The sequence below is a fragment of the Psittacula echo genome (assembly GCF_963264785.1).
Source record: "Psittacula echo genome assembly, chromosome: Z".
NCBI lineage: Eukaryota > Metazoa > Chordata > Aves > Psittaciformes > Psittacidae > Psittacula > Psittacula echo.
Genome location: NC_137742.1, coordinates 3,778,969 through 3,923,147, shown reverse-complemented (window position 1 = coordinate 3,923,147; position 144,179 = coordinate 3,778,969). Strand labels below are relative to the sequence as shown.

At 42.8% G+C, this 144,179-nt stretch overlaps 4 protein-coding genes across 10 annotated transcripts in view; 1 reads left to right on the top strand and 3 right to left on the bottom strand.

Moving 5' to 3' along the window:
• Nucleotides 1-51,360: 51,360 nt before the first annotated feature.
• On the bottom strand, nucleotides 51,361-83,697 carry PIAS2 (protein inhibitor of activated STAT 2). Of its 6 annotated transcripts, none has more exons than XR_013958729.1 (15): nucleotides 83,608-83,697; nucleotides 71,833-72,298; nucleotides 69,038-69,122; nucleotides 68,354-68,404; nucleotides 68,141-68,231; nucleotides 63,829-63,963; nucleotides 60,897-61,002; nucleotides 60,235-60,308; nucleotides 58,938-59,098; nucleotides 58,190-58,323; nucleotides 57,573-57,757; nucleotides 55,288-55,427; nucleotides 54,758-54,813; nucleotides 53,461-53,498; nucleotides 52,081-52,123 (listed from the first exon to the last, which is right to left on the bottom strand). XR_013958729.1 is itself a non-coding variant. In XM_080637447.1 (14 exons), the coding sequence occupies exons 1-14, from the start codon at nucleotides 83,629-83,631 to the stop codon at nucleotides 51,953-51,955; spliced, it is 1,845 nt and encodes a 614-aa protein (XP_080493573.1). In that variant the 5' UTR covers nucleotides 83,632-83,697; the 3' UTR covers nucleotides 51,361-51,952. The 6 variants fall into 6 exon arrangements, 4 of the variants coding, with proteins under 4 accessions (XP_080493573.1, XP_080493574.1, XP_080493576.1 ...); XR_013958730.1 differs by having other exon boundaries at nucleotides 57,589-57,757; XM_080637447.1 differs by lacking the exon at nucleotides 54,758-54,813 and having other exon boundaries at nucleotides 51,361-52,123; nucleotides 57,589-57,757.
• A 3,803-nt stretch (nucleotides 83,698-87,500) lies between these two features.
• Nucleotides 87,501-121,843, top strand: KATNAL2 (katanin catalytic subunit A1 like 2; the record flags this gene model as incomplete). The annotated part of the gene is made up of 16 exons (XM_080637210.1): nucleotides 87,501-87,551; nucleotides 94,756-94,826; nucleotides 95,424-95,590; nucleotides 96,970-97,012; nucleotides 97,412-97,535; nucleotides 98,595-98,705; nucleotides 99,187-99,285; nucleotides 99,941-100,018; nucleotides 102,161-102,259; nucleotides 102,556-102,619; nucleotides 103,912-104,030; nucleotides 109,057-109,148; nucleotides 111,005-111,115; nucleotides 119,021-119,183; nucleotides 120,283-120,385; nucleotides 121,704-121,843. The coding sequence occupies 16 exons, from the start codon at nucleotides 87,501-87,503 to the stop codon at nucleotides 121,841-121,843; spliced, it is 1,635 nt and encodes a 544-aa protein (XP_080493336.1).
• Nucleotides 121,844-124,250: 2,407 nt separating this feature from the next.
• Nucleotides 124,251-138,667, bottom strand: HDHD2 (haloacid dehalogenase like hydrolase domain containing 2; the record flags this gene model as incomplete). The annotated part of the gene is made up of 6 exons (XM_080636796.1): nucleotides 124,251-124,354; nucleotides 125,360-125,423; nucleotides 129,812-130,028; nucleotides 131,967-132,051; nucleotides 133,943-134,151; nucleotides 138,567-138,667. The coding sequence occupies 6 exons, from the start codon at nucleotides 138,665-138,667 to the stop codon at nucleotides 124,251-124,253; spliced, it is 780 nt and encodes a 259-aa protein (XP_080492922.1).
• A 4,233-nt stretch (nucleotides 138,668-142,900) lies between these two features.
• The window catches only part of IER3IP1 (immediate early response 3 interacting protein 1), a 4,431-nt gene continuing 3,152 nt past the window's right edge, over nucleotides 142,901-144,179 (bottom strand). For both annotated transcript variants that reach the window (XM_080636781.1, XM_080636780.1), the window contains exon 3: nucleotides 142,901-144,179. This exon is cut by the window's right edge and continues 242 nt beyond it. The gene's annotated coding sequence lies outside the window, so the exon portion shown is untranslated.

Sequence of the window (144,179 nt, the reverse complement as noted above, 5' to 3'; positions counted from 1 at the left end):
TCTGCAACATTACCAACTGCACACCTGTAGGCAACAAGTGTTGTCTTGGATAGACTACCTGTTTACCTGAGTGACTCCTCTAGGCAAAGCCAACATGTTTTCAGAAACACCATGATTTTTTAAATAGCCCATGGTGGTCCATGCTTAGCTCAGTGCATAACAAAAATTAAAAATTTCAAAAATAATAATACTACTAAAGCTGCTTTCTGCATTCTTCAAAAATCCCCACTCTTCCTGAAATACATTTTATTTCACACTTCTGGCACTGTGGAAGTGCTTACTGGGAATCTGGTCAACTAAATCTAAAGAAAGAAATCTCTATCCCTACAGTACTGTGCCCAGGCACAACTTTCTGCTCCTTCTGTGATAGCGTAGACTCAGCTTTTAAGCTCCGCACAGTGTCTGGTCTGACCTGCATGTGGTTACAGAGATGGCTATTAATAAAACTGCTGACCCTTCCAAATTCCTTCCTCTAGATCTGTGATCTGCCATGAATTCTGGGACATGCTTATCACTATTAGGGTAGCAGAGACAACTCCTCGAACAGGACTGTTTGGCACTGCGGCTGGGTGGAGTACATTCACTTGGTTGTGTTTTTCATTTAAAAACCTAAAATGGGAAGACAGAGTGGTAGTTTGTCCATAGCCTATTATTAATCTCCAACACATGGAGTTGCAACAGCATCTGGCCTACAGGACCCAGTACTTTACATGAAAACATTAAGGAAATGCTTTTGAGGAGAGACATCCCCAGGAGAGCTCTCCTCTGAGGAGACGGAAGCACAGCACGGCATTTAGCCATAACAGGGGAGTTTTTGCAGAACATTCCCATCATCATCACCTTTAATTAAACTTCACTTGCAATCAGCTTTTTTTATTTTCTTCCATGTGTGCCCAGAAGATCCTCTGGAGCTAAGAAGTTTGTGTGTGGGGCTTTTTTCTTGCAGTGTGGGTAGGAAGATATGTGGGAACTGTAATTCAGTCACTTTAAATCACATGAAGACGAAGCTTGAAAGGAAAAAAATAATAATAAATGGTTGAGATTGTCAGGCTCAGTGCAATTCTCAATCAATTAAAGCTTATTTTAGCATCAGGGCAGTTTATTTTTAAAAAGTTCTCCTGGCACTTTGATGCTTTCTTGTTACTGTGTAGCTAAAAAGGTCTTGCTGGGAACAAATTACTCTTGGGAAAGCATTTTCTGAACTGCAGCTTTAGTTTCTGTCAAATGAAAATAAGTAAGATTCACATGAGCAAACAGCAGCAAGAAAATAGCTAGTGGCAGTGAGAGAGTAAGGCTTTGGACCTGGGTAAAAGAGGAAAATCAATCTGGAGCTCAAGCACAGTAAAAACATGGTGGCCTGGGCTCAGAATCTACAAATGTATTCTTCAACAAATCTGACTTTCAAATGTGATTCAGTACTTGGGGACATTAACAGCAAAAAGCCACTAATGAAGATGTTCTGTATCAGATAGTTGCTTTTTTCATAATCAGTTTAAATACTGTATCTGCATTTTGTATCCTCATTTTGTGACGTTATCTTGGTTCCCATCTCACAGATGTGAGGACACAGGAACGACCAAATCTGTTCCTCTTCTGCAGTCCACGCAGCACTTAAGGAAGTGAACCATGGTGTCAGATTCACAGAGAAAGATTCAGAGGTCCAAAAGCTGGAAAATTGATGAGGAAAACACTTCCCTGATGGTGATAACAAAAATCATTAACTAGTACTGTTTGTGGGTCCTTGCAGTCTGTGACAGCAGCTGGCAAATAACAGATACGCTGTTAGTTCAGCTGTGTTGGATTCAGAGACAAAGTATTTGCTGAAGAAAAGGGGCAATAACCATGACAAATTCTCCATTATTTTCTACTATGACAAAACCAAAGAGATTATGGAGGATACATGCTATATGGTTGCATACCATCATTATTAACTGATTAAACTTTTGCTCTAAAGCTTAAAAGACAAGGAAATTAAAATAAAAGTGTAAAGGCTGTATGAAGACTGCCCCTTAGCCCTTTTTAATTTACAGCTTTCTATCCTCCACCTTTCTCTTGCTTCTCTTCCTTCGGGCCTGGAGGCACCTCTCACAATACACTGTTCTGGATAGAGTTTTTCCACTTTTCTCAGCTGGAAGAATGCACCATTTCAAATACAAACCAACCACAAACTTAAGGCCTTTCAGCATGGGAACTATGGTACTGTCATCAATTTCCCTGTGACAGCTTATGTTCAGGTGCTATCCCCCTCACCTGGGATACATACCAGTAAAGTCTGCCTTGGGATTCCAAGAAAGCTGTAGTTCAGGTCTACGCATATAGGATCCATCTCCTCTGGGTGAAGGAAAGACATGCCTTTTTTCTCAGCATTTTTCCTTCCAGTTGATGAAGTAGATGAATTGGCTAGCACTGCAAAAATCAGTGCTTTCACAATAAACACTGTGCTGTGACACATCACTTCATTTAGACAGTCACCAACTTAACAAGAATATGTACCTTGCTCTGGGCCACACACATGGTAAATCCCTGGAACTTCTGACAGGCCCTACACAGAGCACAGCTTGACTTTGGAATGTTAAATATGTACCTGAATTCATCAGCCGCTGCCAGGAACCAGCACAGCATCCTTCCCTAAAATATGCAGGGAAGCCACTAACTCCACATTTCACGTCTGTTGCCCTTCTTGGCAATCTCCACTCTTCCATTAAGGCATGTCTGTGCTCCTGTTAAAAGTGTTATCTTCCCAGCAACTAATGAAAAGGTACAGAGCTACAGAAGAGCTACAGTTCAAAAATATCCATCCAATCTGACTCCAAACATGAGCCCCAAGTGCTTCATACCCCATTCACTGTAATATGTTATTAATATTAAAATATATTAAATTAAAAAATCATTAACTATTTTGCTATTTTTGCCAAACTATACAGCCCTTTTTTTTAACATAAAACCCTAACTTCCTTCTAGCAAACCAAAAGCTGAGTTCATCCTTATCCTCATCCCACAGGGAAAAAACAGCCCTAACCTAACTAACATTTGCTAGTCAGGAGGAGGCCTGGGCTCAGCTCCATGTTTTAGCAGGCTTCCTGGTGCCGATGAGTATCTTTACCCTCCTCAGCATCTCTTCCCTCACTTCTGAACTAGCAATCATAGCATTTCTTGGCCTTGCAGGTGTATTGCAGGAGTAACAAGGACAACTGTATGAAGATTTCCAAAGGCAAAAAACCCCTCTCCTGCTTTTAACATATGACTTAAGTAATTCTGAGGACTGCAAGAGCACCTGCCTGTACACAGAATTCAGTTCCCTAAGCACCACCATGCTCAACTACCTGACATGCCCCAGCATATTCTTGTTAAGACAGGCAGATATCATACACAACTCATGGGAATCAGGAAATCTAGGTACTAATAGCACTAAACATAGATGTATGTGCCTATAAAGCCTACTGAAAACCTCCATGTAGTTATTAGCTGAGATCTAGTCAATACGCTCCATGGAGACCAACAGTTCTTTTCACCCTGAAGTAAATTTCTAAGCTGTGTCAAGTGAGTCACATCCTAAAAATACTTTTGTTTTTCCTGACTATAATGACAACTTGAGATGACCAGTTCAATTGCAGGTATCTGGAGTTGCTATTTATGTTAGTGATAGGTTGGAGAGTATGAAACTCTGGGAACAGGTGATCAGTTAACAGAGAGTTTGTGGGTCTTGGTTAAAGGGAGAACAGCTACAGTATCTGTGGGGATCTGTTACATACCACCTGATTAAGAAGACTCTGTGGATGAAGGGCTCTATAGACAGATAGGAACAGCCTCACACTCACAAGCCCTTGTCCTCGTGGGGGACTTCAACCATTCTGATATCTGTTGGAGGGACAGTACAGCCCAGCACAAGCAATCCAGGAGGTTCCTCTATTGTGTGGAAGACAACTTCCTTCATGAGATGGTCGAGTTCAAGATCCTCAGGACAGTGAAAAGAGCGTGCAGCAAGCTCACTGCCCTGGACTTCAAGAGAGAAGACTTTGGCCTCTTCAGGAACCTGCTTAGTAAGGTTCCATGCGATACAGCCCTAGAGGGCAGGGGGCCCAAGGCTGTTGATGGATATTCAAGGATCACCTGCTACAAGTGTTGCATCCTGACTAGAAGGAAGTGCAGCAGGAGGGACAGGAGACCTCCATGGATGGAAAAGGAGCTGCTGAGGAAACTTAGAGGGAAAAAAGAGGCTTATAAAAGGTGGAAGCAAGGACGGGCGGCCTGGGAAGAATACAGGGATGTTGTCCGGGAAGCTAGGGACCAGGTCAGGAAAGCTAAGGCCCAGTTAGAAGTACACTCGGCTACGGATACGAAAGATAACAGAAAGGGATCTCTAGGTACATTGCAAATAAAAGACAGACTAGGGACAACGTGGACCTTCTCCAGAAGCTATCAGAAGAACTGGCTATCCTGGATTTGGAGAAGGCTGAGGTTCTTAATGACTTCTTTGCCTCAGTCTTCACAGGCAAACGCTCTGACCACACCACCGAAGTCTTGGAAGGCGAACGCAGGGACTGTGAGAATGAAGACCTTAGGCACACTGTGAGACAGGCTCTGGTTTGAGACCATCTTAAGAACCTGAACGTGCACAAGTCCATGGGACCTGATGAAATCCATCCACAGGTCCTGAAGGAGCTGGCAAGTGAAGTTGCTAAGCCACTGGCCATCATATTTGAAAAATCATGGCAGTCAGGTGAAGTTCCCGATGACTGGAAAAAGGGAAATATAACCCCCATTTTCAAGAAGGGGAAAATGGATGACCCGGGGAATAACAGACCAGTCAGTCTTACCTCTGTGCCTGGCAAAATCTTGGAGCAGATTCTCCTGGAAGGCATGCTAAGGCACATGAAAAACAACAAGGTGGTTGGTGACAGCCAGCAAGGCTTCACTAAGGGGAAATCCTGCCTCACCAATTTGGCGGCCTTATTATGATGGGGCTACGGAACTGATGGACAGGGGTAGAGCAGCTGTCGTCATCTACCTGGACTTGTGCAAAGCGCTCGACACTGTCCCACATGACATCATTGCCTCTAAACTGGAGAAACATCAATGTGATGGGTGGAAAACTCGGTGGATAAAGAACTGGCTGGATGGCCGCATGCAAAGAGTTGTGGTCAATGGCTCAATGTCCAGCTGGAGACCAGTAACAAGTGGTGTCCCTCAGGGATCAGTGTTGGGACCGGTCTTGTTCAACATCTTTGTCGGTGATGTGGACAGTGGGATTGAGTGCGCCCACAGAAAGCTTGCCGATGACACCAAGCTGTGTGGTTTGGTTGATACGCTGGAGGGAAGGGATGCCATCCAGAGGGACGTTGACACGCTTGTGAGGTGGGCTGATGCCAACCTTATGAAGTTTAACTATGCCAAGTGCAAGGTCCTACACCTGGGTTGGAGCAGTCCCAGGCACAGCTCCAGGTTGGGCAAAGAAGAGATTCAGAGCAGCCCTGCGGAGAAGGACTTAGGGGTGTTGGTCAATGAGAAAATGAACATGAGCCTGCTTCAGTGTGCGCTCACAGCCCAGAAAGCAACCGTATCCTGGGCTGCATCAAAAGGAGCGTGACCAGCAGGTCGAAGGAGGTGATCCTGCCTCTCTACTCTGCTCTTGTGAGACCTCACTTGGAGTATTGTGTGCAGTTCTGGTGTCCTCAACATAAAAAGGACATGGAACTGTTGGAACAAGTCCAGAAGAGGCCACAGGGATGATCAGGAGGCTGGAATACCTCCTGTATGAAGATAGGCTTAGAAAGTTGGGGCTGTTCAGCCTGGAGAAGAGAAGGCTGTGTGCAGACCCCAGAGCAGCCTTCCAATATCTGAAGGGGGCTTATAAGGATGCTGGGGAGGGACTATTCATTAGGATCTGTAGTGATATGACGAGGGGTAACGGGTTCAAACTGAAACAGGGGAAGTTTAGATTGGATATAAGGAAGAAGTTCTTTACTGTTAGGGTGGTGACGCACTGGAATGGGTTGTCCAGGGAAGCTGTGAATGCTCCATCCCTGGCGGTGTTCAAGGCCAGGTTGGACAGAGCCCTGGGTGACATGTTTTAGTGTGAGGTGTCCCTGCCCATTGCAGGTGGGCTGGAACTAGATGATCTTAAGGTCCTTTCCAACCCTAACTATTCTATGATTCTATGATTCTACGATTCTATCTGCGTAGTGGATGCCAAAATGCTGGTGAGAGAGCCAAGTATAAAAAGAGCATGAAAACAAGTTGAAATTAATGTCAAGTAAATAACATAAGGAAGTGAGCTATGAATGTTTTCTTTCCCCTTCATATTTAGCCCACTGAAACAGCCAATATTAATTCCACTGGAATTGTCACAGAAACTCACATTTCCAGTAGCCACCTACCTTTGAAGGGGAACAAAGCCACAGAATTTCACCTATGTTCCCAGTAATAATCTGCTCCTCTTTTTTCTCTTTCTCAAAGCTACTGTTGATGATCATCAGCAAATGAATAAAATACACTTTCATGAAACAACATGTGCCAGTTTTGCTGCTAGTATTGTGTCCACATGACTAGCACTACTCTTTGTAAACCTTCCTTCCACTTCTACTACTAACCCTCCTTTCACAGTGAAAAGGAAAGCAAGGCAAATCTGCAAGTCATGATATTTCCTCACCCCCCAAGTAACATTCAAAAATGGCCTGGGGTGAGGAGAGGGAGGGAGTTACATTTCCAGACAATAGAAGAAAATCAGATACTTTAAAATACCATTTCTTCTAAAACTGACAGAATTTAAAAAGCAACAAAAATGAAATAATTTGAAAGTATTAAAAGGAAATGTGCAGTATATAGCACGTAGGTTTTGGAACTCTCTGAGCTTACTGAGACTCAAAACTCCTTTGGTGACGCACGGAAAGGCTAAGAGCATTGACACATTATAGGGTCATAGAATCACAGCCTGGTTTGGGCTGGAAGGGACCTTAAAGCTCATCCAGTTCCAACCCCTGCCACAGGCAGGGACACCTTCCACGAGAAAAAGTTGCTACAAGCTCCATCCAGCCTGGACTTGAACACTGCCAGCAATGGGACAGCCACATAGATTGCATACTAACACCCCAGAATCACTGTGTAAGCCGCTCAGAACTTCCTCAGCTAGGCTATTCTGTAATCATCTGTCAGGAAGGTGGGAGATGGGAACAGCTTGAGTGACCTGAAGCATTTGTTAGTCAAAATTCCCTTATTTTCATGACCCTCACCAAGATGCCTGGCTCCCAGGCTCCCTCACAGGGATGGCAGGAAACAATAATGGGAATATAAAATGAAAAAATACTCATGTTTGCATAATTCAGCCCCTGGATGAAATAGAAGAGTGAAATCAGAGAAGCTAAGGACTGTGAAGAGAATCTGCCCTGGTTTTTAGGTTACATTCATCGGTCATCTCACTTGGCTGCACTCCAAAAACCTTCTATGGCAATGACAAATACAGTTTACCAGGGCTACAGTTCCTGGTACACTGCTTTATGTGCTATGAACACATCAGGAAAAGCAATTAAAGTGCCTGCAAAAAGAAATCTTCACTTGCTGCACCATTTGAAGGTTAGGAAAGAAACCCTCAAACAACAAGCAGCTAACAACTGGGTAAATGCCAGATTTCACTGAGTTGCGCCAGGGATGTATTTGGCCATGTATTTTTCATTTGTACATCCCCCATAAAGTTGACTCATCAAGTAAATTTTGCTTAATCAGAACCTACGACAGTATATGCTTAAACAAATAGGAGGCAAACTTGATTTCCAAGGGAGGAAGCAGAATCTAAATCATTTTATTATCAATTCTGACATATCTTTTTGTTGTTCTTCTCACAGCAAAATCTACTGTGCAACTGGCTTTAACCTACTGCTACCATTGGTAACAGACGTCCTTAATCCAGCAACTGGTCGAGCACATATGAGCTCTTTTAAAGCCCTAGGGAAAGCTTAGATTAAGGAAGCATCCAATATCAGAGTAGACTGATATGTAGAACAGCAATTTCAGGCTCTTTTTTTTTTTTTTTTTTTTTTCCCTGTTTGTTACCACACCGGATAAAAAAAGGCATTAACTAATTATTTTAATTGCACTTTTTGTAGTATTTCTCATGGGACCTGGACTGCAGATGCTTCAGTTTTATCCCATCTGGCTGGGGGATGGGAAGCTATTATAGAAATGTGTTTTTCCCAGCATGAATAGGACTTTTTCCCACAGATGTCCTTTATGGAGGTGAGGAAGCTATTGGAAACAGGTATATTGCACACAAATGCTTCCTGCTTTGACACTATCTAATAGACTCCAGCAGGAAAACTTCAGTCAACTCCACAGGATCAAATCCAGCCTAACTCCCACTCCTCAAGCCCTCTTTTTTGCAGGGAGAAAAGCACACAATGGTTACTTTTGAAAGAACAAATACCTATGTGGGACTGATGTCTTGAAAAGGTATTTATGGCTTTCCACCAAGAATTTTATTTATTTAAGAGGGCAAAATACTGCAACTTTTTGGAACAGTCGTGATCTTGCAGGCGATGAATGATCTGCAAGAAGATTAAGATCACTTATGGAAAAATATGCTGCTAGGAATGAAGGAAACGCCCCCACAGAAACCTGATTAATCAAGTACAATTGGCAGCAAGCATAGAAAAGAGACTGCGTTCTTTAGGAGAGATCTTTTAGTGCAGATGAGTTTTTGCTTGTCTTCAAGTGCCACTGCCATGTTTTCCTTGCTCCCGTTCCTGTTTCAGCCCTTGTCAAATGCTCAGCCCTACATTGTCCTGACTCATTTGTCTGGACGTCATTTCCAGATGCTTGGTGACAAGTAAAAGGAAAGGTAACTGGGATCTTCATTGGTTCCAACCAGGCTATCACTGCTAAAAGTCTGTATTTCCCCCTGAAAATCCTGCTTATGTTAAAGGTGAGCTATACTGGTATAACAGGCACTGAGCTGGGTATAAGGCAATCCCAGGAGCTGGTCAGACCCTGTTCTCCAGAGGATCCATGACAACATAACTTCCTGAACATGCTACTGGGAACCTGTTTGTTTCCAACTCTTTTGGGGTGGGCTAGAGGGTGAAGCTTCCCCCTCACAGTTGGAAGTCAATAGCCAGAAGTGGATATCACTCCTTCTCTATGTCTGAAGTTAGGGAGTTAACTTTTTCCTCCAACTGTGTTATTTTAGCTCCTTCTCTGAACATATAACAGATGTGCCCAGAGCTCTGGAAAAGAGCTTTGGGAAACATTTCTGTTTATTCATTAAACAAATTCTGACAAGTTGAACATCCAAAGTACAACATCTCTCTTCCCCTCTCTGACCTCTGTCAAGGCCTCTTCTCCTCTCCTCACATTTGCTGTGTCCACAGCCTGCTCTGTGCACTGTGTTTCCGCTCACTTACTACCCTGGAGTGACAAAGCATCTTCTGGCTCTGGAAGAGACTAAGTTATACCAATTTGGGTACAGAAAAGGTTTTCTTCACTTCTCTTAAGTCTGCACAGTTGCTTAATGAAAGTGCAGCGTCTGGTCCAAGAGGCCCTACTTTTAAAAAAGGGAAATAAATATCATTTTCTTACACATTTCCAACTAGCTGTTCCAGACTACATTATTCTATGGAAATGTTCATGGTGTGCCAAGACAGAATGTTTTTTTACAGTATTACAAGTACTATGACCTGGCCTAAGCTAGTATTACCAATGCAAAACAGAAACCTGTCCTACCCTCAGCTATCTGTCTTTGCTGTTGCACTGCTCCTTCTCTTGCACAGCATTAGTGTTTGCATGGATGCATACGGATTACCAGAGAGGTCATCCAGTGTAGACTAAACCCATACAGAAAAATAATCTAATTTAAAAGGTTAGTTTTCAGGGGAACTGAAAGGGTGATAAGAACAGACTCTGCCAGCTGTGCTGCCTTTTGTCAGCTGCAAGTGTTTGCAGAATGATCACCTGAATAAGTGATCTGTGGCATTGGCAAGAAAGCCCTGCTGAAATCTTTGGACATGATATCGTGTCCTTATTTTTGCACATCACAGGCTGATTTTCTGGGAAAACCAGTCTGTTCAAGTAGGCAGAAGGATAAAGAAGTGTCACACAAGTGGCTAAGACAGAAAGCCATGTAGAGATTGAGGATTTTAACCACAGGAGAGCTACAATCTCACTATGTAAACTTGAGAGGTGCTTGGCCTCACTTTGCCTTAGCTGGAAAGCTGGTGGGGAGGAATATGTGGGTGCACAGGCCTGACAACGTGATACTGAGGCTGAGCTAGATGTTGTGTAGCTGAACTTGATGTTGCATAGCTGCTCATGGGCAATTACGTACAAAATCATAACAGTGACGCTAGAAAGATCCAGTCATCTTCACCAGCCTTTGATGGCCATTAACCCAGCAGAAGCCTCCTAACGGCATCCGGCAGCTTTCTTTGTGCTACTGCCACTCTGAAGGACACAAACTCTTCTGCATTTTACAGTGTGAGATTCAGGCAAAATAACCGTGGGTTTCAGAGAATGAGTTCTCAAAGTGACAAGAAACTAATGAGATGTGAATTTTATTTTTAAGTCTCCAGCCATGAGCTGAAAAGCAACTCCCTCTGATGATAAATTAAATATCACCTAGTGAGAGCAGATGAAGAATTCATCCATGACACCTCCATTACTAAAAACCTTTAGAACAACACTCTGATTATGAACCCCATCCACTACAAAGCTCTACTGCACTGCAGCTCCTGTGTGTCCCCCTGGCATCACTGCACAAGGAGAAGAGCACACCATATACAGAGGAGTTAACAACATACCAGCGTGCAGCAGGGATTTTCAATGGGGATGAACCAACACAGGAGAATGAGCAGCCAGGAGCATCCTTCACATCATGCACAGAGAGGAGCAGACCTGCCATCTTCAGCTGGGCAAACTTTCAACTTATCAACTGGAGCTGGTATCAAGCTTAACTCTTTCAGTCCAGCCTTTGGATGATGACCTGTAGTGTGGTTATGCAATGGCCAAAACTGGATATGGCAGTTTATCACCATTTCTTCCTTCACAGCAAAGATAACACACGCATAATTCATCATCTGAATTTAAAAGAATTCACACAGCAACCTAGAGCCACACAATTGAACTATTGCTCAAGTGCTGGCCTAGTATCAGACAGTAACGGCTCTTTTTCAGAGTCTGGAGAGTCAACTATCATGTGCAGAAAGAGCAAAACTAGTGCCAAGCTACTCAGAGAGGCAAGGACTCTGCCTACCTTGACACTTGGGCAGTTCCTTTCAGCCTCAAGGAAAGAGTTAATCTGACTCAGAAAGGATGGTGAGCTTCACTACAGGGGTTCGTAAGCACAAAGATGCAACTTCCCCTTAGCTAAGACAGTGATGATGAAACTGTGTCACTTAGCATGTACACCGCTGCCTGGCTTCCAGTTTTTCCCCAGGAGGGATTAAGCTAGAAACCCAGTGTGATCCCTTCTGCCTTGAATAAGGAAAACTGAGGGAGTAGGGGAAAGAAGCCAGACTGAAAAATCCGCCATGCTATGAAACAGCTCCAATACAGGACTAGGTTAGGAACAATGACTCAGCCCTGTCCAGACCTCTTAAAAACACATTGAAAACAAATTCTAAAGCACCTAAAAATTGTGGTTTGGGTTTTTCCATTACAGACTAGTGAATGCCCAGAGGGAAAACAAATCAGTTTGAGTAGTGAGTCAAACAAACACAATTTTTCATTTGTCTGGCAGTCAAAGGAAGATCCAAGTGATCCTACCTTCACAAATACAGAGGACAGAAGTGTAGCTGAGAGCAAAATTTGACTGGAATTAAAGGAGTGAATTGGCCATTTCAATCACTGCTGTAAGCACTCCTGATTAAGCACAGATGATGGTTTTAGAAGAGTAGGTCTGAGGATTAAAGTATTATGCAGGCTGAAAACACCACGTCACATCTCTGAAATTACTTTGCTTTGTATCATTTTGTTCCATACTCTTAGAATCAATTCTCAGGTCCTTATTCACTAACGGAAACCTTTACCTCAAATCTAGTTAATACTTAGGGTTTACTCATTCCCTCTTAGTGGCTTTTATAAGAGATTTTGCCTCCAACTCTGCTTTATCATATTTTCGCTTTTGTACTCGTCAAATCCTACCTTAATGGTTTCCCTGGGAACTAATGAACGTCACACACGTAGATTAAGAAGAAGTACAAGCCGTATTTTTTCCTTACATGGATAATTCTTAACACAAAAAGTAATGCAATGTCCATTCACTCAAGTATCTTAACTGTAAATAATATACCAGACTATTAGACTACCTTCTGGAAAAAAAACCTGCAGAAAATGTACCCAGCTCCTAAAATTCATGATCCAAATGTTCTCTTTTTACATGTCCAACTTTCAGAGTTCAGGCACTAGACTGCTTTACCTGAGCATCTTTGCTCTGGTTACTGCAAATAATGTTTTATTCTTCTTTTCTGGGTGTCACAGTATATGAAAGAGAAAAAAAAAAAAAAAACCCAAACCAAACCATATTAGAATTTGCAAATAAAAAGTCTGATTAATGCTTAATACTGATAGCATTAATTACATATACATCTAAGTATACATTGTGCTTCTTCTGAACTGTAATCTCAAAAAAATTAAATCTACCTTTCCTTCTGGAGGGAACATGAGCTGGCTTTTGCTACGGGCCTGCTCAGAGCATGTCTGTGGTGTGTAAAATGCAGAATTAACTTGACTGAATGTTAGCTCTCTGAGTGATAGGTGTCTAGAAGAGCTGCTCAGCAAACTCCTCCTATAGATAGCAGATAAAAACTGGCATCTGCAGAAATGTTGTATTGCTTCTTAAGGCAGGCAGACAGGCTAATCAGCCATTTGGGTGTGCCTCTCTCTACCCAGTGACTACAAAAGTGCTTAAATGACTAGGTTAGATGAGAGCTTCGTTACAACTACAATTGAGATGTATTGTAGACTCACACAGAGGTCTGGGTTCAAAGGGACCTTCAAAGATCATTCAGCTTCAGTCCCCTGCCACAGGCTGGTACACTTTCCACTAGATAAGGCTGCTTGGAGCCCCATCCAGCCTGACCCTGAATGTTTCCCTGGATGTGGCATCTACCACCTTTCTGGACAACCCGTGCCAGGGCCTCACCACTTTAATCTTAAAGAATTTAATCCTTATATCTAGTCTAAATCTACCACTTTTTTAGTTTAAAACCGTCAACCCCTGTCCTGTTGTAACAGGCCATGCTAAAGTTTGTCCCTATCTTTCTTCTAAGCCACCTTTACGTACTCAAGGGCCACAGTAAGGTCTTCCCTTAAACAGCCTTCTCTTCTCCAGGCTGACCCAGCCCAGCTCTCTCAGCCTGGCTCCAGAGCAGAGCTGCTCCAGCCCTTACAGCATCTCTGTGGCCTCCTCTGGACTTGCTCCAGCAGCTCCACGTCCCTCTCATTTTGACGTACCAGAGCTGGATCCGGACTGCAGAGGGGGGTCTCCCCAGAGCACAGCAGAGGGGGAGAATCCCCTCCCTTGACCTGCTACTCATGCTCTGGCGGTGCAGCTCAGCACACGGGGGGGGGTCTGGGCTCAAGTGCACACTGAAGCCAGGTCATCTCCAGCACTCCATTCATTCATCAGCACTCCAAGTCCTTCTTGGCAGAGCTGCTCTCACTCATCAATACCTGATTTCACCTCCTCTTTGGGAGTGGGTCTTGACATTCATCCTCCAGACCATACTGATAACAGGGGTTGCCCCAGCCCATGTGCAGGACCTTGCACTTGGCCTTGTTAAACTTCATGCGGTTTACACGGACTAACTTCTAGAGCTGGTCCAGGTCCCTCTGGATGGTATCCCACCCCTCAGCTGTGTCAACCATAGCACTCAGCCTGGGGTCATCTGCAAACTTGCTTAAGGTGCACTTGATCCCACCTCAGGAGACCCTGGCTCATCTATAAGACTTCAAGTGTGCTCCAGCGTAGCTAGAATGTCTCACAGCAACAAGCTGAGTGCATCCCACAAGCTGAGTGTGCCATTCCACACCTTGTCATGGGCAAGCCTGATATTATCCCCCTCTCGAGCTCTGGTTCTTTTTATTACTGAGAGGTGAATAAACCCTCATTAACTTCTTTTTTAAAGCCCTGTATCAACTTTGACTCCTGCTCAATATCAAAATGAGGCACTATGAGTTTACACAATGATGCAGGAAAACATATATATGTGTGTGCGTGTATACATATATATATATATATATATATATATATATATATATATATATATATATATATATATATATATATATAAAACTGTAGGGAACAAATTGCAGCCTCCTAAATTGCTATGTACCAGGGTTCACCTCAGACTTCCTTCACCTTTGTAGCCTGGTGGCTGGGCTGAGCTCAGTCCTCTTCTAAGTGAACTCCCACATTCCTGATCTCCAAGCTGGTTGATGCTCATAGCATAGATTTAACTGTAGAAAGCTTTGTTCCCAAGCCATGGGGAGGAAAAGGCATCCAAAGATAGTGACTTGCTCAAGACCACACAACATGGAAGTGGCAGAGCCAAGATTACAACACCTAACATGGATTAAACCCAGTGTACAGATGACATTGTCACCCATACAAACCACTTACCTTCCTTTGTATATTTCTGGTTTCATTTCTTTCCTCTTTAAAAAAGTATTCTAGTTCTTATTGGTAGCAAGAGAAACCAAGAAAACAGGATGGTTTAATCTAAATGCATTAATTTTATTTAAATGTCATCATTTAAAATTTCATCCTCACGCAAAAATTCCTGGAAGAAAGAAGAAGTATCAAACTGGAGAAATTTCATGGATAAATGGTGAACACAGGAAGACAGACTAGGAGCATCAGTACTGGCCAAACACTCGCTGAATACGAAATGGGAACTAAGATCAGGGTGACACATCCACTTAGCTCAAAGTAGGAGATTCCATGGCTAAACTGGGATTGAACTCTCACACTCACAGAGCCAAAATCTCATATGATCACAGATTACTTTATGGAAGTAGGAACTTTGGTAGGCACTCTAGCCCAACGTGCTACTTAGAGCAAGGCCTACTCTGAAACTGTGACAGGTTGCTCAGGATCTTCTCCAGTGAAGTTCTGAGTACCTCCAAAGATGGAGATTCCACAGTCTGTCCTAGGAGCCTCTTGCAATGTTTGAATGAATGCTCCCAGCAGTCCACTTAATAAATCTGCTTTCAAACTCTACAAAATAGCTTTTCTCAGGACAGATTTCCTTCCCTATCTATCTAAGCAGTGCTGCCAGTGAAAAAAAGCATGCAAGAAATAACTTGCTGCATGGCCCAGAAAATATGATGAGTTTTGAAGTCTAGGACCAGAAGCAATTTGCTTTCACCTCTAACTGAACCTCTGGGTTTGTTTATTTTTGTTAGATAATGAAAAGCACTGCAGGTGGGATTTTTTTACCTAACTAATAATACTTCTCATTTTCTTCTAACCCTTAAAAGATGTCAGAAGCTTAGATGGAAAGCAACAGGAGCCATCCCACTTTAGCTGAGCAAAAACTATTTTGCAAGAAACAATATTCCTGGTTTTCTGGTTTCCAGAGCATAGGTCTCTGAAAGCTGTGGATTATGGCACCATAGACAATAGCAATGTTTTGGGGTTTCATCATAAAGAATACAAACTTCTTGCAGAATGTACCTACTGAGGTATGAAGAGGATAGATAACTACTGTACCTTGAATCTGCTCTTTGAAACTGGCATTTTCATTATTTTTGTAATTAGCTGTCTATCTGTGAAGTGGATGAATTGCAGCTGCAGGTCTAGGAAGCTGCCCATGCTAAGAAAATTCCACTGGTCTTACTGTCAAAAATTAGATATCCATTGAATTAGTGGTTCTTACGGTTATCTTCACATCAATAAGTGCAAGCACAGACACTAAAACTTGATAGCTGCTTTTCAGAACAGAATGTTACATTCTAGAAATGCCATAAACTACATGACTAGCAAGGAAAGATTATTTATAGGTAAAAGCCCCTTACTAGGATACTGAAAAATATATCAGAATTGAAATATTGAAAGTAATAGAATTTTTAAATTAACTGTAAAATAAATATGATTGAAAAATAAGAAATTGCTTTAAAAGAGGACATAGCAGCTTACAGTTCAGGAACACTGAATAAGAAAACACTGAATGCTTGCCAAAATCACACAGAATCATAGAATCACAGAAAATTTTGGGTTGGAAGGGACCTTAAAGCTTATCCAGTTCCAGTCTCCCTTCCACTAGACTAGGTTGCTCCAAGCCCCATCCAGCCTGGCCTTGGAACACAGAAAATAGAGCCCCTCCAGCAAAGATGATCACACAGAATTTTTATATGTAAAATCACTTATGGGGTATTGGCAGGAGCAGCAGCAGAACAGGACTTGTAACTGAGCATATAGTTCTCACATTGCCAGTAAAAACAGGCCAACAGCTATTTCCTTCTCAGATCTCAAGTTAGGATATATATAACTGAGTTCACAAATTGGAACTGCTGATTTGCCCAGCGTTACATGTCCAAAAAGAGGCATTTTGATCAAACCACACAAGTAGCTAAGAATGCAGAAACACTGTCAGTGTTTAAACTTGTCACACAGAAAGATGCTCTGCTAACTTAGCATTAAAGGGCAAAAACAGTAGGGTGAGATTTTATTTCAGAGGTTGTACTTCTCCTTCTGTCTTGAAAAAGAGAACTAAGAGCTCCTCAGGGCGTCTACATCCTCACTGGTGAGACCTAGAGAGACCCAGTGAGATTTTTAGTAAGCTATTTCTCTTGTACTGATTAAAGATAATTTTCCTACCAGAGACTGTATTGACAGTTATAAGCAATAAATTTAAATATTTTACAACAATCCTTTGCATATCTTAATATCCAAATAGAAAGAATCACACTTTTGAGAGTTTTGTAAGGCAAATGCATTCCAGTTCTTTAGGGAATCATTGGAAAGTTGGTAAATGAACACTAAGGGTTGCAACTGATGATGATGAGCAAATGCAGTAAGAAGTAATTTTCTTGGTGTGCGACTGAATGCCATTACAGCAATTCACCTGATCTGCAACAGCTCCTCTGGCACCTTCTTTCTCGAAAATGAACTATTGATTACATCCCCAGTCTGTCACTTTCAGTGACCTAATACGCCTCCCACATCTCAATTTAAAAATAATTTCCAAGTAAAAGCTGAAAAAAGGAAAAAGGAGCTGGAGGTAAAATCAACAAGCTGTCATTCCCTGAATTCAGTAAAAAGATCCTGCTCTAAGTAAATCTTAAACCAATACTGTCTATAGTGCTAAAGCTGTACTGATCCAATCGTCCACACAGATCTGAACTCTAAAAGCTGTCTGGAAACTTTGCAACAACTTAAGGTTGTCCCTTCCTTATGCGTGGTTGCCCAGGTATCATCCAGAGTATAGAATCATAGAATCATAGAATAGTTAGGGTTGGAAAGGACCTTAAGATCATCTAGTTCCAAAACCCCTGCCATGGGCAGGGACACCTCACACTAAACCATGCCAAACCATGCCTCATCCAACCTGGCCTTGAACACCGCCAAGGATGGAGCAGTCACAACCTCCCTGGACAACCCATTCCAGTGCCTCACCACCCTCACAGCAAAGAATTTCTTCCTTATATCCAATCTAAACTTCCCCTGTTTAAGTTTTAGCGCGTTACCCCTTGTCCTGTCACTACAGTCCCCGATGAATAGTCCATCCCCAGCATCCTTGTAGGCCCCCTTCAGATACTGGAAGGCTGCTCTGAGGTCTCCACGCAGCCTTCTCTTCTCCAGGCTGAACAGCACAAACTTTCTCAGCCTGTCTTCATACGGGATGTGCTCCACTCCCCTGATCATCCTCGTGGCCCTCCTCTGGACTTGTTCCAACAGTTCCATGTCCTTTTTATGTTAAGGACACCAGAACTGCACACAATACTCCAAGTGAGGTCTCATGAGAGCAGAGTAGAGGGGCAGGATCACCTCCTTCGACCTGCTGGTCACGCTCCTTTTGATGCAGCCCAGGATACAGTTGGCTTTCTGGGCTGCAAGCACACACTGAAGCCGGCACATGTTCATTTTTTCATCGACCAACACCCCCAAGTCCTTCTCCGCAGGGCTGCTCTGAATCTCTTCTTTGCCCAAACTGGAGCTGTGCCTGGGATTGCTCCAACCCAGGTGTAGGACCTTGCACTTGGCATGGTTCAACTTCATAAGGTTGGCATCAGCCCACCTCACAAGCGTGTCAACGTCCCTTTGGATGGCATCCCTTCCCTCCAGCGTATCAACCAAACCACACAGCTTGGTGTCATCGGCAAGCTTGCTGAGGGCGCACTCAATCCCACTGTCCATGTCACCAACAAAGATGTTGAACAAGACTGGTCCCAACACCGATCCCTGAGGGACACCACTCGTTACCAGTCTCCAGCCGGACATCGAGCCATTGACCACAACTCTTTGCATGCGGCCATCCAGCCAGTTCTTTATCCACTGAGTGGTCCACCCATCAAATTGATGTCTCCAATTTAGAGACAAGGATGTCATATGGGACAGTGTCGAACGCTTTGCACAAATCCAGGTAGATGACGTCAACTGCTCTGCCCCTGCCCATCAGTTCCGTAGCCCCATCATAGAAGGCCACCAAATTGGTCAGGCAGGATTTCCCCTTAGTGAAGCCATGCTGGCTGTCACCAACCACCTCCTTGTTTTTCATGTGCCTTAGCATGCCTTCCAGGAGAATCTGCTCCATGATTTTGCCAGGCACAGAGGTGAGACTGACTGGTCTGTAATCCCCCGGGTCATCCATTTTTCCCTTCTTGAAAATGGGGGTTATATTTCCCTTTTTCCAGTCATCAGGAACTTCACCTGACTGCCATGATTTTTCAAATATGATGGCCAGTGGCTTAGCATGTTTATGGGTCAGAAAATGGACAGCTGACCTGCTTAATGACACAGACGGTTTCCAATTTTTCGAATTTTCCTTTCCTGCATAAATCCTGGAGATCAGAGTCTCCTGGATGTATCTTTGTCATCACATTTAGTGTAGTCCGCAAAAGATCTGCAAATACCACACAACCTTTCAATGAAAATTCCCTGAAGCTTGGTCAACTTGCTACTTTCAAAGTACTTCTATATCCTATAGATCAGATAATAGGAAGTTCTCCCCTGTGATGGTGGTGAGATCCTGACACAGGGTGCCCAGAGAAGCTGTGGCTGCCCAATCCCTTGGCAGTGTTCAGGGACAGGTTGGACAAAGGGGCTTGGAGCAAGCTGCTGTAGTGGAAGGTGTTCCTGTGGACACCAGGGAAGTGGAAGGTAGGGGATTGGAACTGCATGAACTTTAAGGTCCCTTCAACCCAAACCATCCTGTGATTCTATGATTCCACATACTTCAGTATGCTGGCCTTCCACCCAGAGACAGGGTGTCAGACAGTGGTCAGCACAGGGCTGAACCCATGGCTGGAGAGTCATTTAGTTCTTCAAAGTAAAGCTGTTGTAGGACATGGGAGATGAATCATCCCTGTGTAGTGCATTTAATTGCAACTACTGCAGCCTGTGTTTGTGGTTTCTGCATTCCTACAGGAAGAGCTAAGTATTTTTTCTTTTTCTTTATGAATCAAGCTGCATTTTCTCTTTTGGAGTTATTCTTGGAAGTCCTGGTCCATCATTTTCTGAAATCTTGGCTTTTATCTTTTTCTCTTTTCTGTGATGTTTCAGCACTCTTACAAACCTTGCATGTAATTAGAGCGTGTAATGTCAGAGAGGTGCTGTGCGGCTAGCAGCCTCCCTGGATTGGATGGAAAGATTCATTACTGCAATCTCTCAGCATACTGGTTGATAGTGGATACTGGATTGTGGATAAAAGATTTACTTGGAAACAGGATGTAAGATCTCTTTCTTCAAGCAGAGCCAGTGTAGGGTCCTAGAGACCTTTGTAGGGTCAGATGCTAAAATTCAGTTCTTGTCTTCTACCATTCACATCCACACATTGGATGATCTGCACTAGTTTAACAGGGTCCCATATGATCTACAGCCTCAGCAAATGCCCTGATCACTCATCCCTAAAACTCATGCTTGTGCTCAAATGATTGTTTGTTTGATTAACCTGGCAGCATCTGCACAATGTTCAAATACCATTTAGGCAGCACAGGAAAAAACATCCTGCAACTCCAGAGAAGCCAAGATGAGGCAAATCATATCTGAGTCAGATTTAATAGGACTTAATTAAACTCCTGATTTGTTTACACTTCATCACACAGCCATTTTCCATTATGATCCCTCTTTATTTCCTACCTCTATAATTTCACACCATTCTCTTAATGTACAAAACTACTATTAGTTAAATTCTCTTAAGATTTTTTGGCAATTGTATGTTCAGTGCAGGTGTTAACAGCTTGCTAACACATCTAAAGGAAGCAAGCTAAAAAGCACACGTGAGGTTCAGCAGCTAACTGCAAGTCATGTTCAGCCTGCAATCCCCCCTCCAATAACATGCATGCATCTTACAGATGTGACAGTACCTGCCTCTGAACTCTCATTTACTTCCATACAAATGTATCTTACTTAAAAAGAAAAAAAAAAATCAATGCTTGAAAAAAAATTCTTTTCTGTTTGGAGTTGATGCACTACCTGTAGCAAAGCTTACCACTATGGAGTAGATTTCCTATAAAAGTTTACATAAATGTATCGGAAACATGCTGTACCGAGAACAGCACATACCACCTCTAAGAAGTCCAGTCAGGCCAGGAGAGCAGCAGCAACCAGGCATTTTTCAAACAAATTGCTCCTTACTTTACTGTGACTACTTATTCACCTTCTCTATGTGCTGTGGCTGCCCTCCTATGATGCCAGATTACCCCTTTCTCTGAGTTTGTCCTCCACTGCCACACAGACTCCTTCTTCTTTTGCTCTTTAAATCACTCCCTCCTTCATATTCCCTAAGCGTCAAGCTAGATCCAGCCTTCACCTCTGCATCACAGCCAGCTTCCACCAATGCTGGGTTTCAGCCTTCTGACGTCAAATTTCAGCCCAGCCTATGAAACCCATCCCCTGCCTCAGCTCCAGCATCATGAGCTGGAAAGCCCTCCTACGACCAAGACTTTGCGAGGGATGTTTGCAGGGAGCAGCAGTTTTATTCAATCCGTACTTTATTTCCTTTTGCAGTTTTTCTCTCTTATGTGACAAGAAACAGCTGTTTGTGTTGGGGGAAGCCTCACTCTTGAGCTAAATGCCTGACTTTAAAAAGCTCTTCCAGATGTGCCAGTGACACTGAAATCCCCTGCAGCCAATAAAACTTCTCTAAGAAGCATTTCTACTATCAAGCTGTCTTTGAAGAGGTTTATTTCTCTTAAAATGTGAACAAGGTTCTAAATCTAAAATAGTAAATCAGTGCAACTTTTTACAGCTATGACTGCTAAAAAGGGCAGAAAATTTATTTCCTGCATAATTTTGAGTTAAATGCTGAATCTACAGGTTAATCCTGAAAACACTCTTATGAGTAACTTGACTCAAACACTGGCCTGTTTGGGGCCACTGACATGAGTATAGTGGTAACATGAAATAGGTTAAAATTTGCAGAATCTGGGCTATTAGATTAATAGCTAATTCAGGCCAGCACTGCCTACTAGTGTTTGTTTAACACATAGCACAAAGCAGCTCTGCCCCTGCTCAATGCCTCCAGGTAGATCTCCAGTAAGGCTGAACTGTAACAACAGACTGCAAATGACATCTGGAGCAATGTCCCTGCCTTATCAACTCTCCATCACATTTTACACCTCAAATCAGTTTTGAAGTTTTAAAGCTGGATGAATGTATGAGCTTGGTTAGATCACTCACATAAATAAGCTAACAGGCAAGAAGTTACATCGCAGGACTTCCCCGTTTCTGGTACAATTTGCAATCTGTATTCTGTTGCTGCATGTTTACTTGACACTGTCACTTAGAAAGTGCTCTCCCCAAGCTCTGGGAAACTCATTTTGTTTAAAACACACCCCCACTTAATCTGGACTCTTAATACAGTGAAATTAATGGCCATTCCCTACACCAACTTTCCTAGTGGTAGATCAAAACTCCCAAATCAGGCAAATTTGCAGAATTCCCTGGGAGAAGAGGGAATAGGAGGGATAAAATGTTTCTCTGCCACCCATGTATGTACTTGATGGAGAAGAGCTGGTGTTCATAAGGAGCTCCCTTTGACCCCATAATAAGCTTACCTTAGAATAAAGGCAACTTCAGAACTCTACAGTTTATGGGAATGTTTCTCAACATTTCTTATTAAAAAGTTAGGGCTTATCAGAATTGTGAAGGTTTGCTATATATGTTTCTCCCTGTGCTTTTACTCCTTAATGTGTTCATATTTACAAAAACATACAGCTCCAGGATGACCTTAGAGCAGCTCCCAGTGACTAAAAGGGCTACAAGAAACCTGGAGAGGGGCTTTGGACAAGGGCCTGTAGGGACAGGCCAAGGGGAATGGCTTTAACCTGCCAGAGGAGAGACCGAGATGAGCTCTTAGGCAGAAGCTCTTCCCTGGGAGGGTGCTGAGGCGCTGGCACAGGGTGCCCAGAGAAGCTGTGGCTGCCCCATCCCTGGCAGTGTTCAAGGCCAGGTTGGACACAGGGGCTTGGAGCAACCTGCTCCAGTGGAAGGTGTCCCTGCCTGTGGCAGGGGATTGTAAATGGATGAGCTTTAAGGTCCCTTCCAACACAAACCAGTCTGGGATTCTCCAATTCTATGTATCTGAAGCATTTCACTGGATTCCAAACAAATGAAGGCCTTGGGGATGTGAAGCTTGCTGTGTATTCTTAGACATGCCTGGCCAAGCACAGAAGAGCAGAATGATAGGAACTCAGGTTTTGCTAACACTTCTGCAGCATCATGCCCTGAAGAGTACACTGAGAAACTTAAAACAATAAATAATAAATTCTGACATTCAACACTTTCCACACAGTCACCTACAAGGCTAGGAAGGAAGCCCTGAGATCAAGCCAGCTGAGCTCAGCATTACTGCAAGCGCCGAAAAAATTGGCTGAAGACCAGCACTATTTTCCTTTGGAGCAGCTACTGCTTTAAAATGGGAAGAGATTCCTTCTCCTGGAATTTCAGCATCCTAACATCTCCATTCAGGCAACTGAAATCCAAGCTTCTGTAACCTTTTCTACATTGCAATGTTGGTTCAGACAATTAGTGAGGAAATTTTTCATACCTTTTCTGCGTTTCTTCCAGAGTTCTCTCTGAAGTGGGACCTGATCTCATACATAGTTTTGAAGATGGAGGAGCACTCTATTCCTAGCACAAGCAGAATAGTTGAATATATATTAGAATGACTTCCTAGAGAAGACAAAAGAAGGAAAATTTAAAGTCAGAGCTGGAATATTACTGCACCATATGCTTTTCAAATCCAAGCACAACAGGGCCCCTCCACAATCCTTGCCTTAATGCACCCTGTTGTATTTCCACCTGGAAAGACATATGGCAGTGCCTAAAAGAGAAATTCTGCCTTTTTTTCTTTATATTTTTTTTCTGATGTTAATGCAATTTCCCAGCTTTAAAGGAACATTTGATTATGAAAAGCAGTCAGGCCAAGGATAAAAAAACCAGTTCCTGTCTGTTTTAACTAAACGACAAAAACAGGTACATGAACTGCTGGCATTTTGACCAAATGAAAACTTGAAAGAATGGCTTGCATGCTACTTTGTCTCATGCATCACTGACAGAATTGCTCTGCAGAAACATGATGCATCACAGCTACATCAAAGACACTGAAGAGTACAAAGTTTATTTTTCAGCTTTCAAGGGAGCACTGGGGGACAGAGACATTATAAAAACCACTCTTCTGCTTGTAAAATGAAAAACACTGTTTTGTAAAGAACTGACCATGAAAAAATGTTCAGCACCACAACAGATGCTTTTACCCCTCATTACAGTCAGTTTTTATAATGCCATTTATTACTGTGAACACATTCAGCATTACAGTATCTGCTCATGTCTGCTGCGTGAGGGAAGAAGTAGTTATGTTATAAAATGGGAGTCCCTGGAAGAATCAAAGATTACACAAAGAAACTCTTTAAGATAACTATCCTATCAGATAAGCAGAAATATTTAACAGTGATGTTATTGTAGCAGTAATGCTTTTTACTTCCCCACAGTAGGTCTGTGAGAGTTACCTTGGCTCTATTCTGATCTAGTCAGTTTTTCCCAAAAAAAGTGAATAAAGCTGATTATTACAAGACTCACTGCAGTATGCTATGAGAGGAAGATGGTGAAACTCACAATTTGCTTCACCAGCCTGGATTAATCACGGTTTCATAGCATGGTTTCTGTTGGAAGGGATCTCAAAACCCATCCAGTTCCAACCCTCTGCCACGGGCACGGAGCCGTTCCACTACAGCTGGTTGCTCCAAGTCCCGTCCAACCTGGTCATTGTTCCACCCCCTTTAGTGAGACTGCCCTTCCTCCAGCCATCACACTGCGCCTTAGACCAGTGATAGCCATTGTCTGAAAGCGGCACATCTGCCTTGGCAGGCTGTAGCCAAAGATAAAGTCCGAATGCCCCAAGCAGCTGATACAACTGGGCTTTGAAATATCAACTTCCCCATTCCAGTACTGAAAGTGCTTACAGTGGCTTTACCAAGGAACATGGCTGCTGAGTTTTGCTCAAGCTGGGAGCTTTCAGTCTTTACCTGTTTGCTACCTGAGTAATAAAGATCTAGAAATTCCTTAGCGACTTCAAACCATGCACACGTGGGTTCACTGAGACTGCTTGTTCCTGATAGAGCTTCTTGAAATTGTGTTTACTTCTGCACTGGGTTTGCTCACGGCACTGTTATTGCATTGCCACTTGGCTTATACCATTCTTTTCAATCAATTACGGCACATATCTTGCTCCAGATAAACAGATGTGACCTTTTCAGTGCAATTTGGCAGATGTTCTGAATGTAGCAAAATTACCAGGAAGCTGAGTGGTATCCCTTATTTAATTCACTGTATAAAGCCTGCCTACATTCTTCCTGAAGCAGAGAAACACTTCATTCCTTTTCACACTATTTTATAACCAGAACTGAATGAACACTACAGAGTCTTTGATAAAACATAACTGCTTCTGCATCCATATCACTATATTCAATATTATTATTTAAAATAGCTGTACTTAATTATAAGATGCATCATAATAATGAATTATGATAAAGTAGCAAAGCAGTATCATTCACTTCCCAAACCACGTTAGGTGCTCTATTTAGGAGATCAACTTTCAACTCAAATTAACTTGGTTCAGTCATGTTCTTGTTCATTTGGTGCATGTACACAAGCAAGTATGTTTCACTAGCACAAATTATCACATGATCTGTTCCAAATTTACACATACTGGTCTTTGCAGAAAAATCATTTTTACAGCTTGGGTTTTCAAGAACAGTCATTTGGGCACAAACTATTTCAAACTAATGACAACCTCAGTCTCACTGATCTAAGGAGAACAGAATAAACGCAACACAAAGACAGTACTTTTGAAAATCACATGTGCTGCTTTTATGTGTTAGTATCAATATCGTATACCCTTGCAAACTATTCAGTGAAGGAAGAGAAGTAATATCATGTGGCATATTCTACTAGTCATTCAGCCACAACAAATTGTAGACAAACAAAAACCTGAAATGCCTTCCTGAAGTGCCTGTCTCTTTCCATCGCTAGGCAGGCCCCCCAACTCTGTTAAAAGTCTAACATTTTGTGAGATTGAACCAGGCATTTCTAGGGTGCAGACAAAATCTGAAGAGGCTGCTTGACCATAGACAATGCATAACCGAAAGAAAAAAGTAGCAAAAGAACTCATCAGCTTGCTGATTAATATTTTTAAAGGAGTTGCATGCTGTTAGGAAAAACCCTATAAGGGAAATAAGTTAAAGTAATACTTAATATATAACCATGTACCCTTGGTTACCTAAGTTTCAGGGTGAAATTCAGTTTAGTGCGATAGTCAAAAGTTCAAAAAAAAAAAGGTTAGTAAGTTAAAAAAAAAAGGTTAGTAAGTTAAAAAAAACTATGGCAACAGATTAAGAAAACTTTCTGCTTTAAAAGCAGAGCTACCCTGGAAAATCCCAAAAGCTGGTGGTGAAATTATTCTCTGCCTTTCGAGATTATTATATACCATTCAGCTTCAACTTGCAACTAATAGGATTTTCTTTTCACAGTCCTAAAAATCAAATATTTTAGACTTTTTCTGCTCTTTACAAGGTTTACTGGCACCTGTTTCACACAAGTTCTTACACTGTATTGTTCAGGTACCTTTTTGCTGTCACAAGCACATCCATCAGAGGCTTTTATCCATACAGAAATACTGCAAAGCAGAATATTCAGAGTAGTATTTTGAGGAAATAGTCAACTGCTTCCTTGATGAAAAATCTGCAGGACTGGTCCCTGTTAGTGGTCCAAAAATGCCGGGAATCATCAGCTGTAAAGAAAGAGCTGTAAACCCCACCAGGCACCTTACAACAGTGAAAGCTTTCCTTTTAGATTGCCTTAGTAATAAAGATGCATTTTTGTTCTGCTTATGCATTTTTTACATTACTAGAAATTGGATCCAAATAGGTAATATACTGAAACATGGATAAACCTGCTGTCTTCAGAGGATTTCCTCAGAGGTGTTGATGGTTTGGTTTAGAGAAGTGAAATTTTAAATAAAACAAATAGGCTACCGCTCAATCTCAGTTAACTGCAGTGTCTTAAGAGTACTAATACGATTAATGAGAAAATATTTCAGTCAGTACGTTTGAATAACACACAAATAAGACCCCGGATTTACTGAACAAGCTAAGCTGTTGGCTAAGGTGGTATAAGGCTAAGGTGGATAAGGTACGATTCTTACCCAAAAAGGGTTCAAACTTGAACTGTTCTGGAAGAAAATCCTATATACAAGCAGGCAAAGGCAGACTTGAGCTCTCCAGATGCACTCAAAACTCCCAAGATCTGAGGCAATACCAGTGTGGAAGCTATGCAGTAATGATAACGGAGTGCCACCCCAAGAAAAGAGAGATATTATTGGCTCAAAAACAGAGCAGATAGGCTGTCTGCCTTTAGGTCAGAGCTGCCTTCTGCTTGGCTAACCTAGATGCAAGAGTACGTCCTGCCTGCCCACATAAGTCTACGCACAAATAACCTTTGGTAACATACATCCTCTAAACTACTGAAAGTTATCAAAGTTAATTTGTATAGATATTTTCAGTTACAGCCATGGAAAACCAAGTACTCCATGCACTACAAAGAAAACCAAATGCATCTGAATTGAACAGAAAGCAGAATCTAGACCAAAGTGCATCAGGCACTACATACGAAGAACTTAACGCAACATGTATGAAAAAGAGAGGATCCAGAGCAAAACAGGTAAGCAAAAATGGATTAAAAACCCTAAAGAAACACTGGAAGTAGAAAACGGCTCCTTCTGTTCCATCATCACTGCTCCTACTGCACAGATATAAAGGTATAAACCCGCAAAGCAATCTTTTCCCTATTATACTGAATAAAGACTCTGCCTCTTTGTACCACTAATACAATGGTGAAGCGATAATGAATGCATTTGGAGAAACTTCTTTTCATGAAGCTACAGCTTTTACAAACCTCTCTTTTCAGAGTTTTCCAAACGTCCAAAATTTGCTACAGTCTACTCTTATTTACACCTCTCTAAATACAGAGCAACTATTACTAAGGAAACAATTTCAGATTCTCCTAGGCACATCACAGCATATAAAAAAAAATCAAGTCAGAGTGCAGAAGCCAGGCAGAACAATAATGTATTGCTTCAATTTTACCTATGCCCTTAAAATTTGCACTGGATAGCACGCAGCCAGCTATTTCTATAGGCACAACTTTAATTCTTCAGGCATTATTTAGCTGACTGTGTTGACTGGTTTTAATGCAGATACAATCAGACGAGGTCTAGTACAGCACTCTATATCCACGGCTGAAGGTGATGCTGTGAAGGTGAAAATAAGTAATTGCTCCAGAAATAAAAAAGAAGGCTGTGTTCTTAGTAAAAACATATGTGGGAAAACGAAGGGTTGGCACCTATAAGAAGATTTTTTGGGTAGTGTACAGGCTGAAAAGTACTTTGTGTACGAGTTGTCATTTTTAAATGGAAAGGAGGTCATATAAAGAATAAAATACCCATGAAGATGTCAAGCCAGTAAACACTGAGGGTTTGGGGGTTTTATTTTTTCAGGAAGACTCTTAAATTGGAAACATTTCAACTATTCTGAAAGCTTTGTTTTCCTGCAAAGTTTGGCATAAACTGGATCGCAATAAAAGACAAAGGAAAATGAAGCTAATTTCAATCATATTTATAGGGTCATGGTTGAACCAGCTGTGAAAATGGACCTAAAATAGCGTGTATGCATGCACACAGGCACAAGGAAAAGCTGGTTCTGTGATGAGCCCTCAAGTCTTCAGAAAGAACTCTACATATTGACAGAGAACTGTCCACAGAGCTCAGTCTGCATAAGGAATCTCATGTAAGTGCTGCCCAGATCTTCAGAACAAAACAACAGTGCTTTTTCTCTGCTGTGACACAACCAGGTTGATTACAGGAAGCCCTCTAACATCTGCTTCACAGCCCCTGGAAGATATGCTAAAAGAAAAATGAGCCTTTGGGTAGGAAAAGTTTACCAGCAAAGTATCTGGTAAATATTTCTTCTTGTTCAGGAGAAAGAGATGAGTAGAACAGCAGTGTAACGTCACAGGGGCTGAATGGGAAGAATCATATAATCACAGCCTGGTTTGTGTTGGAAAGGACCTTAAAGCTCATCCATTTACAATCCCCTGCCACAGGCAGGGACACCTTCCACGAGAGCAGGTTGCTCCAAACCCCTGTGTCCAACCTGGCCTTGAACACTGCCAGGGATGGGGCAGCCACAGTTTCTCTGGGCACCCTATGCTAGCTCCTCACCACGCTCACAGGGGAGAACTTCTGCCTAAGAGCTCATCTCAATCTCCTCAATCTCCTCTCTGGCAGGTTAAAGCCATTCTCTCTTGTTCTGTCCCCACAGGCCCTTGTCGAAAGCCCCTCTCCAGGTTTCTTGTAGCCCCTTTAGGCACTGGGAGCTGCTCTAAGGTCTCCCTGGAGCTCACAGACCTTTTCTTTGTTGGCCACAAAAAGGACTTTGGTCAAATCAATCATTTTATTTCAAATACACGAACTGACAACCTCACTGTGCAGACAAGCTTACAACCTTCACTGTGAAGTTGCTAAGCATCTGCCAGACATAGATCTTCCTCTGTTACAGTACTGCTTTGAGGAATATGATGCAACTAACACCTTTAATAAACACTTTAATAAAATGAGTAATACTTGTGAGGCAGCGTGTAATTCTGAACTTCTGCGGGCCATTTATGACCACAGAAATTAAAAAAAAACCTGCCATCCAACATTTTCTAATCACACTCCCACTTTCTGCTCCTACTGAATGCTTGTTCTTGCTATTTTGATACATTAAATGTATTTGAACGTATTAAACTTTGCCTAATTCAGTAAAATCCTGCAAGTTCTGCTTGGCCATAAGCATTATTGAAAGCAACAGGACAGGGTTTTTCCATGCCTGAGGCTGGAAGCAGTTTCTAAATAGGACCATTCATTCTGTGTGGCTGATATGGCCATTTATTCTACCCACAGTGCTTTATACAGAAAATCATATAAGCAATAGTTCGTGTTGGAAAGGACCTTAAGGCTCCTCTAGTTCCTCCAGCAGCTTGCTCCAATCCCTGTCCGACCTGGCCTTGAACACTGCCAGGGATGGGGCAGCCACAGCTTCTCTGGGCACCCTGTGCCAGCGCCTCAGCACCCCCCCAGGGAAGAGCTTCTGCCTAAGAGCTCATCTCAGCCTCCCCTCTGGTAGGCTAAAGCCAGTCCCCTTGTCCTGTCCCTACAGGTCCTGATTAATAATTTTTCATTATTCATTTGATGAATATGGTAATATGCTTACATAACAGTTTGGTTCTACAGTCTTCTTATCTTCACTTAGGAAGTATTACTTTATAGATTTTCCCTTACTTTGATCCCAGAAGTTGGTGTTTTCAGGGAAGGTATTCTTGTGCTCACTCTGTGCTTGACAGTTTAATTACCCAGCATTTCCAAGAGACATTTGTGGCTGAACGTCTGTGTTAAAAACGTGAAGCGCTGTTATTACCTCAGCGTCTTCCATGACAGGAAGTTATTTTTAAAGGCACGGGATGTCACCTTCACGTTTCATCAGGGAACCCATCAGTCATTTAACCTATTTTTAAAAGAGACTAATGAGGGGTTATGGCACCGAAGCCTGTTCAAAGCAAGACAATCAAACCTGCCGCTCCCACACTGAACAACCGGAGACGAAAAACCCACCGCAGCGGCCGAGCGGAGAACCACCACAGCCGCCTTGGCTGAGGGAAGAGAAGGGGCTCCACCTAACGTTTACCCGAGAGCTGACAAGAGCCCGAACGAACTAGCGCGATGGTGGCAATCGGGGCTTCCCTCCATCTCCCCACAGCTACTGGGCTACCAACGAGCCCCGGGCTGCCATAACCCCCTGTGGTGGCGGCTCTGCCTGGTACGCCGCTCCGCCCCCTCACAGTACCCCGGGAGCAGCCGCTCGTCTGAGGGAGCGAGAGACCCTCGGCGGTCATGGCGGCGTTAGGGTCGAAGGGACACTGTTGGAAGGGAGCTCCGAGAAAGAGCGGCCGGGCGGCTCGCAGCGGGAGCGGGCAGCTCACCTCCGGGGAAGATCACAGCGGGAGCCAGCGGCGGCCGAGCGGCACAGGCACCCGTGAGGGGAGAGCGCCCGCCCTTCGGCACACCCCAAGCGCTCGGTGGGGGGAGCGGGATCCTCGGGCTCGTTCCCGCCTCGCGGCTGAGGCGGCGGCAGCCAGTGGGATCCGGAGCCATCCGCTGCGACGGTGAGTAAGAGCTCCCGCGGGGGGGAGGCCAAGACACCGCTCACAGCGGTGCTCCGAGGCTGCCGCGCTCTGCCGGGACCGACGGGGGCACGGTCGCCATGTTTCCCACCGAGCCTGTCCAGTGCAGCCTGTCAGACCCGGCGGGTCTGGTAAAGGGCGGTGGCTCAGAGCACCCCCCATTGACCCTCGCAGGAGCACGGTACTTGTCAGGAGTTCTCCCTCCTTCCGCCTTTGTCCCGGAGTCCGGTTTAGGAGCGGGGAAGGAGGTTCCCGCCCTCTGCCGGTATTGACAGGAGTGCGGGCGGTAGCGCTGAGGTGGCCCTGACCGTGCTGTAGGACTGTGGGACCGCTGAGATTATTTATTCGTTCTTGTCCCACTCATGTTCTTTTGTTAGGGCGTACAGCTTTATAACGGTTACAACGGTAGCAGGACTGGGAAAAGGCCATGCATATCATAGAATTACAGAGTGGGTTGAAAGGGACCTTACAGTTCCAACCCCCTGCCACGGGCAGGGACACCTTCCACTAGGACTGGTTGCTCAAGTATGTGTGAATACATGTATTACACTGCATTTATCTCGAGGTAGAATGGTCTGACCTGAATCAGATTAGCAGTTTCTCAGGGAAATCAGTCTCTTCTAGAAAGACTGCAGGGTGAGTTGTTTTAGTTTTTAAATGTATTTTCCCCCTTAGCAAGCCTGCACCATTATTTTAAATCACCACGGCTCTGATAGTGCGTTTCACATGTTTCAACTGGTTTGAGCCTTTTTTTCCTGATGAATCAGAATTTACCACCCTGTTTCTGTGATAAACAGATGCATATACATTTTTGCGTTTCGTGATAACGCCTTTGGAACTCCTTCCTCCTTTTTTTTAAGTTCTTGTAATCTTTCACTCTATACGTATTACTGTTTCATTTTTCTTTGTTTTTAGAATATGTGTCTATGAGTTGAAGCGATGTAATGGTTCGTTATAGTACAAATTTGAACATCATTAAGAGAAAGAGATGCCTTGGAGGAGAGAAAGGCAATTACTCTGAAGTTGTTACTGATAGCCAGGGATAAGCAGCACAGTATAGGCTACCTAAATGATGTAATGCAGTAGTTAAAAAGAGCAAAGTCGTTTTCAGGTTGTAGTGGCCATGAAACTTGAGGGTTTAGGCAGAAATGATGTTCTGTTTGTAATAAAGGAGTGAAGTTTCTACCTTCTAAACACACTGCTTTTATCTCCTTCATGTTTTTGTCCTTGGATGTTACACACAGAAGAGCTTAGCCACATAGCAAGAATTTCACAGCAAGGTAACTTTGATGCAGTTGCTGTCTGTCACAGCAGGGCAGAAACTCTGTAGCAGCTCTTTAATGGAAAATATTTAAGATTAAAATAGCTATTAATTTTTAATTGAGCTTTGCTTTTTCAGTTCCATTTATGACCCAAAAAAATGTGATGCCAGTGCCTCTGTCTTAAAGAACAGCACATATGGTAAACTCTAGTTTGGCATTTATGTAAATGAAGTGGTAAGTAAAATGTTTGGAAGTGGATAGCATTTATTAATTCATAATCCCAAAGTTCCTGCCAGAAGGTCTGGTAAGACATAAATATTAATGCGCGATTGAACTCTTTATCTTTTTTAATATAGTATATTTTATTAACAAGTTAATTAGCAGAAACAAGAAGGATTCACTCAGTTATATTAACAAGAACAGCTGCTGTGATATAAGAAAGTGAATTAAAAGTGCGCTAGCTCTTAAAAATACTCATTTAGGCCAAGGGATGAACCAAGAAGTAATAAAGGAGTGCCACTTACCTAAACGTGGTTCTCAGTATTAACTTCTTACAGGCTGAAAGTGTAATGCCCACGTATGACATACTGTCATAGGCATGGCCAAAAGTATTAATGCAGTAGTATCTAAGACACTAGACCTTCAGTTTCTGGAAAGAGGTGCAGTCTTGTGGTTGAGGTGGAAAGTTTGAAATAAAAATAAGTTCATGTTGTTGGCATTGGCTTGCCATGAGACTTACCAGCAGAAGCTTTGAGATCACTTATGAAGGCCTGCCTCTTTACCTCCTTGACTGTGGTGATTTCTGTTTAGTTATAATACTGTGGAGCTTTGGGTCCCACAGTCCATCTAACCCCTTAAACTTGGTTGTAAGAGTCCCCTTGTCCTTCTCTTCCCACCCAGCACTGCTTCACCCTGCTCTAGTACTTTTCATCTGTCCTTCCCATCACCATGACTTAGCGATTCTTTCCCATCTCAAACCCAAGTTGCTCCAGCCCTATCACAATGTAATATTTTAATGACTTCTGTGGGATTGAGCGCGCCCTCAGCAGGTTTGCCGATGACACCAAGCTGTGTGGTTTGGTTGATACGCTGCAGGGAAGGGATGCCATCCAGAGGGACCTCGACACACTTGTAAGGTGGGCTGATGCCAACCTTATGAAGTTGAACCATGCCAAGTGCAAGGTCCTACACCTGGGTCGGAGCAATCCCAGGCACAGCTCCAGTTTGGGCAAAGAAGAGATTCAGAGCAGCCCTGCAGAGAAGGACTTGGGGGTGTTGGTCAATGAGAAAATGAACATGAGCCGGCTTCAGCGTGCGCTCGCAGCCCAGAAAGCCAACTGTATCCTGGGCTGCATCAAAAGGAGCGTGACCAGCAGGTGGAAGGAGGTGATCCTGCCTCTCTACTCTGCTCTTGTGAGACCTCACTTGGAGTATTGTGTGCAGTTCTGGTGTCCTCAACATAAAAAGGACATGGAACTGTTGGAACAAGTCCAGAGGAGGGCCACGAGGATGATCAGGGGAGTGGAGCACGTCCCGCATGAAGACAGGCTGAGAAAGTTGGGGCTGTTCATCCTGGAGAAGAGAAGGCTGCGTGGAGACCTCAGAGCAGCCTTCCAGGATCTGAAGGGGGCCTACAAGGATGCTGGGGATGGACTATTCATCAGGGACTGTAGTGACAGGACAAGGGGTAACGTCTGGATGGCTTAAAGATTTGCTTATGCAAGGTGCAACTATATTATGTGCGGTAGTCTTATTCGTATTAATAGCAAGTTGTATGCTGCGATGTGTGATATCAATGCTTAAGAAAAGTGTAGCGTCCATCTGGCTTGCTCAAAAAGAAAAAGGGGGAATTGTGGAGACATGGTTATCAAGCAGAGGTCATGTTCCCATGTCTGAGCTTAATTAAGCACAGATTCTGTGAAAGTGAGAAAAAACACCAGTTGTGTACAGTTGCCAGCAGTGTAAAAACCCTGGAAATTAGCCAATAGAGATAGAAGACCAGCTGGCCTACCTTGTAGCTAAAAATTGTCTGTGAACTAGGAGCAGAGACCTTGAGAGGAGGATGTGTATATGAGCAGGGGAAATCACCAAAATGCACCTGGAATGTACCCAATGCTGTATATGCCAACCAATCACTACGGGAAGCTGTGTGTACGTGGCAGTTTGACACTATATATACCCATTATTTGAGCACAATAAACGGATCACTTTTATCAATCATATTGATTGTGCATATGTTCCCTCCGTGCACGACGACAGTAACGGGTTCAAACTGAAACAGGGGAAGTTTAGATTGGATCTAAGGAAGAAATTCTTTACTGTTAGGGTGGTGAGGCACTGGAATGGGTTGTCCAGGGAGGTTGTGACTGCTCCATCCTTGGCAGTGTTCAAGGCCAGGTTGGATGAGGCATGGTTTGGCATGGTTTAGTGTGAGGTGTCCCTGCCCATGGCAGGGGGGTTGGAACTAGATGATCTTGAGGTCCTTTCCAACCCTAACTATTCTATGATTCTATGAAACACCGAGCAACTAAACCCTCAAAACTAACATTTTATGTCCATGTCTTGTGTTACAGAACCTCTGTGTATGTCTTTTCATTCTACTTTTGTAACATTGAGAGGGAATTAATCCAGATGGAGAGCTCCATTATTTTTAAACACAATTCAAGTTTTTAAAAACCTGATACCATCCTTTCTCAGATTATATTAATTGCATAAATGGTCTGTAGGAGAACATCCAGTTCTGCTGAAGAAACATGTGTGTGATGTTTAGAATTAACATACATGGTCATGCGTAGGAGGCCTCTGTGCTTAAACTGTGAGGAAGAAATGAACCTTTTTTTGTCATCTCAGCTTCATGCCCCAAAAGAAAACCAGTGTAGCCTGTGTATATAAATGTGTTGGGAGACAATGGAAAAAATACAGGTTTCACTTCAAAATGTGGTGTCTGTGCTAGTTAAACATTTATCAAAAATAAATTTCACTTGATCCATTAAATATGTAAATAGCAAATACAAAGAGGAGATATACACAGGCATACTTCTCATACTGAAGTGTTTATTTACATTATGAATTAAATGTATATGGCACAGCTCTAGCACTGAATTGTCACTAATAATACTGGGTATTTTTAGCACAGCACAGTTTAAAACAGCAAAGATGATGAAAGTAGGAAATAAAAGGAGTGGTGCTGTTTAAATAGAAAAGAAAAAGAAGAAAGGAAAAGAAAGAAGTATTTCCAGGTATCAGAAAAAATATGTAAATTTTGCTGTGAATGAGACTTTGGATGCCAGGACACACCTGAAGATTCTAGAAGAAGAAATATCACTGGCTTTTATTAAACTGAAAAATAACCTGGCAGAATAAAACTAGAAATTAATTTCCTTCATTTGAGGCAGATCACTGACAAAACCATAAGCATACTTTTAAAAATTATGTTTGTACTAAATTTTTTTTAGCAGAAAAAAGATGGGGGTGGGTTGGTTGTTTTCTCCGTTGCAAACTTTGAGATAGGAAAGAAATTGTAAATGTAGGGAAGAGCAGGGAAATAATACATTTGGGGGGGAAGAGGCCAGGCTGCTGCTTGTTTTGGATATTTCTCACCTCTAAAAGGAACTTGGCTATCTTAATGTAATTTTAATTTTTCATTTTCTTAATTTAAGTATTCATATAATTTAAGTATTCATTAAAAAATTGAACCTAAGATCCAAAGTTAGTATGAGATTATGCAGTAATATGTATCAGAAGTACATCTGTTCATGTAAAAAAAAAACAACCCTGAAACAAACTTGTTTTGTCTCCTACATATATTTTGAGTAGGGCTGAATTGTTGGGACTTTTTGGGGTTTTTTTAATTAACATCTTATCCTTGCAAGAAGACACATTCTCTGTGTTCAGATGCACTTAGTAATACCCAAACTGTGTTAGAAACCTGTGTTGGTGTTATTTTCTGTCATTTGCAACTCCAGCACAGATGAGGAGCCTATTTAAGTCTTTTTTATGGTACAAATTTCTTACTTAAGCACTTAGCATAAACTACTGATGTGGCATAATGACATTTGGTTTTGTTTATTTAACTTTCCCCTTCATTTTCTCCTCCCAGTTCTGTCTTTTTCCATGTCCTGATGAAGGACTTCATGCATTAAAGGGATTGGCAAGAATAACTACATTAACTGTACTCCTGTGTCCTACAGGTGACTCATTACAGAATGAGACAGACCGAGATTAGTACGATCTCATCTTACTTTTCTAAGTTGTCATTCTGCTCAATAGATAATTACTAGTGCTTCTGAAGGTCAAGATGTTCTTTCCTGCAAATTGAAGCAGGAGAATTGTTCTTAGTACAGAGATAGAACAATAGAACAATTACAGAAATAAGAAAAAGTTCTTTCTGGGTTATCATCTGTGAGAGGAGCTCTACAAATTTTGCACTTGGATAATTGAAGTCTTAAAGTTTTTTTACTTCAGTTTCTAGAGTATATTGGCTACAGAAGGAGAAGACCCAGCCTATTCCAGAAACCAGGAAGAGTAGCTCACCTGGAAAACCATGGGAGATGGAGGGCAGGTGTGTGCAGGAGTTCTGATGAGAGCTGCAGCTTGCAGTTGTGTGTGCTAACCTGCATGTACCATTTGGCAGGGATGAGCTGTTCTCTCTCCACAGGTGTATTCTTCAGTTTTGTGGTGGTTGACATTTTGTGATACAAAATCTGAGCTGTGTTTTAAGTTATGCCTCCACACTTCATACTTACAAAAACATGCCAAAAATGTGAACAGCTATTTATAATAGTAAGCTTAAAAGTATGAGCAACTTCATTTCTTCTTTGAATTTTGAATTTAATAACAAATAGTAAAAATTTAAAATTACATATAAACATGTATAGATTTTAACAAGAAACAATAGCTGTTTTTGTTCTTTGGTTTTTTTCTCCCACATCCAGGTGAATTTCACAATAGACCAGATGCTGGCAATCCTGGATAAGAAGGCCAAGATTAGGACTATATTGGTGATTGCTCATGCTAATCATGGCAAATCAACCTTGACAGACTCCTTGGTGTGTAAAGCAGGCGCCATTGCATCAGCCAGAGCCAAAGAAACATGGTTTGCAGACACACGGGAAAATGAGCAAGAAAGATCACAATCAAGTCTACCTAAGAATTTTCTTTCTTCATTTTCCTCCCTCCCTCCTTCACTCCTTCCCTCTCTTTCCCTCCCTCCCTTCCTCTTTCCCTTCCTTCCTTCCTTCCTTCCTTCCTTCCTCCCTTCCTCCCTTCCTCCCTTCCTCTTTCCCTTCCTGCCTTCCTCTTTCCCTTCCTGCCTTCCTGCCTTCCTGCCTTCCTTACTTACTTCCTCTTTCCCTTCCTGCCTTCCTGCCTTCCTTCCTTCCTGCCTGCCTTCCTGCCTTCCTTCCTTCCTTCCTGCCTTCCTGCCTTCCTGCCTTCCTCCCTCCCTTCCTTCCTTCCTCCCTCCCTCCCTCCCTCCCTTTCTTCTCTCTCTCACTTTCTTCCTTTTGCTTTCTTTCTTCCTCTTTCTTTCTTTCTCTCTCACTTTGTCTCTTGCTTTCTCTGGGTTTCACTCACTTTCTCTCTCTTTATTTTTAATGGGAAGACAAAAAAATGGTTTGCTCAAAGCGTTACATCTTATCAGGTCTTCCTCAAGTTGACATGTAAATCAAGCTGTGCATTACAGAACAGAAGTTCATAGTCTTTGGCGTGCAATCTGTCCGCTGTTGGAGTAGAGCTTTTAAGTGATATCTAGCAACCCTTCTTACCTGCTTCTGACTATGGAGAAGGGTGCTTTCAGAAAGGTTCTTAGTGCTAATCTTTTTAATTTTTATTTTGTTTTATTGGCTTGCTTACAGGCCAGCACCCTGTCCGCCAAGCCACTGCAGTGGGCCCTGTTCTGTTATTATGAACTCTGAAGTCTGCAACTGCAAAGTTAAGAAGTTGCAAAGTGATTTGAAGCATGACTTTACCAGTGTCTGAAAGTGATATTATGCTGTGACTACTATCTTGAGGTGCTGATTTTGAGTAAGAATAAAACCTAATTAAACCCAAAGCAGAATTTTAGATCCTAAAAACTTTAGAAATGGAAATATTGAAGTCCTGTAGTTATTCGTTTAAATACATCAAGAAATATTGGGACTGTAACAGAGCAGGTTTGTTTGCCTGACCAATGCAGATTTTAAAATCGGCAAATTATGAAAGCTTATTAAATTATTAAAATTAATTGTCTTCTCTTACAGGGCGATTTCTGTGTGTTATGAACTCTCAAACAACAACTTTGCCTTCATCAAACAGTGTAGGATGGTTCAGGTTATCTCATTAACTTAATTGGCTCCCCTGGACATGTTTGTTTTTCCTCTGAAGTTACAGCAGCTTTCCATGTCATTAATGATGTCCTTGATGTGGCTGACTGTGTTTCAGGTAAGCATACTCTTCTAATTAGAAAGGCCTCAGTGTATTTTCTTCCTCTTAAACAAAAAAAATAAGAATCATGAGTGATGAAAGAAGCTTCTTTCTCTGAAAGTTTAACTTCTAATGGTATGGATTCTGATTTGCAGTCTTAGCCCCTGGCCCTTCCTGTACCTTGGAGGATTTTATTCACTTCCTATTGTGTTTGTGGGCTACATGCAGAGTAGCTGCATCTCAGTAAAATCTTAGGTACTGGAGCTGCCTGTCATTCTTTCCCTCCTTCAGCTAGAAAAGGGAGCAATACAACCAACTGTGTAACAACAGTTTCAGGGAACACTGAGACTACCACCACATTCCCAGTTTCAGTTTCTTAGTCACCACTATACAAAGTACAGTGAGATCTTGGCCATATATATAATTAATGTTTTAATTGTGCTCATGTATTTTTTTAAGGGTTTGTGTACAGGCATAGGCTGTTCTGCAGAGACTGTTGCAGAATGTATCAAACCAATACTGATGATGAACAAAATGGGTTGTGATTTGCTGGAATTGCAGCTGGAGTCTGAGAAACTTTAGCAAGACATTTTGGTGTGCTGTGGAAATTGTCAGTGTCATCATTTCCACCTACAGAGAGGGTGAAATTGGACCAGTGAGTAAAATGATGGTAAAGAAAACTAAAACTTTGCTGTGGTTGAAGTCCTATTTTGGAGAATACCAGTCTTGTTATGAAACAATTGCGAACATTTATGCCAGTTCAGATCTCTAGCCAACCTGAAGGAGCTGTTCTTCAGTCCCCTTTCACCCCAAGTGTTTCATTCCTTTTCTTTTGGGGACATTATTTCAGACCAAGCAATAGGGCAGCAAAAGCAACTGGGAGAGAGAATTCATAAAGCAGAACATCCTGAAAGTAATGATACTTTCTCGGTAACAAAACATGTAACCTGAAGCTATTGCTCAGTGTCATTCAAACATCAAATGTCAGACATTTGCCTGGGGCAAACTGCTGAAGAGAAGCAATGATTTGAAGTTCAAGGCAAAGGATTAAAAGCTGTAAGATTATCTTTCTGTGCCTGACTTTGCTGCTTCCATCACTTACACAACAAGAAGCATGGCCTTTCTGCTATTCCTGACTGGTAAGACATTTAATTTGCTCTTTTCTGATCTGAAGATGTAGGTCTCTGTTACTCCACCATTAATTATGTCATCATATGCTGGATATGCACATGGTAAGGGGGGTAGAACCAGATAATCTTCCCAAGATTTGGTCCTTTCCAACCCAAACCATTCTGTGATTCTATGATATCTCTGAAAGGATGGTTTTAAAATAGAAAGACAAATACTATTTCCTATGTCACAGCTGAGAATTGTAAATTAAAACAAAGTCAACTACAAGTCTTCTTTTGGTGGTCCAGCTGTTAACTAAGGAATTGTCAGAATCAAGCAGCTTCAGATATTAATTTTTCCACAAAATAGTTACAAGACAAAACTTCTCATCAGAGTTTTCAGACCCTTTGTTTAAACATGATCATCCTGCATGAGCTTGTTTTATGGCTAAAATTGTCTGCAGCTTAATCATAGAATCATATAATAGTTAGGGTTGGAAGGGACCTTAAGATCATCTAGTTCCAACCCCCCTGCCATGGGCAGGGACACCTCACACTAAACCATGTCACCCAAGGCTCTGTCCAGCCTGGCCTTAAACACCATCCGGGATGAAGCATTCACAGCTTCCTTGGGCAACCCATTCCAGTGCCTCACCACCCTCTCAGTAAAGAACTTCTTCCTTATATCCAATCTAAACTTCCCCTGTTTAAGTTTTAACCCATTGCCCCTTATACTATCACTAGAGTCCCTAATGAATAGTCTCTCCCCAGCATCCTTGTAGGCCCCCTTCAGATACTGGAAGGCTGCTCTGAGGTCTCCACGCAGCCTTCTCTTCTCCAGGCTGAACAGCCCCAACTTTCTCAGCCTATCTTCATACGGGAGGTGCTCCACTCCCCTGGTCGTCCTCATGGCCCTCCTCTGGACTTGTTCCAACAGTTCCATGTCCTTTTTATGTTGAAGACACCAGAACTGCACACAATACTCCAAGTGAGGTCTCATGAGAGCAGAGTAGAGGGGCAGGATCACCTCCTTTGACCTGCTGGTCACACTCCTTTGATGCAGCCCAGGATACAGTTGGCTTTCTGGGCTGCGAGCGCACACTGAAGCCGGCTCATGTTCATTTTCTCATCGACCAACACCCCCAAGTCCTTCTCCGCAGGGCTGCTCTGAATCTCTTCTTTGCCCAACCTGTAGCTGTGCCTGGGATTGCTCCGACCCAGGTGTAGGACCTTGCACTTGGCATAGTTAAACTTCATAAGGTTGGCATCTGCCCACCTTACAAGTGTGTCAAGGTCCCTCTGGATGGCATCCGTTTCCTGCGGCGTATCAACTGAACCACACAGCTTGGTGTCATCGGCAAACTTGCTGAGAGCGCATTCAATCCCACTCTCCGTGTCAACGACAAAGATGCTGAACAAGACCAGTCCCAACACCAATCCCTGAGGGACACCACTCGTTACTGGTCTCCAGCTGGACATTGAGCCATTGACCACAACTCTTTGCATGTGGCCATCCAGCCAGTTCTTTATCCACTGAGTGGTCCACCCATCAAATTGATGTCTCTCCAATTTAGAGAGAAGGAAAATCTAGTTACTGAAACAAAGGACTCTCAGCTACAATTGTATTACAATTCTATTCCATTCTTAAATCAGAGCAGATTTATCTGTGTGGCAGGAATAAGCCAACTAAATTTTAATTTCCAGAAAATGTTCTCTTAACATTTCAGTCAATATTATAGACCCATAGAATCCCAGAGTGGTTTGGGTTAGAAGGGGCCATAAAGCTCATTCAGTTCCAGTCCCCTGCCACAGGCAGGGACATCTTCCACTAGAGCAGGTTGCTCCAAGCGCTGTCCAACCTGGCCTTGAACACTGCCAGGGATGGGGCAGCCACAGCTTCTCTGGGCACCCTGTGCCAGCACCTCAGCACCCTCACAGGGAAGAGCTTCTGCCTAAGAGCTCATCTCAGTCTCCCCTCTGTCAATTTAAAAACAGTACACATGGCTGAGATCATGGCTAGATAAAGACCAAGTAGCTGAATCTGATACAGGGCTGTTAGTGTGATATTGATAGGGAGGAGTTAAGTTTTGAAGAATTCATCTGTACTCTGATCATCTGTAATAAAATCATCAACTTGAGTATTTTCAAGAGGATTTACTTTTTTTATTTGTATAGATTTGTCACTTCCCTCAGAAATCCACAAATGTTGAAATATGTCAAATAATATTGAAATAATAATAATTGAATAACATAAATGTTGAAATAATCTATAAATGTTGAAAATGAATAAATAATAATTTGAAATAAAACGAAATCATATTTGAAGTCATTTTCAAGTCCAGTATTGTCAGAAGAGAAGCTGATCTGTGATGGCATATGTGTTTAGTCCTCTAGTAAGCTGATACCTTTTTACAGCAAAACCAGAACAGGACTTCTGGTTAGAGATCCTGCTTCTAACCATGTCGTCCGTATGATCACTGAGGACACAAAATTCTTCTAGCGCTGTATTTTGTGTTCTGGATTCTAATGGATTACAGAGAATCTTTAAATCCCTGTGTTCAAAACTTTTCCTGGTACTAGTTATATTAGGAGAGATATAGTGATACCTTGGATGCTACCAGAAGAGAGGAGCTTGGCTGGATGGCTGCATGCAAAGAGTTGTGGTCAATGGCTCGATGTCCGGCTGGAGACCGGTAACGAGTAGTGTCCCTCAGGGATCGGTGTTGGGACCGGTCTTGCTCAACATCTTTGTTGGTGACATGGACAGTGGGATTGAGTGCGCCCTCAGCAAGTTTGCCGATGACACCAAGCTGTGTGGTTCAGTTGATAACGCTGGAGGGAAGGAAAGCCATCCAGAGGGACCTTGACACACTTGTAAGGTGGGCTGATGCCAACCTTATGAAGTTTAACCATGCCAAGTGCAAGGTCCTACACCTGGGTCAGAGCAATCCCAAGCACAGCTACAGGTTGGGCAAAGAAGAGATTCAGAGCAGCCCTGTGGAGAAGGACTTGGGGGTGTTGGTCAATGAGAAAATGAACATGAGCCGGCTTCAGTGTGCGCTCGCAGCCCAGAAAGCCAACCGTATCCTGGGCTGCATCAAAAGGAGCGTGACCAGCAGGTCAAAGGAGGTGATCCTGCCTCTCTACTCTGCTCTCGGGAGACCTCACTTGGAGTATTGTGTGCAGTTCTGGTGTCCTCAACATAAAAAGGACATGGAACTGTTGGAACAAGTCCAGAGGAGGGCCACGAGGATGATCAGGGACTGGAGCACCTCCCGTATGAAGACAGGCTGAGAAGGTTGGGGCTGTTCATCCTGGAGAAGAGAAGGCTGCGTGGAGACCTCAGAGCAGCCTTCCAGTATCTGAAGGGGACCTACAAGGATGCTGGGGATGGACTCTTCATCAGGGACTGTAGTGACAGGACAAGGGGTAATGGGTTAAAACTTAAACAGGGGAAGTTTAGATTGGATATAAGGAAGAAGTTCTTTACTGAGAGGGTGGTGAGGCACTGGAATGGGTTGCTCGGGGAGGTTGTGACTGCTCCATCCTTGGTGGTGTTCAAGGCCAGGTTGGATGAGGCATGGTTTGGCATGGTCTAGTGTGGGGTGTCCCTGCCCATGGCAGGGGGGTTGGAACTAGATGATCTTAAGGTCCTTTCCAAACCTAACTATTCTATGATTCTATGATACAGGTACATATTTTACTGCAGGTCTCAAAAACTGTGATGGCAAAGGCCCTCTGATGGTGTGTATTTCCAAAATGATCCCCACATCTGCCAAAGGGTGCCTTTGGGTGAGTCTTCTCTCGTATCAGTTCTACTTGACAGAAAGTTCAAATCATGGGACCAGATTACACACCTGGCAAGAAAGAAGATCATTACCTAAAATCCATTCAAAGGTAGATGGAAATAGAGTATTTCTTTTGAAGAGCAATACATGCAAAAGCAAATACTTGCATTTAGGTTTTGGAATCCTAATGAAATGAAAATACTATTTCTTTGTAAGAGTCTTCTCTTCCTGTTTAATAAAATCAGTAATCCAGAGGGATTATAGGCAAATAATAGGCAATTTTGCTTTGTGTGAAAAAGCTTACCATTTTGGAAATACTGGGTATAAAGTATTCAACAACAGCTCATCCTCTGGTTGTTTTTTTTTTTTAGAAACATTCTGATGTTTGAATAGGAAGATCCTGAGGAAAAACACAGTATCTCCAGCAGCTGGCACTGGGTTTTTGAGCAGTACTTTTTCTTCTGCTTTTTTTAATGCTACTTCAGTAAGAACTGTTTAGTGTGAGAATATCCAGTTTTGTTGGTGAGGAGATTTCTTCTGGAGCATTCCTGGAAACCATGTAGAGATGATAATTTGTTAAATTTTGAATACTTGGGGCTGAGCTCTTTTGCGATCTGACATTTTTCTGATTTAGTCTGTGTGTGTTTCTGTTAGTAAATTCTTAAAAGGTTTGCTCCCTACTATTTCTTCTTCTAGTGCAATATTGAAGAGTCTTGTGAACACATCATTCCTGGAGCAGGGGCTCTGCATCCAGAAGTCTGCCTGAATGATCTGGAAGAAGATCATGCTTGTATTCCAGTGAAGGTACTCAAGGATTTTTGTGGACCACAGTGTATAGAATATGACTAAGTATTAAACTTTGAAAATATCATCCTAATATGCTGTTGTTGGTTTCCTTAGAGCATCTTCCTTAAAGCAATTTGAAACCTTTTAGGAGTCTGACCAATTAAATAATACAAGAAATCTTCTATTATTACATTCAAAGACCATAGAATTAAGACACAGATGTGAAGAAAACCCAGTGAACACAAAAAATAGCTTGAACAATGGTGGTAACCACAAACATGTTGTTGAAAATGTTGTTTCTCTTGGTGAAGCTAGCAGAGCATGCCTGGATGACTGAGTGAACCTGCCATTAACACACTGCCTTAGGAGGAGAAGCTGCAGTTTATTGAATGGCATTGGATTGGTATGTGGAAATGATCAGCTTTATGCTTGTGATGGTTTTGTCTTTGATCTACTTGACAGAATGAGACCCAGTTGTGTCTTACATGAGGCTGTTGGTGCTGAGTCAAGCCAGGAGTGTTCATCCAAATCTCTGAACACAAAGGCTGCATACAAAGGCTGGACCTTTTCCTGATGGCCTGGCAGATGATGTAGGCAAAGAGTAATTTGGTTACTCTCAAGAACTGGAGCACTGTGCACATTATCTGGCAGAGAAGTAAAAAGTGGGATGTGTCTGAGACATGTCAGATTCAGTGCTTTAGACTCAACGGTACTGGTCCAGATATCCTAGTTGGCATCACAGAAGGTATCCAGTATCCAAATCAAATCAAAGAGTGCTGTTGCTGATTTCCAGTGGGCTACAAAAGAGGCAAGTGTAGTTCTGTGTGTTGTACTTATATCGTGTGTTACCGAAACACATATGAGCGGTATTCATGTGAAGCCTTTAGAAACTGTTGATAACTGGTAAGAGCAGGGTTAGTGGGCTGGTTGGAATATGTCCACACTGAACAACGTGTCATTCAACCTGTGTAATGAACATAGTGTTGTCTGAGGTGGTGTGAGGCCATTCACTCACTCTCCCATGGTGGGATGTGAGAAAGAATGAGAAAAGTGAGAAAAAATCGTGGGTTGAGATAAGGGCACTTTAACAGGGAAAGCAAAAGCTGTGCACACAAGCAAAGCAAACCAAGGAATTCATTCACCACTTCCCATGATCAGGCAGGTGTCCTTCCTTCTTTCCCCCAGCTTTACATGCTGAGCAGAGGTAATATGGTCTGGAATATCCTTTGGTCAGTTGGGGTCAGTTATCCCGGCCGTGTCCCCTCCCAGCTCCTTGCGCACCCCCAGCCTGCTTGCTGGGGTGAGAAGCAGAAAAGGCCTTGGCCCTCTGTAAGTGTTGCTCAGCAGTAACTAAAACATCCCTAAAATTACCAGTACTGTTTCCAGCACAAATCCGAAACATAGCACTATACTGGCTACTGTGAAGAAAATTAACTCTGCCCCAGCCACAGCCAGCTCAATATCTTAGTGTTTGTTCCACGTGTGAGTTCTCAGATGCTGTTTTTCTGAAAAGACTTTGCTGTGTGTATAGCATACACTGCCTTGGTCCAAATCTAACTGTTCAGCATCTGCAGGAGTGACTTTAATCAGGCCAGGATCCCCATAAGTGAAGATTAGTGTCTGAGAAAATTCCTGAGAAGTATCACGCCTTTGATTTTTCCTGCAGGGTGTCCTGTGTGAGGACAACACGAGAAGTGCTTTGATAACCCATGATCTCACTCTGCACGCTGATGCTATTTAGCGTGGTAGTGGGCAAATCATTCCTGCTGCTAGAAGGGTTATGCATGTTTCTAAACAGCATAAACCAGGCTTATGGAGGTCATCTGTCTGGTAGAAATACAGGTATGCAACAGGGTGTTGTTATATGTGAAATCACAGAATCATTTCGGCTGTAGAAGACCCTTAAAATCATCAAGGATCTTTCACATCCAGTTGTAAACGTGACACTGCCAACAGCAGAGATGCAACAGATAGATACCTAATCATGTTTCCACAATTATTTTCTTCCCAATAAATCATGACAGTTCTGTTATATGTCCATTAGATCACTGATGGCAAAGAGTGTTTGGGAAGGGGTTTTTCATTCCAGAGTTAAGAGAAGATTAACTAGAACCAGCAAAATGTAGGTGGGGAGGTTAATTATGCTGTTCTGTATGAATTGCCAGTACCTTTGGAAAAGTTATGATTTGTGGGGTGGTGTTTCCCCTTCTTCCTTTCTGTCGCTATAAACATTAAGGAGAACAAACAATGGGTATCGTAAATAACCAGAAAAAGCAGCAAGGATTTTTTAATTTTTATAAATAAGCTTTTTTTTTTTTTTTTTTAGCTATTTAGACATTAACTTCTGTGCTTTGAACAACTGGTTTTCTTGGTAAATTAAATTCTTGTGTGAAAAAGCTTGGAAAATACCTCCCATGCTAAAAGTATTTATCACCTAGTACAGCTGTTCACATACCAATTTATCTTCAAAACAACTGCAAGATTTAAAACTTGCTTTAAAAATAATTCCAGACTACAGTGCTGGGTGCTGGGAAGGAAATCTACCAGCTCAGTTACTTAAAACATGACTTGGCCGTGAGGGCTGAAGAAGATGAGAACAAGAAAGGACAAAACAGCAGAATGGAAAGCCTTTTCACTTTGCTGGTGTGTGAGACCTATGACAACAAAGCTATGACAACAAAGCAGGAGAGCTTTGGAGCCTCACTAGTATGATTGTAAGAAAATGTGGGAGTTTTAAAGTACAGTTTTCATTGGATTCTTTGTCAGCCACATTTGCAGTTCTAATTGAAGGTACAGTGAGATCCTGTTTGAGTAAAACTTGCATCCTGTAGTAAATGTATTTACTACAAAGCACTAGAGGACTCTGCTTGCTTTCCCAAAGACTGCTGAAAGTATTCGCTGAGTATATGCACTTTTGTCTCACTTTGTGTATATAAACTGCAGTCTGGTACAGTCAGTATACACAGTAATTGGAAACTTCACTGTCACATGAAGCAGAGAAGGTAGGCTGAGCTCCTGAAAGATATCTTGAAAGCAAGAATGAAGCCACTTCTTACACAGGAGAGAAATTTGTCTGTGAGGAGCTACCATGAGAAAAATATCAAGAAGAGCTGTCTAGAGGGGTTGTCTAATGCTGCCTGGCTGTATTTTAATGACTGGGGATGTCTTCCTTTTATGTAACTTGACTTTTTTTCTTATAGTGCCCAGAACTAGTGGCTGGTGGGCTGAACACAAAAATGGGACGTGTTTCTGAAGAATCCCAAGTGGCAGGATCTCCGGCCTTTGTGGTCAAGGCATTATCTACCTGCAAATGAGTCATTTGGTAGGATATCTTGTTACCCACATGCAATTAAAGAAAGACCTTGGCAGGATCAGAGACTGAAGAGTTCCTGTTTGATTAACTCCAAGCTTCTTCCTGTTGTCCCTTTTGCATCTTCAGTTCAGAACAAAGAGTTTACTCCTTATTTTCCTCCTGCCTACTTTATTGGGTTTCTATGCCAGCGGAAGGTGCCAAAGAACATTAATGTTTTTCTGCATATTAAGGCTTTCCAGTTTCCATAATTATAAATCAAGGTCTTCCTTTGAAACAAGCCTGGAAGAATTCATCTTCAGTAGCAGCAGGATAGAAAATTTGGTACCAATTTGAGTCTTTTAAGAGAAGAGCGCCAGACTATCTTAAATGTCATCACCCCCTCTTGCTAATCTGTCTTTAAAATGATAGTCTGATCCTTCTTATGCTGTACTGACACTTCTAACTTTCAGCATGGTACAGAGCCCTTAGTCTCATGTTGTGGTTTGTGTATTCCCTTTCCCTTTTCCCCACTGAAAATGCTGTTCAGGAGTATCCTGTGACCTTGTGACAGACATTTTCCAGTTTCACGAGACGTGTTTGGAACTCCTTGCACATAAAACTGTAAGAAATGTCGTGGTTTATTTTGGGGGAGGTTTCTTTGTCAAAGGACATTAGTGTGGTAACTGCTGAAATCATCAGGGATGAAACAGATGCTTAACTTTTAAATTCTGAACTGGCACTTTAACTTCTTAGAAAAACAGTTTGCACATTTGTTTGTGTAAATTTTTTTATTTGGGTTTTGAGTATTTTGGGTTTTTTTCCATTCTCCAAGTTTCCTTAGAGCTTAAAACAATTTCATCAAGAGACCCATTTTCCAAACATGGAAAAACAAGAAATGTTACAGCTCAGCCTTAGTGGGATGTGTGTTACATTGGGCTTGCAGTCTCAGTTTACATAGCATAGTAACATCCACATTCTTGAAATCTGCCTTTTTAGTGCTTTGCCAAACCTAATTCTTGCTAAATCAGCAATCTAAAGATACAGGAAAGTATCAGCATTCCTATAAACTTGTGGTTAAACATGAGTCTACAGTAGCAAAGTCTCAGGTCACAGCAGCAGATCTTCACAGGACTGAACACTTGGGAGAAGGGGATGACACTGCATTCAGACGAGGAAATGGCAGAGGAAACACCTATAGTTAAATGTGATGGTCATTTAGTGTCAGACTCAACACTAAGTTAGCCCAGCATCTTGTTCATGGCAATGACTAAGGTGGAAAATGCCCAAATTCTTGCTGCTGGATGTGTGCAGAACAGCCTGGGGCTCTACTGTTGGGCAGCAAGGTCCTGCCCATGTGGCTCATGAACATTTCAGACCAATTTGACCTGGAAGCAGGAAAATCAGCAGGTGGCTCAGGCTGACAGGTCTATAGGTGTACAGTTGCAGCCTTTGTATACCCAGGATTTAGCAGCCAGCTCACTGCCAGAAAATGCAGGAACAGAGGCAGCAAGTGGATGGGTGAGGGAAAATAAAAAGGCCAGATCTTGCAGCATGCTGTTCATTTACTTCCCTTCTACAGATGGTCGGAAGGGCTACTTCCTATAGTTTATTACTGTAAGAGTGATGAGGCACTGGAATGGGTTGCCCAAGGAAGTTGTGAATGCTCCAGCCTGGTGGTGTTCAAGGCCAGGTTGGACAGAGCCTTGGTGACCTGGTTTAATGTGAGGTGTCCCTGCCCATGGCAGGAGGGTTGGAACTAGATGATCTTAAGGTCCTTTCCAACCTTAACTATTCTGTGATTCTATGATTCAAAGCAGTAACCAGATAGTGGAAAAAAAAAAAAAAAGAGGTAAGACAGTCATTGAACCTGATGCACTTTAAAACCTACTGAAAGAAAAATAGACCAAAAAATCATGTAGCTGTAATGGAAAGGTTTGTTCAGAGCTAGGCTAATGGGGTACAGACTGATTAAGTCGCACCCCCTGGTCCCCTGCATAAATTCCTTGTTGTGACATGGCTGCACTGGAGTGCTCCAACCCTTAATACAACCTCAAGTGACTGAAAGGATTTAGGGCTACACAAGCCTTGTAATCACCTACTGCATGTACATCAGCACTGCAGGAAAACAGCATTGTTCACCTCAATGTCTTGCACCACAGCCTAGAACAGGATAGCACTCCTCTAAATGGGCAAGGCTCAAATGGCTGGAGTTTGCATTTGACATTGCTGTCATGGCACTAGAACATTTAGAGATAAATGTAGCTGCAAAACTCCCACACAGCCCTGCCTTAGCCATGAGAACTAACTATTACACAGGGCATAACAATTACCAACATTACAGCCGTATTTTCCAATACCCATTGTCTACAGCACATGTCCTACAAATGGCACTTGCCCTTACTGAGCAGTTGAATGCTTCAGTTGGACATTAGGAGCACAAATGGCATCTTCCACAGTAGAAACCAGTTTGAAACATATTAGCCAGAATGAATGTGGAACCTCTTTCCATACTGTAATAGTTCAAGTCACTGTGCAACTGGGATGCAGAAAGGACTGATACACCACCAGCCATTAGCAGAAAAAAATCTTCATGAGCACCATGGCTTTACTGGAAACAATTCATGCTAGAAACTGATTTGTAACAGGTACAAAAAATTCAGGAGTTAAGGAAAGACTCAAAACCGTAGGCAATATTAAGACCAACATGTCAACTGAAGGTTGCTATGGAAGATCATGCAAAAATACCCCAAAAAACCCCAAGGCAAAGACAAATTGTAATGCACTGTTAAAGGCAGGGACTACAGGGCAGACAAGAATTACAATACATCCTGCTTCAATAGTTCTTATCCATGTGCTTCGTTCAGATACTGGAATAGTAACAGAAGGCAAAAAGCACCAGACATCCAACTAAAGAAATAAAACACGAACACAAAGTTAAGGAAAACTGAAGGCTGGCCATTACAGAAGGAATAATCTCAAATACAATTACTCAGCAGAAACACCACTTGGAAAAGCTGCTATGTCAGCCTACACAAACAATACTACTGTTCCAGATCTATGAATGCAACTTGGTTTTCCTGGAACCTATTCCACATACAGCACTGCTGAGGTTATCCTGGGAGGCGCTTGGGGAGAATCCAGCGAAGGAGCCCATTTGCAGAGGAGTAAAATAGGAGGAAGGTGTTCCCACTGAATTATAAAAGCCATGATAGAAGGCTGTGTAAAGTGGGAAAAAGTGGTATTGCACTTGAAACAATAGTTTCAAGCAGGTGGGAATATTGTGCATCTATGAACAGCTTTTACCTTCTAAAAGCCAAGCCTCCACCATGGCAAGTGGGAGTGTGGTGTTCCCAAACAGCATACAGCAGTTACTGCAGTGGCAGAAGCCATGCGAGCAAGAGATCGTAGAAAATATTCCTGCACTGGATAAAAGAATTCCTGTTTTGCCTCCTTACAGTTCTAGAGGAAGCATGTACTTCCCTTGGTCATCTGGTATGGGGCAGCAACTTCAGAAAGGGCCACCAAGGACCTCATAATCTAAAATGGAGTTGTTTTGTTTTTTTTTACTATCACCTTTTAAATTTATCAAGCCAGAAATTCAACTGTAGCTCAGTGGTACATAGTTTGGAGATTTTGGTGGTGGGGGGGTGGCCCAATTCTGACAATGCAGTGCAGAGATGACATAAAGCAGAGTTTGCATAGATAGTCTATCCCCTCCCCAGCCCAAAGAACAGTACAAGAAGAAGCCACAGCTTAGGATTTTATTACTTTTATGAAAAACATGAGATCAGGAGGAAAAAAGGAGAAACAAAGAAATCTCATTTACAGAGGCTTCCCCTATATCCCCAAGTTAAGGGGGAAGCCAGGAACAAGAGACATACAATTCAAGGCATGGCTATTTCACAGAGCTCCATTGTCTGAAATTTATTACAGAGCCCAGTGAAAATACTATAAATTCACTAACACATACACTTGTGCACCTAAGTCCAGGTCTTGGTGGTTGTTACAGAGTGGTTAAGTGCCTTTTCATATATATATATATATATTAAAAAAGTTTGTTTTTACATTATTGCTGTGTTTTACAACAAAATTGAAAAACATTTGTTAAATCCACCCAGCAACAAGTCATCAGTTTCCCCAGAACAAGCCGAAAGCATGAAAGCATGATCAGAAGGTACCTTTTCTATACCAACTATTCAATGAGCAACAGAAAAACTAAAAAAAAAAGATCTATCGCTTATGGTCCTAATGTAGGTGAATTTATTCCATTCCCCACAAGTCAAATCCTTTCAATAAATATCAGAGTAACTTGCGAGGTGCTGAAGTTCCAGAGAGAGAGCAGCAGCAGCTCTGTGCAATGCATCCCACAGTCCAGCATGCTGCCCCTTGCCTCAATCCAGCGAGATGATGTCGGGAGCGCTGGTTATCACTCCTGCCTCACTCCTGCTGGAGGAGCTAACATGCGTGCTGCTCTCGTGGTGACTGGTCGATGTGATGATGCTGCCAGGTGTGCTGCTTGTTAAGGTTGAGGAAAGGCTATCCAAAAACATAGGACGACAGTACTGCTTGAAACAAACAATGAAGAATTAGGATACTAACTGCACCAGGGAAATGCATGCTCTAAAGATATATCTTCCCTACAACATGCACAAAACACATTACATAACACACGCACAGCAAGAACCAGAGTTCTGCAAAACCAGCAAGTGAGCAAGCAGACTATGGCCATAAGCCCTTCTCCCTCTTCCTCCTCTTTTTGGTTTTCCCTTACTAACTGGTTAGCTTGAGCACTTACTAGCATGTTAAAAAACATTACCACATGCACAAGAAAAAAAAACTATTATTTGGAAAATGTTCTCTGCCCACAGCTATCGGGCACAACCACCTGTGCCTGCTCCTTTCATTATGAAAGGCAGCAGAGTGCTTTTTGCTACTTCAGTGGAAGTCAGAGTAATTTCCTTCCCCTCAGGGCAGCAGCTGCACTTTCACAGTCTATGCCATGATGATATGTTTAGGTCTGTAAACGTTTCAGTTGTGATAAATAAGCCCTGATCAAGTCTGATTCAGAAAAATTACTAAGTTGGTTTAACCTCCCTAAGGTGGAAAACAAGCCTCCTGAATGCAGAGCTGAACATTCTGAGCACTCAGAAACACAAGGCTGCCAGGTGTCAAAGAGGAGGGCAGTGTAAGGCACCCCCTGCATGCATACACACAGGCTTGTCACATCTCTCTCTTACTCTGTGAGTTCCAAATGTGGGCATATGTATGGAACTGAGCCTGAACTGTTTGAACTGTCCAAAGTGGACACTTTATGGCAGCGTATCTGCCTCCAGCCTCCCACATGTTACTCCCACATTTGGCAGTTCAGATCCCAAGGTGAGGCACAGAGCATTGCAAGATGCAGTTAAGTGGAAAGGAGGAAGTTCAGCCTTTGTTTATAAGGCACCAGAAAGTCAACTCTACAGGAAAATGTTAATTAGAGGGATTGTTATAAAAGTGTGCAGTCATGTGCCCATCAAATTAATGACGATATTTTCTTTAGAACTTCATCTCCTACTATTATCAAAACTAACAACTGGTGAAGTATATCTGCAGGCTCCATCTGGCCTACAGATGCACAGTAGGAACTAAGAGCACATGACAACTGTATTCAAATTAGTTTCCACTTTAGAAGGGCGAACTATCGATACAGTTTTGATGTCTGGATTTATCATACTACAGCTAAACAAAATCCTCCTATGATGTGTCCTCATTACCACCTCTTGGATTGTCCTGGGTTGTGGTTAGGTCTAGGCAAGTGGTCTCAAACATGGTATGGCCAGTGACTGTACCCTGAGAATTACTTGAGCAGTATGTCACAAAAAACAGAAATTAAACCCCCAGCAGTTCAGAAACATACCTGTGAATCTACTGGGATAAGCGAAAGAAAATCCAAACCTAGAAAGAAGAGAAGGATAATAAGTGGATGAGTCTTTTATTTGTACACACAAATTTAAGGAACTTTCTATTCTTTGTGGTCATAGAACAGATTTTGTTACAGTTTCTATATGGAATATACCACTGGGACACCACTCTCAACGACTACTTCAGGCAGCAGCAAAACGAGTTATCTAGTACAAAGTGGCTCTTTTTAAGAATGAGAATGACATAATGGTGTATTATTCACTGGATATTGCAGGGTGGTTCAATGTGGTTGCTTAGATGGAGGTTGCCATTTGGAGCTGTTGGTTCATAATGCAAGTTTCACTGCATATTGTACCTGACTTGGCCAAACTGGGACATGAAGAGTGTCATCACATTAAGGATGCTGGAATGAAGTAAAGTCACAACATGCACAAGTCCAAAAACAAGCAGCAGGTCTCTTCCTCCACCCACGGGCAGCCAATAAGGAAACATTTCTAATATCATCCCCGTTTTGTGTCTAGACAAATAAAAGGAATGAAGAAGAGGAAACTACAAGTAGTTCAAGGTATATCCTCCAAGAGCAGTGACAACTAGTGTCCATCTTATACACCATTAGCGTGTAAGCATTTAGGGCAAGATGTTTAAAATTACGAAATCAATGAGAAATTGCAGCGGGTTTTTTTTGTTTTATTTCTAAATATTGGCCTTGTGTTTGCTATGTCAACAGAAAGACATGGGGAAACTTACTCCCTCCCTCTCCATTCACCTCCAAATCTGTTCAGGCTAGTGGCATCTCTCCTCCTCTTCCCCATTAGAGAAAAAAAATCATAAAGGAGGTGTAAGCTCAGCTACTTTTGCAGAATTGGCAGCTTCTTTTATTCTTGCACAGTCTAGAGTTTCAATTGATAGAGATGGGCAACAGTTCTAGACTCCCATTCTCTCAGCTTACTCTGCAATTTGGGAAGATGGCCAAATTCTTAACAAGGGAGAAGTGGAGGGAGGGAGCAGTAAGGGAACCAAAATGGACAGAGAAACAAGGGGAATGATATCCATCCCATTGCCAAACTGGTGCTGAAAGAAGAGGAAAAAACCCAGAGATGTTGCAGGGGAGAAATGGAGACAGGCAATGAAGGGAAGAGAGGGAAATACAGGAGGCCAACGTGACACCTGTCACCACAAGTCACCATTTCCTCGGCTCTGGGTTCATACAGCCAGCAAAGAGAACCCCCAGAGTCCCTTATATACAGTGTTCTTTTCAAAGAGCCAGGATAGAAAACAATCAGTATCCCCACCTTGTCTGATATTTAGCAGCAGTGTTGAAGAATACATCATAGGCATTTAGGTTTGTCTAGATAAAGAAAGTCAATAGAGGTCAGCTTACATATTGTAGCTCACCTTAACCTTTTTCATACAGTCTAGACAGAGCACCATTAGAATCAGTTAACAGAACTATATGTCTAGAATTGGGATGAGTCAGTGCCATCACACATCTATAACTTAAATAAGCACCTACTCTCCCTTTCATCTACAGTATGTAATAACAGGATGTTTACTTAAAGTCTAACTGAATACAGCAAGAGCGTTTCTGGCTGCTGTTCCACAGCACCAATTTGTACCCCAGAAGTAATGTTTTTCATATCAATGTTGCCAAGTGCAATCTGAAACTGGAAAAAACAGCCTCTACTGGACTGTCTTACAGATCACATCAGCACAATACTGCATATTGTCTTGTTCCATTAAAGAAAAAAACAATAAATATTAATCAATCCTCCAATTTCCACCCACCCCACAAACTCAAACATTTTAAATAGCCACCACCTACTTGGCAGATCTGATGAAATATTGGAAATTCGTGGGTGATGGAATGGTACTGGACAGTCTGTTAATGAAGGAGGAATAACAGCAGCATTGACCGTTGTCACACTGGGCACTCTGACCGTAGATGGCTGGTACATGAGCACCCTGTTTTAAACAGCATGGGAAATTACAAACAACCTGGCCGTTAGTTACAGAGGAGAAAGCACACACTCTTACTCACAAGATCACTCTGTGGTAACACAGCTATAGCGTGGCTACTCACTACACAGTATTCCACTCTAATTTCCTTTTTCATAACAGTCTTCACAATAACATGACCGTATCTTGGCTCTCAACAGCAGCTGTGACATAAGAGCAAGTTGGCATTAAAACAAAGTACAGTGCTGGAGTCATGTATAGCAGTCTACCATTTGGACACAGAACTGGGTATCTGTATCTGATAAGCACCCTTAGAGGGATCTGCAGGTAGCCAGAGCCAGGAGAAGACTTCTCATTTCAATTTCTCCCCACAAGTGTTCCTTGGTGCTATCTCCCCCAACAAGGGCATGACTGAGCATTGTTCAGCCCCTGGAGCACAGATGAGAGTTAAACACCAAACCACCTTTAACTCAGAGGCTAAGCTCAAGCTAAATTCAGCTCTCCAGGAGCTTGCAACCAGTTTAAACCCTTCCGCATCCCCACCTCCAGCCCAATTACTTTGCAGCACTGTTAAAGATAACACAACACTCATTCAGCCACATACATAAAGTATTTCATAAGCTCCAAGTCAGGTGGAAACACTCAGAGTCCCACTCCCGGCTGCTCCACTCCAGCCGTGTTACTCACGTTCTCCTCCCCACACTGCTGCACTGGTACATTTATGCTGCTTCTGATTTCAGAAGCTTGGATTTCAGACCCTCCATCTCAAGCACCTCTTACACTTCAGCCTACGTTGCTTCTGCCTACAGGAAGGTATCCCCCAGTTTTGCCAAAACCAGCATTCAGGCAACACTGTTCACACGAGAAGCTATTCCCCAAAAGCCTGGCTTTGACTCGGATTTGAAGAATGAAAACATGCCATTTCCATACCCAAACAGCAAGGAAAATACATAAGTCACAGAGAGACAAGAAAACTCAGTCCTCCTACAATTATGGTTGCAGGTAGCCATCTCAAACACAGGAGCATGGAAGGAAGTCTTGGTGCCTTCTGAAACTTCATTAAGAGATGTATTTGTAGCTATTTTGTTCTTAGAAAATAAAGTCTTTTGCAGAAGGACTACTCCACAATCCTCACAAAAAGCAACAGCATGTCAGTATCACTGCTGAAAGTTGTTGATGACGACCAGCTATTTGCTCACCAAAGACCACACATTCCTGCAGACTAGAAACACAGCACACCTGCTCATTACTTCAAGAGCTAGCAAAACAGAAGGGATTTGGGTTTTATTACTATTATTTTAGTACAAGACATAAGCCACTATGCTGAGAGACACAGACACATACCTCATGCAGGCAGCAACACTAACTACTAAGCCATGACTAGCATTGCCTCATGGAGCAGTGACTGCTGGTGAACCTACCCAGTGCCCCTTTCTCCCTGCAGGTCTCCTGCACCCAAAAGGCCAAGAGCAAGAATGTTATGGAAGCCACAAACTAACTGCATCCAAGTTGCACAGACTGCGACAAGACAGGGGGCAGCACAACAGTAAAGAAGCTGGTTAAACCTGACACTGAAGTTCAGCACATCTACAAAGATTGATCAGTTGACAGGGGACTTGAAGCCATCAACTGTGCTAACTGAGGTGCAGGACTGACTGATAACCACAGCCAACAGTATCCACAACATTCCAGAGTTTAACAGAGAGATGGAGGAAAAACTTGTCTTAATTCAAAACAGCAAAGCACCTCCCTTCCAAGACCAACAGGATGGATGAAACACGCAATGCAGCCTCATTTCCTGGGCACCACAGCAGATTCAAGGGTGTAACAGACAGCAAAAGAAAAGCTTTTAAGATGACACTAACTTAGCAAGAAAGCACAAAACTCCTCCACTTGGCATAATCTGCTTTCTCAGGAGAATCTCTCTTTTCTATGGAGAAATATCCCTGCAAACACAGCAACAGTCAGCGCAAGTCTTGTGAGACGTACAACTATTTAACAGTGTTTCACCTGTACAAAGGTACTGTATCTTCTACAAGGAGAGGCCTAGAAATTCTCCTCTGGAAGTGTGGAGCTGGATCCTGAACAGAGATTACAAGTCCGCCTGTCTATGCATCAGTTTATCTGAGACATTACAGAATAACAACTAACTTTAAAATTGACAAACCCTCTGGCTTGGCTTCCACGTGTTCCAGACTTATAAACGCACTTCCTTTTGGGAGGAGTATCGTCCTCATCAGAAGAGCTTTCTTTTGTCAAGTCAATAACATCAGCTTGCTTCTTGTTTGCCTCACTGGCCATTGTCACAGAACACTGTTTGCTAACAGCGCTGGAACCTAAATGAGAAAATAAAGTATCACTGTTGTTTTAAAGGCTGTTGACATTAGCAGGTTCTACCTGCAACAGACCAGGAATGCAAATCCTGTTTTAGCTCGTCTTCCTGGCCACTACAGAGAATGTTATGGCCCAGGAACTATTTCATTAGTATTCTGTACTATGCTGAGATTATTATAGCACAAATTGTGTGTCTTCCTTTATCAGTGTAAGGACCTTAAATAAGAGAAACCTTCCATACTCTTAACAGCTATTATGAAGAGCAAAGACCCAAAATGCACATTGTTTGAGAAGCAACCCTTTCTTTTTTGTTCCAATGGCAAGAAGTATTAAGCCCTCCACAAAACAAAACACCAACATCCATAAGAATTATCCAGGATGCAATTAAGTCTCCAGGACTTTTGTCAGTACATACAGTCACCAGATGTACGTACTGTCTATGTTAGTGCACTGTGGACCTGAGACTTTCACAGCATCTGTCTTTGGCCTCATGGGGCACCAAGAGCCATCTTCTTGGAATTTAATCTCATCCACATCGGAACATTCATTAAGGATTTCCATGAAGAGCCTGAAATATAAAGGTGAATGGTTTTATTTTTTACTCCAGGTGAGTTTTTTTATCATAAGTGAAAAGGAGACACAGTTGAAAAGCTAATTATGATCACACCTTCAACCCACTGCATGTACTTTCTCCCTAGTTAATCTTACCTGAAAGCCTGTAATTACAGCTGTCACAGACAAAGCCTAGAAGAGCAACCTGACCTACACCTATTCCACTCCAACATTACTGCAATTCACAGAATTCATACAAAAGCAGAAGTCATCATCCTGTGAATCAAGTCTGACACTTGTTTATGAGTTTAAATTAAAATTTAAAGTTCACAGCTTAAGAGTAATGGTTATGTAAAAGGGAGATCAATCCTTAAATGTCACATTTGGGTTTCTCCAGAAGAAATACACTGAGGATCAGGAGTTTGATGATGCAGTCTGGAGATAAATTTCTGTAGTTTGTTACATGGGAATAGAAACCTAGTTTAATGATCCCTCCCAGTCCAAAGTACTTTGATGAAAAAGAAAATGGTATGAAGTGGCTAAAACTCACAAAAGTTGCAAATGTAGCTATCAAGAACAGAATGAAAAAAAAAAAAATTAACTGTGTAATCTCCAAGCCCAGTCTCTTACCCATCCAAGATCAGGCTCTCATAGGCTGCCTTTTTGTCACAGACAGGGCAGATCCAGGTGGGCTTCTTCTCATTCATTTGAAGATAAAGAGCAGCATCAAAACATTGCAGGTGAGTGCAAGTAACAGCCCGGCATGGGATTGTCAGTCTCATTTTTCCCAGCTGCAGGAGAGGCATTTAAAGAATGTCAGAAGGCAGTGAAGTAGATCTGGATGGCTAACGAAGTCAAGAGACACAGAATCACAGAATAGTTTGGACTGAAAGGGACCTTCATAGGTCATCTAGTCTAACACCTCTGCAATGAGCAGGAACATCTTCACCTAGGTTGCTCCAAGCCCTGTCCAACCTATGTCTCCAGGGCTGGAACATTCACCACCTCTCTGGGCAACCCGTACCAGTGCCTCACCACCCTCACAGTAAAGAATTTTTTCCTCACATCCAGCCTGAATCTCCCTTTTTTAGTTTAAACCCGTCACCCCTCACTCTATCACAACAGGCCCTGCTAAAAAGTCTCTCCCCATCTTTATTAATAGGCCCCTTTTATAGGCAATCAGTGAAGTAAGTGTCTCTTCTCTCTACAGAGGTGCCCAGTGCGAAGGATACTGCAGGCAAATCCAACCTTCATTGTTCTTAAACAGTAAAGCCATCCTCAAAGTCTTCACTGAACTGAAAACAGCCAGAAACATTTCTAATGGATCTGCTAATAACTAATGACCTTCCAATAACTAATGTGAATAAAAACTGAATCCTGGAAATAAAAGACCTACAGAAGTTCCCACTTTTGCCATTTTTTAGCCAAGTATTTCAAAGGGGAGTTTTGAGTTCAGGTTACATTAGAACGGCATAATACCCGTTTTAACATTTAGCTTAAAAGACCAGTCACAAACACAAGGCCAGTTACTACCCAGGAAGAGAAACCCCAAGGCAGCATTACCTGTTACACAGTGATCATTTTGTATGTCATAGCAGCTGGTAGAATAAGCAATACCACCAAGATGAGGATATCAGTTTTATTTATCACCAAATCCTTTAATTATTGTCACCCTACCCAGTTAAGTCTCAACACCTCAATATGCAAGATTACACCTTCTAAAGGCCTCATTACACACGTAAGCAATTTGATTCTAACTGTATTACACCAGCTGCATTCAGTTGCTTGAACACTGCTATAATCAGGTGCTTATAGATGCAGTCTTCTCCCCAGTTTTATATTAATGAATCAGTATATAAAAAAGTGGGGCTGCTTTTAGAAAGATGAAAATAGATATCTGCATATGGTAACTTCCAACCATACTTACAGGACACATCAGAGACACACGCAGACTGGTGGTGGCAATCTCACTATCAGGATCTGCAGTCAGTTTTTCTTTAACTATTAAAGAAGTTACAACACCAACATTATTTTAACTGCTAATCTTGATTTGCCAGTACTTGTACTTCATTTCCAGCTATCTAAAAAAATTAAACATCTAGGAAACTAGTTCATAGCAATATCAAACTACCAACAGTTTCACTATTTATAAGCAACTGGCAAACACTGTTCATTGCAAGATTGTTTGATGTGCAGCAGATGCATTAACAGCCACAATGGTTAGTAGAGCAAACTCAGCCCAGCATACAAAGATGAATAAAACAATCAGTGACTGAGGGACAAAGACAATCAGCAAAACATGCAAGTGAAGAGAGTTTACAACATCTGCCTGCACCTCACAACCCACCTCAATAAGGGCTGCTGATGGAATTCCCATAGGAACATTTTAGACAGGATCTTTAGATGTGCTCCCAACCAGCACAGGTACCCTCACTGAAAACATGCATAACGCCCCAGCAATAGCAAAGGGAAGTTTGATACTGCAGGCATGGACTTCTTTCAGAATGCTGCAAATCCCCTAGGGATTAACAGTTAAAGAGCCACCAACCACCCTCAAGAAGTACAGACAGGCAAATTAATATGACTTACTTAGTGCTCTGGAATGATCAGGGTTCCTGATGCCTTTAATTTTTAATCTCTGCAAGAGCATTGCTGAAGTGAGCTGACGGACAAGATACACAGACATGGAGTAATTCTACAAAGAGAGTGATGAAAGATTAAATATTGGTTTCATACAGTACTTTCACCATGACAACAGATCACTGTTTACACTAGTAGCATACAGTAAAAACAAAAACTTGCCCATTTTGGGCTTCACAGTTATGAAAGCCTTAAGGGATGGCTTCAGTACTGTGAAAGAGTCCAATATTCTGCCAGAACTCTCCTGTCGATCCAGTCTGGGCTCTTTTCTTGGAAAGATGATTTAGAGCAGAACACACCTGCCCGTGCATGCAGCCTTTGAGAACTTCTCACACCTGTCTCCTAAATCCTTCCCTTTTTCCAGTGTCAATCTGTTACAGGGAGCTAAAAGTGACAAAAGATGAATGGTCTTTCAGGTACAACCACAACACCTTCAAATGGCACGCAGCTGCACGAGCTTCTTTGCGCCTGTTCTTTAGCTTGCTCTGCACTGTTAAGTCAAGCCTCGTTACTCCATACCCATTCCTCCTGGGCTGGCCACATTCCCTAGCATTCACTCCTCTTCCCTAATTCACCCACTTGCCAGCTTCTTCTGTTCAGTCTCCCTTCAAGGTCACTAGTGAAAATTCTTCAAGTCCCACTGCTGCAGAATAATAATGGTCTCATCAGTATAACAAACACAACCTGTGATCTCTTATTATCACTCCCTGCCAGCCATCTTCTTATAGTTCCTATATTTCTGGTACCACCCTACTCCTCCTTTACCACTCACAGGAAAACAAGCTCTTACCCAGATGAGCCAATAAAGTAATCTAAATACATGGGAAACCTCTAAAACTGATATTTTTTTCCCCCTTAAAGAATGACCATACACTGCACTGTTTACTGCTCACAGAAAGAACTCTATCAGCTCAAGGCTGACGATGTCTGTGGGGTTAATGCCTCCTTTGATCAGAAGCCCTCCACTATCAGACAACAACACATCGACAAGCCCACTCCAAACTGTTCCTGGGGGTTTTATTTATGAAATGAAGATGAATCATGACAACTCCCTTGTGAGTTCTAATACTCAGAGCAGAGCACCAACAACCCAAAGAACTCACTCTACCTCTCAGGGTAAGGGGAGATGCAGGGACAACCTCCAATTCGTCTCCTTCCATGACAGTATGTTTTGGAATATAGAAGGAAGAAAAAGAGAAGGGATCAGCAGGACAGACCAAGACCAAACACAACACTGCAGTCATTTCCAGATCCTTGTGCTTTATGACTGGAAAACAATGGCATAGATCTTTCCCTCCACCTCTGAGAAATAAAACCTTTGCTGTCATCATTGCCCTTCACTTCGTTTCCTGAACATTAGCTTTCTCTCCATTTTTTTTTTTTAAATTGTACTTAGTGTAAAAAAGCTTATACTGGAGTCTCACTTTGAAATCTGGCGTGTCTCCAGTCCACAGGCTTTGATTTTGAAGAAAAAAAGTAAGAAGTAAACTGCTTTGATAACTGAATGCAGATGGATTTACACTATTCATAGACAGAGCTGTAAGTAGTTTTTGACTTACCAACAGCTGAAATGGCTGCTGCAACAGCTACCCAAACCTAGGAAGAATTCAGAAATTCTTCACATTCTCCCTTCCTTTCCTTACTAAATCCATAGATCCATAAGGGGATTTCTAAACAGACACACGGTGTTTTGAAGGCTAATCCCTTTTCAATTATGACTAATGACTGCAGGCTCTAGGAAGCAACAGGTATGTTTCAGTCACCATCCCCTTTATCTCCTGCCACCTCAAGTCTAGTATGCTTCCCCTCACTGCAGCTTTCCATGAAGTTTAGAACTCAATTATGAAGAAGCTTCGATTTTCATTTTTTCCCCTCCAGCTCTGCATTCCTCCCCACATTGAGCCACTTCTCCCTCAGGTCACCCAAACTTCCAGAATACTCTTCATTGGAAAGAACACACACAATGTATGGTAATTTCTTAAGGAACACACTGCTCAAACATTCTCCTTTAGAAACACACACCTGCACAAGTAAGGTCCAACGAAGCATGTCTGAAACCCATCAAGCCCAGAAACAGCTTGGCACCTCCTCAGGAAACCCTTCCTGCCTATAAATTCCACCCCTTTTTTGGTATATTTGCAAGTTCAATTTTAAACTGACTCATAGAGAAACCATTTTCATGTACAAAAAAAAAAAAAAGGAATCTCAGAAGAACAGAGATGGAAATACCCATTGAGCAGTTCTTCCTATGAAATAAAAATTGCTTCAGTGAAACTACTTATTATTACTTCATTAGAAAATACAAAACCCTCAAAAGCAAATGCATGTTTCCACCCTCACAGCCTTGGCACATCCACAGTTCAAAAAGCCTTCTTTGGCTTTTTAATGGACAGATATTGAGAAACATGCCTTAGAATATAGAATCCCAGACTGGTTTGGGTTGGAAAGGACTTTAAAGCTCATCCAGTTACAACCCCTTAGACCAAGTTGCTCAAAGACATTTTTTTACACTATGAGGGTACAAGGAGGAAAACAGGTTTTCCTTTTGTTATTTTGTCATGTCTGAACTGTTTTGTACTGTTTATGCCACAAGTAGTTTCAAGTAGTTTTGACACATTTCAGGCAAACCCTAACAGCTGGCTTTCTAATGTATATTCCATAAGGAGGTCATTGCTGTGTGTATGTGAATCTTATATATGTTACTGTAAACTACCATACTTCTAGAGCAAATCTTTCCTGGCATTTATTATAAATTCAGCCACTTAATACTAAGCACTTGCTGGTGTACACCTGGCCAGCAATACTGAGCATTCTTTCTCAGGTTATTATTAAATGAGGTTATTTAGACAACTTCCCACATCCTACAGAACATACAGTTTACCTTTCCAATTTCAGAAGCCCAGGAAATGGAAATCTGGTTTGGCACAGCTGATGACAGCCTAACTAGAGATGTTATGTTCAAGGGTCGTCCAGGTCGCTTCTGTTCAATCCCATTTTTTGGTGGTGGAGCATATCCCTGTGGAAAGAACAGGACAGACAATAAGAGTTACCAAGTTTCCCCACTGTACTCTGAAACCTGATGAAGCAGACTTGTTAGTTTTAAGCAGATCTATGGGAAGCAAGTAAACCTAGAGGCTCTCTAGGCTGGAGTCCAAATTCAACACTGAGAAATCCCAGCCTTTGAAGTCCTAATGCCACAAGTCAACCACAATTTTAAAGCATTGTTTTGTTTTAAAGTGGTTTTACGGAAGTGCTAAAGAAGTGGGAGAGAATGCAACTTAAGGCCAGATAAATTCACTAGAAGAGTAAAAGAGTAATGTTGATGCTTTCTGTCCTTTTGTATTTCCACCCCACTGAAAGAGAACAACATAAGAACACAGCCTTTAGTGACAAATATAGCACATAATGAGGAGTTAATTTAGTGTTTCACACCTAGTAAATACTTCAATGATTTAAGAAACAAAGCCTTGTTCCAAGAGCTCCACATCTCCTCAATGTGTGCTTTGCTTTGCACCAGCTACATTTAGCCTCAGTAGTGATAGGTTGTACTCTACCAAGGCCCCTGAAGAACAGCTCTACACAGAATATGAGCTCTAAGAGCTAACAGGCTTAGCTGTTGTCTGCAGGAACCAAATAAACTAGATATTGTTTGCTCAGCTTTGATGATGAATTTTAGAACCTGGATGACTTCTCTGTGGTTTTATTTCCTTTATGATGTTTGCAAATCAAATCACAGAATAGAATCATAGAATACCAGGTTGCAAGGGACCCTCAAGGATCAGGAGCCAGTCAGCTCTCTTTTGCTTCTAGGCAAGCACACACTCTCCAGCATATCACAGACAGGAAGTACTCATACTCTGTGACGGAGCACACAGCTTATTCATCTCACCTTGCATCTGTCACCATGAAAACAAGCCAGTCTGCAGCAGGAAATCTGGGAATCTGTTCTGAGCTCACACAGCCAGTCTGCAGTCCACTCCTCAACAACCCATCCTACACCAGAAGGATGGCACTAAAAGATGGCAGCCCTCTGTCTCTGACAGAACTGACTGCCAGATCTCATTTAGTTCAAGACAAGTTTTTCCATACAAGAAACTCTCCCAGTAGGGATGTTCCAGAAAACGCACACACATACATTTCTTTTACCCAGAGAAACACACACAGCCTGGTGCTTGGGAAAAATCAGTTACTCTGAAAGATGCTCAGTCTGAAAATAAACAGAAATAAGTAGCCTCTGCACTCCCTCAACCAAGTGTACCAAAGGATGATCACTGCTTTTAATCCAAGGAGGATGACAGTGGTCACAATTTCCTAGGTTTCCAAAGCTAATCCATGTCTCATCTGACAACCTAGCCCTGGCTGTGCCTCCCCATTGCCCTTTACTAATGCTAGGCAGGACCCTTCCTTGCAGTGACAGCACAGGGACATGGAACTTCTACAGGCAGGTATGTGAGGCCAGAGCAGCAGACAGCAATTGCTGAAGGACCCTCTCTGAAATGGTTCTCACTCCAGAAAAGTGACCAGGAGTTAAAAGGAACCTTGCTGTGTATGCTTCGTTGCAGAACAGAGGGAGCAGATGTATACAGACTTAAAAGAATGACTGATTTGCCACTTCTTTAATCAAACAGAACAGCTGCAGCCATTTATAGACAATATATCCCAAATGCTTTGCTGTAGAAGGTCCTTCTTTACTATGGTGACTTTATAATGAGCTCAAGTGGACAAACACACCATCCCCGCAATACTTAGGAGATTTATTTCCACACATACTGTACCAGCCACAATAAACCTGCTGGTCTCCAACCTCAAATGAAGCTGTCTTGTTCTCAAGAGAGCAAGGATGAAAGCTCTCTTATATTTCTTTCCTTTTTTAGAGACAGATTCTGCTGCACACATGCTTCATTTCAGTCAAGCTTTTGATGTGTTCTTCCACAGAAGAATGACCCTGTGATTAGATTCAATCCCGTACTCCTAAAACACTTTAAACCTTCCCTTTGTAGCCTTCGAAGACTTATGTAAAGAGCACTTTACCTGCCTGTCACAACCAGCACCATTTAATCAGACTGCCAATTCTAGTGGCTAGCAAGTGGCAACAGTATCTGGGTCTTCCAAGTCTCCCACGCTTCTTGTAAAAATCATTAGTCAAAGAAGATAGAATCTGCTATAACCAGGAAAATCAATCAACAGGAAGCAGAACTGCTTTTCTACTTGGCCTTTTCCAACCTGCCCTGACATATTTAATTCTGTCCTTTGAAAGAGATGTACAGTGGTCTGTGGAGGTCACCTGAGAAGAAAAGCAATTTACCTTTTTGAACTTTCACATTTTGTCTTGCCTACAAAAGAAGTCAGGAGAACCACCTGCTGTAGTGTAAAATCCTTGTTACTTGCCAAGAACACCAGCAGGTAAGGCTCTGCACTTACTCCTTCTAAATCAGAACCAACACTGAAAAAGGAGGAAGCAGACAGTTATAGGAATACAGGAAAACACCGTGTTAACATGGGTTGGCACGACCTGAAGCAGCACTGGCAGCATTTCACTGAAGTTTCTGGTACACATTGCAGGCAACAAGATGACAAAGAATAATATGCAGGCACCTGCAACGGCATGAAATGCTATACCAGGGAACAGTACTTACTCATGTAAGTACAGAACAGTTACCGTTAAAACAGAACAGGTCTTACTTCAGAATTGTGTAAGTTGGCAATTGAGGCTGGCAGCACTGATTAATTACCTAACACCAACACTACCGAGCTGGACAATAGCGGTCTTTGAGGCAAAGAAGTTACCTTACATTTTCTGCAACAAAAAGGAACCATGAGAGGGATGCAGACATTGACCAAATCTACAAGAATGTTCGCATGAGCATTAAGACTGAGACTACATTTGCCATTCAGCTCACAGCAAAGGAGAGGAAAGGAAGTTACTAAGACAATAGTTATTTATTCACTTTCTCATCTGAAGTTTCTCTCTGATAAAGAAACATCTTACAATGTGCAAGAAGAACTTACAGGATTTATATCAAAAGCGAAGCAACAATCCACGATTACAAACTATTTTTGCTATGACTGACATATGTTATGCATAGAGGGTGTAAACTTTCTCAGCAAGACTGCAAATCAGCAGACATTGATGTCCACAAGATAACATCAGACCCAATTCTTCTTGATGGGTAGCTTAAAGGCAGAGAATCTGAAGAAAGAAGGGGGAAATCCTGTATTTTATCACAGAGAACGTTAACTGGCACTTGCAGGAAACACTCACCCAAAAACATTCAAAAGCAATCCTTCTACACACTGAAGACAGATGAAGAATAGTGATACAATTGCTTAAGTAGAGGGAAGAGAAGCTAGAGTCTCATTTAAGCTGAGTAGAGGCAAAAAAGCAGTCATGGTTGCGTATGTCATGGTACAGGACAACACATCTGACACCAAGAAGGTGATAAACATTCGGAAAAAGAGTTTGTCACACCTCCTTTCTTTATACAGCATTTTTCAAAACCCAGTGCTGAAAATAAGCCTCTGTACTACTACTTTTTCCATTTTCTATAGCTTCCAGAATGGGTTGTGTAAGTTTCTCTGTTCTATTGTAGAGATACCAGTTTCAGAGATCTTCCAAGAAAACTGAGTGTTTTTCCCTTTTTCTATATATTCAAGCCTTGAGGTGACCCTGCCCACATACTTCTACAACATCAGATGCCACTGAAGTGTAGGCCTGCCAACACTGCTCTGTTCCAGTACCATCAAATACTAGGAACCATCAGATGTGTCTGTTCTTCATCCCCACAATGAATTCCGCTCTAACCGGACGAAAGCAGAGCAGCATAGAAACACGCACTCAAGAAGTTGATACCATTTCCTCATAAAAAGATGGAACTCAAGCCAATCATCAAGGTCTCCTGCCAGTCAAGTCAAGACTTACGATGAGGACTCCCCATGCAGGCACTGGTTTCTTTTTGACATATTTTGTTGTGTTAACTGCAACAGATGATGTTTCCTGTAAGTGGCTAAAACACAATTAATCCATGTAGTGGCTGTAGCAAGATTAATAATAGTAATGTCTATCTCACACAGCATATGCCTAACATTAGTAACTTCAGAAATTTGTGTGATAACAATAAACAGCTTGATTATTTCAGCAAAATACATACACCACAGGTCACAAAGCAGCCACAAATACATACAAACAAGCTTACCAGCAATGGAAACAGCTTCCCATTTACTTTAATACACAAACTACTAGGGTAATTATCTTCTTGAGGGCAGCTTGTCTCTGCTAGGCAAAACCTACATCCCAAAAAAGAAAAAATATCATTTTCAAGTGTCACCACATTGATACACCCACACAAACATCTAGACTTCTGTTACATTAGCTAATTATAATTAAGGGAGCACTATGAAAAAAATACCTTAGCTGAACTTGGACTGTGTAATCTCTCCTGCCCCCTGGCATGAAGTCCCTGTGACAAAGAGAAGTATCTATTTAGACAGTAAAACTTACATTCCAGTTGTATGCAAAAAGAACTGGCACACCTGCCCCCACATCACTAAACTCTGCTTTTATTCTTTTATTAAGCTGTGAACAGACCTTATAAGCAATCTGTTACAGATATAAGCACCTCTGTTTAGCTACTGCCGCCTCTGTTTAGCTACTGCAATTTCATCAGAACTTCAGGATCAGCATCTTCTGTCAAGAGTTTATACTAACAATAAAATATGATGTTGCCAGAGAACAAAATACTCTTTGAATTCTCTTGGCTTACACCATAGGTCATGCAACAACATGAAACCCAGGATAAAAGATAAAAGCAGTGTTCCATTCCTGCAGCCAGGAAACATGCTGGGAAGAAAAGCTTACCACTCCTCCAAACAGTCACAATATTATTTGGAACTAAGTAATTGCTATCTCTTGAGTGGCATAGGATTTATCCCTGATGCACATAAACTCTGTGCACACTAGTTCCTGATGAAAACCAAACATCTAATCCTCTCCAAAGTTATACTCATTTTATTATTGTATCTCTGAGCTTATGTGATGCATTAATAGCCCAAAAATCCACACCTTCTCCTCACCATGACACACTCTTACTTACCTGGAAAGACAGATCTCTCTGACCTGCTGAGGTGTTAAAGCAAAGATAAAAAACTTCTCTTGGAACCTCTGAATACTGCTGTGTACTAGAAAACACAAAAAAGGAGAGATTTAAGCATGGTGATTAAAGTCATTAATTAAAACAGGATCTGCAATTGAGTTTTTTCTGGAAAAAGGCATAAGTTACCTAATGCGATCAAATTGTGGTTAAACTGCATGTAACTGTCAAGAGGAAAGCAATGGAACAAATCATTCATTCAACCATATTCAGGTGGCTTAATATCACATTACACTTCAGTACTAAGGCAGTTTGGCAAGCCACATTATAATCCCTTTTCCTAAAGGAGAAAGGTTCAAACAAACACGCAACAAATGTAATACTGAATACCTGACAAAACATAGAAGATGTTTGGTTTTATGTACTACAAGAAGAGAATGTGCACCAGAATTTATAAATGAACAGCTGGAAAATTACTCAGTTCAGAAACAGGTAAAGCCTTTGGGGAGAAAGGGGAAGAGCACAACCTCTATTGCCAGAGAAGCCAACTAGACTTCATGTCTGGGACTTACCCCTCAGAAATATTTGGCAATAAAAAAAAATTAACTAAATACAACTTTTATATCAGAATCCTACTTGTCTGCCATTGATGGGAAGCAGAAATACTTTAGTATTAAAGGTCCACAGGATGCAGATGTTACTTTTCTACTTTGTTCCGACTTGAGAAGTTGGAAATCTTGAAATAAAGGCAGATTGGACTTGTCTAACAGTTTAAAGTTACCAGCAAGGAGGATGAAGACAGGAATAGCACTACTAAGCCAGGAACATTTGGAAAAGCCAGACTGCCCTGCACACTGTGACATTTTGAAAACAAGGTCTCTACGCCCAGAACACACACACAAAAGGAACACGAACATGAAACAGGACCCAGGTGCAGCAAACACACACCAAGCTCCTCAAACAATTCCAAACAGCAACATTGTGCACAGACACCCACACACCACAGACAGCATTTTATATTTTAAAATATTACTTGAGCACATGCAAAAAAGATCATGGAAATATTCTGTTATTGAATTGAGTGTGGGTTAAAACTAAACCCCACAACTACACCTGCTCTTGTGTTCTGATGTTAGTGTAAGAGAATAGCTATACTCATCCCCTTTAAAGAGTCACAGTGAAGCAGACCACACTCCTAGCTCTCTGATCTACCTATTTGGTTTCTGAAACTTTAATTCTCAGACACATTATAACATGGTGATACTCCCAAGGAAGTCTTTTCCTCTCAAAAAAGGAAATTACCCTTTTCAGATGATTTCCAAAGTTAGGAAAACAGCTGGTAGAGAGATTTCTAACCACCTCTACATATCACTGACCAGGAAACAAAAGATAACTGCACAGCACACAGCAGAAATATGATGTGCAGCACATGCTGCATTATGCGGAATGGAGTGACTACGTGGCCGGCAACCAATCCAGTTAATTATAAGCCAGCAGCTGTCCCACAGCACAGAATAATTCAAGAGGCTAATTCAGATACTCGGCTACCATGCACAGCGAACGCAAGCAGCAGTTAGCTAGGGCACTGTGACACTGACACATTATCTCTGTAAAGGTTGTGGCAGCATGAGCTGTCCAACACCAAAGCAGTGATTGTACCAATACACAGGTACAATACAAATTCTTAACAGGGTGTCAGAACTCACAAGCAGAAGTGACAGCAGGCATTGTAAGTAATGTTAGTAATGTTTGCTGCTTAGGTACTGGAGGGTGACCAATGATCAGAGTATACCACACTGAGGTACAAATCACAGCTAAAAGACTATCAGATAAGAAACTAAAACGTTTATAAGGATGAAAACAGCTTACAAAATGCTGAAATGTTTCTAAACTACATTACTAAATCGTTAGGCAACCATATAAGATAAGAAAGGTTAAATTTCAAGACAAAAAATAATTCTAAAGAATTAAGTTTGAGTGAAGCATTTAAGAAAGCTAAACTGAGACCCCTGTTTATTCAGAAGACAAAGGTCCATTCTGCATTTTAGCACACAGTACAGCAACAACTTGTAGGCTGAGAAACTTCCAGCCTGTGCTAATATGAGCACAGTACTAAACTCTGCTGCACCATTTCAGTGCCACACGTCAGAACCTGCCGAACTGTCACAGTGATCTGCATGTAATGTGCATGCAGTATCTGCAGATACTACATAAACCATGAACTTGTTCTCATTATATTATTGCAATTTGTTAATTATTAGTAATTACTGAAATCCTTTTCTTTTTGGCCCCAACAGAGGTGTTCCTCACTTGTACCAGGCAGAAACTTAAGGTCCAAATCTTTCAGCCAAAAGTGGAGGTTCAGGCTAGATACTACAAAGCATCTTTACTGAGAGGGTGGTCAAACACTGGCACAGGCTTCCTAGAGAGACAGTCAATGCTGCAAGCATGTCAGTGTTTAAGAGGCATTTGAACAGTGCCCTTAACTTTTTAACGTTTGCTCAGCCGGTTAGATGACCACTGTAGGTACCTTCTTACTAAACTATCCTCCTCTATTACTTAATATTCAAAAAGACAAAGATCTTTAATCATCTAATATTTACAAAAGAGCACACTATTTTCTGAAGCATGGCGTGGCACTTTTAGGGACAAGTTTTGAAGAGAAAGCAAGGGTAAAGAGGAGAAGGGAGTTTCCCCTTATCTGCAGCTGCAAAAGCCATTTAAGTCTGGAGTTAGTGCTGTCACAAGCAAGACCTATTGCATTAATTAAGCAACATGCAGAGCCAATAAACACTTACCCAGACTCGTAGGTTTTATGAGCACATCGAGCACATCATAAAAAGGTAGGCTTTTCAGCTGGACATCGGGATGAACAGGTGGAATCGGAGGGGATGGCCGCTGCATGTGGGATTTAGTGTTTCGAAGGAGCACAGAACTGACAGACGAGGAAGGAGACTGAGATGTGACTGAAGTAGAAGGGAGCGGGTGAATGCCAGCAGCAGCCAGGTCAGGCTCGACAGAGGAACTGCTGTCCAGACTGAAAACAGCAGGTCTTATAGCCGATGAATCCGGAAGACCTTCAATTGTCCTTGGGTACCTACGTCTGTAGAGTTCTTTGATTTTTATCTGAACTGCTGCGCTGCAGCCGCTCTTCAGTAAGTGCAGTGCTCTCATCAGGAGGTCATGTTTCCGCCCACTTTTATTACGTCCAGCAAACCCCAACAATACTTGTAGTTCAGAAACACGAAAACTTGATACCATATTCTATAAAAAGAGAAATAAGCACAAGTGAACAAACGGTACCCTGAACAGAACATTTTGAGGACCACACTGAACCATCATTCTAGTTTCACACTTGTTATCTCAGGTACTATCCTATACCCTCTCCCAGCACAAAAGTATAGTTAGTTTAAAACACAGAAATAAAGTTTTCAGGCTGAAAGTTGAGTTTGGTTATATTAAATTATATTTGGTTATATTTCAAAGACTTCTAATTGTCTCCACTCTCAAGCAAGAGCAACAACAAAACCCCAATGCAACCCAGGCAGTGCTACTTTAAATTCACAGGCAGAAACATAAGCTGTAACACAAAATATTCCACTCCATTAGATAAAGAAAAAACAAATTAACCCGTATTATCACCACTTTTCCAACACATTTTAAGAAATAAGGAAGTGTTAAAGTTCTGCATAGTTAATTTTTTATTTTGGGCAGTCTGTTGAACACATGCTTGAACAGAGACAAGCACATCAGTTCTCATTCCTGAAAGGATGGCAAAACAAGGTGGACAGTTTTTAAGAGGTACATATCACACTAAAAAACTGTTTAAGCAACATAATTGATTCTTACAGAAAGTCACAGTAAGCTTCTTGCCCTTTTCATACCACATTCTGATCTCTTCAAAATAAAACAAAACTATTTATTTTATCAGAGTTTGTTGTGGAAGACTGAGGATTGATCTATGAAGCTGATAAACAGAAATATTCTCATTTAAAAACAAAATAAATTAAAAAGCAAACTCAGAGATGGAGGTGATTTTCTCCCCTCATTACTACAAACAAGTAATTTGGCACAGGCACATGATCACAGAATCACAGAATCCCGAGGGCTGGAAGGGACCTCAAAAGATCATCTAGTCCAACCCCCCTGCAAGAGCAGGGTAATCTAGAGTACATCACACAGGAACTTGTCCAGCCGGGCCTTGAATATCTCCAACATAGGAGACTCTACAACCCCCCTGGGCAACCTGTTCGAGACAGCTCTCTTCAAAGGTATAAAACTATCCAGAATTCTTCTAAGCCATCTACCTTCCTATTTCTGTGTGACATTTCCACTGTAACCAGGAGATGACGTTCTAAAGATTAACGAACATCCAATTTTAATCTATACAGCTGTACCATACCAGATCCACATTCAAGGACTGGCAGATGAAGACCTTAACAGAGAAGGTAGGCATTAGCAGACATCTGGCATGACAAAAGATACTTTTAAAACCAGCTCAGAAGTGCATTAACTTTTAAATTGTAGTCCAATGCAAAATATTTATAGCTTTAGGTGTTGATTTCAGAAGGAATACATCTCACAATGCAACATTTGGGGTTTACCTTCCCTAACCCTTACTATACTATTGCAATGTTTACGGCCATGTATTCTAACATAAATGGGATGTCAGCTGAAGTTGTAACACAACCATGCAGACAGACACCAAAAAGTTAGAACTCCCCCTGTGCCCCTACCTGCTTGCTCCCCATTTCCTCTTTAATGTTGAGAGAACTAATATTACAGAAAGACAGATCAGGGAATTGAGCCAGATGAAAACTGATCATCAAATCATATAATCATTGACATTGGAAAAGACCTATAAGATCATCAAGTCCAACCGTTGCTCAGCACTACCAAGGACTCCGCTAAGCCATATCATTAAGGGATTCACCTACATGGTTTTAAATACCACGAGGGATGATACACTCCCTCTGCTGTCCTGCACAGCCTGTTCCAGGGCTTCACAACCCTTTCAGGGAGGGATTTCTCCTGATACCTTGTCTAAACCTCCCCTGGTGCAGCTCACCGCCATTACATCTTGTCCTATCACTTGCTACTGGGGAGAAGATACTGACCCCACATCACTACAACCTCCTTTCTGGTAGTTGTTGGTTCAGAGACACAGCCTCCTTGTCTCATTGTAGAGAGCAATAAGGTCCCCCCTGAGCCTTCTCTTCTCCAGACTAAACCACTTCAGGTCCCTCAGCCACTCCTCATTACTCCTGTGCTCCAGGCCCTGCACCAGCATCATTGCTCTTCTCTGTCCCCGCTCTAGCACATCAATGTCTCTCTTGTAGTGAGGGGCCTGTCACTGAACAGGATTTGAGGTACAGCCTCACAGTGCCCAGTACAGGAGGGATGATCATTGCCCTGGCCCTGTGGCCACACTATTGGTGATACAGGCCAGGATGCTATTGGCATTCTTGGCTGCCGGGACACAAGCTGCTCATGTTCAGCTCTGTCAATGAGCACCACCAGGTCCTTTTCCATGAGCAGCTTTCCAGCCATTCTTCTCCAAGCCTGGAGCACTGCATGGGGTTGTTGTGGCTCAAGTGCAAGACCCGACACTTTGCCTTGTTGAATCTCCTACAATCACCCACAGCCCGTCTCTCCAACCTGTCCAGAACTTCTTGTGCCATTACCAGACAGCAGGAGAAAGCAGCCTTTTCAAGGGCCACATTACTCATACAAATCAAGACCACCATCTAAAATACTATGGCAGCACTCTGAAGAGGCACTCCCTTTCCGTATTGCTGACAGGATGAGGTTCATCCTATTTCAACATTTCTAGACTGCCAGTCTGGGAACAGTGATGCTTCTATCAAGTAGGTATCAGGGAGCTATCCCAGCAGTCTGGTATTCCCCCAACACTTCATGTATAAATGCACCATGGACGTAATTATCAGTGAAAGCAGCATCTCATGAGGTGTTGAGTGGTTCACCTCAAGAAGAGGCCAACAGCAGATGTCACCTTAATTTCATCCCAGCAGCTTCTCTCAACACAATACAAGAAAAGAAGAGATAGAAACAGAACTCCATTCGTTTGCAAGCTGCTGGAGAAGGCTAGTTTCCACCTGGCAATCCCCTGCCAATTTTCCTTAGTCTCACAGTCAAACAGGGTGAAGAAAATTAAGTGTTTAAGTATTCATAAAAAAATAGCTTGAAGTACTTTAACAGCTTTAAAGTCATGCCACATAAGAAATTGTGTTAAAAGACAATACTGAAATTCAAGAATTTACTGAGAAGTTCATGTTACCTGCTTTGACAGCATAAGCTTGATAGCAACATCACCTCCTTTATTTCAGAGGCAGGCAGTAAGCATGACTGTGGATTCCATAATCAGAATGCATATGAATAAAATAATCCTTTACACTGAGATTAAGGAAATAGCATATACTGCAAAATACTGCCTCTTACCCTGCCTGCTACCTTCTGTGCATTCCTGCAAGTTAATCAAAGTGAAATGTGCAGTTAATCATGCCTTGAAATAGCTAACATTTTATGCTGAAACTCCACAAATTAGCATTTCATTACAAGATGGATTTTATTTTATTAGAAGACACAGGCTGGCTTCAATACCAGAGTCAGCAAGAATTTAAATTAACACCTTAATTAAAAATGGAGAGTATAAAAAAAAAAGATATAAGAGTATAAAAGATACAAGTATCTTATCTAAGTATACTTATCTTCTATAGAATAAGTATAAAATACGAAGAGTATAAAAAAAATTAGTTTTGTCCATCAATGCAAAAATCTTACACATGCTTTTGGAAGAAGTCTTACAAGAGTGAGTTGTACTGAAGTTACTAAACAATGGCTTTTGCAGCATTTTCTCCTGAAGCTGACTGTATATTCCCTTTAAGGCAACCACCACATGCATGAAAACACAGCTAATCTGACCTACAAATTGCACATGACCAATTTGGTGGCCTTCTATGAAAGGGTTATGGCATTTGTGGACAAGAGAAGAGCAACTAACACCATCTACCTGGACTCCTCTTCCTTCCTTGTCTCTAAACTGGAGAGAAACTCCAATTCAGAGGATAAGGTAGACAAGGGCTCAATGTTCAAGTGGAGACAAGTGATGCTCCTCATGGGTTGATGCTGAGACCAGCACTGTTTGACATCTTTGTCAGCAACATATGAAGAGTGGGATCAAGTGCACCCTCAACACATTTGCTGTTGACACTGAGCTGTATGGTGCTATTGACAGGCTGGAGGGAAGAGGTGGGATTCAGAGCAACCTGGACAGGCTGGAGGTGAGACCATATGAACCCCATGGAGTTCAACAAGGACAAATGCAAGGTCCTGCACATGGGTCAGAGGAATCCCAAGCACAAACACAAACAGAGGGACACTAGATGGTACAGCCCTGAGAAAGAGTTCGGGGGTTTGGCTGATGAGCTCCCAATGACTCAGCCACATGCACTTCAGCCCAGAATTCCCCTGTGGGCTGGGCTGCACCCCAGAGCACGAGCAGCAGGTTGAGGGAGGGGATTCTGCCCCTCTGCTGCACTCTGGGGAGACCCCTCCGAAGTCCTGATCCAGCTCTGGGGCAACAGCATAAGAGGGACATGGAGCTGCTGGAGCGAGGCCAGAGGAGGCCACGGAGATGCTGCAAGGGCTGGAGAAGCTCTGCTCTGGAGCTAGGCTGAGAGAGCTGGGCTGGGTCAGCCTGGAGAAGGCTCCTTAAGGGAAGACCTCAGAGCAGCTCCAGTGCCTAAAGGGGCTACAAGAAACCTGGAGAAGGGCTTTGGACAAGGGCCTGCAGTGACAGGCCAAGGGGGAATGGCTTTAACCTGCCAGAGAGGAGACTGAGATGAGCTCTTAGGCAGAAGTTCTCCCCTACAAGGGTGGTGAGGTGCCGGCAGAGGTTGCCCAGAGAAGCTGTGACTGCCCTGTCCTTGGCAGTGTTCAAGGCCAGGCTGGACAGGACTTGAAGCAACCTGGTCTAGTGGAAGCTGCCCCTGCCTGTGGCAGCAGATTGGAAATGGATGAGTTTTAAGGTACCTTGCAACTCAAACCATCTTATGATTCTTTACACATTTTAGCTTATTACTCCATTTATAGATACATCAAAGTGGGCATTTGTTACAATCAACACTCTTTCATAGAGGCACAGCATATGCTTAGGAGCATTTCTGATCATGGTGAAAGACAGATAACACTTCAAACAAACTCTACCAAGTTAAGTTTCTTCCGGGACTTCCAGCAATATTGTAAAAGACTGCAGCCTAGCTATTAGCATGCTTTTCACGCCACTGAATTAAGATTAGACACTCAAGTTGTGTCATGTAAAAGCCATCAATTTTCTCTTGAGAAGTTCTTTACAGCTGTGCAGCCCAAGAAAAAGCTTTTTTAACACAGCTTTAATATAGAAGACCACAGCCATTTCATTTTTAATGTTCCTCCATGAACACAAGGAGTAGTTTGACAGAACTTTAAGGAAGGAAATAAAACTAGATAATTCAAGTATTTCTGTATTCCAGAAACATTTTTTCCCCTCAAATTCATACTTGAAGGTCATAAGAATTTTCACAGGGGTTTTTTTTGTTTCTTATGCTAAGGTATAGCAGCCATGATTCACAAGCAGAAATATTGCTCTAAAGCATTAAGCTGTAGGTTTATGTAGAATGGCATTCATTTCTCAGGGGTGACATTAAGGAGTCCAGGAAACACTGACATGCCACTGGAATCAAGGGCAGGCACGTTCCAGAGCAAAGTAAGGGAACAAAGTTCTCCCTCAAGAGATACACGATTCTCCACACTCCCCCTGCAAAACTACCTAAAACAGTCACTGTACTTACATATATGAATGACAGGTAACCAAGAGTGTCTGTTAAATTCTTGACATGTCTACAGTAAACAACAACTGTTGCTTCTAGGGCAACAACAACTGATCAAGTACTGAACCCTATACTCGCACCAGCAGAAGCAATTCAAGAGTTCTCATCAGTCTCCCCTAAAAGCTCTGCTTCAGCACCAGCAACTTCCAGATTTTTTTTCTGCGGAGTATGAAGGCTATATTGAAAGAACATACCAAAGTCCAACACCACAAATCCTCAGTCCTGGCTTTGAGATCTTTTCTGGACACTCACAGCAGAAAACCATATTTGTGACATCTTTTACAATGGATTTACATACATGCTTATTTACAGTGGGCTAGAGATGTCTAATAGCAGTAAGAAAGAACAACTTGTGTCTTGGGGTGGTCCTCAGTATTGTAGGGATTTTTCTTTGGACTACCTCTAGCCTGGCTCCTGAATTAGCCATTAATTTTCCAAGTTGCATGTACTTAATGTAACAGGGAAAATCCTAAATCAAATGTTTGCATTCATTTCACATTAGACACTCCAAACAAAGCTTGACCCATTCCACAGCAGACTCATTTTTTAAGTACAATAAGCTACATTAACTCCTTCCTCCCCCCATCACTGTGTCTCAGCAAAATCATTAATTTTTAATTATTCTAAATACAATAAACTTTTAAGGTACCACTCACTGCAGCCTCACTGATCTGGAAAAGTGACTGGGCATCTAGGAGGAACAGGAGAATTATATACAGATACAAAATAACAATATCTTTTCATAGGTTATTAACAGCATTTTATCACAGGATATCTTATTTAATACACTCAACATTAACTGCAACTTAAGTATCGCTATATCAACAGAAACTAGGTATCTATTCTATCCATTTTAAGTTCACCTCAGACCAACAAAAGATATTTGATTTTTACATCAAATCAAACACATATGCAATACAAATGTTATTAACACAGCTAAAATAAAGCAGAACACAGCAGAGGGTCTGGCAATGAGTTTGAAAAGGACACAAGAAAACTGATTTCTTCTTGTGTACCAATTTAGCACTAAGCACTGCTTCACCTGGTAAACAGGCAAATACTGTCTATTCAGACTGGAAAAATAAAGCGAGCAGAGTGGAAAGCTACCAAGTTTGTATGAAAAGATCCAACAGACACAAGAAGGAAATTTCAATTTCTGTATTTTAGTATGGCATTCAAACCATACTGCTCTTCACATTTGAATCTCATGACTTCAGTACTGGCTGTGCAAGAGCAAAAATTAAAAGTAGGACTTCCTTTCACCATTTATAAACCTCAATTTCCAGTAAATTCTGTATAATCTCCCCTTTTGCACAGGAAATATGAGCATACATCCATCTCTTCTCACTGATGTTTTCTTCCCACAGTGGCCCTGAAACTGATTGCCAGGGTCACACAAATTAGTTTTGGTACTGTTGTGGTTTAAACCCAGCACCACACAGCCTCTTGCTTACTCTCCCCGCTTTTCCCTCCCCAGGCAGGGGAGGAGAATTGAAACAATGTAAAATCCACAGGCTGAGATAAGAACAGTTTAATAACAACGTAAAATACAGTGACAACAGAAAAAATACCAACAATAATGGTAACAGGGGGCAGTGGGAGAAGAAATGAAAGCTATGAGCACAAGTGATATGGAATGCAACTGCTCAGCATAGGCTGACTGATACCCAGACTGACCAGAGCAGCGATCTGCCCTTCTGGGTAATTGCCCTCAGCTCGTATACTGGGCACGACATGCTGTGGTTCAGAATACACCTTTGGTACTGGGAGCTGAGTAGCTATAGTGTGTTGCAGGGGTTGAAGTAGCCAAATTCCTTGTCAGTGGAGTTCTGGTCTCTCTTTTTCTCATTTGAGCCACAGAGCTTTTCACGCAGGCTGGAGCTGCCACATGTAGCTTTTAACCCTAAGCAAGATATGAACCATATTCAACAACATACCAATGCCTAGCAATGGGACCAGGCTGGTTTCAGCATCCCGAGGATATTCAAAAGTTTTCAAACTTCTAAACACTTTTCTAAATATCCTAGTGGAGGAGATGGGGGGGAATATCTCCTTGAGAAGAAAAAGGAAGAGATATGAATATTAATAGTTCCCATTAGATAGCTCATAAAGTATAGAAGTGATGGCAGTGCTGGGAACATATACCAGATCAGTTTTACAAACCACTGTTTTAAAGTACAACAAAATACCTTAGCCCAAGCCCAAAAGCCAATAAACACCAAAACAGGGAATGCATACAGCAAGCAAAATATGACATAATGCCACTTTGAGACCAATACACTGAGCATGACATGCTGTGGTATGGAATATCCCTTTGGCTAGTATGGGTCAGAGGTTGTGTCTCTTCTTTCCTCCTGGCTTCTGGTGCCCCTCCTCACTGGCAGAGCATGAGACACTGGAAAGTCCTTTATCAGAGTAAGTGCTACTGAGCAACAATTAAAACACCCTTGTGCTATCAGCATTATTTTCAGACTAAAGCCAAACCACACCACTGCACCAGCTACTAGGAAAATTAACTGTTACAGCTAAAAGCAGGACACACAAGCGTATTTGTTTGCCTACAAAGAGATTTTCTTTTTGTCCATAAAGATGAAACTAAAACATTACTTCAAAACCCAACTAAACACAAATTATTAGACTGAAGCTCTTATCTTCTAAACTAGGGATCTGCAATGTTTCAAGGATAACATATTATTTGTTTTCAAATTAGAGTCAGGATGCCAGCAGAAACTTAGAGGACCCAAGAAACTGTCTTTCTCTCTAAGCAATAAATACAACCTATCCTCTTAACAGCAGTATTTTGCTGTGATGCAAACTGCAGCTTCAAGCCAAATCTTGATCAGAATTTGCTTGGAGATGAAATTGTTGTCTCACAGATGGCTCTCAGAAGGAGCTGTAGTTCCCCTCTCCTGGGCCAATTCTGTTCAAAATTTGTGTTCACATGCCAAATCTGGCCTCCACACCATACTGCTGACTTCTGTTTCATGTCTGCCTATGCCCATGTAATCCCTTTGACATTCATTGGGCTGCCCATGAGCTGGAATTATGGATAAAGTTATGAGCCATGTTTAAGAACACAGCTGTGAACAGCCCGCCTGGTAACTGTACCTTAAAAATACAAGATACAGTTGTGCTCACCAAAGCTTTTCAGCTACTCACTAATATTTCAGAAACCGGTAAGCTACAGAATTCAATAAACACTACTAATTAATTAGGGGTTAATCTGAAGGTCTGGAGGGGTAAACCTTATACTAGATATTTTCAGCAATAGCTTGAGAGGCAGTGACCGTGGTTACAGCTGCTTCCGAATCCTTTAAGAAAACTTAAGATTGTCAAAAGGCATGATGTAACAGCAGGTTCCTTTGAGTATGTTTCCTTTCGCTACAGTCTCTCAGAAATAAACTTTTAGTCACAGCTCCCCAGAACTTTTACTCTGAAGACCCAGAGTACAGCAATATTCTAACAAGTACTAAAACAATCCCTTGTCCTGAGAACAGAAAAATGCTGCCCCTACATGTTTCCCTCATAAACAGGATTTAAGAGACAACTCTGACCTCCTGCCTTCAGTCCTTAACAATGTACTAAAATAAATTCAACTGTCTGAATTGCCCCAGTGGCTTTTTACAAGGCAGGTAGAACTCACATACGAAAGGAAGTTACAATCAACAATAGAGCAGCAAACAATACTGCCATAAAAATGCCCTGTACCTTAACCTATAAAAGCAGCAGTTTAAATCACTCCAAAAGGTCAATTAATGAAATCTATTGGTGGGGGAGGAAGGAGTGTCTCTTCTTTGGCCAAAAGCAGAAATAATTGGTGTTGTGGAAAAAAAAAAACCCCACAACAAAAAACAAACAAAAAAAACCCCACCCAACCTTGAATCTGCAGACCAAGTGTCTGGTATTCAGACACATTCTTCCTTAAAAAGAAAAAATAAAGGTAGTAAAGACCTTGAAGACATGAGACAGTCTACTATATTCTCTTCCAAAAAACATCTACAGCTTTCTCAAAATGGACCATGAATTATCATCAGCTGGATGTTGAAGACTTACTTAGAGAAGCTCCAGGCTAACATTCATTTCACAGACACCCTAGTTCACATGTAAGATGAATGGGAACACCAAGAGACACTTATCCAGACCGGTATCTTTAACTGCTGATACCTCGGGGGTTTTTTTGAATGATGAAAGGGCACTCCTGTAGTTGGCCTGAAACCCATTCCTCTTTTCCCTCCATACTTTCTCTGTTACTTCTGGCATGCAACTCAGGTGTATATATAATTTCAAAGGTATTTTAGGCACCCAATTCCCAGCAGAGTCTACCAGTACTATCAGTACTCAGTACTCTACCAATACTATCTGAATAAATGATCATAGGACTTGGAAAATGTGGATCACTGCTCTGGCTCAAGCCTGGAGAAGAGGAGCCACACTAAGAGTTATCCCTGCTACAAAGTTTACACCAGGATTTTAGCCACCTACATAGCCAAAACCCTTTGACAGACCTTGGAACGTAGCTGAAAATGAGTGAGACCACTAAACAAGAAAACATGCAAACATAAAAAAGTTAAAAAAATTTAACTTAAGATAAAATAAGCCAACCCTCCTTAAAACCGAGTTAGAGAACTAATCAAATAAAGAAACTCAATTCTTTCCATGAGATTTTTATAACCGAGCTCCCAAGCTACACTACAGCCACTTCAACCCAAGCAGTGCAAGTGCTGGAACAAGGCTTAAGTGTAGGCAATTCTCTCTGGCAATTGCGTATTTCCCACTGTTGGTCAGACTACAGTCAGCTCAGCCATGAGACCTTCCTGTACACTGAAGCCTCACTCACAGCGGTTCCTATTTAGCTGACTTTCATTCCTTCTGTAAGGAAGTCCAGGTCGGGGCAGGGGGTGTGTTCAGCGTGCATGCAGCATTCCCCCGGCAGCACTTCTGCAGGTGTGGGTGCTGCAGAAGGACAACCTGCTCCTTCTGAACAAAGATACTCACAGATTGCTCACGAAACACGAGGAAAGACAGAAACGATGCAGTCAGCTCTTTGTGTACACATCTGAAAATATGAAAGGCCACCACACACACACACACAGAAAAAGCTGCTGCAGAAAGTCCACGACTGCAATATAAAGACATTGAACTGAAGATAAAACAGGTCTGGAAAAGGAATACAAGATTTTACGCTTCACAGGCGCAGCTTTCCCGGTTAGAAAGCGGTTAATGAATTTTAAAAAACTCAGTAATCATTAGCATGTTCAAGGATCCGGTAATTATTCAGCATTCTCCCTTCGGTTCGCAGCGCTGCGCCCTCCCGAGGCCGAGGGAGCCCGGCCCGTCGCCATGCGAGCCCCAGTACCGGGTCAGGGCCCGGCTTCCCGGCCAGTTGGGCCGCATGGAACAGCTTTTAAGATGTCGGGAGCGGGATGTGTGTGGGGGGGCAGAACCGCACCGACACCACACGGCGGGAATGGAGAGAGGCCTGGCCGGGCACCCCCAGGGGGGTGGGGGGGGCAGTGCAAGGGAGGGTTTCCTCAGACAGCGGTTCCTCCCCGGGGAAGGGCCCTGGTGTTTTCCGGCCGCGCTCATCGCTCCTCCTCAGGCACGCACCCAGGGGTGAGGAAAGGCCGAGGGACCGGGGGTGGTAGGACCTCAACCCGCGCCTCCGCCGCCTCTCTCCCTCCTCACCCGCAGCTCCTCGAAATCCGCCATTTTCTACCCGCTGCTGCTGCCGCCACCGTCGCCGGGCCCCACCGCCACCATCGTGCACCCGGTGCGCGCCCCCGGCACGTGACGGCGGAGGGCGGCTCCGGCGAGAAGCGGGGAAGGGGTGGGACACGACGGGGCTCCGTGCCTCAGCACGGCGGGGCGGCCCTGGAGAGTGACGGCAAGAGGAATCGTGAGGTAAAACCCGCCTTTTTCTGTACATACACACACACACACCGCGGTACCCACCCGAGCCGCTCGGGGTGCCCAGGCCCCGCGGGGCTGAAGTGAAGAGGCGGTTCGGCATGCAGTGGACCCCGGCCGGCCATAAAGGCGAGCGGGTCTGCTTCCCCTCAGGGTTGCCGTGCTCCTTCAGGGCTGCCACGCTCCCTCCCTTCATGGGTAACAGCGAGGAGGACGTAGTCAGCCGTTAAACATTATTATTATATTCATTTAAACATAAAGAAGGAAAAACAAATAATATAGCCTTGCTACTGCATTGCACGAAATGGAAAGGTCAAACTTGCTGCGGTTTTGTAGCTTTCTTCGCTCTTGGTAAGATGGATAAAGCTTTCTCATAATTTGCATTATAACGGTGATGTGACACGTTTTATTAATAAAAAATGAAGCGAAAATGTCACTGGCTGTAAGCTTCAGAACTTGGATAATGGGTTTCCTGCTGTAAGGGAAATGTTGAGACATTTACAGAAAAATAAACATTGAGGTGCAGCTGAGAATATTATTTTCAAAAGCAGCAAGAGATCATTATCTAGTCACAATAATTACCTAGTCACAATATTCAGTTTCATTGGCAACAGTGCCATTAAACCAAACAACCGGTTTATTGCAATAAAATAGAAATTAAAAAGTAAAAACTGAGCCAACAAACAGGCAAACAGCCAAACCAACCCAAACACAAAGCTGAAGAGACATTTGGGGGTAGGGGGGAGAAGAAAATCTGAAATGCAAAATGTATTTGCCCATATTAAACAAAAAGCAGCAATTTTTGCATAATTGATGGATTTGGAGTGATAACTATAGCTATAAGACACTTCAGAGCAAATGTGAGGATACAAGGAATTTCTTCATGGGCCAGGGGAGAGGACACATTGGCAGAATGCTGTGCTAGAGAGGGATTTGGGCAGGCAGTGCTGGGAACAGAGTGAGCTTGTCTAGAGGGTACCAGCTCTCACTGAAAACACTGGCTATGGTCATTCAACATCACTACAAGATCTGGAAATGTAAGAACTAGATAATTAACATTATTAGTAGTAATTTTGCAATAGCTTTTTAAGCCAGGCCTTCCTTCTCATTTACTACCAGCTAATCCAAGATAAACCCTTATTTCTGCTAGCCATAACCACAGGGAGCTAGCCCTTCTCTGCATAAACTGGTTCTGTGCTTGGTCTTGTAGCAGCCATTTCCTTGAACATTTAAACATAGGGCCTTTGCTCATTTCAGACCCCCTTTGTGCAGCATCTGCAGCCTAACGAAGCGTGCTGTCTGCAACACCACTGCACAAGTTGAGCTCCTGAGTCCATCAAACATGTATTTTTGACTGCAATTCAGTACCAGACCAAATGGGCAAGCTGCAGGTGAGGATCTCTTTGATCATTAAAGCATATACCAGCACAGGCCAGACCAAAGCCTTCTCTGAACACACCTTTGCATGTTTCTTCCTTCAAATACATTGAGACAGCCATCAAGTATTCAAGCTCATGCCAGAGACTGGTATTTCTTCTCTTACATACACTCACTTCATAACATCTTTCAACTTTCCCACTCATCTCATCCCAAACATCTACTGGCATAAGAGCAAACAGACCATACTTCATGTTTTAACACCTCACATGTGTAAGATGAGTTTACATATTATCTTATTCTAGTTTCTGTGCTTCGCATTCCTCTCTCTTCATCATATTTTGTGCTCCCATAGTTTTCCCTCGCAGCCTGCCTTTTACTCAACACTGGGGCCATGCCCACAAAAAAACAAATACTCAATACTTATGTTCCTCCCCAAGCTTTTTCCTAGGTCCTGTCCACAAAAGCACAGGCCTAGCCTCTCCCATTCCATTATATTATCTCCACACCAAGACTTCATCCAAATCTCTCTCTTTTATTCTTTTCAGTACTTACCATCAGTCTCTCCTTTTGTTCTAGTTCTTCAAAATCCCACTCCAATCCAACTTCAGACTTACACTCCTCAGTCACCAGGCCATCTTAGCAGCTTACCAAACCTTCAACCTCCCCAACATCTCTCTTCCCACTAAACTTTCAAAAGACTTACCTCCCATATCTGCATTTCAGTGTTCACATACTTCTGCTGCTGCTTGTTCTTCCTCGACTTTCTATACCTCTTCCTTTTTCTCTGCTCCATCTCAGGGTCCTGTGCTGAAGTTCCTACAGCATTTCCCACTCACTGCTTTTCCTAATTTATAGGACAAGCTTCAACATCCAAGCCAGAACCATTTCCAAAGCAGTCATGCTTTTATGTGAGAGGATGTTACTGCAGCTGTTCCTGTGCTTAAATTTTCCCCATTAGGCCCTAATTAGGGTAACAAGGGAGCCTATAGGTGCTAATCACTCTGCCCCCTGAACTGAATTTGGTTTGTTGGGGAAAGAAAACCCACCCAAACCACCTGAACTTCTAAATAAACTCCCCCTGCTTTCCACAAAACGTACTACAGTTAAAAAAAAAACAAACCAAGGAACAACCAAAAAAGTCTTAACAACCTATCCTGCAACGCCTCTCAGCATTGCAACAATTACAGTCATCAGGATTACACCTCAGCAGCCTCCTTCTGTGCTGCTAATGGGCAACTGGATATGATTTGCAAGCAGTGAGAGAACTGGAGGGCATCAGCTGAGATGAGTAGATTTTATTTGTGTATGTGTGTACTGTTTAAAGGAAAGAACTTTATAAGGCCAGCTGAAGGCCAGCCTTAGGCTTCTCCATTATCTTTCCTAACCCACAGCCATTTACTTTTTAACGTAACACTACAGAAAGTGGATGGCAAAAATGTAAAGGGGTGATGCTAAGTGCCCATGCTCTCTAGAGCTGTCACAGAATCTTGCAATCATGTAATTGCTTAGGTTGGAAAAGACCTTTAAGATCATCAAGTCCAACTGTTCCCCAGCACTGCCAAGGCCACCACTAAACCATGGGGGTTGGAACTAGATGATCTTAAGGTCTTTTCCAAACCTACCTATTCTAAGATTCTGTGTCACTAAGGGCCTCGTGTACATAGTTTGTGAACATTTCTTATCTACATGGTTTGCTTCCACTACTGTCCTGGGCAGCCTCTTCCAATGTCTGCTCACCCTTTCAGGGAAGAAGTTTTTCCCTTGTGCAGCTTGAGGCCATCTCCTCCTGTCCTGTCACTTTTCATTTGGAAGAAGAGACCGACCCACCTCACCACAACCTCCTGTCAGGCAGCTGTGGGGAGCGATGAGGTCCCCCCTTAGCCTTCTGTTCTCCAGTCTGAACCCCCCAGGTCCCTCAGCCGTTCCCCATCACACTTGTGCTCCAGGCCCTGCACCAGCTCCAGTGCCCTTCTCTGCCCCCACTGCGGCACCTTAACGTCTCTCTCGGAGTGAGGGGCCCAGCACTGAACATAGCCCCGCGTTCCTCTCCACCCTGCTTGTCCCAGCTGTTAAACGGCGACCCGCAGCTCCACTCGTGATTGGGCAGTTCCTCGGCAACTTTCACCCCTCGGCCTCTCGATTGGCTGGCTGAGGGCGGTAGGGCGGGCGTCTCCATCACTGCGCCCGCTGCCCTCCACCGGGCGCGGGGCCGGCCGCTGTCTGGACCTCGCCGTGGCTTTCCCCGTTGGCTGCTGCTGCCGTGGCCGGGTTCGGGCCCGTTGCCAACCCCGATGGAGCTCTCCTGCGAGACGCTGAGAACCACCTACCAGACGAGGGAGGCGGTAAGCACCGGTGGGCCGCGCGTTACTGTTGCTATGGAAACGGCGTGGTGGGAGGGAGGGAGGGAGGGAGGGAGGAGTGGCATAGCACTTGCGCATGCGCTGTAGGGGAGTTCGTTGTGTTATGGCGGCAGGGATGGGGTGGGCTCGCAGTTGGCCTTGGGGCCTGGAGGTCTCGGAGTCACCGGCACGATGTCGGTCCTGGTTCTTAAGGGTTGGCATCATGCAACTCCGACTTCTTGTTTTCCTTCCCTTTGCAGGATGGAAGTGCTTTTGTCCTGTCCGCCTCTCAGGGCAGGGCCTCTTGCTGCCCACAGGCCTTGTCCTTTGCATGGTTATAGTAGGAACACATACAGCCAAAGGGGACAAGTCCCTGTGCCTTTCCCCTTCAGCTTGTTTTCCCTCAAGTCAAGGCTGTACTGCCTTGCCATGCTTCCATCCAACAGATCGGCTGAGCTCCGGGAAGCCCAGAAGCAGCAGTTTTCTGACTTTCTTAACCTGTTCTTTTGCTTCCATCTGCTGGTCAAATTTAGCCAGAGTAAGATAGACTGCAGAACTGCTGAAAACCTTTCCCACAAAGGTGTTGGGTGCTTTGAATGCACACAGTAAATCCCCATTCCTGCTGTATATGAATAGGACAGGATTGCTTAGTTTTGGGAGGGGCTCCAAGACTGAGTTTTAGGTTATGCCAGTCTCTTAGATTAATAGGTTATAGATGAACCTGAGAACAGGAGCCTACAGCAGTATCCTTCTGAGCCCTAAAATAGGTTCAGATCCCAGTCACTGAGAATGGTGATCTGAGGTGTGGTATTGAAATTGTGTTAATGTGCAAAAGGAAAACGAGAAAAAGGGGACTGATATGTAACTTCACCAATGGTGATTTGGCTGGCCCTGGTCCCAAGGATGGTTTTGACTGCTAAATGCAGAAACATTTTTGGGACTAGGACCTGGAGCTCAAGAGCCCTTCCCTATGAGTTCTCTCACTGGATATGGGTTGGTTTGCTTTGTAGTCTGGCTTCTCTGTAGAGTTTCGGCAGGATGGATGTGAAGATCAGAGTTTGTATTTTGGGTACAGAGTAGAGGGAGTTATTCCACAGAGAGGCAGAAGTTTGGAGGCTGCTTTTTTGAAGTAAGTCAGTGTCTAAGGAACAACCTGAAGCTGCCAAGAGGTTAATTTAATTATTGCTCTAAGGTGCCTGACTTCTGTGGAGGGAGTCTAGGTATTTAATTTCTGTTTTCTGAATCATGGGATAGCTGTGCAGTATCTAAAAGTTAGGCTGCTACATTTTTAATTTGTAGCACTAAATAACTCAGTCCAATCCTATCCTGTTACTCTGTCCTATTCTTATCTGTACTGCATTTTCCCATTGATCTGTGTTACAGAATGGAAATTATTATTTTCTAGTAATTATGAGGGAAAAGTGTTTTAAAAAATAAATTCCATTGTAAATGTAAATTCTTACATGCATTAAAACTCTATAGCTGTTTACAGTTATCCAGTGTAGTCTTACAATCAAAGAAATCTTTTTTGTGAGGCATTTCACTGTTGAATATTTCATATGTTCTGCAAATCGGTCTTGACAAGTAATGTTATTGTGAACTGCAGTACAGTTTTTACAAATGAGTGGGAGAGATAATGCTTATTAATTAATTTGTGAATTCAACATCTTTAATTTGTATTGTTTAATAATTCACCATAATTCATGTCAATTAATTTTTATGTGTTCATAACATGTATCACTTCAAATTAGTGAAGTCTTGACAGCGTAAAACCTGGCTTCAGCAGGTTTCAGTTCCTCTTGAAAAAGGGAGATAATAGTGGTCCGTGAGTGTCTTTTAGCATTGAAGCATGAATTAATGAAAGATGGCGTGTAAATATTGCAGTGGGTGGAGAAATTGGAAGGTTTCTGTTTTCAGAGCACCAAACTCAGACTGTAAGTATCTTTACATTTTAAGTGTAACACCTCCCATATGCATCCTATTGTAATTAGTAGGACAGCCGTAACGTCTGTGTGAACTTTCTGTACGTCTGTAATTATGACAGCAATTTGTAATCCTTCTTGAGAAACTGCTAGCTCTGTTGTTTGTAGCAAGTTTGTATAATTTGGAAGACAGAAGAAAGTAAAAAAGTGCCTTGTCTTTGTGCTGGGAAATTCTGTTCGCTGGCAGCCAAGTTACACGTTGTCCAAAACTCACCACTTCCCTTCTCTGCTTGTGTTTCTCTAGAAATAGCGTCAGCAATCCAAACAATAATTGAACATCAGCCTTCAAAGAAGCCTGGCAAGGCTGCAAATATATCGTTTTAGGGGCTAGGGGAAAGGGAAAGCTGTGGGAAACAGTGGAAGTGCATCATGCCTCAGTGACTGTGTCTACCCTGATATGATGCCAGTTTGAGGAAGGCTATACTTCGCAGCCGTCCTGGGATCTCAAAGGCAAAAGAAGGAAGGAACAATGCATGTATTATTAGACTACCTGTGTGATTATAGACCTAACTGCTTGCCTCTTGTCTGAATTCCTAACCACAGATCCCTCTGAATTCATCTGACTGTACCAGTTGGACGTACGAGGGCACAGCACTACAGTAACATAGAATCCCAGACTGTTTGGGTTGGAAGGGACTTTAAAGCTCATCCAGTTCCAACCCCTGCCATGGGCTGGGACACCTTCCACTATAAGCAGGTTACTGTAAGCCCCATCCAACCTGGCCTTGAACACTGCCAGGGATGGGGCAGCCACAGCTTCTCTGGGCACCCTGTGCCAGCGCCTCAGCACCCTCACAGGGAAGAGCTTCTGCCTAAGAGCTCATCTCGGTCTCTCCTCTGGCAGGTTAAAGCCATTCCCCTTGTCCTGTCCCTACAGGCCCTTGTCTAGAGCCCCTTTCCATGTTCCTTGTAGTTCATGTTTCCAAGCTTCCCACACCATGACTTTGTAATTTTTTTCTTCATTCTATCCAATATATTAATGCAGAAATACAGAATCAAATTATAATAAAACATTATAGGGTTAAATTAATCTTTCAGAATGTCCATTAATTTAGTGGAATTACACAGGAGACCAGATTGATTTATAATGTAAATGCATTTTAGTAAAAGGTATGGGAACAACTATGCAAACAATGGCATTTAAAGATGCATAACTCTAGTAGAGTTTAATTTTAAATGGCTCAAAGAAAGGAATACATACACTTTTGTTAAGCTAGAAATAAATACACTGTAAGTGTTGGAGCTAATTAGTTAAGTGCTCAACTCTTTAGTTTTTTAAAAGAAGATCACGCTTAAGTGCCTTAAGCTTTTATTAATTGCATGGACCCCAAAATCCCCTATAGTAATTGAAAATTTAATTACATACATTTTTTGTTCTTTTAAGAATGGAAGCTTATTAAACTTTAAACATTTAAACATCTATTGAAATACCAGTGGCTATAAACAACATGCAATTCTAGATACTAATTAAACAGGAAGGCTAAATCACTATAAAGCTAAACTGAATTTTAAGTAACTTTGCACTTATAAGTGCTCCTATTTTTTTCATGCTATGTAAGATTTACCATTTCCTGTCTAAGCACAGCAGAAGTCCTGGGAAGTGTTACAGAATCATAGAATCATTTTGGTTGGAAAAGACCTTAAAGATCATCAAGTCCAACCATTACCCCAGCACTGCCAAGTCCCCACCACTGAGCCATGACACTAAGGGTGTCATCCACTGTGCCAGGCACATTGTTATGTGGACATACTTGCAGTGGGGATCAGTCCCTAGAGAATAAACTGGAGTCAGGACAGGAGATCCTTTCTTGTAGGCAGAAAAGTCTTTTAAGTGGACAGCTGAAGCTGCTGGTGGCACTGACACACACAGAGGTTTACCTACCTGGTGGAAAGAGTATATGGTAAAGTAAGAGCGGTGAATGTCTGGGAGAGGTGGCTTTCTGGGATTGGTCAAGCACCACTGACTCACAAGACCTATAATTTCGTAACTGTTACATGTTGAAAGGCCCGTAATTTTTTGTTTTATGGAAACCTCGCAGAACTGGGACTGGAGATATTAGTATCTTGGTTCTCTTTTTCAGATCCAATCTAATGGAATTCTTTGTCAGTTATCAACAGGTTAACATCCAGTTAATTTTCTTTGAACACATATCTGACCTCTCAAAATTAGCCATTGTTGTTTGCATTCTTATTAACGTGAGATAAAGACAGAATGAACCTCTCTGTCTAAACTCTGTTCTGATTTTTAGATGGGTCTCTTCTTTGATGTAAAGGTTCACTTTTGTTCCTGCTTGGTCAACAGAACAAGAACATTACTAGGTTAAGGTTGAAGTGGGTTGCTCATAGATAGGCACAGCATTATCCTATACCCAAAGCAAGTCTCTGCTTACAGTATTTGAGATGCTGCCTATCACTGTGATTTAAAATGCCCTTAGGGATAGCAGAAGTAACCTAGTTGGATGGACAGCAGCAGAAGATACACCAGAACACAAATTCTTTTCAAGGAAAGTTCCAAGCATGGATTGTGAGCCCTGTCAGTTCATCAGGCAGGTGCAATTCATCTCCTGTCAGAGTATTAAAGTAAATACTTAAACATGAAACACTTGAGGTGTTTGTCTTCTGTTGCAACCACTGTGTTCTCATACTATGTTTTAAATATTCAGAGATAGCTGTGATCTTGCCCTTTGATATGAGGTAAACACAACAGCTAATTTTTCTCAGCATAGAACAGCAGAAGCAGTAGCATGTAGAGCATACAGGTGGGACTCTCCAGGAGTGATGATTCCAGCTTCCTTCTTGCACCTCCAACCTCGCTTCAGGAGATTCAGATCATCCAGGAGAAATGGTAAAAGGTCCACAATTCAAAATCTGTTTTCCAAACACCAAAGAACAGTAAGAAGGAAAAGATCCTTTCCCAGGAATAAATGTTTTCTCTTTGCTCATGACAGTTCATTTGTTGTTGCAGCACCTTTCATGAGCCTGTCTAGTTCACTCAAGCATTTACACGGCACTCTTACTCCCCCAAATGGTTTAAAACAATCATCTCTGTACCACTACTGAAAGGTAAATGATCTTGTAGCTTCTTGTGGAGTCAGAAACAGAGTGATCACGTAACTTTCATCAAGGGGGTATCAAAGGTCGTAAAGGCTAGAAGTGGAATATGATTTCTTCCCTTATCTGCAGCTAGTTTGAGTTTTGTCTCTATAAAACCAGAATGAAGAGTCTACCAATCTTTTTATTTGTAAGTGAAATCCAAATGCACTTTTCACTTAATCAGGAAACACTGACAAAAGCAAACCCCAGCCCTTTCTTCGTTGTGTCACTAGATGGCCTCACGTCTGAAGCAGACAACCCAGAAAATAACTGTTAGACGGTGAGAACTTTTGCCTCCTGTACCCAGTGCTTTTTACAGGTTGGCAAACACACGGAGAGCTATTAGTTTTAAAATAAAACAATAGCTGATTGTACTATCTCAAGTGTTTAAATTGGCAGCACAACACTATATGATATCCAGTACTGTGTACAGAGCAGAGAGAGCAGGTAGGTCTAATCTGAAAAAGGAGCAGCATGCTAAAGATGAAAGTTGGTTTTGCAGTAAATTGCATCACCCAAAAGGACCTTTGCACCTTGATTTTCAGTATCTGCAATTTAGTATAATGATGCTTTCTTCAAAGATACCAGGAAGGATAGAGAAATTATCTTTCCGTGTAAATATTTCTTTTAAGCATCTTGTGGGATTTAAAAACAAGCCCAGTACTAATTCTTTGTCTTGTTTGTGTGCCACGCACTGGCAGAGAGCAGCAGAAGCCATAGCTACAGATGCTGGGGCTCTGCTTCCAGTATGAAGAGGACAAAGATTTGTGGGTTTGTCACCTGTAGGTTCCTAGCACTTAGGCTAGGTTTTTTTCTTGGGAATGGATATAGGCACTGATCGATTTGGAACAGAAAGGAGGGAAGCTGGGTGGAATTGGGAGTCTGTGTATGCATTGCTGTGCAACGTGATCAAGAATATATATGTGCTCTGCAGTCAACAGAAACTATTGCTCTTTCCCCATCCACTGAACCGTTTCATGGTCACACTGGGTCATTATAGGTAATCACAGAGTCATAGAATGAAAGACTGTCTCAAGTTGAAAGGAACCCATAAGGATCATCAAGTGCAGCTCCCACTGTTGAATGCCAGCACCCTAAAAGGGAAAGGAAATTATTTATTAGCCTAAATGTGGGTTTGGCCATACCTGCTTTTCCTGTGGTTACAGCTTCAAATCCTGATGAGGCTGATCAAAGCTGATTTTTAGAGCTCTCCTTATAGCAGCTTCAGTTGTGACCTTAAAGTCTCAGGGTTTCTCTGCAGACACTTGGCATACATGGCATGTTTCATCAGAGTAAGGCTTTATTCTAGTATCTTGCAAGATTTCTGTTTCCACTGCCCCTTTTGCTCTACTCAGTATTGACTGCACTTTATGCTCCCCCAGATGTGGGTTCTCTGAATGATGATGAAGGTATTTTATGCTGCCTTGTTTTAACACTGAGCCATTTGTGAATAACTTTAGATTCTCCAGTCAATGTGAAGAAATCTAGGGACTAATTCCATATTGAAATTTCTGCATGTTGGGACCTGACTTTGTTCCATCATATGTTAAAATCAGGCAAGTCTGATGTTACCCCAAACTACAAATCCCTCACATGCTCTATTTCACATGTGTTTATATATCAAGGCCCGTGAAATGGGAGGTGCCAGCAGCTTTACAGCTGGTCTTTGTAGCACAGTCATGCAGTTCCCAGACCTGTTCTCCATCCCCACTTCTCCAAGCACTCAGAAGATGTGTTTCTAGTTGCAAGAGAAGGACATAGCCAAACTGGAGCATGAGGTTTGCCTTTGGAGACACTGTGCATGAGGTCTGCAAGAGTCTTACCCTGAAATCCGCAGCAGCCTGGACATGCTGGCGATCCACAACCATAGTAAGGGAAGTAAGTTATTTTTGCAACCTCAAAGTAATTTTCTCTTCCCTAGGAAAAGGTTTCTACCCATTCAGTAGCCCTGATAATGTGTAAGAAAAATTACATTGAAAACAGCTTTCCTTGTGTTTATTAACAGTGAGTTGTTTTACAGTTCTTACATGCTGTTGTCTTAATTTGTTTGTTTCCACAGGCTACATTTAGATGCTGTTTACAGCAATAAAGAGAATATTACATTTGATCTAGAGCTTTGTGTTAATTCACAGGATGAGATGCGAACAGAAGCTCGTCGAAAAAATCTCCTCATTCTAATTCTGCATTATTTAATGGAGAAAGGGTATGTTACTTTTAAAGAATAATGTTCTGCATTTGTATTTTTGTGCATGTTTGACCTCTGGTGATGTGTCCTTCTGTCTTCTGTTGGGCGAGTCAACAGCATGGCCTTTTGGTATCATATGAGGAAGAGGTAAACTACTACTACGTATCTTAGCTCGTTACTTTGCTAAATTATTTCAGTTTCTGGACCAAAAATGTCCTATATAATTTAAAAATAGTTCAGATAAATCAGCAAAGGTTTTTTTAATGGGGTTTATAGATTCATAGAATAGGATTGGAAAGGACCTTAAGATCATCTAGTTCCAACCCCCCTGCCATGGGCAGGGACACCTTGCACTAAACCATGTCACCCAAGGCTTTGTCCAACCTGGCCTTGAACACTGCCAGGGATGGAGCTTTCACAGCTTCCCTGGGCAACCTGTTCCAGTGCCTCACCACCCTTAGAGGAAAGAACTTCATGCTTTTATAATAAACATAGTTGTGGACAGGTTAAAAATACCATACGCATACTAATGCCATTGTTTGCTTTTTCTTTCAAAAATCAGAATAAGATAATGACTCACAGTTGTTGGTTTTGTTGTTTTTATTTAAATACCAGGTACGTTGATGCTGCATATGCTTTGGAACAAGAGACGAAATTAAGTTTACGTGGCTTTGAAGTCTGTGACAACGTTGATCTTGAGACAATTTTGATGGAATATGAAAGCTATTACTTTGTAAAATTTCAGAAGTATCCTAAAATTACCAAAAAGGTCCTGGACACTGGTATGTGGCTGTGTTCCAAAGACCAAAACTGTTTCCAAAGCCTAAAATATTTATTTGCCTGATGTGCTCACCACACTTCTCATGTATATCAGCATTTAATGTTTGAACTCTTACAGTTACAGAGCTATAGTTCTAGCACATATGATGTAACAATTGAGACATGGGGCTTTGAGCTCTTCTGCTCTTCCTTTTCTCTTTCTGTAGACGAACAAGAAGGTGGTATTTTTCTGTCTTTTTAAAACTGCTTTGATCGTGGAAAATGCCATATAAGCACAAAGTATTGTGGCATAGATGTATTCACTTTCCTTTCCTGGGGAGACATTAGTAAGTCTGTTCTATTTTGGATTTAATTTTTAAATTAAAATAAACCACTTCAATGAAATATTATAACTTACCTCATCCAAGCTATTGCTTAAAAGTTTATTATCACTCATCTCATTAACCATCTATTTTGCACATTTTCATATCCTAAAGGTAATGTGCCAAAAAAGTAATAGGTTTATTTGCTCCGAAGGACTTGAAGTCTGAGTTATTAATGAATGATACAGAATAAGGCAACTCAGAATATGAGCATTCTGTTATGACCCTGAAAGCCTGAGTGGTTTTGTACTTGAGCACAGAATGTAACTTATAGAAGCCATAAGAGCAACTGTGTAAGAATCAGTTTTGAAGAGTTTGAAAGCTACAGAAAACACCAACATCTGTACCTCTTTGTCTTGTAAGAAAAATATAAGTTGTCAGAGAAGGGGATGATTGACCAGAGAACATCTCTGAGCAGTTGTCATTGTTTCATATGGCTTCTGACAACTTTCAAATCACAGTTAAATGAAATATTTGATAAACACAAAAGATTAGCTGTATAGGTAAAATGATTTTGTAACATAGTTTGATAACCGCCATTGCAGTGTGACATTTATGCTGTCTTGGTATGTTGAACCATGATAAAATCAGTATTAAGACAAGTAAGGCAAATTCTTATTTCCCAATTCAGCAATGAAAAAAAAATATTAGCATTAAATAAGTTTTCCATGTGATACATTAAATTAGTTTAAATTAGTGTTTAATCTAATTTCTGGTAGTGTCCATTTTACAGCGAAAATGATACTGGTTTTTAAATGTAAGGAAAGAAACCAAAGACTGAATTGAACCTGAAATTTAACAAGCCTGAAGCCAAACTGCTCTCTCCAATATCAGTTTGTTTTCAGAATACTTCTGCAAGCTTGCATTGCTTATAATCGTGCTATTCCTGTTTATGCAGTATTTCCAAAGTCATTAATGTGTGCTCAAAAGTATGTTTGAATGGGGTGGGGGAAATTAAGTCAGGTTGCTCTTTTTCATATCCTTAATTATTTTCCATTTTAATATTAATTTTCCCACAGCAGAAAATAAGCAACAGCTGAGAACTAGGGGAAGACCAAGAAGGTAAGAGAAATGTGTGGGGGTTTTTCCTGTGCAGAAAATTTTCCTATAAAAGCAATCTGCAGCATGGTTAAAATAATGTTGTGGTACCACAGGAATACTAAAGTGTAGAGTCACACTGCTGACTCTGTGGTACATTTTTCTGTATCTGCTAGAGGAAAACAGAGACTTATTTCCCAAATGGAGATCCAGACAACTTTACAGAGTTTTTGCAGTGTGGCTAAGGTGGGGTGGCATATTTGAAAGCAATAAGGTTGAAATTGATGCTTTAACTTCAGTGGGAGCAAGGGTAGCCCAACACTGCCGTATTGGAAGACTCTGCCTTTTAATCTTGGTATTTTGGAGGAAAAAAAGAAGTTGTGAAAGTCTTCCATTATTTTTATTTTTTATTTTTAATTCTAGGGCAGCAAGCTCTTTTCAGAACTTCCCAAGGCTCAGACATCAGACAGTGCAACAACCATTGTTAACAACCTCATCTGGAAGTGGAACAGAATTCAAATCTTCCACCAAGGAGAGCTCCAAACAGGTTTACATGTGTTTTATCTTGGCACTGTTATTGTTGAAATTAATGTGACTTTATTTTGAAAGGCTATAGGCAGCGAGAGGATGTGAGTTGCTCAATTTATAATTGTGTTACTAATACCTTTTACTAATTACGTAATTTAAGGATTATAAATGCAAGACTGATGCAAGGAGAATATGCTTTCTGGCTGTGATTTGGGGAGCAAATCACAAGCAAAAATTAGAGGAAAAAGGGTCATATAATCCAACATGTATGGAAAGCAGCCAGACTTTTCCCATTAGATTCATCCTTTAGTGCGAGAAAGGACAAGCCAAGCAAGTAGAAAGTCTGCTGTCAGTTATAAGCATCTTCACAGTGCGTAAGGTGTGTGAGATTGGGGGAGTAATTTGGCTCTGTAATTTTTGGGTTTGTGAGTCTCATTTTGGTAAGATTGTGTCAAAGCTACTTTATTATCATCCCTTACAGAGGATGGAGCAGGAACAGCAGGTTGGTGGGCGAGCACCATGTCTGTTACAGCTTTTGAGGAATTACATGAAGGACAACCTCTGGGGTTTTTTTAAGTCCTTGTCTGTATTCCGTCACAGAAAGCACCTCATCTGTCCAGTTCTCACCCTTCAAAAATAAAATTAAAAAAACAGTCATTAGAGTTTTTATTTTACAGCAATAGCTGCTGTGAAGTGTATGTCAAAATAACTTAGAATCCGAAAAACCTCTTCATTTCTGAGTTGACATGCTGTGCCTTATGTCATTTCCACTGTTTGTGTTTCTTCTCATAACTATGTAAAATGCAGATACCTGCAACTTAAACTGGGAGCTCCATGCATGAAATAGCTTGAATGCTGAGCTCCAGAGACACAGATTTCACCACTGTGGTCACCAGTCAGATGAAGTCTAACTAAATGCACAGTGGTGTTTGTCTGACAAATACAGGATTACTCTTGCAATTTCCATGTAATGATATGGCTTGTCTGGGCATGTATGAAGAGATGAGATAATACCCATAATGGAATGGCTGCAACTCATCTACTTGGTACATCTGGTTTAAAATTTATTTTTCTCTAGAATAATGACAGCGCAGTTACTCTGGAGCAATCTGACTTTGGCTTAAACATCTCAGCAGTCAGCAAAAGCAGAGGAGATGGCACTCACACAAGAAGGGTTGGTGGAAACCTAGTATGTCATTTATGATAGAAATATGCGTGTAGAAAGAAACTTATCTTAAACTTTTTCACAAATATTAAATACCAGCTTTTTGTATCTAATTTTATATAAAATTTTCACATATAATTAGCCAAAGGGTGAATTTTATTATATGGGCATTAACTCTTTGCATTAAATAGTATTTCAAACATAATCAAGAAGGAGGAATATTTCGTTTTTTAAAACCCAATGGTAATAGCTAAAATTGAAGATAAATTTCAAATTGCTAAATGAAATGATAGGAGGCTCAGCACTTAAATGGTTGTATAGCTGAGATGTGTGTTCTTTTCCCATTGCTACCATAGATTCCGGGGGCAGTTTTTTCCATACTTAAACCATATATGAAGTAAGGAAACTCATTGCTGTAATGGCAAGCAAAATTTGGACCAGTGCAGTTTTAACAACATAGTTACCATCATTGTAAAGCCTATCACAACATTATTTTCTCCTTTAGGGCCAGGTAATTGACTTCCATGCGATGATTCAGGATGCCGTCAAAGTATCATCAAATGGAATAGTCTTGAACAGCCTTAACTGTGATCCAGATCCATCAGTAAGTGTTTCTGTTTGTATTTCCAATGAATATGAGCATCAGTTTTACATAACAAGAAGCAAAATAAAATACCACAACAATGTTATCATTGAACATGAAAGAAGGCAACAAATACAAATGATGCCTTAGGGTTCATTCCAAAAACATACTGCAGAAACCTGCAGAACTTCTGAGGGTGAAATACTGGTTCTTTTGAATTCAGTATGTTATTTAGTGTCCACTTTGGCTGAGATAAGAACAGAGTTTGGGTGATTTAGGGGAGTTTTCAGTGATAACTCCTTGACACAAGCCATAGGTTCTCAGACAGTGCATCCAACTTAGGTGGTGGCAGTCTGCAGACTGTCAATACACAGAATGTGATGATGAAGTGACCCCTAGTGACATTTTCCGCTCCTCTTGATATATGTAGGGCATGTTTAGGACTATGTGTGCAGTAAGAGAGCTGCTCATTTTAATGTTACTTCAGGATTAGATTCTTTCAGATGAGGAGAGTTACTGCAGATATGGCTTACTTCAAAATCTTAATTATTATCCGTATTTTTACAGCTTTCAAAGTAGATATTATGATGTATCAGCTTTTTTGAAACCATTTCATAGTTTATCTATTTGAAAACAACAGAAATCTGACAAGAACTTACGTTTGTCTTCTTTTCAGGAACGATTATTAAAACCCCTTAGTGCTTTTATTGGCATGACTGGTGAGATGAGAGAACTTGCAACAGTTGTAAGCAAAGTAAGATTGGATCTCCATTCTGATTTTATAGAGATCGTGGTTATCTTTGTCATCTGAGAATTCTGTTTGCTTCTTTCTACTGTCACTGATAGTGCTTATTCTTGAATGTGCAGGATATTTTCTTATCATGCAACTCCCAACAGGTCATTTCTTTACATAATGATGTTTCTTTCTGATTCACAATGGGAGGAAGTAATTAAGACCATTCCTTTCTAATGGGAAACATGTAATCTAATCATGCTGTACCCGTGAGACTGTCATAGCTTTTCCCTTTGTTCTTACTGCTATATACAACACTGAAAAGAGATATTTAAATATATTAGCTAATATCAACTATTATTTAATGTACCTGGAAGGAATTCCAATATTGTCAGCCCCATTTCATTTCACTCATGAGTTGAGGTGCAGTCTAGCAAACAGGCCCTGGGCTACTGGGGATCAATGGCTATGAAGCAGGTAAATGTTTTTCATGCATCACTTTCCAAAACCCAAAAGGCACTTGTCTTTGGAGTATCACAATATCTGATAGTGTTATGACTCTTATTTTCTATAAGCATCAGAAATGGTATCAGCTCTTGCTCACACATACTTAAAACCAGCTATAAAACTTTCACTGACTGATTTTTATAGCTATGTATGGCTGAAATTCTTGGTCTGCAAATTTTGCATTTGCACTTTAGTAGAATTGACCTCTTAAGAAATTTCCAACCTTAAAGTAAGAAAATTCTCAATTTCAATTCAATTCTCATTGCATTAAATTTAATTAAATTAAATTTAATTAATGGTAGACCTTTAGAAGAATGTTGTTCTTGTTGCTACCTTAGAAAAAAGCAACAGGCTTGTTTTAAACCTTCATTATGGTATGTTTTGTAAACTGCGCTAGTATGTTCCTAGTTGCTATGGTAATCAACACTGTGTAAATCAATAAAAATAAATAGCACATGGTATCTATTTTGCAATACAATCTAATTTAATTTGGAAACAGTTATGAAAGTCTCTACTTAGTAGCAGAAATTTGATTCATCTTAATTTGCTGTTAATAAAAAGGGAAAGTGTAATCTATATAAATATTTCCCTAATTGTATTAAATCATATTTTCCCCTTGGATATAAGCACATAATTTTTCTTCAGTCTCTGGGGACTGCCTGTTTTCATTGGGGAGCAGAATTTATCTGAAGTATTTGTACTGAGGATAGGATATTCTGTGCAGAACAATTAGTCTCTGGAACTCAAAGCCACGAAATATTGCTAAGGCAAATGTAAAGATTCATAGAAGATTTGGAAAGTTTGATGAATTAAATGAAATTAATTTAGTGAGTGCTTCAGGGCATAGACTAATTACCGACTATCTTTTGATAGATGCTTAGGGGAATATTTTCTTCCTGTTAGAGTTTCTCACAGCTTTTCCTGCAACATATAAAGTCTTCTATAGTGTGAGTAAATAGCAGTTTTTCACTGTTACTTATAAGTAATAATATAAGCAATAGGTGCAGCCATAAAGTTACTGAGTGTCAAGTTTAAACCAAACGAAAGTATTTTCATATTGCACATGATTAAACTGTGGAACTCGTTACTACAGAGTAACATGTTCAAAACAGAGGTAAGAGAAATTCACCTAAGAACGAATGTCAGAGGGTGTTTGAATTCAAAGACTAAGATGTAATTTTAATTATCAAAGTCCTTTGGTTGCAGATTTTGGTGAATGTAAATATGAACCAACATGTCACTCCTGTTGCTTACACTTCTTTTTAAACATCCAATACTTGCCAGCATGAGAGGCAAAATATTAGGGTTGGTGAAGGTTCATGTCATGGTAGCTCTTCATGTGTTCGTTGGTTACTAAAAGCAACTATCAAAAAACAGATCTGAGAAACTTATCTGCTCAGCGTATACATTTAGCAGTATATATGCTCTTAGGGAAACTAGGGGCTTGAGAGGAAACAAGGCACAATGTAGCAGCTCTGTAGAGATGATTGCTGTGTATGCTTTCCTTTTGGGAGGTCCCTGAGACATAAGGTTAAATAATACAGTTTCTATCACTTAATAGCACTCTTTATAGCTGAGTCAATTCTTTTACTTTGCCAGAGGTTATTATCCAAATGCAGAAGAAATTTTACTAACAGGATGTGGTGTATGTTGCAGGACATTTATCTCCATAATCCAAACGTGAAGTGGGATGATATTATTGGGCTGGATGCGGCTAAGAGACTAGTCAAGGAAGCAGTTGTTTATCCCATAAGGGTAAGGAGCTAAATAGTTTTGAGAAAACCACTGTTTGGCTTGTTAGCATTTTCCTTGTAATTACAGTGGTGTTCTAGGATTCTCTATTTCTGTGCTTTTATAGGCAGTTATGTTAAAACTGTTTCTGTTCCTGTGTCATCTGACAATGGCATACCCATTCTCCTACAGGAAAATGGTCTTTCAATATTAGAATTATTAGTGTTGGGTGCTGTTTTTTGGCACCTTTGGTAATGTAAGAGGTGCATTTTTTATAATTCATACATTTTTAATCCTCAATTACTTTTCTGTTTCCACAGTACCCACAGCTGTTTACTGGCATTCTGTCTCCTTGGAAAGGATTATTGCTGTATGGACCACCAGGTATGGAGAGCTTTATACCCTAGCTGTTTGTTCATCACTGCATCTGGTTTTGTCCCATAGATAAATCATTTATGCTAATTAGATCAAATGTGTTAATGAAGAACATGTTCTCTAATATGAAATAAAAGTAGATAGTGTTGGATGATTATGTCTATCTCTGACACTCAAACCTGTCCATTTTCCTTTCTCACAACCCTTGATCATTTCTACACCTGAATCTTCCAAAACCAGTACTTACACTAACCGTTCAGAGGAGGGAGAACTCATATCTCTGTTTTCACTCAGCTTGGACCATATTAATCAAGTTTGGCTTGACCTGATCTTATGAAATTGAATAAATCTGGACTCACCTCCTTAAGGAGGTGTCCTTTGTCCTTTCTTTCTTTTGTGTTTCGGGGTTGTTTTAGAAATGGGGTGAAAGCTTTAGTCTCTGCTGTGCTAGCTGAGTGTTGTTCATGTCAGAACAGTTTCACTGCTCCCTGTGCTCCACTCTGACACAAGCATTATCACCATGAGTATGATTGGAAAGAGATAGAGGGCACAAGTACCTCCAAGCCAGGTTGCAAAGACTGTCACTGCAGTAAACTCCATTTGTTCCTGTGAATCTTTGGATGTACTTGCCAGCGAAGGCATGAAACCATTTCAGCATGTAGTACTTCAGAATTTGAGGAATGCATTTCCAGCACTGTATTACCTGAGCTTCTCCTGGCAACCCTAGAAAGGGCCACAGAATGATCTGAGGGCTGGAGCACCTCTGCTGTGAGCACAGACTGAGAGAGCTGGGCTTGTTCAGCCTGAAGAAGAGAAGGCTCTGGGGAGACATTATTCCAGCCTTTCACTACTTAAAGGATTCTTACAATAAAGATGGGGACAGAGGCTTTTTGTAGAATCTGTATGATAGGACAGAAGGTAATGATTTTAAACTAAAAGAAGGGAGATTTGGACTAGTGAATGACTCTGAAACACTGGCACAGGTGGTAGAGATGAGGTGGTAGATGCCGTATCCCTGGAAACACTGAAGGTCAGCTTGGATGGGGCTCTGAGCAACCTGATCTAGTTGAAGATGTTCATGATCGTCTTGGGGCAGATTGGACTAGAGGACCTTCAAAGCTCCCTTCCAACCCACATCATTCTATGTTTCTATGACTTCTATTTTACTGTTTCTATCTGACTGGTAGTATAATGAGGGGAATTATTCGAACATTTGCATTGTATTTCTTTAGAGACTCAATCAACAGTCTTCAGAGTCTAAACAAATCTTCAGAGACTTTCTTCAACACTGTTGTTTGTAGGTACTGGGAAAACTTTGCTTGCTAAGGCTGTTGCCACAGAATGCAATACAACTTTTTTCAACATATCAGCATCCACCATTGTCAGCAAATGGAGGGGTGATTCAGAAAAACTTGTCCGGGTAAGAATTATTCTGTCATTTATTGTACTTTAACAAACATCAGGTTCCCACTTAAAGAACTGGAGTTTAACACAGAACTGAACAGTGGAGTATTCATCTGGTACTTGTAATCTCTCCTGTATTGGACAACACATGTATCTTGTTCTTCAAATGGGAATAACATCACTGCTGTAGGTGTTTCACAATGGATTCTTGCTGTGGAGTTCTAGTTCTGTAGTGTAAGATGAAGCTGATGAAGGCAGCAAATATTCTTGACTCACTGAATAACAGACAGGCAAGCAGAGCTCCTAAGTAAAGTAGTAGCTGCTTAGCGACCCTTTCAAAGCACTTCATATCCTTTCTGCAAGGGTTGGCTCTTAGGCTCCTTAGAAAATGTTATTTAGATTCCCAAATTCACTACTATTCTTAGTTCTTAGGGCACAGAATTGGCAAAGAATTCCAGTGTCACAAAGATCTTACAGTCAAATGCGGATGTGATGATATTTTAAAGAAGGTAGTTTGATGGTAAATGGGCAGATGTATTTTTGCATATAGCTAGCAATTAGCATGCATGGCTCTACTGTGGTACAAAAACATTCAGGGATTCAGGTGTAGCATCCTTCCCCAGTATAACATCTCTGTTATAAATGTCCATCATTTTGGTGTAAGAAATCCATAAACTCTTTGCCTTCGCCTATGCTTATATCGTTGGCTGCACTTCAGATGGATACAGAACTCTTGAGAGTGAATAACCGTAACAGATTGCACTTGGCAAATGGCATTGCAAGCATTGTTAATCTCTCTTGAATTTTAGGCAATGTCTGCAACATAATTACTCTTCATATGTCCTTTGTCCTTTAAAATAGCACATTTTTTCTTCTGACATTAACCTACTATGTTATTGATCCTCTTGACATCTGTCTCAGTAGCTTCCTAGAAGTTTCTCTTCTGGCAGGAATAGAGAAGGGACAGTCTGTTTTTTGACACCATCATCCAAAGGGGTTTTGTGAACATGCTGCAGTGTTTGCAGTGATATGGAATTTGTAGCATTTTACCATTAGTTGAGGTTTTGGCAGAGTCCAACAATGAAATAAGATTGTCAATCAGGACAGCTCTAAGAGAAGTATTGTGTGTATTTATATCTTAAAATGACATGAGGCTGGAGCAGGAGTCTTCTGAAGTTGTGTGAAGGATAAGTGAGCTTTTGTAGTCATTTGTAGGGATGTCCATGCAACCTGTTTTCCCCAGTTCTCGGCTGTATTGATGTGCTTTTATATTTCACATTTGTAATAAAAAACGTAGACTGGTCATAGACTACATGTGACTGGGCAAATAATTTAAACTCTGTGCTTTATATCCAACATTAAGAAGATACGCATTATCTTTTTAAATTTGGGGTTTTTTTTAAGTGTTTAGATTAGAAATTGCTGAATTAATATAGTTAGTGATATTCATTTAAAAACTCTAAGAATACTTCACTGAAGAACTGACAGTATGCTCTTACCTCTAATATAAGCCTGTCCACAGGAATATAAAAGAAACTTCTTCTTTCCAAATGGCAGACCCAGATTTTTTATATCAGCTTAACACTCTATTTTTTAATCATGATTAAAGATTATGTTTGCTTTCACCAGGAAAAACAAAAGAACTCTTGATTCTTATCAAGAGAACCAGTCCATTTTCTTTCATTATGATTCAGATGACTTGTATTTTTTTCTCTCAAATCCATATTTAAAAAAAAAAAAACAAACTACAAATGGAGCAACAACAAAAGACATATGTTTAATCTCACAGCAATTGAGGGGTTCCCAGAATTCTCTGATGATCATTTTATTCTATCCCATTATTCACAGGATACTCTAATAGGATTTATCCAGAAATATTTATAGAATCATAAAATAGTTAGGGTCGGAAAGGACCTTAAGGTCATCAAGTTCCAACCCACCTGCCATGGGCAGGGACACCTCACACTAAAGCACGTCACCCAAGGCTCTGCCCAACCTGGCCTTGAACACCGCCAGGGATGGAGCATTCACAACTTCCCTGGGCAACCCATTCCAGTGCCTCACCACCCTTAAAGAATTTCTTCCTTATGTCTAACCTGAATTTGCTTTGTTTAAGTTTTAACCCATTACCCCTTGTCCTGTCACTACAGTTCCTGATGAAGAGTTGTCGTGGTTTAAGCCCAGGCCGTAAATCAGAACCACGAAGTCCACTTCCCCCCCCCACCTTTCTTCCCTCCGCTCCTGGAGGGACGGGGAGGAGAATCAAAAGAATGCAGCTCCCACGGGTTGAGATAAGAACAGTTTAATAACTAAGGTATAACACAAATCACTACTGCTACCACTAATAGTAATAATGATAAAGGAAATAACAAGGAAGAGAATACAACCGCTCACCAACTGGTACCTCACCCCCACCCTGCCATGATCCAGCCCTTCCGGGCCACTCTCAGTTCTACCTCCTGGGCATGACGTGCTGTGGTATGGAATACCTCTTTGGCTAGTTTGGGTCAGGCGTCCTGTCCCTGCTTCCTCCCAGCTTCTCCTCCTCCCTGGCAGAGCATGAGACTCTCAAAGTCCTTGGTCAGTCTAAACATCGGTGTTATCAGCCCTGTTCCCAGGCGGAAAGTCAAAAACACAGCACTGCACCAGTAGAAAAAATGACTGCTACTGCTAAACCAGGACAGTATGCACCCCTTATTCCATACCGTTCACGTCATGCTCAGATCCCACATTTTCAATATACCCTCACTCTCATCTCAGTGCACTCTTATCGTCATGCACAGACCAATCCCTATAAAGCACTGAGTCCATTCGGTCCATGATGGTGGGCTCCATCTCTTGTAACAGTCTTTCAGAGTAGGAGAGGCCCATTGCAAAGTCCACCCTTCGATCATGAGTCCATCTCTATGTTGCATCTCTGCCCTGATGGCCTGAAGTGCCATGGGCCCATCAGGCTCAAAATAATTCACCCTCCCCTGCAGCAGTCTCTGCAACTTGTCGTCGGGGACTCCACACAGCTGCCTTCCATCTCCGACGCTTCCAAAGCACTGGAGGGGCCCAGTGGATTAGATACTCGCCCATACTGTCCCACACACCGTGACACTCATGGCTGTGCATCCTTGGGGAAAACCTCTCGGTCCCCCTGTATCGTCGTCTAACCCCAGGCAAGACCCAAACCTGACTCTGCTTAACTCTCGGGATCAGACAAAATGTTCGTGGGTAGAACACACTCTGTGTGTGTGCCAACATGGTGATCCCCATCACAATCAGCAGGCAGGTTCCAAGGGTACCCAAAGGCCATTCAAAACCTTCAGAACTCTCAAATGATGCTGCTATGCTTGCTGGCTCTCTCACCACCAGCTTCGCTTTTTCTGAGTCCAGATCTTCCTCCTCTGCCTTGCTGGAAAGTGCTGCGGGGTCTCCTGCATCCTCCTGCGGCTCAGACTCACGGGGCTCGGCGGACGGCTGCTGGGGGATGCTCTCGGCCGCCGCGGGGCTGGGCTCGGCCGCGGCGCTCGGCTTCTCCGCCGCCTCCTCCCGCTGCTCGGCAGCTGCCTCCTTCCCCTCATTGGCAGCCGCCTCCTTTCCGGCCTCCGGCCCCGCTCCCGCCGCCGCTTGGTCCCCGGGGCCGCTCTCCCGGGCCGCTTCGGCCGCCGCCAGCTCCCGGGGCCGCTCCCCCTCAGCTCCCTGCAGCCTCACAAAGACGGACGCGAGGACGAGGGCCAGGACGGTGAAGAGCAGCGGGACGGCCAGGTACAAGTCCACGGCCATGTCCATCCCGCCCTGCTGCCAGAGCCCCCCCGTATCGCAAGCCATTACCATAAAATACAATGAAACAAGAACCTTAGCCCAAGGCCCACACTTTGATAAACACTAACACAGCAAATACCAGCTCTAAGTAAGCTACAGCATACAGAAACTGTGATATCAAAAAGAACAACTTTGAGAGCCAATACATCAGCATTATGCCTCGGTCAGATCTGTCGTTATCTCAACCCTTCCTGCCCCACGTTGGGTGCCAAAAAGAACTGTCGTGGTTTAAGCCCAGGCCGTAAATCAGAACCACGAAGTCCACTTCCCCCCCCACCTTTCTTCCCTCCGCTCCTGGAGGGACGGGGAGGAGAATCAAAAGAATGCAGCTCCCATGGGTTGAGATAAGAACAGTTTAATAACTAAGGTATAACACAAATCACTACTGCTACCACTAATAGTAATAATGATAAAGGAAATAACAAGGAAGAGAATACAACCGCTCACCAACCGGTACCTCACCCCCACCCTGCCATGATCCAGCCCTTCCGGGCCACTCTCAGTTCTACCTCCTGGGCATGACGTGCTGTGGTATGGAATACCTCTTTGGCTAGTTTGGGTCAGGCGTCCTGTCCCTGCTTCCTCCCAGCTTCTCCTCCTCCCTGGCAGAGCATGAGACTCTCAAAGTCCTTGGTCAGTCTAAACATCGGTGTTATCAGCCCTGTTCCCAGGCGGAAAGTCAAAAACACAGCACTGCACCAGTAGAAAAAATGACTGCTACTGCTAAACCAGGACAAGAGTCCATCCCCAGCATCCTTATAGGCCCCCCTTCAGATACTGGAAAGCTGCTATGAGGTCTCCACGCAGCCTTCTCTTCTCCAGGCTGAGCAGCCCCAACTTTCTCAGCCTGTCTCCATACAGGAGGTGCTCCAGATCACCCTCATGGCCTCCTCTGGACTTGTTCCAACAGTTCCATGTCCTTTTTATGTTGAGGACACCAGAACTGTACACAATACTCCAAGTGAGGTCCCACGAGCTCATCTATTATCTCTATATACATATAGAGACAGGATTATAGGGCTGTGTTCTTTGTACTTCCTTTACAAACCTTTGAGAATCTGGAGGACTCAGGGACCCTCAGCCTACCCAGAGCTTTTTCCCAGCAGATACCCCTTTTTGTCCTAGGAGTTTAGAAAATGGGTGCTGTTAAATTTATCTTCTGTCCAGTGGCCCTTAATGCCTTTTTGTGTAAGTTTATCTTCTCTTTCACCTTTACTCTTCTCTCTAAACAGGTATTATTTGAGCTTGCCCGGTACCATGCTCCTTCCACAATTTTCTTGGATGAGCTGGAGTCAGTTATGAGTCAAAGAGGCACTGCTTCTGGGTAACTGATGAGACTACTTACTATGGCTTTAGGAGAATATTTTTCCCCGTTTTACTGCATCTTTTTAATACTCTGTGTGTGTGTTCAGGTGCTGACCAATGTTTAATCACAGAGTGTACCTGTTAGAGATAAATCTTAGCTAAACTAGAGCCTAAGGCTACTCTATAGACTTCCAACAGGATCATGACTGTGTCCCTAAAAGGCATGTCTTTTAGACTTTATTGACATTATAATTACTTAGAGTGCTAATGGTTAATTTTCTTGCTTTTTATTAAGCAATTTTTCTTTCGTTCTGTTGTCAGCTGTCAGAGCCTCACAGTGTGTTACTGTCAGAATGCCTATCAATCAGCTCTGAAAGTGCTGCTTCATGGAAGTATTGCATATGCTGTGGGGATTTAAAGAGCGAGATGTAGTGGTTGTTCCATTCACAATAGATGAGATCAGTAGAAACGCAAGTGTGAAGGGCAGGTTGTGTGAGATTAGCAAGGGACTATGGGTCCAGCGAGACTGGTAGAACAAGGGAAGTGCAAGAGTGTATAATCAGTGGTGCTGTGTTTTAAAATGAGGGATTTGAAGTGGAAGTGTGTGGGGGAAACAACAGATGACTTGTCTGAGGCGAGTAAGAAGCAGCTGATGTTGTGACACTGGACAGGCTTAGGTGTAACAGGGTAAGACAGGTGTACACAGTGGAATGACATTTTCATTAATGGGACAAATTTAGGTGGTGGTGTTGTGACTTCCAAATGCAGGAGTGGGAGGATGTCATTATTGTCATCCAGGGCATAGACTGTTTATTGTTAAAAACAGATTGAAAAGCTTTGGGATGGGGAAGAAGCAGGAGAAATATAAAAATACTGCTACATCCATTAGAAGCCCATTACAGTGGATTTCATGTATTGTAATTTGTGTACTCACAAAGATTTATAAATACAATATGCCATATTGTAAAGATACAACTTGTAATAATTGTCAGTTAATTGCTATTAATTATGGGCCAGATTTTCCCTTCATAAATACTTTTGAACATCACTGGATTATATATTTTAGTAAGGATTTTTATCTAAGATTATATAGTTGTTTTTACACATCCTTATTAAATACTGACTTGGCACTAATGTGTCTATGCTTTTGCAGAAGTAAGCCATTAAACCTGAGTTGTAGCTTTTACCATGTAAGACTCTGATGTTTTCTCTGCGTTTGATCCCGAAATTTCCAAGAACTCCACATCTGGGACCGAGAGTTCAAACTGGTTTCCTGCAAAATTGGTTACCTGAATCAGGGCCAGAGTTCTTATCACTTTGCTTAAGTTCCCCTTCTATTTTTGAGGAAGGATCCTTTCTGTGTGGTCTGTGCCCCATTTTTAAATTAATTTAAATATGGCGTATTTTTCTATTTGCTTTTGATAAAACATTTTGCAAACTACTGAATTCAAAATCTTCTTATGGCCACCTAGCATTAACTCACAGAAAAATGCCAGTAGTTGCCCTATGCTTGCCCTGTGTTAGTTATTTAATAGCAACTATCACATTAAAAAAGTTCTCTTAGATAGATCAACAAAACTTTAGCTGTTTTCTAGTAAACGTCAGTGTTGTGTAGAGATTTATATGAATAAAAAAATAAATATTTTCCGTGGATTCTAGTGAATTCTCCTCACTTTAATGCACTGAAGAGAGTCCATTTAAGTAATCATTAGAAAGCTTGATTTTTAATGCTTAGATGTTAGCTAATGGAGCTTAATCATGTTTTGAAGTGGGGCAAAACTGTGACAAGGGCTCAGTTGCTGTGAATGACACTGTATAAATAAAGATGATTACTTTAATGCACTGAGCAAATAATATTTCTCTGAATCTTGGTAGTGGTGAACATGAAGGAAGTCGGCGGATGAAAACAGAATTACTGGTGCAGATGGATGGCTTGGCCCGATCTGATGATCTTGTATTTGTTTTAGCAGCTTCCAATCTGCCATGGTAAGAGATCCAGAGAGTACATTTTGAATACATTTGCATGAGCTTCTAAGCACAGATAAAGATTTTATTTAGACTTCTACAGAAAAAGCCTTGATATTTGGTTAAAGCATTTAAAGATTAATTTGGAGCTTTTACTTTTAAACTCTACAATTCTTTCTATTTGTGTCACATGAGAATAATCCATAATAAAGTCAACATATGCTGGTCTTACCAGCTGCTAATATTTAAAATGGAGTATTTGACTTTATAGGCAAGTTATTTACTATGTTTAAGCTAAGAAGGGTTTCAGCCTGGAACTGTAAGGTGCTTAAAACATCTAGTGCTTAGAAGAATACTCCATAAGTAGGAATGTTGGATTCTATTTGTGTGAAATGTGACTTTGAAAAGTTGAAGGACAAAATGGTCCAGTTTCTTTAACATCATTTAGAATAAAAGAATAGAAGTTTTAAGATTGGGACTATGGCAGTTCATCACATTGTACTCAAAATGGGCAGGCCATGTATTGAGGGCAAGACAGACAGGAGGGGATCAGGTGGGGAGGTAATATTTGTAGTGTTAACAACTGTGGATGCTCAGGGGAATCCAACAGACAGCAGAAAATGGCCAGCTCATGGGCCATGGCCACTGCCACAGCCAGCATGTTTATCTGGCTTGATCATTTGCTAAGCCACTGGCCATCATATTTGAAAAATCATGGCAGTCAGGTGAAGTTCCCGACAACTGGAAAAAGGGAAATATAACCCCCATTTTCAAGAAGGGGAAAATGGATGACCCGGGGAATTACAGACCAGTCAGTCTCACCTCTGTGCCTGGCAAACTCTTGGAGCAGATTCTCCTGGAAGGCATGCTAAGGCACATGAAAAACAAGGAGGTGGTTGGTGACAGCCAGCATGGCTTCAACTAAGGGGAAATCCTGCCTGACCAATTTGGTGGCCTTCTATGATGGGGCTACGGAACTGATGGACAGGGGCAGAGCAGTTGACGTCATCTATCTGGACTTGTGCAAAGCGTTCGACACTGTCCCATATGACATCCTTGTCTCTAAATTGGAGAGACATCAATTTGATGGGTGGACCACTCGGTGGATAAAGAACTGGCTGGATGGCAGCAAGCAAAGAGTTGTGGTCAATGTCTCGATGTCCGGCTGGAGACAGTAACGAGTGGTGTCCCTCAGGGATCGGTGTTGGGACCGGTCTTGTTCAACATCTTTGTCGGTGACATGGACAGTGGGATTGAGTGCGCCCTCAGCAAGTTTGCCGATGACACCAAGCTGTGTGGTTCAGTTGATACGCCAGAGGGAAGGGATGCTATCCAGAGGGACCTTGACACGCTTGGGGGTGTTGGTCGATGAGAAAATGAACATGAGCCGGCTTCAGTGTGCGCTCGCAGCCGAGAAAGCCAACCGTATCCTGGGCTGCATCAAAGGAGTGTGACCATCAGGTCAAAGGAGGTGATCCTGCCCCTCTACTCTGCTCTCGTGAGACCTCACTTGGAGTATTGTGTGCAGTTCTGGTGTCCTCAACATAAAAAGGCCATGGAACTGCTGGAACAAGTCCAGAGGAGGGCCACGAGGATGATCAGGGGACTGGAGCACCTCCCGTATGAAGATAGGCTGAGAAAGTTTGTGCTGTTCAGCCTGGAGAAGAGAAGGCTGCGTGGAGACCTCAGAGCAGCCTTCCAGTATCTGAAGGGGGCCTACAAGGATGCTGGGGATGGACTGTTCATCAGGGACTGTAGTGACAGGACAAGGGGTAGCGGGTTAAAACTTAAACAGGGGAAGTTTAGATTGAATATAAGGAATAAATTCTTTACTGAGAGGGTGGTGAGGCACTGGAATGGGTTGCCCAGGGAGGCTGTGAATGCTCCATCCTTGACGGTGTTCAAGGCCAGGTTGGATGAGGCTTTGGGTGCCATGGTTTAGTGTGGGGTGTCCCTGCCCATGGCAGGGGGGTTGGAACTAGATGATCTTGAGGTCCTTTCCAACCCTAACTATTCTATGATTCTATGATTCTATTCATTTGAACTATTGTAAACTCTTTCATACAAAACATCATCAAATTACAGAATTGTTAGGGTTGGAAGGGTTCTCTGGAGATGATCTAGTCCAACCCCCATCCTCTAGTCCAACCCCCAGTGGTTGCAGTTAGTGCATGGGAATAACAATGGCTGTTGGTTAAGCACAGCTAGTTTTAACAATCTGATTTGTAGCTCACTGATCATTTTCCAGAGTAGAAGCCAACAGCTGTACAGAGAATTGAAGCACATTGATGACGGCTTGGTTTTGAAGTTAGTTTTCTAGTCTAAACTAGTCTGGATTTCTGCCTGCCCCGAGATTCCAGCTTTCCCTGGGCTACCAGTCCATGAAACCGTTCTGTGGTGCTGTGAATCAAAGCAGGAGCCTCATCTAGGTACCAGGAGGATAATTTTAATTATTTCTCTCTTCTGAATGTAAGAAAGCCAAAGGGAAATGGTCTTCTTTTAGGCACAGAGACACAGTTGCTGCATAAATGCAGGCAGTGTGTTAACCCATCAGTATCCCTCATTAAAATTAGACAAATTGAAATAAATACCTGAGAACTCAGTTGAGAATTAGACAGTTCTTCTCTGATGTAAAGGTTGGAGTTTCTGTCTGTCGTGGGAAGACAGCCAGTCTACCTCCTTCTACAAGCCTGTCTTTCCCTCTACATTTTCCTTCCTTATATAAAATCTTATTTTCCCATACAGCCAAAGAACGGTGCTTCTGACAGCCACTTGCTGAAATTCAAGTGCCAAAGTGGCAACATAACCAGAGGCTTTCGTCTGCCACTTTCTATGGCCTGCACAGGGCTTGCAGGCCCTTTAACTTGGAGAACAACTATATGGGCACCTATAATTTATGTAGAAATTGGATGTACAAGTTAGGGTGGTTCCTACCCTGACCCAACAGCATGAATACAAACCTGTCACTGGCTTTTATAGCAGTAATAGCAGAGTCTGTGTGTTGGTTTGGGGGATTTATGTCTTGGACAAACTCATGAATTTAAATCAGTACAAAATCCACCCCATTTTGTGTTACAGTATCTGCATGAAAGGAACTGAGCAGAATGTGACTCAATTATGTTTCAGTTGTGTAACAAAATGCTGAAAAACAACTGTTCACACACATAGTAGCTGTTTAAGTTTGAAAGAGAATTAATACATTAATAACTCAGTCGGGGTTTTTTTACACTATAAATGTTGATGTTATTATAGTATCACTACCCTTTAAAAAGAGAAGCTCTGAGCAGTGCATTGCACCTTTCTGTTGTCTCTGAAATTATCCTGTGAGTACCAAAGCTTCACATGTAATGCTGCAGCATGGCAGTATTAAAAAGGATCAGATGTCTTTAGAGGATTCATGTCTTTCTATTCCTACACATCGGTTTGAAAGGAGAAATTGGGTATTTGAAACCCACTGAAGAAGAGTTCAGAGAGAGCAAAGGGTCTGAAGGTCAGTGTGTGGCTGGTGCTGGATGTAGGGATCTTGGAGATGTGTTAATGAAAGCATGGAGCTGACCTCTTTTTGCTTCTAAGGAAAGATATTCCTGTGTTTGACTTGTTACCATGTGTCTGCCTTCTGCAACCAATAAATTCTTTCTGGAAAGTCATGCAGAAATTGTAGAATACAGTTCGGAGTGGTTTACACATCTGATTTTGGATCCTTTTTCAATTCTGAAGTGCTAAATTCTGCAAAACTGCTTCTTTGAAACATCAAAAATGACACAGGTTTTTTTTATAAGAAAGATCCAAAATGACAAGATTTCTGCTCCCACAGAAATCAATCCGGTTGGTACAAGGGTGACAGCTGAGACACTGTGAGAAGCCAGGTCTGGCTTTTGGCAGTTCTATACCTGAGAGCTTAGAATTTCGTTTTGGACTTTCACAGTGTTGCTTGTGGGTAGGTTGGGTTTTGCCCTCTCTTAAGCAGACCTAACCTCTGAGTGTAACAACTAGGCTGTCTGGCATAAATGTCCCTACTGCAGAGAACATGCTTCAAGATGTGGCTGTGTGTATGCTTAGAAAGGTGTTTAGGGGATGGAAAGCTAATGGAAGCCATGAGCATCTTACATTTGTCCTTGAAGCTTAAGCCTTGAGGAATTTGGGAGTATCTGCTCCCAGAGAGGTCAGCATGGTTTGAAACCCTTTTAAGATCTCAACTATATGCTTACAGATTATTTTTATGTATGTTAGGTGACCTTCAGTCCTGCTGTAACACACAGACTTCAGCTGCATAGGGATGTTTCATAACAAAGTTTCAGAATCCCTAGTACCACAGTCTGAGATTGTGGCTTCACAGCACAGCCCTGTGTGCTTACAAACATTTGGTATTAAGCTGGATTTCAAGAGATTTGTTTAACTTGGATATTTATTGATCATGGAAAAAATTAGTGCCAAGCTGCTTTTAGATGAATGAAAAGAAGCCTAAACAAAGCTCTTTATTCTGTCTTTAAGCTACAGCTATTGATCTTCCCCTTCAGCCAGTGCTTGCTGCCCAGTCCCACTTCCTGCTACTCATCAGCAAGGCACTTTCTATTGACAAATTACTTGTTGAAATGGTTCAATGTAATTAAATAAAATAAAGGCCTCATTAGCAAAGAAATAAAGTGATCCTTAACCACACAGTGAATGTTTCCTAAGGTATTAGTGCATTTAATTCAGCTTCCATGGAGTGCTGCTTTCTTCTCCTTCCCCTTCATGGTGGGTGAAGCTTTGGAGCAGGCTGATAGACTCTTTGCTTTTGTCTGAGCCTAGTCGCATTGGAGCTATGAGCACATGGCCAAGATGGGTAGAAGGAGAGGTGGGCTGTGAAACCCAAATCAGATAGGTTGGAACTGGATGATCTTGAGGGTCCCTTCCAACCCAAACCAGTCTATGATTCTATGATAATACCATAACAAACCCATTCCTTCACTCTCAGAAGTGCACGGTGTGTGTGGTGGAGGAGAGTGAGGAAGAAGAGCAGAGGATGGTGTGGGGAAGCCCTAAGAGGAGCCCTAAGATATGGAGTGAGATTGAGCCTCAGCTTACGTGGTTTCTGCTCAGGCCATTTGCACAGGAGGGTGGGAAGTAGGAAGGATGAGAAGTTCCCTTGTTGCTGGTGTGTTTTCGTCTAGAGCATTGCAGTGATGGTCGCACTAAGCAGGGAGTAATTATGGACCAGTCAGCATTTTTTACCATTTTGGGTTTCATCTCCGGAGTTCTTGAGGTCTTTTAATTTCTGCCTAAGATACATTAGTTACGCTTTTTCTTTCTGGAAATGAAAATAGGTGTTTGTCTTGTTTATCTTCATGAAATTTGGGAGTGATAAAGTAGCACGATGCCTCCTGATGTCAGTCTGGGAAAGCTCCATAAAGTCACCTGCTTTTATAGCTGTCTTTTCATGAGCATTTCTTAATACTTCTATTGGCTGTTGTTTGAGAGAATATTTTGGTTGGGTTAGTGCTTATTACTGTATTCTCGTTAGTGTCCCTTAACCTTGCATTTGATTCCTAACAAAACAATTTAGCAACAACCTAAACACTTAAGATAAAAATGTTCTGTCTTTATTTTCCTCTTTAGCCACCAAGCAGCTTCAGAGCAGTCCTGGGGTGTCTCCCAAGATCACAGTTTCATGGGCATCCTCACCAAGCCCACTGTTACACGGAAGTTGCTCTGTTACCTAGACAGGTTGCAATTTTACCCTGTTTATGCACAGGATGATAATATGGATAAATAAGCCAAGGGGTTGGTCAGCCAAAGAGTAATTATTTTCAGACAAGTAAAGCAATTTTGAAAAGTTGAGCTGAAAAATACATTTTTAAGGAGAGTGGAGAATAACATGCTTCTTTGTTCTGAGTGGGACCTTGTGTGAGACATGTTGCACTGAATGCTGACTGGCATCTTAAACATCCTAAAAAACATCAATAATAATATCAGTATACCAACAGTCATTGGTTAACAAACTATGGCATTTACTTCTGAGGTTTTGAGAGAATTCCTGTTGTCCTCTGACTTCCTATTGATCTGGTTTTCTGATTGTTGCTTTCATTGCTTTTGGCTCAGCCCACATGGGTTTCCCAAACCAAGAGGTCCTTTCTGGGGAGAGGGATAGAATCATCGAATCATAGAATAGTTAGGGTTGGAAAGGACCTTAGGATCATCTAGTTCCAACCCTCCTGCCACGGGCAGGGACACCTCACACTAAACCATGCCAAACCATGCCTCATCCAACCTGGCCTTGAACACCGCCAGGGATGGAGCATTCACAACTTCCCTGGGCAACCCATTCCAGTGCCTCACCACCCTCTCAGTAGACAATGTTTCTGCTCCCACTTGTCTGAGAGCTGGGCATGCTGAGGTCTGTGGAATGCAGGCACCCATGTGCAGATTTTGGAGCCCATTTTGGTTTTCTTTATCATGTGCTATGCCAGTAGAAAATATTTGCTATTAAAAAATAAGGACAAGTCACCAAAGGTGACAGAAATAAAGTTCTGTAGGTGTGCTACAGATCCATCCTGACCTGGCTGTGAGCTCCCTGTAAATGAGAGAGGAGTTTCATACAAGAAGCGTTGCTTAAATATAGCCCTTGCTGGAAAAAAGGTTTCACCCAGGGAATTGGGGTATGTGGAGGCAGGTTTATTTATGTGTATCTGCAGTCACAGATTACAGACACAACCCTCCCTGGTTACTCCTGCTCAGCCAACAAGGGTGGAAGTGATGATCGGGGCTCCTGGTTTTCTGTCTGCACAAGACACATTGGAATTAGTTTCCCTTTGATGAGTTTCTCAGCAGGTGTGAGGACTAAATTGTACTTTAAATGGAAATAACAAGTCTGTGACTGAATGGGGCCAATAAAGAAAGATGGGTACGGCACTTGGAAGGGTAATAGCTTGGAGCAGCTCCTGGAAGGCACTGGAGACTTGTGAGTAAATATTTACTAACAGCTATTTCTTGTTGAAAATTGTATGGATGACTGGAGTACTCGTAGACCATTCCCATTACACAAGTGGCAAGGGATGAACCGGAGTAGGAGTTTATATTCAGTTGTTTGGTTGTGTTACTGTTAGATGCAAACAACTGAAAATAATTGGGGGTAAAAATAGATTAAAATGAACTGTTTGGATGTGTGTCTGAGAGAAGTTGGCATGCCAGGCGTACCAGGACTCCTGACACTTGGTGGAATCTCTGAACACTGGCCCAGAGGACTGTTCCTAGGTGGTGATGAAACACACTCAGAAAATAACAGAAAAACATTCATTTTTCTGTCAAGCTTCCTTCGTGCATCACAAGCAAGCAAAAATGAAGAGTAGTCCCAATCTTTTGTATTTTACCTTTTTTTTTATTGTAAAATACCTTTATCAGTGTTGATGTTAACAGCAGCGTGGGGTTTGGCTCACTGACACATTTATCCAGCCTGTCCATCCTTTTTATAAAGATATTTTCCTTTTGGCTTATTAGTTATAATCTATATTGCAAGAGCAGTCTCAGATCAATGTTTCATTCTGTCATAAACACTGCCCTCATATCCAACACCTTCAGTCTGTATTTTATATCTATTAAGCAATTAATTAGTCCTGACAGTGCCCCAGACAGACAATTAATAGCAGAGAGAGAAGGGGAGAGGTTGTTACTGACTACTTGCATAGGAGTACCAGAGCCAGGGAAGATAACTAAAACTTCTCTTTGTTACTGTTCAGCCTGTTGCAAGCCAGCATCTCTTCACTAACAGACTGAAGAGGAATACACTGGATAATTAACCCTTTTCTTCTGTTTATTCCCCCAAATTAGGTAGACATAGTTACAGGTGGGGTTGAAAAGTGTCGGTCCCTGCAGCAAGGAGCTTGCTGCCAAAGCCATGTCTCCACAATGAGACACACTGAGACGATTCTCCTCCTCCTTTGTTTGCAGGGAGCTGGATTCTGCCATGCTACGGCGGCTGGAGAAAAGGATTTTGGTTGACCTCCCAAGCAAAGAGGCACGGCAGGTGATGATCCAGCACTGGCTGCCCCCTGTGTGCAACAGTGGAGGAGTGGAGCTAAGAACAGACCTGGACTACAGCTTGCTGGGCCAGGTGAGACAGCACTGCAGCCGGGATGATGCTTCAGGTCTTCCTGGGTGGGAGCCATATGCATGAGTGACACTCATCATCCACACTGATGGAATTACACATCTGTGACATACGGAGATGGGGGAGGGACCTCAGCTCAGTTTGAGGCTCCAGCACACCACTTAGTGTTTCACAGGCATGTTCCTGCCCATGGAAATCATTGGTTTCCCACAGCTCTGCTTGCAAAGTGGTGTATTCTGATCCCCACAGTTGGGCCAGCTTTTCAGCCTTAAATACAGGGAGACTTCCCGTAGCAGTATATTTTATCACTCTTCTCACCAGGCTGGGAGCACTTCCAATTCATCAGGGTAATGAACAGTTAATTGTGTAGGGAAGGTTTGCCATAGCTCCACTGCTGCAGGAGAAAAGAGCATTTAGACAGTGAAGAGATTCACTTGATACCCAGGCTTTCTTCATTTAGCCCTTTATCACATCCTAGATTCTTCGAAAATACCTTGCAGCTTACTCAGTTGGCCCTCTTCATGCCTGTTCACAGACACAACGCTGCTCAGTTTTTGTTTCACAGATGTTAACAAGGAAATACAGGTATTATATTAATAGGAAAGCCAGGAATGGACACAGAAAGGTGGGTTTTATTTAACCTACAGCAAATTTCCCTTTAGGAAGAAAATACCCAGTATAAAATCATAGAATGGTTTGGGTTGGAAAGGACCTTAAGATCATCCAATTCCAGCCCCCTGCCATGGGCAGGGACACCTCACCCTAGACCATGTTGCCCAAGGCTCTGTCCAGCCTGGCCTTGGACACTGCCAGGAATGGAGCATTTATCCTTTCTTTGGGCAGCCCATTCCAATGAAGCCTGTTCCAGTATTTTCCCTGCTCTTGGAAGGTACTGTGAGCATTCAAAACAAGAATAAGCAATGTGATGTTGAAGGGAGGGTACACATAAAAATATAGATGTGTGTATATATATACACACACATGTTTATTTAAGAGAATATAATTTACAGATATTTTATGTATATTTATATAAAACATAGCCCCATTCCTGTCCAATTCATAAATCTGTAAGCTGTAATGTATCGTTCTGATCCCATCCTAGGAAACGGATGGGTACTCCGGCTCTGACATAAAACTCGTGTGCAAGGAAGCAGCCATGAGACCTGTGAGGAAAATCTTCGATGCTCTAGAAAATCATAAGCCAGGTACCACAGCTCTGAGAAGAGAATCCACTCCGGGAGATGCTGCTGTAGCTCTGTAACTCTAGAAATGCTACCGTTAACCCCAGCAGGTGGAGCTCCGTCATTTGCTTGGAGACGTTTTAAACCCTAGATTTCTAAACATCTACCTAAGATGACCTTGCTGGAAACCTATTTAAAGCTGTCAGTGTCTGTGCTCTGTGCACAAATACAATTTTTAGTTCATGTCACTAGGTTTATTCTGTTGTTTTCATATAGGAAGTGCTGCATTAGGCAGTGGGGTGGGTTGAGTCTGGCTGGAGGCCTTGTGCCCACCAAAGCTGTTCCATCACTGCCCTCCTCCTTTGGACAGAGGAGACAAAGCATCACAAAAGGCTCGTTGGGTTGAGTTAAGGACAGGGAGAGATCACTCACCATTTACTGTCACAGGCAAAACACAGTTGACATGGGGTTATGAGCTTGAGTTATTACCATTCAGAACAGGGTAATGAGAAATAAACCCAAATCTTAAAAAACATCTTTCCCCCACCCCTCCCTGCATCCTGAGCTCATCTTTACTCCCTGTTTCTCCACCTCCTCCCCCCCAGCTGCACAAGGGGATGGGGAATGAGGGTTGGGTCAGTTCATGACATGTCTCTGCTGCTCCTTCCTCCTCAAGGGAGGGCTCCTCACACTCTTCCCCGGCTCCAGCACAGGGGAACTTCAACAGGAGTCCTTGCTCCAGGATGCAGTTCTTCATGAGCTGCTCCAGCGTGGGTCCCTTCCATGGGTGCATCCTTCAGGAACAGATGGCTCCAATGTGGATCCCCCGCAGGATCACAGCTCCTGACAACAAACCCACTCTAGTGTGGGCTCCTCTCTCCATGTGCCACAGCTCCTGCCAGGAGCCTGCTCCAGTGCAGGCCTCCCTGAGGTCACAGCCTCTTTTGGCATTCCCCTGCTCCATTGTGGGGCCCTCCATGGGCTGCAGGGGGACATCTGCTCCACCATGGACCTCCGTGGGCTGCAGGGGCACAGCCTGCCTCACCACGGTCTGCATCACAGACTGCAGGAGAGCCTCTTCCTCAGAGCCTAAAGCAGCTCCCACCTCCTCCTTCACTAACCATGGTGTCTGCAGGGCTGTTCCTCTCACATGTTCTCACTCCCCTCTCGAGCTGCAGTTACACGGGGTTTTTTTCCCTCTTTAAACACATTATCCCAGAGGTACTACCGCTGTAGTCCAGCCAGTACCAAAACCTTGTCAGGCAAACCCAACACATGCAGGGACATAAAAGGATGTCTTCTGGCAATAATAGCAGTATTTAATCAATTCTCTTCTCCTTAGGTAACCGTAACTTACCCGTGATCCAATTAGACATGATTACCACAGCAGATTTCCTGGATGTGATCACCCACACCAAGCCATCAGTGAAGAATCTAAGCCAGAAGTACACTGCTTGGCAGAGAGAATTTGAGTCAGTTTAAAAAGGAAAAACAAAAACCCAGAGATTGAAAACTTCCAAGACTTCTGCTATCCAAGTGCTGTTGTTTCCAGAAAAGCGAATGCAGAGACAAAAGTCAGGGGGTAATCTTTGCTTTCAAAAATGGTGAACCTTTTTGAAACCTTCTTTTAATGGTAGGAGGTGTGGTGTTGGTTATATTTTATTAGCTATTTTTAATTACCATTCCAGAAACATTCTTCATGGAATTAATGTAATGGCAGTTGCTATGTAATGAAGACTTCAGCCTTAATTTTATGGATAAAAACTTAAAAGATCGATTGTTTCTCAGTCTTTATTCACAACAGTTGTTGACAGGTTTGGGGTAGAAAAAAAGGAACAGAACACTTAAAAATAGATACTATATAAACAGCAAGATATGGAGAAGGCTCCAGCGAGACAGAGCAGCTCCAGTGCCTTAAGGGGCTGCAGGAAACCTGGAGAAGGGCTTTGGACAAGGGGCTATAGGGACAGGACAAGGGGAATGGCTTTAACCTCCCAGAGGGAAGACTGAGATGAGCTCTTAGGCGGAAGCTCTTCCCTGTGAGGGTGCTGAGGCGCTGGCACAGGGTGCCCAGAGAAGCTGTGGCTGCCCCATCCCTGGCAGTGTTCAAGGCCAGGTTGGACACAGGGGCTTGGAGCAAGCTGCTCCAGTGGAAGGTGTCCCTGCCCATGGTAGGGGTTGGAACTGGATGAGCTTTATCATCTCTTCCAACACAAACCAGTCTGGGATTCTGTGATATTAGTGGAATTCTCCACTTCTGAGACTCACTAGAGCATCTTTGCAATGAAATGTTAACTGCATTCAGTGAAGTTCAGCACCCTAGCAGTGCCTTGTAAATTTGATTAGTTTGTCATCGTTTTCAGCCGAGGTCAAAGCCTTGATGTGTCAAACATGTTACTTTCCAGTTGCTTTGTGAGAAGTCTTTATGAGAAATGTGTTCACAGGACTTTGCTTATGGATCTCTTTCTGCAAGCCACAGACCTCCCTTCCATACTCCAAGCAGAAACCAACACAGGTTCAGAACTGTTGGCGTGAACACGAGATGTGTGGATTTACTCAAAACCGTAGGTTAACAATTTATGAGGGCACACAAATGGTATCTAAAGATGTCTTATGTTCTTAGGTGGGAAGGTTTATCAGTTCTTGTGTTTCCACTGCAAAGTGTACACCATCCACGTGTCCTGTCTCTGAGGGAGATTAAATGTGAGCGTAGGCAACCACCCACCACGTGCAACTGCAGCAGCACACTCTGTCACGTAAGGAAATTCATCCATCACGATGATTTTTCTTAACAAGAACGAGCATGGCTCATTAACACAAAACTGTATTTTTCAATAAGGTTAATAGTCCAGTAATGTATAATTACAAATCTGATAATTTAACACTCGGGAGCACTGTAAAACAACTGTAAAGGACTTGGATTATTGCGGTTTGCAAATGGACCAGAAAAGCTATTTACCATCATTACAAAGTTGGTTCGTACTGGGGGATTTGGTGCATAGGAGAAGCACTGCATACTGCAGAGTTAAATTTCATTTTACTGCTAACCAACTGTGCAAAAACTGGAATCTGTCCCCATGGCTTGTGAGGGATTTTTACCATAATGTTAAAAAGAAACAAAACCCTCCAATAACAGTGACATTTTGCAACTGTAGCATCGATAGGACCCCGCTGAAGTCTAATTTTAAAAGACAGTCTCAAAGGCATTTAATACCAGGTTTTTGTTTCAGTATCATTCTTTTTAATAACAGTACCTAATTAAAACATCTGTAAAATGCTGACAGTTTTTAATTTTATGTCAAATTTCCAAAACAAAAAACCCAGGATCTGTTCTTAATGAGAGGAAAGATACCAACAGTAATTATTATTAAACAATGGTGATATTTTCAAGTCACTTCTAAATGTGCATAATCTCCACTTTTAAGTTACAGCAGAGCAGGGACATCGTCAGTGAAATCACTACAGCATGACTGAGGCTCTGTTAGTCTTTGAGGTTTATTTACATACGTATTTGCAGTGAGGGGGAGTTCAGTTTTGCTCATTCAGCAGCAGAACCGTGACACTTTACAGACAGGGCTTTTCATCAGTTATTTCCTGAAAACTGAAAATAAACTCTCTGCAGTGCTCCCCATGTCATTCAGGAGGCTGCAGCCTGTCTCACCTGCAAGTGTCCACAGTCCCTTACCACATCCTCCTGAAACTACTACACAAAAAGGGCTTTGTGGATTGCCTGCCCTTTCACAATGAGAGTGGAAGGAGTTCAGCTAGTTTTCTGATGCAAGGCATGCATTGATCCTGTGACAATTTTAAGAAGCAAGAGTAAAGGAAATTATGTGAAACAGATGTTTCTTCAAACTAACTGTTCCTTTCCTCGTAGCACCTCCCCTTCTCATAGCAGGTGCTCCAGGATATGTTCCACTGCCTCTGGGAAATTCTCACAGGTTAAGTAAGGAGCTGGATTGATTTTGTCTTCATCTGCTGGTCGGTATTTACCTGTAACAGATTAACAAAATAATGCATTTACCAAGGTACCTCCAGTATCCTTTTCTTCCCCTGAACATTACAGCCTTCTCAGATCAGTAACAGCTAGACACAGCAGGAGGAATGTCCATCTCTTGAACAGGCTGCCCAGAGAAGCTGTGCCTGCCCCATCCCTGGCAGTGTTCAAGGCCAGGTTGGACACAGGGGCTTGGAGCAACCTGCTCTAGTGGAAGGGGGTCCCTGCCCGTGGCAGGGAGTTGGGAACTGGATGAGCTTTATGGTCCCTTACAGTCCAAACCATGATTCTGTGATCTGAGGTTCTGCAACAAATACCCCACAAAAGTATTCCCTAAATGAAGAGTGAGCCTTCCTGAGGAGCACTCCAGTGGTGGCTCTGGCTCAGAATTACTTATGCACCAGTTTCACTCTGCTGTACTGGCACTGTTCTTTCACTAAGTATTCAGATATTCATTTTGTAGGTTCTTGAAATAATAATGTTACCATCTTTCCTTCTGGCTTTTTATGAGGAAGAGTAGGATTACTTGCTTCCATTATTAATGTAACGGACTCTGTGGCATGAGCAGCTGCCACCTCAGAAAGGCCCTTTCCCTGTCCACAGTACCATCAATAACATTGATAATACCTGTCAGTCCCTTAATGTTCCACTTTTTTCTGAAGCAAAATTACTTCTATAATTACTAGTGTAATTACTAGCGAATGTCACCAGAGTTCCTGAATGATCAGAGGTTACTTTGCTATGACTGATTTTGGCAATCTAAGATGTCACAGTAACAGTTCTCTCTGTTCTTTGATTAGTACTCGGGATTTATAGTCATTAGAGCACAAAATTCACATCAGCAAGATCAGCCACCCCCACTGATCCTGACTCACCCACAGCAATGGCAGAAGTCTGCAAAGCACAAGCACCAGATCTTTGGGCACGGTGGTTGCCAGCGCCCAGGGTGACCATGGAATGCACCACTGCCTCCTGAAACAACTGATCTGTGAAGGACTTACCAGTCCGTACCAAAATCCCACGCATACCCGCCTTCTGAGCACCTCCAACATCATCCCTGCAGTCCTGGGGCAGAACAGGAGATCAGCTGGTTAGCAGTCGCTTTCTTAACAGAGTTTTTCATAACATTCTCCGGCAGCTACACTGAGTCAAATCTTTTAGCTACCTACTAGACAAAGTGTCACAGGAATGAATTGCTATGTGCCTTTTGCCTGATCAGATAGTGACCCCCATGGACTACATATGAAATCCTGTGAGGTTGGATGGTTCTATTTTCACCCCTTGTTTAATCTCAGCACTTTCAGAAAGATCTCGAGTACTTGCCGTATGACCAGGTACAAGTACTCTTGAGTACTCGCCTATGACCAGGGCCCGCTCTGGGAGCTCTGCTCTGGCTGCCCCAGCAGTGACCAGCTTAGGCACCCAGACAGAGCCGATGAGAGGGGAGGCTGCAGTGCAGAGCTCGGAGTGTAGAGAGTGCCTGCACTGGTCTCCTGAGGGAACGGTGCCCAATGAGCAGGGCTGCATTCGGTGCTCCCTGGTGGAGGTCCTCCTGCAGCAGGGGCTGAGCTGCGGGATGCTGTGAATAGGCTGAAAGATGTCAGTGAAGCTGAGAGGAAACAGGACTGCTTGCTCCAGGCCCAAACTGTGCAGGGGCCTCAAGCGTCCCCTGAAGCTCATGGAGGAGTGGAGGAGGCTGTCAACCCAGGAAGCTGGGAAATAGTAACAACAAAAAACAACAAAAAAAAGAGGAAGAGGACAATTAAAAATAAGGGGCTTCCTCCTAAACCTGTTGTCCCCACCCAGAAACACTTTGCTGTCCTGCAGGGGGCTAAGAAGGAAGGCACTTGCACCAGAAACAACCGGCTGGTGCACCAGTAGAGAAGATCACTACTGGTGCTGCCAGGAAAAAGAGGCGGGTCATAGTGGTAGGGGACTCTACTTTGAAAGGGACAGAGGCACTCATCTGTCGGCCTGACCCGGTCTCGAGGGAGGTGTGTTGCCTACCTGGGGCACGGATCAGGGATGTTGCAGAGAGGCTGCCTGCTCTAGTTAGTCCCACTGACTATTACCCACTTCTGGTGATCCATGTGGGTGCTAGCGATGTTGATAGAAGTAGCCTGGAGAACATAAAGAAGGACTATAGAGCCCTGGGAGAGGTGGTTTGGGGCTCTGGAGCTCAGATTGTCTTTTCATCAATTCTCCAGGATACAGGGGATGACCTTCAAAAAGCTAGGAGGATTGGCCAGGTTAATAAATGGTTAAAAGGGTGGTGCCATAGTCAGGGGTTTGTGTGTCTTGAACACGGGACCCAAGTTAGTAGGCCAGGTCTACTGGGGGCTGGTGAAGCTGGTCTGACAAAGAAGAGGAAGAGTGGTTTTGATAGGAGGCTTGCCAGGCTGGTCAAGGATACTTTAAACCAGATGTGTTGGGGGAGAGGGGCATCGTTCCATCCCAACACACCCAGTCAGTTGCCAGCACCTACAATAAATGCTTGGAGCAATGTAGAGATATTCCAGCCGCTCCAGCCAGTGAGCCAGCTTCATTTGGAGCTTGGCTCAGATGCCTCTATACAAACGCCTGTAGCATGGGGAACAAACAAGAGGAATTAGAGATGTGTGCACAGCTACGGGGATATGATATAATAGGCATCACAGAAACATGGTGGGATGGCTCCTATGACTGAAGTGTTGGAATGGAAGGTTACAGGCTCTATAGAAAAGACAGGCCGGGCAGGCGGGGAGGGGGAGTTGCTATTTATGTTAGGGATAGGCTGGAGAGTATGGAACTCTGTCTGGGGATGGGTGAGCAGTTGACAGAGAGTTTGTGGGTCAGAGTTAAAGGGAGAACAGCTATGGGGGACATTACTGTGGGGATCTGTTACAGACTGCCTGATCAAGAGGAATCTATGGATGAAGTGCTCTATAGGCAGATAGGAACAGCCTCACACTCACAGGCCCTTGTTCTCATGGGAGACTTCAATCACCCTGACATCTGTTGGAGTGAAGGACGGCCCGGCACAAGAAATCCAGGAGGTTCCTCGATTGTGTGGAAGAAAACTTCCTTCTGCAAGTAATAGAGGAGCCGACAAGGAGAGGTGCCATGCTTGACCTCGTGCTCACCAACAGGGAAGGGCAGCCTTGGTTGCAGTTGATGGTCGAACTCGAGATCCTCGGGACAGAGAGAAGAGCGTGCAGCAAGCTCACTGCCCTGGACTTCAAGAGAGCAGACTTTGGCCTCTTCAGGAACCTGCTTAGTAAGGTTCCATGGGATATAGCTCTAGAAGGATGGGAGTCCCAAGGCTTTTGGTTTATATTCAAGGATCACCTGCTCCAAGCTCAGGAGTGTTGCATCCCAACTAGAAGGAAGTGCAGCAGGAGGGCCAGGAGACCTCCTTGGATGGATAAGGAGCTGCTGAGGAAAATGCGAAGGAAAAAAGAGGCTTATAGAAGGTGGAAGCAGGGACGGCCTGGGAAGAATACAGGGACGTTGTCCAGGAAGCTAGGGACCAGGTGAGGAAGGCTAAGGCCCAGTTAGAATTGAACTTGGCTAGGGATGTTAAGGGTAACAGGAAGGGATTCTATAGGTACGTAGAGAATAAAAGACAGACTAGGGACAATGTAGGCCCCCTCTGGAAGATATCGGGAGAACTGGCTACCCAGGATTTGGAGAAGGCTGAGTTTCTTAATGACTTCTTTGCCTCGGTCTTCACTGGCAAAGTCTCTGACCGCACCACCCAAGTCTTGGAAGGCGAACGCAGGGACTGTGAGAATGAAGACCCTAGGCCCACTGTAGGAGAGGATCTGGTTTGAGACCATCTTAAGAACCTGAACGTACACAAGTCCATGGGACCTGACAAGACCCATCCGCGGGTCCTGAAGGAGCTGGCGAATGAAGTTGCTAAGCCACTGGCCATCATATTTGAAAAATCATGGCAGTCAGGTGAAGTTCCCGATGACTGGAAAAAGGGAAATATAACCCCCATTTTCAAGAAGGGAAAAATGGATGACCCGGGGAATTACAGACCAGTCAGTCTCACCTCTGTGCCTGGCAAAATCTTGAAGCAGATTCTCCTGGAAGGCATGCTAAGGCACATGAAAAACAAGGAGGTGGTTGGTGACAGCCAGCATGGCTTCACTAAGGGGAAATCCTGCCTGACCAATTTGGTGGCCTTCTATGATGGGGCTACAAAACTGATGGACAGGGGCAGAGCAGTTGATGTCATCTATCTGGACTTGTGCAAAGCCTTTGACACTGTCCCATATGACATCCTTGTCTCTAAATTGGAGAGACATCAATTTGATGGGTGGACCACTCGGTGGATAAAGGACTGGCTGGATGGCCGCACGCAAAGAGTTGTGGTCAATGGCTCAATGTCCTGCTGGAGACCGGTAACGAGTGGTGTCCCTCAGGGGTGTTGGGACCGGTCTTGTTCAACATCTTTGTCGGTGACATGGACAGTGGGATTGAGTGCGCCCTCAGCAAGTTTGCCGATGACACCAAGCTGTGTGGTTCAGTTGATACACCAGAGGGAAGGGATGCCATCCAGAGGGACCTCGACACGCTTGTGAGGTGGGCTGATGCCAACCTTATGAAGTTTAACCATGCCAAGTGCAAGGTCCTACACCTGGGTCGGAGCAATCCCAGGCACAGCTCCAGGTTGGGCAGAGAAGAGATTCAGAGAAGGACTTGGGGGTGTTGGTTGATGAGAAAATGAACATGAGCCAGCTGCAGTGTGCGCTCACAGCCCAGAAAGCAACCGTATCCTGGGCTGCATCAAAGGAGTGTGACCAGCAGTTCAGAGGAGGTGATCTTGCCTCTTTACTCTGCTCTCGTGAGACCTCACTTGGAGCATTTTGTGCAGTTCTGGTGTCCTCAACATAAAAAGGACATGGAACTGTTGGAACAAGTCCAGAGGAGGCCACGACGATGATCAGGGGACTGGAGCACCTCCTGTATGAAGATAGGCTGAGAAAGTTGGGGCTGTTCAGCCTGGAGAAGAGAAGGCTGCGTGGAGACCTCAGAGCAGCCTTCCAGTATCTGAAGGGGGCCTACAAGGATGCTGGGGATGGACTCTTCATCAGGGACTGTAGTGACAGGACAAGGGGTAACGCATTCAAACTTAAACAGAGGAAGGTTAGATTGGATATAAGGAAGAAGTTCTTTACTGAGAGGGTGGTGAGGCACTGGAATGGGTTGCCCAGGGAGGCTGTGAATGCTCCATCCTTGGCGGTGTTCAAGGCCAGGTTGGATGAGGCTTTGGGTGCCATGGTTTAGTGTGGGGTGTCCCTGCCCATGGCAGGGGGGTTGGAACTAGATGATCTTGAGGTCCTTTCCAACCCTAACTATTCTATGATTCTGTGATTCTATGATCTCTTTGCATCATTTGAGAGGCTCCACACATGATGCAGACAACTGCAGGTGATAATGGCACTCATACCCCACATACGTACATCACCGATCATGACGGCATCCTCTGGGGTGCAGTCAGTCCCCCGCAGAGCTTCCAGGAAGAAGGTTTTCTCTGGCTTCCCCACCACAGTTGCTTTGGTGTCCGTCGCGTATTCCAGCCCAGTTACAAAAGGTCCAGGTCCCAGAGCCATGCCATCTTTTTTCTTGAAATACCTGGCTTTATGTACAGCTATAAGAGGAGCCCCATCCAAAATCAACCTGCAGAATGAATGAAGAACAAAGTACAAAAGCTATGTTAAATTTACAGCTGAAGGCTTTTGTTGAATACAAAACTCCTACTGACTTTCATGAAGGCCCAAATGGTAACAAAACCTAGCATTCATTCTCAACATAAAAAGGATATGGAACTGTTGGAACAAGCCCAGAGGAGGCCACGAGGATGATCAAGGGTCTGAAGCACCTCCTGTATGAAGAGAGGCTGAGAAAGTTGGGGCTGTTCAGCCTGGAGAAGAGAAGGCTGCGTGGAAACCTCAGAGCAGCCTTCCAGTACCTGAAGGGGGCCTACATGGATGCTGGAGAGGGACTCTTCGCTAGGGACTGTAGTGACAGGACAAGGGGTAACAGGTTAAAACTTAAACAAAGCAAATTCAGGTTAGATATAAGGAAGAAATTCTTTAAGGGTGGTGAGGCACTGGAATGGGTTGCCCAGGGAGGTTGGGAATGCTCCATCCCTGGCGGTGTTCAAGGCCAGGCTGGACAGAGCCTTGGGTGCCATGGTTTAGTGTGAGGTGTCCCTGTCCATGGCAGGGGGTTTGGAACTGGATGATCTTAAGGTCCTTTCCAACCCTAACTATTCTATGATTCTACAATTCATGTCAGGTGTTAAATACAGTTCCTTCCTTTCCTTTCCACAGAAATAACTATAGAACAAATGCCCCAAATAAAGAGTTTATTATGTCTAGGATTTTAATAAGTAAGAATATTTAAATCCTGTCTACCTCTCTTGCAATTAGATCCATTGGTCTAAGCAGCCTCACTTCTCACTAAGGTGAACATTGTAGCATTAGAACCCATCTGATTTCCCCATGCAAAAATTTTAAATTACATTAACCAAAACATAATGCAGTGCTGGTCAGACCACCCCTGGAATACTGTGCTCAGTTTTGGTCCCTGATATGCAAAAGAGATGTGGATGGGCTGGAGAGGGTTCAGAGCAGGGTCACAGAGATGATCCAAGGACTGAGCAGCATGTGAGGAAAGGCTGAGAGAACTGGGCTGGTCCAGCCTGGAGAAGAGAAGACCCCTCAAGAGGAGACCTTAGAGCAGCTCCAGTGCCTAAAGAAAAATCTTACCTGAGAGAATTCTTTTAAATGCGACATCAAATTCCCATGTATGCAAAAAAAGAAATTTAGTCTCAGTCATTTCAAATGGAGCCTAGAGAATGGCCTTACTCCATGTATCTTGTTACGGGAATCATATTGGGTTAGATTTACCTAATCTAATGTTGGATACCAACCCAGTAGCTGCCTACAAGGTGATTACTCAGCCTGGGCTCTACAGCAGAGTTAAAAAGCACTTCCAGAGCACAGAGAACCCTACCATGTGCTGGGCTGCACCCCCACAGCGTGAGCAGCAGGGGTGCTCCCTGCCCCTCTGCTGCAGTCTGGGGAGACCCCCCTGCAGTCCTGATCCAGCTCTGGGGCAGCAGCACAAGAGGGACGTGGAGCTGTTGGAGCGAGGCCAGAGGAGGCCACGGAGATGCTGCAAGGGCTGGAGCAGCTCTGCTCTGGAGCCAGGCTGAGAGAGCTGGGCTGGGGCAGCCTGGAGAACAGAAGGGTTCTTAAGGGGAGACCTTAGAGCAGCTCCAGTGCCTAAAGGGGCTACAGGAAACCTGGAGAGGGGCTTTGGACAAGCGCCTGTAGGGACAGGACAAGGGGAATGGCTTTAAGCTGCCAGGGGGGAGATTGAGATGAGCTCTTAGGCAGAAGTTCTTCCCTGTGAGGGTGCTGAGGCACTGGCACAGGGTGCCCAGAGAAGCTGTGGCTGCCCCATCCTGGCAGCGTTCAAGGCCAGGTTGGATGGGGCTTGGAGCAAGCTGCTGTAGTGGAAGGTGTCCCTGTCCATGGCATGGGTTTGGAACTCAATGAGCTTTATGGTCCCTTCCAACCCAAGTCAGGCTGGGATTCTACAACTTACTGAAATGCTTTGTTCATCATCTCATAGTGAAAGTGCTCTGGAGCCAGTCCTATCACCACTGCATTCGGGTCGTCAGTGGCTATCCCTGGAAAATCAAAACATGACTCCAAGTGAACTGAATTTTATTCATACTTAGCAATAGAGTCAACAAGAGCAATTAATCACTTTACAGGAAACATGACCATTTTCTGACACAGACACATCATACTGACTAGTTTTAGGTTTTTTCGAAATGAGGAAAGCATCTGTGGAACTGACTCTGCCATCCTTCACAATGAACACAGGAGTACCAGAGAGTTTTACTTATGACAGGTTATCAGCCACATCCTGCACTTCATGGGGTTTCTGTTCTGCCTTCACACAGCACATCCTCTACACCTTTACTGGGACAGCTAGAGCTCCTGGGTCTCCAGAGAGCATTGTTGCAGCTGATGTCTCCTGCTGCCTTGTCCTTCATTTAACTCAGGCAGCAAAACGTACACACAGAGATGCCGTGTGGGTTTGTGACACCACCCAAGAGCATCTGGGTTCCTTAACCAAGAATGGATTACATTCATCCATCTGTGACCAACTTTATGGAGAGATTAGCCAAGAATAGTTCAATAGCAGCCATTAACAGGAATTTAAAGCATTCTCCGTTGTATTTAAATGTTTCAAAAGCAGCACTGAGAAAATATGAGCCAAACCGCTTAGAGCAAAAAGAAACAAAACAATCCATTCCAGACCCAGGCAATACAGATAATGCCACCAGTGTACTTTGCCATCTTTTACAAAATTAGCACCAGCTACTCTGAAAGTGATGGAAAGATCCCAAATACATGGAGATTAAACTGATTTATCTCCAGTGAAATAGCTGCTGTCTCTGCTGTTTCTGACCCAGAAAAGTCTTCCCAAGAACAAAACCACAATATTGCTGGGGGCATATTTCTCTGGATGCCATGTTAGGTAGAACAGATTATCAAGGTTTCACTTCTCACAGAGCCCACAGAGGCTTTTCTCCTCAACATTTACCTTTCTGAAGATTAACAACTAGCCTATGGCACTAAAAATTTCATAGGGAATGTCCAACTCCTAGCACGATTAGATTTTACGTAAGTTAAATTGCCACAAGGATTTCAGTCCATGAGGCAAGAGGTAGGGAGCAGTGGTAAACCATTCACATTTTTGAAGCTAAATGAAAGACTAGCAGACTTTTCAGCTTTGAGTATGTTAAAAACGTGCGTATCTTCACTGCTCTTGAAACAACAATGTGGTTAAGGCACGGACTAACTGGTATTGCTTCAGGCACCTGCCAGATTTGTTCAAGTTAGAACATACACTCTTCTACTGCCCTTACTGTTGATGGAGTGAAATGGGAACATCTGCAAGTAAAGCAAATTTTAACCAGGTCTTTAGGGAGGACAGTCTAAAGAAGTCAGCATGGTGAACCTTCTGTCACCAGTTAAGGTATCAAAGTACATGGAGTGAGACCTAGATGTTCAATACAATGTAGCAATAATTACTTTGAGATTTCACACTTAATAATAACCTATTAAGAGAGAAATAGTCTCCTGTGTGTGCCTACACACTGGCTTTTCAGCTCTTTATGAGCAAAACCTCTGTACAATAGCTGAAGGAAAGTTTATTTCCAACAACTTGACACATCCTTGCTATAAAACAAATTAGCAATATATCTCCAATGATCTAATGATAAGTTTGGAGTTTTTTTACACCGGAAGTAATAAAAACCATCAAGTTTTACACAAATTCTGACTTTTTGAAGGCTTTGGCTGCTATTTCTGCAACTCCTCAAGAAGCTATGACTTCAGAATGTTTAATGGTAACTTAAGAAAGAACCTTTATGACTCTGGAGAGTTCCTTATTTCAGGCTTCATCATGGCCAGTAGTATACATATGATTGTCACTCTACAAAACAGAGGGCACTGTTTCCTCAGCTGGTCAGTGACTTCTCCCATACTGTTTTCTGATCACCTTACCTGTGAAATCAGGCAGGGCCTTATCATCCACCAGGAGGAGTGGCCGCACTTGCTTTTGTTCCAGAAGGTTCCTGGCTGCAGTCAGAGATGTGAAGATCTCATTTTCTGCAATGTCAAAGCCCAGTTTCGTCAGCCTCTCCAGCAGCTCTCTCTTGCACTCCTTCGTTGTGTTTGTGACAAATCGAATGGTAACCGGAGCACTACGCAGCCTGATAGGTGAGGAGCAAAGTCATATTGGCCATAGCATCTTTTTATTTACACACTCATACATCAATCTGGGACAGAAAAGGGATAAAGGATGCAGGTGAAAAGACTGTACACATCCCAGACTAACGGTGCCACACCAGAACCATGAGATTGTTAAGTTCTGTGGACTGGAGGGTAATGTGAAACAGATGGCAAGAATTATAGCTAACAGAACAAGACCAAGCCTACCCTGCATTGCTTCTATCAGGAGAAGTCTGGGAAAAAATGGTGATTCTAAACTCCATTTTCATAGCAGTAGCAAACACATCTATGAACAACTAGTATGAAAAGCCTTTGAATTCAAGCTAGATAATTGTAACAGAATCCTAGAATCATAGAATAGTTAGGGTTGGAAAGGACCTTAAGATCATCTAGTTCCAACCCCCCTGCCATGAGCAGGGATACCTCACACTAAACCATGCCAAACCATGCCTCATCCAACCTGGCCTTGAACACCATCAAGGATGGAGCACTCACAACCTCCCTGGACAACCCATTCCAGTGCCTCACAACCCTAACAGTAAAGAATTTCTTCCTTATACCCAATCTAAACTTCCCCTGTTCAAGTTTTAAGCCATTACCCCTTGTCCTGTCACTACAGTCCCTGATGAACAGTCCATCCCCAGCATCCTTGTAGGCCCCCTTCAGATACTGGAAGGCTGCTCTGAGGTCTCCACGCAGCCTTCTCTTCTCCAGGCTGAACAGCCCCAACTTTCTCAGCCTGTCTTCATACAGGAGGTGCTCCACTCCCCTGATCATCCTCGTGGCCCTCCTCTGGACTTGTTCCAACAGTTCCATGTCCTTTTTATGTTGAGGACACCAGAACTGCACACAATACTCCAAGTGAGGTCTCATGAGAGCAGAGTAGAGGGGCAGGATCACCTCCTTTGACCTGCTGGTCACGCTTCTCTTGATGCAGCCCAGGATACAGTTGGCTTTCTGGGCTGCCAGCGCACACTGAAGCCGGCTCATGTTCATTTTCTCTTCAACCAGCAGCCCCAAGTCCTTCTCTGCAGGGCTGCTCTGAATCTCTTCTCTGCCCAACCTGGAGCTGTGCCTGGGATTGCTCCGACCCAGGTGTAGGACCTTGCACTTGGCATGGTTAAACTTCATAAGGCTGGCATCAGCCCACCTCACAAGCATGTCACAGTCCCTCTGGATGGCATCCCTTCCCTCCAGCATATAAACCGAACCACACAGCTTGGTGTCATCGGCAAACTTGCTGAGGGCGCACTCAATCCCACTGTAAAATGTCATTGACAAAGATGTTGAACATCTTTGTTGAACAATCAAGGAATGGTTTGAGTTGGAAGGGACCTTAAAGCTCATCCAGCTCCAACCCCTGCCACGGGCAGGGACACCTTCCACTGGAGCAGCTTGCTCCAAGCCCCTGTGTCCAACCTGGCCTTGAACACTGCCAGGGATGGGGCAGCCACAGCTTCTCTGGGCACCCTGTGCCAGCACCTCAGCACCCTCACAGGGAAGAATTTCTGCCTAAGAGCTCATCTCAGCCTCCCCTCTGGCAGGTTAAAGCCATTCGCCCTTGTCTTACCACTACTTCCTGTTGTAAAAAGTCCCTCTGCAGCTCTTTTGTAGGACCTTTAATACTGGAAAGCCACTATGAAAAAACAGTCCTGTATTCTGGATCAGCAGCATCCTGAACCAAAGTGAATACACAAAAGAATCTTGTTGCTAAATTACAGTATTGAACTCCACGTTCTGGGTGAATTTCACAGCACTGTGTCTCATTCAGAGATGCAGGATGCTCTAGGAGCCTGCCTTACCCTTGTGGTGGTTTTGTGTCAGCTTCTGCAGTCTTTTGTCCCTTTAATGAGGAACACCGCTATCACATAAACCCACATTATTGCCCTACACTGACAGTACATGCTACCAAACAATCAAATAATTTTAAGTGACGGTTTCAACAGCGTTCCCTTTAATTATTCCCCCACCATCACTTTTCTATTTGTTGCTATAGAAACAAATCCCAGCATCAAGGCTGCATGGAGAACATCAGGATAAAGTTGGTCAACACTGCAGACTTGCTTGCACCTGCCACTTCTTGTTTCTCACATCCACTGACCCTTCAGACATATGAACTAGTAAAAAAAGTCTCCTTGTTGCTAATAAAATAAAAATTCATAATTTTCTTTTTCCTTTGGACCTCAGTACTGAGAAGTAACCCTAAAAATGGAATGTACCTAATTGTTCCCTGCCTGCCAAACATTCCAGCTTCTCTCTAGGAAGGACAGTGACATGAATTAACAGAAAAGAATATGAGAAAATATTTTATTCAAACTTCTATGCAAAAAGATCTGCCTGTTCCTTGCAGTGCAATGGCACCCCCTCTTCACACTTGTGCCAGCAGGCTGAAGCTGAGAAACAGCACCAGATTGCACCTTGTATCTTCTCGGACCCCCTCACATGCTAAATCCATTACGGGGCCCATGCGAGTATGGCTCAGCAGGAATGAAGCAAAAGGCAAAGGAGAATTAGGGACAGTGTGTTTTCTGATTCTACAGAAGCCATTTTTTATGTCCAATCTACTGCCTAAGGGGTTGGAGTAGCAGCAGACAGAACACATACCTAGCCCTTCTCGATATATGACAACTTATATTATATATACATATATATATATATGGATTTCTGAGAATGTTGACTTTCACCTGGCACAAGTTGTCCCTTACCATGAAACACCAAGAAGACAAGGTTCAGTGAAGGAGTGATGCATAAGTACCCAGGACTTCAGCAGTTTTCACTTCCTTGCAATTGTACACCTTCAGGAGATAACTGCTTCCGCAGAGCTACTTGTGAACAGAAATGCAGAGTTTCCTAACCCCTCTGTGAACTATTCCTCTGAACAATACCTTTACAAAAACTCTAAGCACTCAATACAACTCCAGTAAAAACTTTCTCACCCTTAAGTGAACCCTATTCCTCTCTCGTGATCCCAGCATCTTAAGGCATCCTCCCTCACTCACCACAATAGTATACATCACTTTGTGTTTTACTTCATCCATTGCAAGATGTCTTCTCCAGGCCAACAGTCTCATAACACAGTACAAGGATCCCTGGGGCTGGATATCATATTGTGCCACTGACTTGGCCAGATGAGTCATTTTACGGTGCCTCAGTTTCTTTAAACTCTCTTTCATTACAAGAAAAAGAGGTACTAAACTGTCCTGTTTATTAACATGTTGGAATACCTACAAAAGGTGGGCTGTATTATCAGATGTTTCCCAAACTGAGGCTCTTTACCTTAACAAATAATAAAGCAAAGCTTTGGCTGGAAGACCAAGTGAAACAAGAACTCTGCAAAGGATGCTCTGCTCATTAGGCCAAGTGTCGTGGTTTAAGTCCAGCCATGCAGTCTCTCTCTCACTCCCCCCTTTCCTTTCCCCCGCTCCTGGAGGGATGGGGAGGAGAATCCAAAGAATGTAACTCCCACGGGCTGAGATAAGAGCAGTCTAGTAACTAAGGTATAACACAAAACCACTACTGCTACCACCAATAATAATAATGATAAGGGAAATAACAAGGGAAGAGAATACAACCGCTCACCACCCGCAGACCGACACCCAGCCTGACCAAGCAGTGATCTAGCCCTCCCAGGTAACTGTCCCCAGTTCTACATCCTGGGCATGACGTGCTGTGGTATGGAATACCTCTTTGGCTAGTTTGGGTCAGCTGTCCTGTCTCTGCTTCCTCCCGGCTTCCCCTCCTCCCTGGCAGAGCATGAGACTTAGAAAGTCCTTGGTCAGAGTAAACATTACTTAGCAACAACTAAAAACATCAGTGTTATCAGCGCTGTTACCAGGCTGAAAGTCAAAACCACAGCACTGCACCAGCTACTAAGAAGGAGAAAAATGACTGCTACTGCTGAACGCAGGACACCAAGTTATTCTGTTATTCCACTTTAGCTTACCACAGATCTAAGGACTCAGACTCCTGTGATTAAACAAAGCAGCAAGGAACAGGTCAGCCGAAGTGAGTGGTGTACGTGGGGTAACTCGGGTTAATTGAACTACATTCCACTTTGGCTGAGGCTGTATTGCCATCAGCAGAAACACTCTGAATACTATAGAATCACAGAATTGTTTGGGCTGGAAGGAACACTATTTAACCTGACAGCATTAAAAAAATCAGAACTACAAGACCTATGGAACAACTCTGCAGGGGCTCAGGTAACTTTTCAGTGCCTTTCAGTGATTTCTCTTGGTATTAATACAGGTGTAAATACAAGCAGAATTTGGCCACGTTTGCTTATCCATGAAAGCACAAAAAGCACAGAAGCTTCAGGCCTGTCTACTTGAAGAAGCATCTTTGTGCAAACAGTGCTGCCATAGCGTATCAGAGGGAATCTAAAAAGGTCACTTGCCTTTTAAGAGCTTCCTGAGCGCCTGGCACAGCTGAGTCTTCAATGTGAAGTGTGCCGTTGAGATCCACCAAGACAGCTTTCAGCGCTCGCCGAGCTGCCATCCTCCTTCCCCAGGGAGAGGGCAAATAAATGAAACAACAGAAAACTGGTTAGCAGACAATGGATAATAAAAACAAGGAACTCAGTTAAGCGCCTCATTTGTGCCAAGCCCGGCACTACTCAGAACATTACTCGCAGTATTAAATGGGCCCCTTTAGACAGAGAAATAAAAGGCAGTGTTTGAAAAAAAAACGTAATTGATGGTGTGGTATTTTCCCAAAGACTCTATATATGGAAATCAGGTGCTATTTGTTTTTAAAGTGCCTTTATTTGTGCATGTCAAAAAATTCTCTAAACAACTGAGACTGTTGGGAAGAGGATCATTAGGTATTGCTGGTTCAAGGCCTCAGCAAGCACATTCCAGCAAGTCCCACTGACACCAATGGCACTGTTCAAGTGAAAATGAATGCAACACTACTAAATGATGATACAGTGCTCCAACTGTAAAGCTCAAAATGCTCTGCAAAAAGTCGATATTGTTAATTGTAATTTTGTAAGCAAGACCTAGGGTGATGCAGCCCACCACACAATTCGGGTGAGCTAATTCAGGCTGATGGTTTACTACATGTGTGGCAGCATGGATTTTGCAGACTGTTAGACTGGAAGCGCTCAGGGATATTCAGCACCCCAAAAGGCTACCCCCTCCTCTTGTAAAGGGGACAGTCAAGCAGGTTTTCTACAGCAAGCTTCTGTGTCACACAAACAGGCCCAAGAGACTAAGCCCCAAGTAGAAGCCAGCATTCAGAGGTAAAGGCACTGGGGAAGAAAACAGTGAGGTCATGTGCAAGTCATCTGGCTAAAAAGCTGTTTTCAGAACTAGTACTTCTCCTTATGTGTGCTGCAAGGGCTGTATTTTACTCCACAAGCAAGTCTGCTGGGCTATTTCTTAGCCAAAGCCCACTGTTGAAGCTTTTCTCCTGTCTGTGAGACAGTAACGATGTGATCACTAGCAAGTGATGACAACTTTACATTGAGCTTTTCTTGTTACAGACAGAACATGTAACATACATGTGCTTTTAAAAAACACACTGAGTAGTCAACACTGTGATTAGAACCTGCCTTAATAAATCTCATTTTTTATCTGCACGCTTTTATCAGCGATCAAGATGATGTGAACTTGATATGTCAGGCACAAGACACTTGCACAGAAAATTTGTGGGATTCTGCTTTCATTATTCCTGCTGGTTCCCTGCAATAAGAAGAATAAACATGCTTATTTTATAGTATGTCTGTTGCTACACAGCCCAAGGTTAAACATCAATGATATAAAGCTGGTAACAGAACTCCTAAGGGAGCTTCATCAATTGCACTGGAAAAGAGGGCAACAGGTTTCTAAGACATCTTCTCTGATAAAATACTTAACGCAGACAAAACGCCTGGATAGAATGGAATTTGCATGACTCCACATTATCTCCATGACAAAAAACCTCTCTTCCCTCAGGTGCTTATACGCTGGCACAGGGAATTTTGATGCTGAGAGAGATGAAAAAGAGGACTGAGAAGGGACTGAAGAAGGTGCTATTACATAAATACTCCAGTGAAAGATAATGACTGCAGAGCAAATGCACCACACCTAAATGGACAGCACAGCTACGGATGGGGACAGAATACCCCAGCTTAGCAGAAATTTGGAGGGGGGAGGTTTACACCTCTTTTACCATCGATCTCCACTGGGTCTCCACAGTATGTTTATTTGGGCAGTATGGAAGTTACTTGCAGAGCCAGTTTTCAGAATGGACTAATTTTAAGCATAGAGCTCACAGCATAGAGAGGAAGTCCTAAAAGACCTTCAATACCTCAGTTTTTACTGAGTTCCACAGCGAGTGGAACTTCCAATGGCAATAACTCCCAGTGCCTAAAGGGGCTACAGGAAACCTGGAAAGGGGCCCTAACAAGGGCCTGTAGGGACAGGCCAAGGGGAATGGCTTTAACCTGCCAGAGGGGAGACTGAGATGAGCTCTTAGGCAGAAGCTCTTCCCTGTGAGGGTGCTGAGGCGCTGGCCCAGGGTGCCCAGAGAAGCTGTGGCTGCCCCATCCCTGGCAGTGTTCAAGGCCGGGTTGGACACAGGGGCTTGGAGCAACCTGCTCTAGTGGAAGGTGTCCCTGCCCGTGGCAGGGGTTGGAACTGGATGAGCTTTAAGGTGCCTTCCAACCCAAACCACTCCGGGATTCTGCCACACAGGATGAAGCCACACGGTAACTCAGGCTGGTCAGGAGACAGCAGCACAATGGGCAGTGAAGAGGAGCTCCTGAAGCCATGGGCGAGCCACAAGACATGTCCGGATCAGGCTGCCCTGAGAGGATGGAGCTGCGCGCTCCAGTGCCATCCCACAGAGCCTCCCCTATGGACCTCCCTGCTTCCTGGGACCGGTTCCCTTCCCACAGCGTCTTAAACGACCGATGCTTTTCCCTCCCCTCGCATACTGGAAAGGTTACAAAGGCTACAACTACCCTCTCTACCCCCAGACAAGGAGATGGTACCGCCTCTTTCGCCAGTTCACAACGGGCAGATGGACTGGTCCATTCCCTAGCAGGAGAGTCTCCGCGCCGGCCGGGCTCCCCTTTCCCGTGACGCGATCGTTCCGCCCGCCCATTCGCGCCCAAAGAAGCTGGGCGGGCCCACTCGGGCGAGGCGGGGGGAGCGCAGCGTGGCGGTGACACCCGCTCCCCAACACTAACCTGCCTCCAGCAGCCCCACCGCCGCCCCTGCGCACTGCCCGCCGCAGCTCCGCCTCGCAGGGTCCTCGCGGAGCCGGGGCTGGCCGAACCGAGAGCCGGTAGCCGCAGCAGCAGCGTAGCTTAGCCACCAACGCCTGGTGTCCGCCGACAGGCAGCGCCGTTGGCGCCCTGCTGAGGGGCGGGCGGGAAGCGCGGGGGCCTCTCTCCGGCGGCGGGCGGGCGGAGCTGCGTTGTAGGCGGTTGAGGGAAGGAGGGAGGGAGGGTCGGTTCGAGAGGTGGTGTGTGTGGTTGTGGGTGTTTTCGTTTGGGTTTAAAGGCTCTTAAAGCTCATCCAGTTCCAACTCCCTGCCACGGGCAGGGACGACAATGAGTTAAGTACACATAGGTTTATATTGTGACGGTACATCAAAAATCCATCCTCATCCTGAGCTTTAAAACGTTCTGGTTATTGTCATTCCTGCACCAGGTATGAGCGGTAACATGCTGTTTGTGCTTCGAAATGACTACAGCAGCACAGGCTACTTTTCACTTCCTGCATGCTCCTGCTTAAAAGCCAGCTTTGAGATGCTTCGCCTTGTTTGAATTCCATCACAGCAGCCTTCTTTCAGACCTGCTCAAAGCCACTTGCTCTCTACGCCCTTTTCCCCGCCTCTCGTCAGCACCCTTTCGCGCTCTTCCTTGCTTATTAGCTGGGAAAGCCGATCTTCAGCTGCTCCCCCACTTTGAATCACTGTTCTGCATCTACCTGGTGGAACGTGTCCCAGTTTTGCCTCAAACGCAGGACTGCGGCTGCACAGAGCCGCTGCTCCTTTATACTGCACATGCCTAATAGATTCTGAAATCATCTGCCATGTGCTGTCAGCCACACGTTGACGGTTTAGTGTTCCTGAAAGGACAGGAAGATGGGGGAACTGCTTTTCAATTGTTTTTAAAACTAGTTTGTAATCTAGTACTGGCTTTGTTTTAGAGCAGGCTAGTATTTTAACAGTCAGTATGCATGAAAAGGAAATGGAACGCAAGCTGTGCTTCAAAATTAGTGCTCCAATCCACTGCATCCACCATGGAAACATCTACCACGGCTTTTCCGCAATGATTTTACAAAAAATGCTTGTATACCTTCCATGTTTTATCTGCTCCACATACAAACTGTCCAGCTTCCCTGACAGATATAACTGATCCAGCCTGTACCCTCGTTGCCACTGAATTACACAAGGATTATTACAAATAAATACTTCATAATAGACCTACTACTTTAAAGACTAGCACGATCCTGTTGTGCCTCAGGCCAATGTTACTATGGCTCATTAGCTATATAAACCAATATACAGCTTCATAGTGAAGAGACAATAGTTGCAAGTGCCATATGCATGAGGAAAAACAAAAAGAGTATTTTATGTAAGAACTGTATGTCTGGTATCTGGAAGAGAATGGAGCTGAGTTTTGAGGTACTCCCACTGTACATAGATATAAAGTGAGTTATGAAAGAGTGCTTAATTTAGAAATTCACAATTTATTGACAAGTTTTCACTAAAAACAGGAAACATAAGCCTCTCCTTCTGGATAACCTTTACTCTGCAGATCACTGGGATTGAAGATCATTTACACATTTCACAGATTTATCTTTGTATACAAAGAGCATATGCTTTAGTCATCAAGGCGCCGGAAGACGGGATGATAAACTGCTTTACAATAGCTAAAACACTTCAGCACAGGAACAGATGTAAGGGTTCTAGCTTTTCTGAAAAGGTACATGAGAACTGGCCTTCTTAATTTCACACTCGCTATGTAACACCGGACTTAACTTGACAGGCTTAACTCAGACAAGGTCTGTACCAAAGCAATTAGCAGTGTTTCTTCGACAGAACTGCCAGATCACACTCAGTTTCAACTTCCAAGTTGTTTTTTAATGAAGATGGAGGGCAGGGAAGAAGCAGCAGTAACAGAAGCAGCTGCAAATACGCTGTTTTAAAATGAAAATTGCATTTGAAAAGGGCACAGTATTCCCCTCCCAAGAAGCTCAGAATTCAAATGGTTCCCCACTTCCAGCACACTAATCACCACAATTTTTAACACACATCTTAAGAAATGTATAATAATCCTTAACAGAGCAGTAACAAACACTAGTCACTAATACCACTCGCTAGTCTAAATCAGCACAGTAACCCAGCTCCAGGTACAGCATTTTTAGGTTTTGCATAGCAATTGCACCCAATTTCAACTTACTTTGCCACCACTACTGGTTTGACAAGGTTATGAAACACAAAGGGAAAATCCTGGTCTCAATCAAACTAGGAAAATTTGATTCCAATGTAAACTGAATTAGGATTTTACCCAGTTTGATCTGTTCTCAATATCACAACTGGAATTCAGAAATCTGTAACATGTTCTATCTCCTCTTAACATCACAACTGGAATTCAGTAATTTAAGACATGCTTTATCTCCTCTCAATATCACAAATCTCTTTGTATCACAACTGAACTTCACTAATTTATAACGTAATACTGAGGGGGATAAAACTGGAATTCAGAATTTACAACATTTGCCTTCTCAGTATCACAATTGGACCTCAGTAATTTATGTTTTCAGAGCCTAATTTGCATTCTCTTGAACAGTACTGCAGTAGCAAGTGGAATAAAACCCACTTTTTTTTTTTTAATTTAACAACAAATTGTGAAGGATAATAAAGGAAATTCATCCCTGAGGAATGAGACATTTAAAAACCGCATATGATCGACAACCGCGGCAACACCCGGCGATGCGCACACCAACAGCCAGCGCTATGAACAGGCAGCAACAGAACTTGTCATAGTCCAACATATTTGCAGTGTTGTTGC

What these genes read in the sequence shown, in the direction of transcription:
- PIAS2 (XM_080637447.1), bottom strand. Translation starts at nt 83,631, where the DNA reads ATGGCGGATTTCGAGGAGCTGCGG. An exon ending in ACAGTGCACTAACATAGACA is followed by an intron (nt 57,758 to 58,189) that starts GTACGTACATCT and finishes TTTCTCATTTAG; the next exon opens with GTTCCAGCGCTGTTAGCAAA. An exon ending in TATTTCATCAGATCTGCCAA is followed by an intron (nt 53,499 to 55,287) that starts GTAGGTGGTGGC and finishes TCTTCTTTCTAG; the next exon opens with GTTTGGATTTTCTTTCGCTT.